The sequence below is a fragment of the Salvelinus alpinus genome, chromosome 2 (genome assembly GCF_045679555.1).
Source record: "Salvelinus alpinus chromosome 2, SLU_Salpinus.1, whole genome shotgun sequence".
Lineage (NCBI taxonomy): Eukaryota > Metazoa > Chordata > Actinopteri > Salmoniformes > Salmonidae > Salvelinus > Salvelinus alpinus.
The window spans coordinates 41,792,360-41,936,538 of record NC_092087.1 but is presented as its reverse complement, the minus strand read 5'-3'; the positions used below and the strand labels follow the sequence as shown (position 1 = coordinate 41,936,538).

Below are 144,179 nucleotides of genomic sequence, written 5' to 3'. Positions count from 1 at the left end.
CAATCCCAGGATGACCAGAGGAGGGTGATGTGTGGGCCCAATAGATCAACCGGTCACGGACAGCAGACGGAACGTACAGACGCCCAGCGGGACACTGGAGGGGAGCGGGCTTTGCACGTAATGCCTGCTCAATGTCCGCGTCCAGCTCCCACACTACCGGCGCCACCAGGCAGGATGCCGGGAGAATGGGAGTGGGATCCATGGGCCGCTCCTCCGTGTCATACAGTCGGGACAGTGCGTCTGCTTTCACGTGTTGGGAACCTGGTCTGTATGAAAGGGAAAAAACAAAACGGGTGAAAAACATGGCCCACCTTTCCTGGCAAGGGTTCAGTCTCCTCGCTGCCTGGATGTACTCCAGATTGCGGTGGTCAGTCCAGATGAGAAAAGGGTGTTTAGCCCCCTCAAGCCAATGTCTCCAACGCCTTCAGAACCTTGACGATAGCCAACAGCTCCCGGTCCCCCACGTCATAGTTTCGCTCTGCCGGGCTGAGCTTCTTCGAGAAGAAGGCACCGGGGCGGAGCTTCGGTGGCGTACCCGAGCTCTGAGAGAGCACGGCTCCAATCCCAGCCTCGGACACGTCCACCTCCACTATCAACGCCAAAGAGGGATCCGGATGGGCCAGCATGGGAACTGAGGTAAACAGAGCCCTCAGGTGACCAAAAGCCCTGTCCGCCTCAGCCGACCACTGCAAACACACTGGGCCCTGCTTCAGCAGTGAGGTAATGGGAGCCGCTACCTGACCAAAACTCCGGATAAACCTCCGGTAGTAATTGGCAAACCCTAGGAACCGCTGCACTTCCTTTACCGTGGTGGTAGTCGGCCAATTACGCACGGCTGAAATGCGGTCACTCTCCATCTCCACCCCCGAGGTGGAAATGCGGTACCCTAGGAAGGAGACGGACTGCTGGAAGAACAGGCATTTCTCAGCCTTGACGTACAGGTCATGCTCCAACAGTCGACCAAGCACCCTGCGTACCAGGGACACATGCTCGGTGCGTGTAGCGGAGTATATCAGAATGGCATCAATATACACCACTACACCCTGCCCGTGCAGGTCCCTGAAAATCTCGTCTACAAAGGCTTGGAAGATTGATGGAGCATTCATCAACCCGTACGGCATGACGAGGTACTCATAATGCCCTGAGGTCGTACTGAACGCCGTCTTCCACTCGTCTCCCTCCCGGATACGCACCAGGTTGTAAGCACTCCTGAGATCTAGTTTGGTGAAGAAGCACGCCCCGTGCATTGACTCAAGCGCCATGGCGATAAGAGGTAGCGGGTAACTGTACCTCACTGTGATCTGATTTAGGCCTCGGTAGTCAATACACGGGCGCAGACCTCCCTCCTTCTTCTTCACAAAAAATAAACTTGAGGAGGCGGGTGAAGTGGAGGACCGAATGTACCCCTGACACAGGGATTCGGAGACATATGTTTCCATAGCCTCCATCTCCGCCTGTGAGAGGGGATACATGTGACTCCTGGGAAGTGCAGCGTCTACCAGGAGATTTATCGCACAATCGCCCCGTCGATGGCCTTCTTTTTGGAGAAGGCGAGAGCCAAATCGGCATATTCAGAGGGAATGCGCATGGTGGAGACCTGGTCTGGACTTTCCTCCGTAGTAGCACCAACGGAAACCCCTAAACACCTCCCCGAGCACTCTCACGAACACCCCGTGATAGCCCTCTGTTGTCAAGAAACAGTGGGGTCATGACAAGCTAACCAGGGTAGGCCTAGCACCACGGGAAATGCAGGAGAGTCAATGAGAAAGAGACTAATTCTCTCCTTGTGACCCCCCTGCGTCACCATACCCAGAGGAGCGGTGGCCTCGCTAATCAACCCTGACCCTAACGGTCGACTGTCTAAGGCGTGAACGGGGAAGGGCACAGCCACGGGAACAATGGGGATCCCTAAACTAAAGGCGAACGATCTGTCTATAAAATTCCCAGCCACGCCTGAATCGACGAGCGCCTTATGCTGGGAATGCGGGGAAAACTCAGGCAAAGAAACATACAAAAACTTGTGTGCAACAGAGGGCTCTGGGTGAGAAGGGTGCCGGCTCACCTGGGATGACGCCAGAGTGCCCTGCCTGCTGCCTCGATCCCCAGAGGAACCAACCCAGCACCGACCGGCAATGTGACCTCTGCGGTCACAGATGGTGCACGAGCCGGAACCGCCTCCAGTCTCCCTACGCACAGCACCTCCCAGCTCCATGGGTACCGGAGCGGCGGTGCTGGGGATGGAACCGATAGAACCCGATCTGGACGTCCACGGGTGGCCAGCAGGTTATCCAGCCGAATGGACAGGTCCACCAGCTGGTCGAAAGTGATGGTGGTGTCCCTGCAGGCCAGCTCCCGACGGACGTCCTCGCGCAAATTGCAGCGATAGTGGTCGATCGGGGCCCTATCGTTCCACCCCGCGCCGGTGGCCAGGGTCCAAAAATCCATGGCGAACTCCTGGGCGCTCCTCGTCCCCTGCCTCAGATGGAAGAGGCGTTCACCTGCCGCTCTACCCTCGGGTGGATGGTCGAAGACTGCCCGGAAGCTGCGGGTGAAATCCTCGAAATGGTCCAGCGCCGCATCTCCTTCTCCCCCACACGGCATTGGCCCACTCCAAGGCTTTCCCAGAGAGGCACCAGACGAGGGCGGACACCTTCTCACGACCTGAAGGAGCCGGGTGGATGGTTGCCAGGTAGAGGTCGAGCTGTAACAGGAAACCCTGGCAGCGTGCAGCTGTCCCGTCATACTCCCGGGGAAGGGCGAGACGAATCCCACTGGGACCGGGTGAAGGTGGGGCGAGTAGTGGAGACCCTGGTTGTGCTGGTGGAGGTCCATGGCGGCGCCGAGATGGTGGAGCATCGCCGCATGCTCCCGGACGCACTCCTCCACCCCTATTCCAGGAGCACCTGCTCCTGCTGACTCCATATAGGTGGTGTGGGATTCTGTAAAGGCTGCGTAATCGGTGGCAGGGAAGTCAGACGCAGGAGAGCAGAACTTGGTAATAGCCGGAGCAGTTTAATAGCAAAACCCACAGCATAAAAATAACAAGAATAATTGGGTACAAAAACCTGTCGCGCACCAAACAACACGTGCACAAGCACTTACAATAAACAATCCCACACAAAGACATGGGGGGAACAGAGGGTTAAATACACAACAAATGATTGAGGGAATTGAAACCAGGTTAGAGGAAAAACAAGACAAAACACATGGAAAATGAAAAGTGGATCGATGATGGCTAGAAGACCGATGACGCCGACCACCGAGCGCCGCCCGAACAAGGAGAGGACCCGACTTCGGCGGAAGTCGTGACAGCGAGTGTTGTTATGGGGACTGTGTGTATGCTTCTTGCGGGTGCATGCATGCATATGTGTGTGTGTGTTCTGTTCTGTGGCCCCTGGTCAGTTGACAACTCGTCATTTAGCTCAAGGGCCCTGGTCGGCTCGAGGTGACATTGGCTGGGTATTTGGAGTGGAACACATACAGAACGACAGGGCATAATATCAAAGGTGATGACAGACATGGGAATGGCATTGTTTCAGTTTTATATGTGTGCTTTTGTTTGTGTCGCTTATCCAACACCAGTGACTTTATTTATTGAAAAATGATTGGTATGGTGGTACATGTAAGTTAGTGTAAGAAAGAAAATAGGCTACAGTATGAATGATTGAGGTAAATTTTTATCAGTATGAGTTGCTCCTCCACCAACATCAAACCACAACGTTATCTTTAGCCTTCATCAGAAATCACAGAACCATGTCAAAACAACAGTGTTGTTAGTTCCTTCCATCCCACATACAGATGAAGTTACTTGGTTATTACATCATTTCTAATGGGGTTGTATTCTACAAAGGAACGTTCTTGAGACGACCGAGATCAATAAAAACAACTCTAGTATGTATAATTCTGGAATCTGGAGAACCTTTTTGATGCGTGAGGGCTCATTTCAAGCCATTTACTCAGAGAGCCAAAGCAGAGATGAGATGTGGAAGAGTCTTTTTGATTCCTCTGACACATTTTTGATACCCTGGTGGATATCCACATTTAGTTGAAGCTTTAATGAGCCAGGGAGCCGAGGAGCTTTCCTTGGATCTCCATGTGAAAAACATTCTACATTATTTAAAGGTATTACTTCACGTCTGAAGCACTCTCCTAAATGAGAGTACAGCTTAGAGAGCTGGCGATAGCCAGGGACTGAACAAAATACGTTATTAAAAACTCAGTGTATGTTAGAGTGTGTGTGTGTGTGTGTGTGTGTGTGTGTGTGTGTGTGTGTGTGTGTGTGTGTGTGTGTGTGTGTGTGTGTGTGTGTGTGTGTGTGTGTGTGTGTGTGTGTGTGTGTGTGTGTGTGTGTGTGTGTGTGTGTGTGTGTGTGTTGCCGAGCTTCCAACTCACACATATCACTAACGAGGTACGGACCTTAATTGCACTAAGACTGTTGTCGTGGTAATGTCATTATACAATAAACATTACATACAGAGAGTATTATGCAGATCATAAGTAGGAATCATAAATTGTCGAAGTGTGTACCGCACCACAATAACAATACGTGATGTGAATAAGAAGAGACAAGTCTAGCCTGGTGGTCTCTATGGAGATGTTTGAAAGAGTGTTTGAAGAGAGCATGTCCGACTTCACCTCAGTAAACTCACGACTACCTACATGCAGAGAGTTTGGTAGTGATGAATATTGCATGCACAGCTAAACGTAATTCAGGTCTGTATGCTAACAAGAATTGTCCCTCAGGTAAAATAAATCTTAAATAGATAAATATGCTGAACAAAAATATAAATGCAACATGCAACAATTTCAAAGATTTTACTGCTTTACAGTTCATATAGGGAAATCAGTCAATTTAAATAAATAAATTAGGTTTAATCTATGGATTTCACATTACTGGGAATACAGATATGCATCTGTTGGTCACAGACACCTTAAAAAAAAGGTAGAGGCATGGATCAGAAAACCAGTCAGTATCTGGTGTAACCACCATTTGCCTCATGCAGCGTCACACATCTCCTTCGCATAGAGTTGATCAGGCTGTTGATTGTGGCCTATGGAATGTTGTCCCACTCCTCTTCGATGGCTGTGCGAAGTTGCTGGATATTGGCGGGAACTGGAACACACTGTCGTACATGTCGATCCAGAGCATCCAAAACATGCTCAATTGGTGACATGTCTGGTATGCAGGCCATGGAAGAACTGGGACATTTTCAGCTTCCAAGAATTGTGTACAGATCATTATGACATGGGGCCGTGCATTATCATGCTGAAACATGAGGTGATGGCGGCGGATGAATGGCACAACAATGGGCTTCAGGATCTCGTCACGGTATCTCTGTGCATTCAAATTGTCATCAATAAAATGGTGATGGCAGCAGATGAATGGGCATCAGGATCTTGTCATGGTATCTCTGTGCATTCAAATTGCCATTGATAAAATGCAATTGAGCTTGTTTTCTGTAGCTTATGCCTGCCATACCATAACCCCACCGCAACCATGGGCGCCCTGTTCACAAGGCTGACATCAGCAAACCACTCGCCCACATGATGCCATACACGTGGTCTGTGGTTGTGAGGCAAGTTGGACATACTGCCAAATTCTCTAAAACAACATTGGAGGTGGCTTGTGGTAGAGAAATTAACATAAAATGATATGGCAACAGCTCTGGTGAACATTCCTGGAGTCAGCATGCCAATTGCACGCTCCCTCAAAACTTGAGACATCGTGGTATTGTGCTGTGTAACACAACTACACATTTTAGAGTGGCCTTTCATTGTCCCCAGCACAAGGTGCACCTGTGTATTGACCATGCTGTTTAATCCGCTTCTTGATATGCCACACCTGTCAGGTGGATGGATTATCTTGGCAAAGGAGCAATGCTCACTAACAGGAATGTAAGCAAACTTGTACACAAAATTTGAGAGAAATAAGCTTTTTTGCATATGGAAAATTTCTGGGATCTTTTATTTCAGCACATGGAACATGGGACCAAAACTGTCGCGTTTATATTTTTGTTCAGTATAAAACAGCATTGGGTGTTTCCCTGGAGATTGGTTCAAGCATTTCATATACAACAACACTGAATGAACGGATCTTGCAAACATATCCGGAACAACACCACTGTGATCTTAGACCTTGGATACATCCCAAATGGCATCCTATTCCCTTTATAATGCACTACTTTTGACCAGGGCCCTTTGGAATAGGGTGCCATTTGGGACGTAGAGGTTGACTCAAATCAGTGTTGCAGTTGCTCAATAGGTTCTCTTGTATTATGAGCGGAGAGTAAATCACTATGGGGAATAGTGAGAAGGCCTTCCTGACAGACCGGCTGGAAGGATATGTGATACTACAGCAGGAAGTTGGCAGCTCCCATTAACCAGAATCATTATCCCACTCAGTGAGAGAAAGAATGGTCAGAAACTACACGTAGTACAGTAGGCTGCATGCCCTATGCAGGTTCTCATCAGACAACATAAAAGAGACTTTGGTGGGAAAATATCTGAATGTGAAGAGACAAAATAATGGGGGGAAAAAATCTCTTTGCAGATGTGCCATACAGCATTTACAATAAACCTATTATGACAACAAAACGTTCAATTATGATTATTGGTCTTAGATAGTTACCGCCTACTATATAGTATGTACCAAGTTATTTCTTGTGTGTTATATTGAGGTATTATTAAGGTAAATCAGATTTCTCTAAAACGCATCTACTGTTTGTTTACATCATTGTTATAAAATGGTCTGTGGATTATATAGGTATTGATACTCACCAAGGTTCACTGGCTGTAGTTGTAGCATTTTGCCACTGTGTGGCAGCGTAGGTCAGTTTATGAGTCAGGATACAGGAACTCTAGTCTGGTGACAGTGGTGAAGGGAGATTCAGACCTGTTTCAGTCCTGACCCTATCCTCACCACCAGTCCTCCTGCTGCCAGACCGTTTCTAATCTCCACAGATAAATGAATTGCAAAATCTCAATCTTAATCCTAATCTCAATCCTAATCTACACTGCCTTAATCTACTGTTCAGCTCTCGCATGCCCAATCCCAGGTTATAAAAAGGCAAATGTTCGTTATCATTTTCTGTCCTAAAAATACATTTCAACATTGTTGTGTACACAATGTCACGTACACAAGTACAGTGAAATGCCTTTCTTTGAAGCTCTAAACCCAACAATGCAGTTAACAATAACAATATAATACTAAAAATAACACAAGGTAGAACAAAAACACACAAGAAATTGAAATAAGAAGAAGACGAGAAAGTAAGTAAGCATTCTATATACAGGGGGTAAGCATACTATATACAGGAGGTAAGCATACTATATACAGGAGGTAAGCATTCTATATACATGGGCTAGGCATACTAAAAAAGAAACGTACCCTCACAGTCAACTGCGTTTATTTTCAGCAAACTTAACATGTGTAAATATTTGTATGAACATAACAAGATTCAACAACTGAGATATAAACTGAACAAGTTCCACAGACATGTGACTAACATAAATGGAATAATGTGTCCCTGAACAAAGGGGGGGTCAAAATCAAAAGTAACATTCAGTATCTGGTGTGGCCACCAGCTGCATTAAGTACTGCAGTGCATCTCCTCCTCATGGACTGCACCAGATTTGCCAGTTCTTGCTGTGAGATGTTACCCCACTCTTCCACCAAGGCACCTGCAAGTTCCCAAACATTTCTGGGGGGAATGGCCCTAGCCCTCACCCTTCGATCCAACAGGTCCCAGACGTGCTCAATGAGATTGAGATCCGGGCTCTTCGCTGGCCATGGCAGAACACTGACATTCCTGTCTTGCAGGAAGTCACGCACAGAACGAGCAGTATGGCTGGAGGCATTGTCATGCTGGAGGGTCATGTCAGGATGAGCCTGCTGGAAGGGTACCACATGAGGGAGGAGGATGTCTTGTTGAGATTGCCTGCAATGACAACAAGCTCAGTCCGATGATGCTGTGACACACCGCCCCAGACCATGACGGACCCTCCACCTCCAAATCGATCCCGCTCCAGAGTACAGGCCTCGGTGTAAATGCTCATTCCTTCGACAATAAACGCGAATCCGACCATCACCCCTGGTGAGACAAAACCGTGACTCGTCAGTGAAGAGCACTTTTTGCCATTCCTGTCTGGTCCGGTGACGGTGGGTTTGTGCCCGTAGGCAACGTTGTTGCCGGTGATTTCTAGTGAGGACCTGCCTTACAACAGGCCTTCAAGCCCTCAGTCCAGCCTCTCTCAGCCTATTGCGGACAGTCTGAGCACTGATGGAGGGATTGTGCGTTCCTGGTGTAACTCGGACAGTTGCTGTTGCCATCCTGTACCTGTCCCGCAAGTGTGATGTTCGGGTGTACCGATCCTGTGCAGGTGTTGTTACAGGTGTCTGCCACTGCGAGGACAATCAGCTGTCCGTCCTGTCTCCCTGTAGCGCTGTCTTAGCCGTCTCACAGTACGAACATTGCAATTTATTGCCCTGGCTACATCTGCAGTCCTCATGCCTCCTTGCAGCATGCCTAAGGCACGTTCATGCAGATGAGCAGACCCTTGGCATCTTTCTTTTGGTGTTTTTCAGAGTCAGTAGAAAGGCCTCTTTAGTGTCCTAAGTTTTCATAACTGTGACCTTAATTGCCTGCCGTCTGTAAGCTGTTAGTGTCTTAATGACCGTTCTACAGGTGCATGTTCATTAATTGTTTATGGTTCATTGAACAAGCATGGGAAACAGTGTTTAAACCCTTTACAATGAAGATCTGTGAAATGATTTGGATTTTTACGAATTATCTTTGAAAGACAGGGTCCTGAAAAAGGGACGTTTCTTTTTTTGGTGAGTTTATATACGGGGTAAGCATACTATATACAGGGGGTACGTCACCCCGCTCCTCCGCTCTCTCCACTGGCTTCCAGTTGAAGCTCGCATCCGCTACAAGACCATGGTGCTTGCCTACGGAGCTGTGAGGGGAACGGCACCTCCGTACCTTCAGGCTCTGATCAGGCCCTACACCCAAACAAGGGCACTGCGTTCATCCACCTCTGGCCTGCTCGCCTCCCTACCTCTGAGGAAGTACAGTTCCCGCTCAGCCCAGTCAAAACTGTTCGCTGCTCTGGCACCCCAATGGTGGAACAAACTCCCTCACGACGCCAGGTCAGCGGAGTCAATCACCACCTTCCGGAGACACCTGAAACCCCACCTCTTTAAGGAATACCTAGGATAGGATAAAGTAATCCTTCTAACCCCCCCCCCCCTTAAAAGAGTTAGATGCACTATTGTAAAGTGGTTGTTCCACTGGATATCATAAGGTGAATGCACCAATTTGTAAGTCGCTCTGGATAAGAGCGTCTGCTAAATGACTTAAATGTAAATGTAATGTAAATGTAAGCATACTATATATAGGGGGTAAGCATACTATATACAGGGTTTATTATAACATCTATAAACGTGTAACTGATATTTGCACTTAACACAAAAAAAGTATTGATTTCAGTACTGTGAAGTACCTATATATCTCTTCATCTTTATGAAACACTGCATGCATTTCTGCAATGAGTGAGACTAAAGGAGGCCAAGCAGGCAGAATGGTGCATTAGTGTGGCTATCAGGGAAAGTAAAATTAAGTGATTCTGTCACGGCATTCAAGAGAAGAAGATGAGGACCAAGGTGCAGCGTTGTGCGTGTTCATATATAATTTAATAACAACCGAACACTAAACACGAAAATGACAAAAGAATAACGGAAACAGTTCTGTCTGGTACAGATACGAAACAAAAAAACAACTACCCACAAACACTGGTTGGAACAGGCTACCTAAGTATGGCTCCCAATCAGAGACAACGATAGACAGCTGCCTCTGATTGGGAACCACACCAGGCCAAACACATAGAAACAAAACAGCATAGAAAAAAGAACATAGACTGCCCACCCTAGTCACACCCTGGCCTAACCAAAATAGAGAAATAAAAAGCCTCTCTATAGCCAGGGCGTGACAGATTCATTATCAGGTCAGTATTGAGCTTTGATAACAATTCTCCTGACTGACTTACTGTGTGAATGCTAAAGCCATATCCCTTCGTTTCCCCTTCCTAAAGTACTTAAGTAAAAATACTTTAAAGTACTACTTAAGTAGTTTTTTGGGGTATCTGTACTTTACTATTTATATTTTTGCCAACTTTTACTTTTACTTCACTACATAAAATTTGTTCTTAACTGACTTGCCTAGTTAAATAAAATAAAAACACAATTCCAAAAGAAAATAATGTACTTTTTACTCCCTACATTTTCCCTGACACCCAAAAGTACTCGTTACATTTTGACAGGAAAATGGTCCAATTCACAAACTTATCAAGAGAACATCCCTGGTCATCACTACTGCCTCTGATCTGGCAGACTCACTAAACACAAATGCTTCGTTTGTAAATGATGTCTGAGTGTTGTCTGAGTCTGCCCCTGGCTATCCGTCAATAAAAAGAAAGGAAAATGGTGCCGTCTGGTTTGCTTAATATACGGAATTTGAAATGGTACATTTTAGCAGTTCCATTTACTTTTGATACTTAAGTACATTTAAAACCAAATACTTTTAGACTTTTACTCAAGTAGTATTTTACTGGGTGACTTTCACTTGAGTCATTTTCTATTAAGGTATCATTACTTTTACTCAAGTAAGACGATTGAGTACTTTTTCCACCACTGCTCCCACTTCCTTCACCATTTCCTCCCCTTCCCTTCTCACATCCACACCTCCTTGTCTGAAGAGCCCCTCAGAAAAATAAATAATGCTGAAGATTACAAGGAAATCCACTGGATAAATATATATATATGTAAAAAAGGGGCCTCTGTCATGATCAGGAGAATTTGAACAGGGGAATTTGAGGTCAGTTGCCCATCTTGTTTTAAAGGAAGTGGACACGTTTTGGGAAGCTGTGTATTTTGTTCCTTTGATTTGTGTGGCGTCATCATGTCAGGCTCAATGAAACTGAGCCGGCATGTGCCTCCTCGATTTGATACATTTTGATTGATAAAAATGTAGCCTACAACATATACTGTACAAAGGAATGAATGCAAATATATTGAATTAGGCCAACAGTACCCAATAAAAAAATATGTATAAATGCTTTATGATAAATATGTAGCCCGCATTTGGGCTCCAAGACTGCACATCCTGTGCGTCGCTGCCTCTCGCTTTCTTTTCACATGACCAGAGAGGGAGGATGTTGAGCAATGGGCCCAGGCCTAACCAGCCGGGCCCAAGGGGAGAGGAGTCAGGCTGTGTCTCGATTCTCCATCTTTCTCCTGAAGTGGGCACTACTTCCACACTTCCTCTCATGAATTGCACAATGGTACAAATACGCGTCTGAGACAAGAATTCCGTAAAGTTTGACAGAAACTAATATTAGACCAGGAAGTAGATTTAGTAAGCCAGCAGTTCCAATCCTTCCTTTCATTTCCATTCACTGAGAGTTCCAACTGTTTTCTAGTGCAGCTCTACCTTCAGAATAATCTGGAGATGCAGAAGATGTCACTGTTGGATCCTTCTCCATCTACCTTTAGGTCTGCACGTGTGTCAGTCTGTGACTGTGCAGGTTCTCCAGGCTATCTGAGAGACAATAGTCCATTAACAGCAGACCTGGCCCTCCTCCAGGCCCCGGTCATCTCATCCAGCCTCTCTCTTTGGGCATTAGGAGGAATAGGATGAGGAGGAGGAGAGTGTCCTGGAATGAGCCCAAAACCTGTTTAATGAGAGGAATCCAACAACACTGACCAATTAGTGTAGTCTCTTACAGCAGCAACAGGATGAGGCCTCAGTTGCTATTAAGAGATGATGCAGGAAATGCAGTCGAGCCATAAAGGGCATTGGTGCTTAGTGTAATCGCTCACTTTATTATAAAATGTGGGAGGAGTCGGATAATTAGACAAATAGCAATGTGGTAATAGAAATAATTTTAAAATTACAATTGGCTCCAAACAGTTCATTCTCTCTGACAGGGAATATGGTTTTGAATTCGCTGTCTCCCAGGTCTGGCATGATGCCATAAAATGATGAAGTTACTGTGTTTCTGGTTGTGAACTCAATCCCGACAAAAGGCGATGTGTATGTGTGTGTGTTGGGTCGAGGAGGAGCGCTCATCTAGGGGATCTTTCCTCAGCCGGAGAAGCTCAATGCTAGTGTATCTCCCGTACTGAGGTGTGAATTACAAAGAATGACATCATCCTTTGAGAATGTCTCTATACTTGGTGTCTATCTAACACACTAGGCTATGTTTCTCAGTAGCACTAGCTCCAGACACACTAGGCTATGTTTCATATCCCCCAGGCAAAATAAACCTGCTACTTTTTATTTGAAGGACTACAGTCTATCTAACGTACCCCAGGCTTCTGTTGTGCTTACTGTCGATGTGGAGATATCTAAATGTAGTCCTTCAAATGAAAAGTAGCAGGTTTATTTTACCTGGGGGATATGAAACATAGCCTAGTGTGTCTGGAGCTAGTGCTACTGAGAATGAGTACTGTTTTACATCCTTCTGATGCCTGGAAGTACTTTACAGTGTTTCCTTATTGTGTAGCTGTTGATAATGTGTAATTTCTATGTACAGTCAAAGGTGCATGTCTGTCTTAATTGCTCTGGACATGCATGCTCCGGTTTACCCTTAAAACAGTCCCAAGCCATGTCATTACTCATTAAGGAGGAGTTGAATGTACACTTGGATCGAAGAGAGCTAAATGTACCAGTAGTCTTGCGATATCAGGCCTAAGGGACATCAACAGCTAGAGTCAATGCTAGTACCACATTAAGTACAGAAACACAAACCTGTTTAAACTGGCTAGAGGCTATGTCATGTAATGACTGGATTGTGGTCACACCACCCTTGTCTCGTCCGCAGAGCACACTACACTACTTCAGGGTTGGAACAGGGAAATGTGGCATGATGCTTTTCAGACAGGCTCTCTCTTTGTGTCGCCCCAATCGTCAGGGATGAGACACAAGTGGTAGGAAGATATCTTAGCCGAGCGCTAACCAATAGCATGTGACAAAGATGCTTTTGTGATGATGAAGCAGCCTCATTGTGTGTGACTGGGAGGATGTTAGAGGCTATGTGGTGTGGCCCACAGGGAATGGGACTGTCCTCATGTTACAAAGCAGAAGGATTAGGGTTGCAAAAATCTCATAACTTTCCCAAAATACCCAGGTTTTGAAGAATTACTAGTTGGAAAATTTCCCAGAATAAGAAGGGAATACGATTTCTGTCAAACCAAGGATTTTGGTGGAAAGAATTACCAGAATTTAGCCACCCTAAGGAAAGAACCAACCTCCCCCTTCTCATCATGAACTATTCTCCTTTTTTTGAATGAAGGGGGAAATGAAACATCCACTGTTGAATAACACCAAAACATTACCTCAAGCCCACACAGCAGAGCAGACCTAACCAGAACATCTATGTTGTTGTTTTTTGTTGTCTGAGCTCAGGGATTGATAGTTACAGGATCACAGACCTAGCTAGAAAAACATTTTTACCCCATCTCACCCGGGAAGTCTTTGACATGCTCTGCTCTGGGAACGGCTCCACTTAAATGTCAGATGTGTTAGGAAGTGAGAGGTCAAGGCTGCATAAAGTGACACACACACACACACATTAGGATGTGTGCAAACACACACACACACACACACACACACACACACACACACACACACACACACACACACACACACACACACACACACACACACACACACACACACACACACACACACACACACACACACACACACACACACACACACACACACACACACACACCCCACAGAGCCACAGCTCTCTCCTTCACGGGAAACACAAATTCCTTGTATTAATAGCCGGTCCAAGAATGTGTGAACACTGACTTCCTCAGCACAGACAAGAGTACAATTTAAGGTCAATCCACATCGCAGCCTATGCAATGAGGGGTATCAAACACCATCTCTCAATCTGTAAGGTAGCGTCTCAAATGGCACCCAATTCCCTATATAGTGGAATTACATTTGAACCAGGGTCAATAGGGTCAAAAGGAGTGCAAGGGTGACATTTGGGACGCAGGTTTACACTGAGTATCTCACTGAAAATGGTGTTAGTAACACAGTCTCTGTATTTATACAAACACACAGGCTGTCAAATTGAGCACCGCTCTCCATCTACATGAGTATAGGGTGTCACACCAATTCACTCTACATGGCTAAAGGGTATGACATTTAACAATGTCTCTCTCTCTCCCTATCTCAATGAGCATCAGTGAGACCACTCTCAGCTGAGCGTTCAGGAGCTGTATGGGTAACTGGATACATCACATGACTGTAGGTCTCAGAAATCCATTCTGAGGGCTTCATCGTTTTCAGGATCAAATCTATACTATACTGTAGTAGCACATGTTTTATAAATAGGTAGCTATACAGTGCTTTTGGAAAGTATTCAGACCCCTTCCCTTTTTGCACATTTTGTTATGTTACAGCCTTATTCTAAAATTTATTTTTAAATAAATGTTCTCATCAATACCCCATAACGACAAAGCGAAAACAGGGGGATTTTTTTTTTTTTTATACATTTTAGAATAAGGCTGTAGGGTAACAGAATGTGGAAAAAGTCAAGGGGTCTGAATACTTTCCGAATGCACTGTATATGGATGTACAGTAATATGTATTTCCTTTCATCTCATATCTTGAATGAAAATCTAATCCGTTATCTTTGCTTTGATTGTATGCAACCGGTTTCACTCTGGCGTTGCATGTGAAGTCAAGGATGACACCACTTGTGTCTGGATGGATTTTAATATTTGGTACCTGCATGGAGAGATAGAAAAAGAAAACAAACTCCAATGAAATGTGTCTCAACTGCATCCACAGCTTCTCCAATAGGAACAGAAGGAAAGAGAGCAGCAAGAATATGTAAACATACACACAAACACAAGAAATGCACATGCCACAAAATGTTACATACAATACTATTCATCATTTTGGTCACACTTTATTTGGATAGTCAGGATTTCATACTATCAACAAACTATCTGTTGACAAGCAACTGCTTGTTAAGGTTACGGTTAGGGTTAATGTTGGGGTTCCCAAGTGGCGCAGCGGTCTAAGGCACTGCATCTCAGTGCTAGAGGTGTCACTACAGACCCTGGTTCGATTTCAGGCTGTATCACATCCGGCCGTGATTGGGAGTCACATAGGGCGGCACACAATTGGCCCAGCGTCGTCCGGGTTAGGCCGGGGTAGGCCGTCATTGTAAATAAGAATTAGTTCTTAACTGACTTGCCTAGTTTTAAAAAATGAAGGTAAGGGTTAAGTTTAGGGTTAGTTGAAATGTTACTGATGGTCTCTAGAGCATCTACAGATGGATTATCGAAATAAAGTGTAATCATGATTTCTCTACAAAAGTGTTATACTCAACCCTATTGTGGGTGGCGAATAGTATCTAGTAAACTTGCGTGACTGGAGGGTTAGTTGTACGTTGAGAACATGGCTGTGTAAAATTCAACACAACCATGCCATTATGAAACCATGGGCCGATACTGGCATACACATACACACACACACACACGGCACCGTAGTCATGACTACAGCCAGGTCCCCCCACATGCTTTCTGTATGACTCACGTATATGACCCTGGCCGTGACCCTACTCTCCGAGGGTGTCTCAGGAGGAGTTGGGATATGCAAAAAAACACATTTCCATTTCATACATGCGTATAATACACACTTGTGAAACCCACCAAATTATATTATTATTCTACACACACACACAAACACATGGGTATTTCTATAAATAATGGGGCAAATGTGTGACATTGGAATAAAAAATTCTAAATGGTTTGAAACAAAAAATATATATATTTTTATGCAGTTTGTGTGTACATAGAGGAATAAAAGTGAATATATGCAAATTGGCCAATAACCCCAGCTATACAACAGCATAGGACTAGGACTATACTTCCTTTAAGCCGGGTTCATAGAGACATTGATAAGTCAAATTCAAGGACTTTCAGGGACTTTTTCAAGCATTTAATCGTAATTTTCAAGGACCTCAATGTTATGCAATTGTAGAATTTATATATACCCTACTAAACAAAAATATAAACGCAACATACAAAGTGTTGGTCCCATTTTTCATAAATAAAAGATCCCAGAAACTTTTCATACACACAAAATGCGTATTTCTCTCAAATATGTTGCAAAAAATTGTTTACATCCCTGTTAGTGAGCATTTCTCATTTGTAAAGATAATCCATCCACCTGACAGATGCAGCATATCAAAAAGCTGATTAAACAGCATGATCATTACACAGGTACACTTTGTGCTGGGGACAATAAAAGGCCACTCTAAAATGTGCAGTTTTGTCAGACAACACAATGCCACAGATGTCTCAAGTTTTGAGGGAGCGTGCAATTGACATGCTGACTGCAGGAATGTTGCATGCATGGCCATTTTTCTCTAGCCTATGTGGCCTATGCAGGGACACATAATAAAGCCATGAATAGTGTAGCATTAATCTCACCATCGCCATTTTTATAATGAGAAAGTGACCAAAAAACAGTTTCCTTTTTTAATGGAAGGATTTGCATGGAAAGCCAAGTTGAAGCTAACATTAGATGTTGTCGTCCTCATATAACCGCATGTGGTTTTACCGCAACAAAGTAGCTCAACACCCTACAATTGAAGCAGCGGGAAACAAACGAAAGTGGCCACTCTCACAAAAACTGATCAAAAATAAAAACACAGATAATTAGAAGGGAGCAGGAGAACTTATAAATTGGCTACAATAATTACAAGGACGTTTCAAGAACCAAATTGAGAAAATGTCAGATTTTCAAGCTAGGCCTTTTACAGTATTTGAATTTCTGAGCTCCAAATTCAAGTAGGCTACTTCAAGCCCCTTGTATTGTTTAACATTGCAGGTGTAACATGGAAAACAAAATGTATTTGTCATGTTATTTCATTACCAGATCATATTGTCAATAAGCCCACTAGGCTATGTCATTTGTTGTCATTATACCCAGAAACATGCATGGGAAGAGTGTTGGGTGTTGCGCAATAGTCTATCCTACACAATTGTGCACAGTAGACTTAGTGTCCAATCCAAAGCACAAAAACATGTACTCATTACCTTGATGCTTTCTCTGTTAAATCTAATGAGACACTGCTGTAAATCAAGCAGACAACAGACAATAATCCTCAATTGGCTAGGGATATTAGATTTGACGTGGTTCCAGGCAAGCAGACAATAGAGTAAGGCAGCTCCGAAATGCAGATGTTTCTGTGACGGAGGGGAAGCCAGGAAAGCACAGCGCATAGGCGTGGGTAATCTTCTCTAGCTGCGCCATGATTGGCTCAGTGTTCTGTCACTCATGGGGACACTACATCACCACAGAATATAAAGGGGGGGCTAGGCATTTCAAGCCCCATTGGGAGCTGCCATATATTTACCTTAAAAGTGCCTGTCCAAAAACGCTCAAGGACATTGACCACAGATATAATTACGTCAAATAACGTTACATCTACCGTAACTTTGATTAGACTGATCATGTCAACATCATAGGCTACTTTCAAATATTAGCTACAGTGGGGAGAACAAGTATTTGATACACTGCCGATTTTGCAGGTTTTCCTACTTACAAAGCATGTAGAGGTCTGTCATTTTTATCATAGGTACACTTCAACTGTGAGAGACGGAATCTAAAACAAAAATCCAGAAAATCACATTGTATGATTTTTAAGTAATTAATTTGCATTTTATTGCATGACATAAGTATTTGATCACCTACCAACCAGTAAGAATTCCGGCTCTCACAGACCTGTTAGTTTTTCTTTAAGAAGCCCTCCTGTTCTCCACTCATTACCTGTATTAACTGCACCTGTTTGAACTCGTTACCTGTATAAAAGACACCTGTCCACACACTCAATCAAACAGACTCCAACCTCTCCACAATGGCCAAGACCAGAGAGCTGTGTAAGGACATCAGGGATAAATTGTAGACCTGTACAAGGCTGGGATGGGCTACAGGACAATAGCCAAGCAGCTTGGTGAGAAGGCAACAACTGTTGGCACAATTATTAGAAAATGGAAGAAGTTCAAGATGACGGTCAATCACCCTCGGTCTGGGGCTCCATGCAAGATCTCACCTCGTGGGGCATCAATGATCATGAGGAATGTGAGGGATCAGCCCAGAACTACACGGCAGGACCTGGTCAATGACCTGAAGAGAGCTGGGACCACAGTCTCAAAGAAAACCATTAGTAACACACTACGCCGTCATGGATTAAAATCCTGCAGCGCACGCAAGGTCCCCCTGCTCAAGCCAGCGCATGTCCAGGCCCGTCTGAAGTTTGCCAATGACCATCTGGATGATCCAGAGGAGGAATGGGAGAAGGTCATGTGGTCTGATGAGACAAAAATAGAGCTTTTTGCTCTAAACTCCACTCGCCGTGTTTGGAGGAATAGAAGGATGAGTACAACCCCAAGAACACCATCCCAACCGTGAAGCATGGAGGTGGAAACATCATTCTTTGGGGATGCTTTTCTGCAAAGGGGACAGGACGACTATCAAGCTAGATAGATAGCTAACAAGCAGTCATCATCATGAATCAAGTCAACAATATACTGGAAAATTATTTTCAATCCTTGTCTTATGAAGAGAAATTACAAATAAACGTATTGGTGCTCATCGGCCATTGGACATAAACATCACACAACAAGACGGAAATCGAAAATTCAACAATGAGTGGTTTGGAAGGAATCAGTGTCTAACTGCAAGCATTGCAAAGCAATCACTATTTTGCTTCCCCTGCCAGCTATTTGGTTGAAAGAGTGTGTGTTCCAAGTCTGGGTTTAAGGATTTAAAACATGTCTGAAAGGGTCTCTTTTCCAAGCTTAAAGGGTTAAACATTCACACGCAGCACCATCGGACAGAAAAGGTTTAATACATTGTCCATGCTGTCAATTCAGGATGACTTCTATTCAAAACAACTGGGAACTCAGAACGTGGAACTCCGAAATCTCCAACTTCAGTGCATTCAAGACAATTGGGAACTCGCAAAAAAATGAACTCCGACTGGGAAAATACATTTTGAATGGTCATCCAACTCGGAATTCCAAGTCGGGAACTCAGGCCTCGTTCTAGAGTACTTTAAGAACTGCCCATGTTCTGAATTCTGTAGCTGTCCATTTCAAAAGTAATAGACCCATGTAATTCTAGTTGATATTGCAAGGGTTGCTTTGTTTGTGCAATGCGCTGTCTGTGCATTTGTATATTGTCTATAAAAGTTGATCCTTGTGATTGTATTTTCCTTTTTCCCTTTTTAGACCACATAGGTGTCCATTTTGAAAGTGCTGAACGAAGGCCTACCTTGTTGCAGCTTGTTTGCTTGCACTTGCACTCGTAAAAGTATTCAGACCCCTTGACTTGTTCCACATTTTCTTACATTACAGCCTTAATCTAAAAAAAAAAATCTTCATCAATCTACACACAATACCCCATAATGACGAAGCGAAAACAGGTTTTTAGAATTTTTTGCAAAAAATTAAAAACAGAAATACCTTATTTACTTAAGTGTTCAGACCTTTTATTATGAGACTCGAAATGGAGCTCAGGTGCATCCTGTTTCCATTGATCATCCTTGAGATGTTTCTACAACTTGATTGGAGTCCATCTGGGTAAATTCAATTGATTGGACATTATTTGGAAAGGCAAACATCTGCCTAGAGCTCCGAGTTCCTCTGTGGAGATGGAAGAACATTCCAGAAGGACAACCATCTCTGCAGCACTCCACCAATCAGGCCTTTATGGTAGAGTGGCATGACGGAAGCCACTCCTCACTAAAAGGCATGACAGCCTGCTTGGAGTTTGCCAAAAAGCACAGAAAGGACTCTCAGACCATTAGAAACAAGATTCTCTGGTCTGATGAAACCAAGATTCAAATAAAATTTTATTGGTCACATACATATGTTAGCAGATGTTATTGCAAGTGTTGTGAAATGCTTGTGTTTCTAGTTCCGACAGTGCAGTAATATCTAACCGTAATCTTACAATTCCACAGCACCTACCTAATACACACAAGTCTAAGTAAAGGGATGGAATAAGAATATATATATATATTTAAATATATGGGTGAACGATGACCGAGCGGCATAGGCAAGATGCAATAGATGGAATAAAATACAGTATATACATATGAGATGAGTAATGCAAGATATGTAAACATTATTAAAGTGGCATTTTTAAAGTGACAAGTGATCCATTTATTAAAGTGGCGAATGATTTCAAGTCTGTATGTAGGCAGCAGCCTCTCTGTGTTAGTGATGGCCTTGAGTCTGATGGCCTTGAGATAGAAGCTGTTTTTCAGTCTCTCAGTCCCAGCTTTGAACAGGGAGTACAGGAGGGGGCTGAGCACGCACCCTTGTGGGGCCCCAGAGTTGAGGATCAGCGAAGTGGAGATGTTGTTTCCTACCTTCACCACCTGGGGGCGGCCTGTCAGGAAATTCAGGACCCAATTGCACAGGGCGGGGTTGAGACCCAGGGCCTCAAGCTTAATGATGAGCTTGGAGGGTACTATGGTGTTGAATGCTGAACTGTAGTCAATGAACAGCATTCTTACGTAAGTATTCCTCTTGTCCATATGGGATAGGGCAGTGTGCAGTGTGATGGCGATTGCATTGTCTGTAGACCTATTGGGGCGGTATGCAAATTGAAGTGGGTCTAGGGTGGCAGGTAAGGTGGAGGTGATATGATCGTTGACTAGTCTCTCAAAGCACTTCATGATGACAGAAGTGAGTGCTACGGGGCGATAGTCATTTAGTTCAGTTACCTTTGCTTTCTTGGGTACAGGAACAATGGTGGCCATCTTGAAGCATGTGGGGACAGCAGACTGGGATAGGGAGAGATTGAATATGTCTGTAAACACACCAGCCAGCTGGTCTGCGCATGCTCTGAGGACGCGGCTCGGGATGCTGTCTGGGCCGGCAGCCTTGCAAGGGCTAACACGTTTAAATGTCTTACTCAGGTCTGCCACAGAGAAGGAGAGGGAGGGCCCTCAGTCCTTGGTAGCGGGCTGCATCGGTGGCACTGTATTATCCCCAAAGCGGGCAAAGAAGGTGTATAGTTTGTCTGGAAGCAAGACGTCGGTGTCCGTGATGTGGCTGGTTTAATTTTTTTTGTCTCATGTCTGAGCCGTCTCAATTGCGATTGAGATTTGAGATTGAACTCTTCTGCCTGAATACCAAGCGTCACGTCTGGAGGAAACCTGGCACCATCCCTATGGTGAAGCATGGTGGTGGCAGCATCATGCTGTGGGGATGTTTTTCAGTAGCAGGGACTGGGAGACTAGTCAGGATCGACGGAAAGATGAACGGAGCAAAGTACAGAGAGATCCTTGATGAAAACCTGCTCCAGAGAGCTCAGGACCTCAGACTGGGGCGAAGGTTCACCTTCCAACAGGACAACGACCCTAAGCACACAGCCAGGACAACGCAGGAGTGGCTTCGGGACAAGTTTCTGAATGTCCTTGAGTGGCCCAGCCGAAACCCGGACTTGAACCCGATCAAACATCTCTGGAGAGACTTGAAAATAGCTGTGCAGCAACGCTCTCTATCCAACCTGACAGAGCTTGAGAGGATCTGCAGAGAAGAATGGGAGAAACTCCCCAAATACAGGTGTGCCAAGCTTGTAGCATCATTGCCAAGCTTGTAGCATCATACCCAAGAAGACTTGAGGCTGTAATCAATCAAATGTATTTATAAAGCTCTTCTTACATCAGCTGATGTCACAAAGTGCTGTACAGAAACCCAGCCTAAAACCCCAAACAGCAAGCAATGCAGGTGTAGAAGCACGGTGGCTAGGAAAAACTCCCTAGAAAGGCCGGAACCAAGGAAGAAACCTAGAAAGGAACCAGGCTATGAGGGGTGGCCAGTCCTCTTCTGGCTGTGCCGGGTGGAGATTATAACAGAACATTGCCAAGATGTTCAAATGTTCAAGGGTTCCATAGCCGCAGGCAGAACAGTTGAAACTGGAGCAGCAGCACAACCAGGTGGACTGGGGACAGCAAGGAGTCATCAGGCCAGGTAGTCCTGAGGCATGGTCCAAGGGCTCAGGTCCTCCGAGAGAAAGAAAGAAAGAAAGAAAGAAATAAAGAAAGAAAGAGAGAGAGAATTAGAGAGAGCATACTTAAATTCACACAGGACACCGGATAAGACAGGAGAAATACTCCAGATATAACAGTCTGACCCTAGCACCCTGACACAAACTATTGCAGCATAAATACTGGAGGCTGAAAGAAAAGTTCCGCTGTCAAGTCAGCTTTATGTAAGCCCTAAAAGTTTGTGGTCACCGTTTGTCACCATTATCGTGCAATTAATTTATTGTTTAGTGTTCTGTTATGTAGTGGCTTTTCTGGCACCATCTTAAAAAATTGGTTGAGTTTGAGAATCCAGGCTGAATCACATCTGGCTGTGATTGTGAGTCCCATAGGGCGGCGCACAATTGGCCCAGCGTTGTCATGGTTTGGCCGGGGTAGGCCGTCATTGTAAATAAGAATTTGTTCTGAACTCACTTGCCTAGTTAAATAAAGGTTAAATAAAAACAAATCCAGGCACAACTGTCTTCAGTGTAACAAATGAAACACCAAAATATTTTGGACATTCCTCGCGAATACCTTTTGGGCTGTTGTTGCATTGCATGTGCCATCACAACAGCTGTTCCTCACTTGGCTGTCATTCGGGAAAATTCATTCTTGGATCAGATGATGATGCGTGAAAATATCACGGCGTAACTAATCAGCTGGACACCAAACATGCATCCAACAAGTATTATGCATAATTATTGAAGAACCACGTTAATCACAGTATCGATTTAGGTTTTATGTATCAAGGTAAGGTGACTTTTTTGGTTAGAAGTATTTCATTTCTCAATTGCATTTATTATTTGGATTCGTGTGCCCATAAAAACGTTTTTCACCATGTAATATAAGGAGACACAATATGTTACATAGCTACAATGTATTTCTGAGCTCTATACCAAAAACTGTCCAACAGCTAGATACAGGATTCTTACAGGGTTAAAGTTCAATGTCTAATTTAACTGATTAATCCTTAATATATTACACAACGACAACTTACACCGCCATAAATGCAAGGACAGAATTTGTTTATGCCACACGATTTTAGGACAAATCTGTCAAGACAACCATGATAAAGTGTTAAACACAGGTTTTACATCCACTTGTAAATTTGATTGAATATAGCTATGATCCCCCTTAAATCTTAATGTAATGACATAAAGAAAATGGCAGATTACTATCAATGACGTATCAACAGATGTAACAAGTTGTCCAGTGTAGGAAATCACTGGTACCCTAGTTTATATTATGTCTACGTAATAGTGAAACCCTTTTTTGATAAAGGTCAGCAAAAAACATGGAAATGCCCTTGAGAGGGAAAAATGCTGGGCTATCTGTTCACCCAATATGACTTTCTGTTTCTGGTAATGAGTAATGCTTTCTGACCACTTCTCAGCCGTTTGTAGCGTACCTACGCCCCCTTTCCCGGGCCTGTCACTTTTTCCAGCAAGAAGAACTTGCTACGACATTGCCCTTCCACAATTAGCTCTGTCAGAGAGAGAGCGTGTGCGTGCGTGTGTTGCTCGTGCGTGTGTGTATGTAGGGGAATACCAATGTTATCAGACACTCCCTTCACAGAAAAAGATTTACCTCTCAGCACTTCCTTTATTTCTTTTCTTGTTTTTTTTTGTTGTGGAAACCAAACCAAAGAGTCACCAACGAGGCTGTGAACACCAGATAAGCACTTCCCTTTCGCTTGGGGTGAATTTCTGGGGGGTTGTTGTTGTTTCCTGTGGGTGTTACTGTACGGTTGGCGCCCAATCAAACCTGTTAAACTTGGGAGTCTACAAACTAGATCTCCATGGTTAATTTAGTCAATATAAGGATGACAGATCTCAATGTATTTTATTGTGTCTGTAGGCACTAAACATTCATAAATGCTCATTTTAGGTCATGTTGTTGCAACAACCACAGATTAACAAACAATGACTGTGACATCCCTACTGATGGATGCATAACTACTATATGCATTTACAGTATGTAGCATGTATGAATATATTACACATAGTTCATGAATATGTTATGCATTTTAGCATCCTTCCCATAAAGAAAAAAGCATAGCGTTTCCAGTCTATCCTTTTCCTCTTCAGCACCTGGCACTGAAAACTCATGATCCAACATACACGCTCACCTCCTGCAACTCTCATGCAATCTATGAATAGAACTGCATTTTCCAATGCTGTTGACTCCTGTGGTGCCGCTTGAAACACGCAAGCAGACTATGTGTGGGGAGAGGTGATGCCTAAGTGTTGGTCATCATTGCACACTGATTGCAACTCGTTACGGCATGATAGCAGTCAGTCCCGCTCTGCTCCATCTGTTGCAATGGAGACACTGTTATTGCCTGGCATTGCATTTGACGGTGTACACTACAGTATGTACACAGCCCTGTCTGGGCAGTTGTGTCATCCCTAAAAGCTTATACACACACACACACACACACACACACACACACACACACACACACACACACACACACACACACACACACACACACACACACACACACACACACACACACACACACACACACACACACATACACATACACATACACATACACACACACGCCTTAACTGTGGCGCTCTGAGGTCAGAAAAAGGGCTCTAACACGGAGGTCTGAAGAAAAATAATTCCTGAGTGAAAAAGTTCACCTCCGGTACAGTGATCAGACTGACAATTATAGAGGTGCCTGGTGTGTAGTATTGGTCTAAACAACGTTCCTCTCTCTCTCTCTCTCTCTTCCACGTTTTTCCTCACTTTCTTTGCTTCCCATTCTCTCCCTCTCAGTCAGTCTCTCCTTTACTCACTTTCTGTGCCTCTACTTCTTTCTCAACCTGTTGCTTGTCTGCTTCTGTTTCTTTTTACTTTCTCTCTCTCTGCTCTCTCCTTTCTGCCTGTCAATCATGCTCCTTGCCAAGTTCTTAGCCCATCTACTCTCTCTCACTCACTTTTTTATTATGTCCCTAGCTGCTTCTCAGTCACACACTGTCTGACTCAATACCTGTCAATCTCTTGGTTTCTCTTTCACTTCTTATCAATGCTTGTCTTCCCTTTGAATCTTTCCCCTCTTCTTTACTCTTCCTCCCTTAACCTTTTCTCTCAACCTTTCTTTATATCTGCCTCTTGTTTAGTCTTCTCCACTCTTCCTCTCTGTCCCTCTGTCTCTCTATTTCTTCCTCTCTCTCTCTCACCCCCTCATGTGGGCCTGCCTGCCACTGTTCAGCAGGTGTCAGGTCTTGCGCAACCTCCCCTGTGTGCTGTGCTGTCTGTCTGCCTGTCTGTCTGTGTATCTGTGCAGCCAGTGGAGCTGGAGCAGTATTTGCATGGCATTACCTCAATCCCGCTCCTCTGACACGTATCACATTCCTAGAAGAGGCTTGACTTTCAGCCACACAGACAGATTCACTAGCTCGTACCTGAAAGTGAAGGGGGCCAGCTTACGCAATGGCCCAGGGGATTGCTCAACCTCTCCCTCACCGCCAACAGGAACTGTGTCGACACACCAGGAGTGAAAACAAAAGTCCAAGCAAAGAAGTCACTATAGTAACTATCAACACATGCTACCAGCAATTAAATATTCAAAAATGGGGCCCTCCTCCTCTCTTCCCAAAACAAATCGTTGAGAGAGGTTGCTGCACTCCCAGATTAGCCTGAGGCATGTTACTGTAGTTAATTATATACAGGTTTCATTGTCTGTGCTGGTTTGTGGTGCATCTTTATGGAAAATCTGAGTGTGTGGTGTGAGAAATACTCATCATCACCATCATCATCTAGCCTCGTACAACTATCCTGATCTCACAGAATTTATGAGGCTAATCATCATCTCAGACAAGAAAACATTTCAGGAGAGTCACACTGAGCTATAAGAATACACCACATGACAGTGGTCTGAGGCAGAGGCCACCTTGAGGACACCCAAACCCATCTGATCCTACTCTGTTGTTAGAAATATGACATTAACACAGTTACACACTGCCTCTTTGTTTAAACCCAGAAGTTCAGTGGAACTATGTTGAGACTGAGGTAATAGGAAGGTCGCTTTTTTCTCATAGCATGCTCTTTGAAATAGGGATGTTCGACACAATTGATTCCTACCGCCGATTGCAAAAACGTCTAGTTAATTTATCAGGAAGAAGGAAGGCTCATATTATCACAGGCTTTAACTCGTGACAGAAACCCTACCTTTCAGAATCCTACTTCTCCAGAGTTCTCACAAGACTCTGTGTCATTTTCATTAAGTGCATGTGATTATGTCTGAATTGCATCATGCAGCGCTGTACACACTCTCCCCAGTGGGAGTTCACAAGAAAAATATAAACTATTTAAAGTTATTTTTATTCAACTGTCAAAAGCGAACAATGCCTGCAATTTGAACCAAACAGAGTGCCGATGGTAGAGGAAGATTATTTTGACCCTGGTGTATGACCCTCTATTGAATTGTCATGCCGACATGCAGCATTACATAGTGTTTCATCAGAGTTCCAATCCCAAGCCTGCGTGCACTGAAATGGCTGCCACTACCCTAGCAGTCATCTGGGCAAGGGGAGTTAGGTGTTGTATTAGGAATGAGGGTGATATAAGCCTGAAATATTAAGAAGAATGGGGTTGGGGTTATAAGTGAATTCCTGTATAAATATGCATATTTACAGTTAAATCAGAAAGTATTCAGACCCCTTGACTTTTTCCACATTTTGATACGTTACAGCCTTATTCTAAAATTGATTAAATAAATGTTTTTCCTCATCAATCTACACACGATACACAATAATGATGGAGTGAAAACAGTTTTTTTGAACATTTTGCAAATTTATAAAAATAAAAAAAACACAAATACCCGATTTACATAAGTATTCAGACCCTTTGCTATGAGACTCGAAATTGAGCTCAGGTGCATCTTGTTTCCATTGATCATCCTTGAGATGTTTCTACAACTTGATTGGAGTCCACCTGTGGTAAATTAAATTGATTGGACATGATTTGGAAAGACACACACCTGTCTATATAAGGTCCCATAGTTGACAGTGCATGTCAGAGCAAAAACCAAGCCATGAGGTCGAAGGAGTTGTCCGTAGCACTCCGAGACAGGATTGTGTCGAGGCACAGATCTGGGGAAGGGTACCAACAAATGTCTGCAGTGTTGAAGGTCCCCAAGAACACAGCGGCCTCCATCATTCTGAAATGGAAGAAGTTTGGAGCCATCAAGACTCTTACTAGAGCTGGACTCCTGGCCAAACTGAGCATTCAGGGGTGAAGGTCAGGGAACTTGATGGTCACTCTGACAGAGCTCCAGAGTTCCTCTGTGGAGATGAGAGAACATTCCAGAAGGACAACCATCTATGCAGCACTCCACCAACTAGGCCTTTATGGTAGAGTGGCCAGATGGAAGCCACTCTTCAGTAAAAGGCATATGACAGCCCGCTTGGAGTTTGCCAAAAGGCTAAAGACTCTCAGACTATGAGAAACAAGATTCTCTGGTCTGATGAAACCAAGATTGCACTTTTTGGGCTGAATGTCAAGCTTTTTGCAGTCCGTGATTGCCTGTAGACCCTGCCACATAGGTCTCGTGTCTGAGCCGTCTCAATTGCGATTGAGATTTGAGATTGAACTCTTCTGCCTGAATACCAAGCGTCACGTCTTTAGGAAACATGGCACCCTCCCTACAGTGAAGCATGTTGGTGGCCGCATCATGCTGTGGGGATGTTTTTCAGCGGCAGAGACTGGGAGACTACTCAGGATCAAGGTAAAGATGAACGGAGCAAAGTACAAAGAGATCCTTGATGAAAACCTGCTCCAGAGCGCTCAGGACTTCAGACTGGGGCGAAGGTTCACCTTCCAATAGGACAATAACCCTAAGTACACAGCCAAGACAATGCAGGAGTGACTTCGGGACAAGTCTCTGAATAGCCTTGAGTGGCCCAGCCAGAGCCCGGACTTGAACCCGATCGAACATCTCTGGAGAGACCTGAAAATAGTTGTACAGTGACGCTCCCCATCCAACCTGACAGAGCTTGAGAGGATCTGCAGAGACGAATGGGAAAAACTCCCCAAATACAGGTGTGTCAAGCTTGTAGCATCATATCCAAGAAGACTCGAGGCTGTAATCGCTGCCAAAGTTGCTTCAACAAAGTACTGACTACTTAAGTAAATGTGATATTTCAGTTTTTTATCATTAATAAACTTGCCAAATTAAAAAAAAAAACATTTTTACTTTGTCACTATGGGGTATTGTGTGTAGATTGATGAGGGAAAAAATAAAATGTTATCAAATTTAGAATAAGTTTGTAACTTAAAATGTGGGGTGGTCTGATTACTTTTCAAATGCACTGTATATGAGAACTACAGTACAGTGCTATTGCTATTTTATCAACTGTAATCTCGGAAGTATATCATAACCTATTCATACCACTGCATTAATCAGTATCTAGTGTATATCAAATCCCCTCTATCAATCAATATTTAATTCTTGACTTGGTATGAATACTGTACAACCACGCTGACTAGTCCTCATTAAAGTTGCACACTGGATGAACTCCTTCAGTTCCAGGACATTTCTCATGTATCTGTCTGTACCCACCCAGCTATGCAAACGACGTGTTGGCTTCCCTTTCCTTCCTGGTGTGCGACTCGGCTGCATGGGCGACAGGGAGACGGATGCTGTGGTGGCCGAGGGGAAAGCACTAGGACGAAGGAGGATATGAGGAAATCAATCAAAGCTCAGATAAAGCACAGACAGTCCCATCAGTTTCTTGCTCCTAGCAGGATGAAGCTCCCGACACTGAGATGAGTTGACAACTGCTGATAAGAGTTATTTTCTAATGAACGGCATTATTATTTTATCTACATTTGAATGACCTTGTCATGAGAGATATCAAATGGTCTTTTGACTGATCTCAATGTGCTAGACTCATATCAGTCTGTCAAATGTGTCACGGTGCTAGTCAAGTCAAGTGAATTTTCGACATGGATTTCACAACCCTCATTGCGTAGTATTCGTACTCCACGTGCAGTTCTGGGGCCTGTTCTACCCGCAGCTGCATGGTCTAGGGGGTCTGGTTACTCACAGGAGTCATATGAGTGGGGAGCGGAAACGCTGGCTAAACCACAGACCTCAGCCCCACCACTTCACGACAGTAGTTTCACCCTTTCCTGCTGGAAGGCAGGCAGGGCCTTGTTGTTGCCAGTGGACCTGTGTGGGACTTTGATGGGGGGCTGAGATGGGAAATCCTCTCAGACAATCCAATGGGAAGTGTCCCAGATAATTGCATCCTGATTCCTGACTACCGTCCCAGCCCTGTCTCCAGGGTCCGTAGTGAAATCCCTTGATCACAGAGAACTATTTTAGACTCCAAAACTTCAAGAAGCTGCCTGGTGGAGAATCAATCACATGGAACCCCTTTAGATCTACATCTAGCTACCCACTGTCTTAGTTTATCAGAATGACAGAGATCAGTTCAGTCAAAATAGTCCTCCCTCTCTTAAATACAGCTTGGAAAGCAACTAAGATGTTACCTGTTAGTAACACATGTATAAGGGTGTGATAGAGAGGAGCCAGCAGAGGGCAAGGTACCAGGTGTAAAATGATCAGTAAAACTACAGAACAATTTACTTTAAAGCAACATTCTTATTGGGGAATCCCACAGGTTGTGACACGCCAAGCCAGTGAGAAAACACACAAACAGTCACTATGGAGTCAACACCAAACCCTACTACCCACACTAGAGACCGTGTAATCTGTACCACAGTCACAGAAAGACTGAGTCATTTATACCTTTGACAGCTGAAAACATCTGTGAACTCAATAGCTCACTACTAGCCACTCAATATACAGTAGACTCTTCCAAATCAAACAGAAGGAAACCCCAGGTTAAGCGTATTGAATCTGACTTTTGATTGATCTCCATGTGGTAGACATATCAACCTGTCAATTGTGTCAAGGTGCTAGTCAAGTCAAGTGTCTCTGTATAGTCTTTCGTACTTTTGCTTTAGCTTTCAACATGGATTGATTGTACAATCCTCATCCAATAAATAGATATTTTGGGAAATATAGCCTGACAAAACAAGCCTAAAAGGTGATACTGTGAGGAAGTTAAAGTGAGTGAGAGAGAGCAAATAAGACTCTGTTTTGATGATCAGACCTTCATCTTGGATGGGAAAACAGAGCTTAACAATAGGCCAAGGAGAACCCTGCTGTTTTGGTCCATACTGTATGTATGTGTTGAGTGTAGCCAGACCAGACCAGGCTGTGCTCTGTCTCTGGGCAAAGCCTGGCGTTAATGGCAGACCACCGTTGAGTCAGAGCACTTGGCCTCTGATTTCATCACATTTTGTTATGAAAGGCATGTGATTCAGACAGAAAACGCAGCTGACTCAAAAAGGCCACTTTTGTGGCTGGGTGTGGAAATGCATCTGAAATGTCGTTCTCAATATAGAGATAGATCCGTTGCAGCAGCTAGCAGCGATGGAACGACATGAAACACAGTGGCTTGGAGGCCTTTAAGAATAACATCTATTTGCATCCCAAATGGCACCCTATTCTCTGGGGTCCTAGTCAGGAGTCATGCACTATATAGTGCATAGGATGCCAGCCCTAGTGGTTTACTTCTAGCTTGGACTGAAGGCTACAGTGAGCCATGGCAACACTCAGCAACACATACAGCAACACATACAGCATTACTCTTTACAAATGTATAAATCCTTTTCCTCATTTATTTTCCTTTTTACATGATAATTCCGCATTGGACACAAAATGCAGCATTTGGTTGACCCAAATCCTGCCTTGTACTGTACCAGTGAAAATCCCATGTTAATTTAGTGTTCTGTTGAAAATAGGAAATTGCTGATGTGTCATGTGTAAATGTCTTATGTATTTGTTAGTGGTTTGCCTTAATGGTAAAGAGACACATACTGTAGACTATAGGAAAGAGAATGGGCTCATTGTGTGTGGCCTTATCACCAAAAACCAAAATACATTTCTCAGTATTTCACTGCATACAGGATCTTAGTTATTAATTATCTTTTGACCTGGGCATCCACTGGCTCTGTTCATGTACACCCAGGCTCCTCGGCTTCTATGCCAGGTCGGTAGGATTTCACTTAGCCCACCTTGATTTCATTACAGTCATAAGGCTCTCGTGAGATTGTATTGGTTGCCCTCGGCTACCGGCTCTGTTCGCTTGTGAAAGGTCATTTCAGTTTCAGAGGCCCCATTCTATGTTTACACAAGACTCGAAGATATGTGTTTTACATGACTCACATAAACACAAAGGCAGGAGTTCATTGTGGAGACAGGCTTTTTTATTGTTTTGATAGAAAAGGGCACTAAACAGCTGAACTAACGTTAGGGAGGGGATCAAAGATAGATTGTCTGCACCTTTCCATTGGCTAACGTTAGGCAATAGCCTACAGCAGGAGAATGAACTGGTTCAAACAGCTGTTCAATGTTCATAGATTTTTTTTCTTCATTTGATGGTACCAAAATAAGTTACAATATAAGAAAGTCTGTGTTAATTCGTCATTATTATTAACCAGAAAAAACCCAGCTAACCCCCAAAAAACTTGCCAACAGCTTGGAGAGACTGAGGCAATCCCTAACGATTCTGACTTTCGGTTTTCTTCATGGTCATCACTTCCGAATAATTATTGCATCGTTAGGGACGTGACTTATAATTGTGAAATCTTTCACAAGAACTGCTTAACTCAGCATTTTCCGCTTTGTTTCTGAGTTAAGTTATGCCACACATTTCATCTGAAATAAACAAATAAGGGGAATGAACAGGGAAGTCCATAATAGGTTATTGGGTGTCATGCTATGCTATCAATGTGAGCGATTGAGTTTAACTTTTTTCTCAAGTCTATAATCATACACCACTTAAATTAGCATTCCCATCTTTCCTCCCAATCATTTCTTAAATATTTCATCATGTAGTACACACTCTATGGAGTGCATTCACAATCATTTAAAAGCTAGATTCCTTAGTTGTTAAATCCATTTGTGGACTTATAAATTAATGATATATAGTAGGGTCCGAAAATGACAACCTTGATAAAGATGTGCAATAATGACTGTATAAAATAACTCATTTAAATACTGTGTTACAGTGCCTAGTGAAAGTCTACACACCTCTTGGAGTATTCACATTTTACTGCCTCAAAATTGAATCTGAAAAGGGAACAAATTAGATTATTTTTCTACAGATCTACACAACCTACAACCTGCTTATAGAAATGTTCCTAATTAATCAAAAATAAACAAAGATGTCTTGATTGCATGTCTTCACACCCCAGAGTTAATACTTGGTGGAAGCACATTTGGCAGCCATTTCAGCTGTGATCATTTAGAAAAAATATTATACAAACTTTGCACAACTCTTAGGGCAATATATGTCCATTGTTTTTGTCAAAATTGCTCAAGTTTAGGTACATTGAGTTGGGAATCATTGATGTACAGCAATACTCAAACCTTGTCTCTGATTTTCAAGCTAATTTAAGTCAGGACTGAGACTAGACCACTCAGGAACACGCAACACCTCTTGGAAAGCCATTCAGGTGTGTCTTTGGCATAAATGTGTGTAATTGTCTCTCTGAAAAATACAACTCACTCCCAGGGTTAGGTTTTCAGAAGACTGAGGCTGGTGCTTCCACCAAGTGTTTACTTACCTGATCCTCGATATTTCATTCGGAGTAAAAAATGAAACGTCACACTTGGTGTAAATCTTTTTAGCACGCATTCACCATCACATGTACTTGAAATGATATTGTGAAATAAATGTTTATGATAGATATTTATTAATGCTATTGAAATTGTGAAATTATTCCAATGTATCGAGTACCATTTACCTTTTTGATGAAATTGAGCACATTGATAGATATTAAGTCAACTTTGAATAAGACCATAATTGAAACTGTACAGCCTACGGACTTTGTTTGATATCACTCTTCATTGGAGACTATCTGTGCTGGTGGACATCTGCAAATTGGTGCTGGCAGGCTTAAATAATAAATGAATGTCAAGTTGTTATTTTTGTTTGCTGTCACAGTTTACTATGAGGTGTAAAAAAATACCAAACAAAATGTGTAACTAGTACTTCAGGCCGGATACTTTGTTACTCTCACAGTACTTGAGTAGTTTCCTTGAATAGCTACTTTTAATTTTACTTGAGTAAATTACAATTTAAGTAACATTACTTTTACTTAAGTACAGATTTTCACTACTCTACCCACCTCTGGTTAACCTTTTCAAAAATAACAGGTCAAGAGAAACATGACCACAGTATATAATTGATTGTGGATTAGCCAGAGGGGGCAGTGCCCTTAAACATTCCTCCTACAACAAGTGCTAGCAGACACTAAGCTCCCACCACACAGAAGCATTAAATTCAGTCAATACCCAGAACATCTATTAGCCAAAACTATACTGAACAAAAATATAAATGCAACACTGTCACGATCGTCATAATAACTGGACCAAAGCGCAGCGTGATCTGGGTTCCACATCTTTTATTTCTAGGTGAAACTCACAGCAAAACAATAAACGAACAAACAAAACATGAAGAAAATGCAGTGCTCACAGGCACTACACAAAAACAAGATCCCACAAACCACAAAGGGGAAATGGCCGCCTAAATATGATCCCCAATCAGAGACAACAATAAACAGCTGCCTCTGATTGGGAACCATACCAGGCCAACATAGAAATATAATTACCTAGATGACCCACCCTAGTCACAGGGTGTGACAACAATTTCAAAGATTTTACTGCGTTACATTTCATATAAGGAAAGGAGTCAATTGAAATACATTCATTAGGCCCTAATCTATGGATTTCACATGACTGGGAATACAGATATGCATCTGTTGGTTACAGATACCTAAAAATTTAAAAAGTAGGGTCGTGGATCAGAAAACCAGTCAGTTTCTGGTGTGACCACCATTTGCCTCATGCAGCACAATACATTTCCTTTGCATGGAGTTGATCAGGCTGTTAATTGTGGCCTGTAGAATGTTGTCCCACTCCTCTTCAATAGCTGTGCGAAGTTGCTGGATATTGGCGGGAACTGGAACATGCTGTCGTACACGTCAATCCAGAGCATCCCAAACATGCTCAATTGGTGACATGTCTGATCAGTATGCAGGCCATGGAAGAACTGGGACATTTTCAGCTTCCAGGAATTGTGTACAGATCCTTGCGACATGGGACCGTGCATTATCATGCTGAAACATGAGGTGATGGCGGCGGATGAATGGCACGACAATGGGCTTCAGGATCTCGTCACGATGCTCTGTGCATTCAAATTGTCATCAATAAAATGCAATTGTCTTCATTGTCCGTAGAAATGCCTGCCCATACCATAACCCCACCATGGGGCACTCTGTTCATAACGTTGACATTAGCAAACCGCTCGCCCACACGACACCATACACGTTGTCTGCGGTTGTGAGGCTGGTTGTACGTACTGCTAAATTCTCTAAAACGATGTTGGAGGCAGCTTATGGTAGATAAATGAACATTAAATTATATGGCAACAGCTCTGATTGACATGCCTGCAGTCAGCATGCCATATGCAAGCTCCCTCAAAACTTGAGACACCTGTAGCATTGTTCTGTGTGATAAAACTACACATTTTAAAGTGGCTTTTTATTTTCCCCAGCACAAGGGGCACCTGTGTAATGATCATGCTGTTTAATCAGGTCATGAAACATGGGACCAACACTTTACATGTTGCGTTTATATTTTTGTTCAGTGTACATTTACTTTCTTAAGAGGGCGTTGGTTTAAAAGGATCAAATGTCTCTGATGATTTGTTTAGGGGATAATATAAATATTTGGGGTAGGTCATGGAATCTATTTAAAACTGTATAGTCTCGGGACCTTGTTTGCCCAACAGCATTTTGGATGCATCACTCTTTAGAAATGGTTTGAACTGCCATTAAAAGTAATGTGCAGGTAATACAGTAGGCACAAAGGACTGAAAGCAAAACTCTGTCGTCACTGAGCTAGAATAAAGAAATCAATAGGGACCGGTGATGGGGGGGAGGAGGGGAGAAGGGGAAGGCCATGGGGATTTACTGCTTCCTCAAAGGGCATTAGACATTAATGAGCCATTAGAAACAATACACAAACTGTGCCTCCCTACGCAATACACAAACACCCACAGCCCAGTTATGAGTGGTGGAGCTGCTCCACCACAGCCAGCAGTAAGAAGCGTTAAAGGCCAGTCATAATGGAACCTGACGCCTGCGACTTTTGATCTGTAAAGAGATTAGCGCTCAGTGTCTAATGAGGGGGAGGTCTGTCAGTGCACAGCTAGTTACAGTCAACAGGGCTAAATAGGTCACGATAGGTCCCAATACAATGTCTGGATGAAGGCCTTAGGACAGGCCATAAGGGACGGCGGCAGCAGTGTAGCCTCTTATAATTCAATTCTAGAAAGAAGCATACATTGACAGATGCCAGTTAATTGAATCTCCTCTCCATTGAAAGGCTAGAGGAAGGTGACAGGTACTTTGTTGCTCCTGCTTCAAAGGACAAATCTTTAATGTGATTAATAAAAGAGCAAACCAGATGGCATCATCAGGTTAAGTGGATAAATTAATACAATTATGAAGCTGTATTATAACTGTTCTGTTTGGTTAATGGGGTAAATTAGGTCCTGTTTTCTTTTAATCTGTCTAATCAATCAATCAAATGTATTTATAAAGCCCTTTTTACATCAGCTGATGTCACAAATTATTGTCTTCATTAAATATCTTTAAGAACAATGAGCTATAACTGAAATAAAAGTTTTGTCAAAAGTCATTGGGGAGCATGAGCAGGTTTTTTATGGAGCCTGAAAACAGGAGCACGGTCAGAGCAGCAGGTACCATTTGCCTGAGAAGAACACCACTGTCTAACTTGTTTATGCAAAAAGACCTGTCGCTGCAATGGAATTTCTGCTTTCGTAATCTCTTGCATTGCTGTGGCCGTGCCAGAACGAGGCCAAGCCGAGTATGGTTGGCTCTGCTGTTATTTATCTTCCTGGTCACAGTTAAGAAGTCCTGCAGATATTTTCCCTAACAGAGAACGATCCACCACAAAAGCAGCATTATGATGCAATACCCCAAACTTGCCCTTTTCTTTCCCCTGACTGAATCATTACAGTAATGGGAAGAGGCCCAATTCATGGTAGTGTCTGTCTGTTGTGAATGCCAGGAACTCTGTGGTCTGATAGCTGAAGACCCAAACTCCAAAGGAGCCATTGAAACCCCTAGAAGTACTGATAATCCAATTAACCACAGAAATAAAAGCTAGAACCTCTTTGTTAGCTAGGCTAATTGAGCTAGCCCTCTCCAATCCATGTTCCCCAGGCTGAGAGTCTGTCACCACAGAACATTGTGTAGGGGTTACAAGGACATTTTGTATCATGGGTTACCAGAACAGCCAAGTCTACATGACTCCAGCATCAAGGCACGCCACTGTGAGAACAGCGACTTATGCTCCCATTGCGATAGGCCTACTGTTGCTCAACCCAGGAAGTATGACTTCAACACAGCTGAGAGTTTCAGAGAAATCCAGTCATTTTCCCCCACTAATCAATTTCCTCTGATTGCAATCTATTGTACTGAGATAGTTATTGGTTTATCATTGCACTATTTGCAGACTGCTATGGTGCCAACACAAATTATACTGTTTCATAATCCTTCCATGTAAATGTTAATACAGAGGGTGATTCATTCAACATCAAAATGTGACTCACAGAGTTAATGAAAGGAGATTGAGGCAGCAGGCAGGCAGGGGGAGAAAGGCTCCCAGAGAATATTTTAGGATATTTAGTGCTGCCAAGTTACATTGCGACGCGTGACAATTTCATGGCTGTAGCCTCAGGCAATGTCTCTACCAGTCATGCAACGCTGTGTGTGCGACTGAAATGCTTCAATATTAAGGCAAGGATGATCTCACACTCATAGGTCTGACTAGGAGTGATCACAGCACAGGCACAGGACACTTCCCTCACCCACACACGGGGTGGTTTTACTACCCAAGTGGGGACCAAAACTTTATTCCCATTCAAAATAATTTATTCCCATTCAAAATCATATATTTCCTAAACCCTGACCCTAATCCTTAACCTAACCCTAATCTTAACCCCTAACCCTAATTGCAACCTTAATTGTAACCCTAACCCTAAAATGTAACTTTTTATTTAGGGTGCCAGCAAAATGTCCCCACAAATTTTCCTTTAATTACTATCCTTGTGAGGACTGTTGGAACCCAAAAGCATAGTCAAATGAGACCACACACAAACACACACCATCTGACTCAGCTCAGGACCACACCAGTAATGAAGCATTACATCCTATCTTTGGTCACACAAAGACATGACTTTGAAGGGAACATTGTGCAACTCAAGCACAAGCTCAGGCCATTAAACGCTACCTATGCAGGACTAATGATCCATGTGTTTCATTGACATTAATAATGTGAAACTGTCCTCTATGTGTGTGTTAGTGAGGCATACATACGTGTGTATGTGACACATGCCGTAAGTTGTATCAATAGCCGGATAAAAGTTTTTTGATCCTTGCCCAGTTTATTTCCAGGCTACTGAATTTGTTTAGCTTTGTAATCAATGTTAGGCACTTTTTTTCTGATACTTGCAATGTGTTGAACATAGATGGTGAGGACAACACACTTCTACTTTCAAAGTCAATTTCTCTACTTTTCCATAGTTTCTCTACTTTTCCACAACAATCAAACAGATATTTTCTAACCCAAAATAACCAATGATTTACATATACACAAGATGACTTGACAGGGCCATCTGTTTTGAAGCCACCGCGCCTCCATCTTGGCAGGTGTAAAAAAATATTTTGGAAGCTATAGAAATGCATTTATTTAATTTCTACATTTGTTTTTGCCACTTTTATGCTATTACAGACACCTTAATGCATACTTTTAAATGATATTATGTGAGCTAAACCTAAAACAATATATTAATAATTTAAAAATATATATAGCTTTTCCTTAAAGTATATATTTTTTTATGTACTAATGTTACTGTCCCCACTACAACAAAACATATTTAAATACATTTTGTCCTTGAAACATTTAATTGAAATACTGTAGAATTCCATTAATTTCTATTTAGGTCTGCTTCTCTGAGGAGTGCCAATATGGCCGACCAGTGGCTTCAAAGCCTGTCATTGGTCAATACATAGCATCAGCAATCCATGGTTTACATACATGATTAATATTAACCCATCCCCATGTGCATGCCATCCAGAGAGCATGCATCGTGAAGAATGGTGCAATACAATCATTGCTATTGAGTCATAGCAGGGGTGTGGCAATCCCTGTCCAACATATGGTTGGGTTTATAGTGACAATTTGTTTTATATTATTAAATAACATGCCCAATGTCCTTTTGGGAAAAAAATAAGAAAAATATATATATGCAACTCTTGCATGTAGACTAAATCGTTTTGAATTCATTTGGTCAGTGCACATTTGGATGTATTCCACCTCAACTGGATTGTGTAACATAATTACTTTATGATCAATGACTTGCAGCACACCTTGTAATTTCAGATTTAAATTGCAAGATAATTTTTGTTCCATTCAATAGATGTAAACTGCCTGGGTGACTATTGCGATGTTCCCTCGCTGATGTCGTCAGACCAGGGGGTGGAGCTACGATGTTGCAATCATGCTCAGTCGCGCATCACCAACTTCACTGCTGTAACAGAAAGGATATTTGAAGCCAATGTGCTGTCCAGTCCATTCTCAATCAGTCGGTGGGGGCACGTCTGATTAGAAATCTACTTTTTAGGGACTCCATTTGGAAATTAAAGGTTTACTATGCAATTGACCAAATAGGGGACGTGTAGCTTACTCTTCCCTATGACCAATTATTTATCTGGACGCGTCCACGAGTTTCCATAACTACTTCGGACAAGTAGGCGCTCTTTCTTCATTATTGTGCAAGAGTCTTTAAACGTGTATTTTCTCTATTTATAGAAAGTTTTGCTGGTTTTTTACTAAAAGCCTCTGGCTTTTTCGCAAGGAAAACACTGGATACACAAGTCGCTACACACCGGGAATGGAACAAAGGCATCTGTACCAACAACAGTAGACACCAGTGTTGCCGCCTCTCTTCAAAGCAAAATAACCTATTCAATTTGTCAAGGACTTTAATACATATTTTGCTTTGGATATGTGAACAGACATCCCGCACAACAAACGACGAAAGCTAATTTGAACTCGTATTTTATGGTTACATAATTTGCACATGCAACTGTAAATACGTTAGACTCCCTTGAACCACTTTCTTTTAGAAGGAAGAAAAACGTATTTTGTCCGAAGCTCTCAAAATTATTTGGTTTCCTCTACACAGCAAGGGTTTTGCTACGTTTACTGCACATTTCGAGTTTCTTGACAAGCAAAGCACTACACCAAAAGCTGGAGTTACCATACCATTGTTCTGTTCTGGAAAGCTGACCCCTTTGTCTTCCACTGCCAAGGTAAGAACTTGTTCACAATTTTCACCCTACCTCAGTATCCATATTTTTATCATACAGTTGAAGGGGTTGCTTGCAGTCCCGACATGTATTGAAAATGCATACATTTTTTACTTGTATGTTGTCGTGAAACAACAATGTTAAACTTTTAGAAAGTGATGGTGCAACTCTCCCTTCCACTCTTCGCGCTCAGTGAAGTATCCCGAGGTCGCTCTATTTCTCAGAATTGCTCGCCGGTCTGACCAGTTTTACCTGGTTCAACAAATATTTATTTCGACTTATAACATGACCCCCATGTGACCTCTTCTAGTTATAATGTAACTTTATCATAGTTATTTTACTTGTAAAACTTCAGGCCTTGGCGCAAGCTAAGGGAAGCCTGACGTCACTTTTATCATGACGTCGTCCATGTATTTAACTTTTTTTTTCATTTGGCTGGCTGAGAATGACTGACTCACTAGCCACATTTCGAAAGAAACCGTCAGTAATTTGAGTAATGCATATGACAGACAACATTGCTCATCAGTCAAGGCTCCATGGTGTCATCCAATAACTTTTAGCCTGTTATTTAGCACTGTTTAATGGTGGATATGATTCATGTCTCCTCCAAGTTCCCCAAATTGTAAATTATGCTTTGTATGTGCAATAAAAAATACAGTATTTGCACACAGTAAGTTTTTATAGGTAGTTATTTCACTGTGCATTTGAAATGTGGTTATCAGCATATCCAATCAAACACGAATCATACAACCCACTAGGATAGCCCTACAGGTTACCATGTGGTTCAGGCACGTCCTACACATATTGCAATGAAACCCACTAAAACAACCCATGCGACTCTTTCAGATGAGTGTGAACATCTCTCCCGCCCCTGCGCCTACTCGTCCCCTGCGGCTGAAGCGGCTGGAGCTGGATGACCCCCAGGACTACACAGAGGCCCTAAAATGCAAGCGTCCTCGACTGAGCCTGTCACCCTCATCCCCCGGCCTGGCCCCATGCCTGAGGCCCCTGAGACACAGCCCGGGTCCCGTGGGCTCCGACCACCACTGTGTGTCCTGCATCGGGCCCTACGTCCTCCTTGAACCCACAGAGGGAACAGAGACTTACAGGGCCATCCATAGGGTCACAGAGCAGGAGTACACCTGCAAGGTATGTATTGTAGCTACATGACCAGATAGAGTGGTGTGACTGTTTGCTTAATGAAGTCGCCCAACTGTCGGTACTTGCTTGATACTGTGCCTGAAATCGACCTATGCACACACATCCCTTTTGTGCCGTTCAAGTTCAGCTTATTTGTCATATGCACAGGAACACATGGTGTTCTTTGACACTCGAAAGGGTACATTATCCTCAGGCGATAAAGAATATGCATAGCTGTACTGTAGTCCAGTCTGTAATTTGACCATGAACTTATGAACTGTAACCTAACTCTACCCCATGTCCTCTACCAGGTGTTTTCTATGAGGCGGTACCAGGAGCTCATCGCCCCCTACGCCCGCCTACTGCCCCACGACAACATCTGCCGCATCGCAGAGGTGGTGATGGGCGAGCGCAGCGTCTACGTCTTCTTTCAGCATAACTACGGTGACATGCACTCTTACGTGCGCACGTGCAAGCGGCTCCAGGAGGAGGAGGCGGTCCGTCTCTTCGGCCAGATGGCAGCGGCGGTGGCCCACTGTCACGAGCACGGCGTTGTCCTGCGTGACCTCAAGCTGCGCAAGTTTGTCTTTGTGGACCAGCAGAGGTTAGTAGTTGACACTTTTCTTAACTTAATCGAGTTTTAGCTGAGGAACATGATCATCTGTTTGCAGGTTAGATTGCCTTACAGTAGTGACTGAGACCTGGCCCAAATTCATCATCTGAATGTTTAGACGGCCAGGCATATGTGGACTATGTTCACTTCCATTATGTCACTGCTAAAGAAAGCCCTTTAGTTGGGTAACTGTTAAAATGACTCTAAAGATCTTCATAATGCCTTAATCATGCCATCATAACTGTCATATAGGACTGCAATTTCTCCAACCCTGTAAACTCCAGTGTTATTCCTGGCAGTTATGTAAGCCACTGTATTATGCATGCATATGACCCAGTGCACCACCTGTAAATCACACAAAGCAGACAACATGATGTCCCACCATGGGGGTTTGATTACTATGATGACTCAACCTCTCTCTGGTTTTCCTTAGGACCAAGCTTGTTCTTCAGAACCTGGAAGACTCATGTCTGCTCCATGGGGACGATGACTCTCTGACGGACAAGCACGGCTGCCCAGCCTACGTGGGCCCTGAGATCCTCAACTCGCGCCACTCCTACTCAGGGAAGGCTGCCGACGTGTGGAGCCTGGGTGTGGTGCTGTACACCATGGTGGTGGGACGTTACCCTTTCCAAGACGTGGAGCCTGCTGCGCTCTTCAGTAAGATCCGCCGGGGGGCATTCACAGTGCCAGAGTCACTCTCAGTGCAGGCCAAGTCGCTGGTGTGCTGCATGCTGCGAAAAGCTCCCTCAGAGAGACTGGAGGCCGCGGAGCTGTTGTTCCACCCGTGGCTGAACTGTTCCAACAACACAACACCTCCCAACACGCACCTCAATCCTAGGAACTACACTGACCAAGTGGTCCCCAGCTACACCGACGACATGTGTTTCTAGAATAAAAATGTTAAATATCCTCTGTCCTTCATCGTCCACTTTGTCCTACTGATGCAAGTACAGCGGCATAATCTCCATATAGGAAATACTGGTAATGCAGGTTTTTTCTCCCTACCTGAAATGTTTGGTGACATTTAAGAAACATATCATAGTCATAAGGCATTGCAAATGTCTATAACTGCAGCGTTGTTAACCTGCTGTTAGACATTAGCATGTATATATGTTGAAGTTGTGCTTTTGAAGAAGTTATGAACATGTTATGCATGGCCGTTAATCTGAAGTGTTACCAAATGTATAACATAGTTCTGTGTCGAAGCATCTGTTGGCATTGCAGACAACAAAGCAGTAACTACCAAATACTGTATCTCCTGGCAACGTGTACACCTACCTCTGAGGTAGGGTCCAATGCAGTTAGTCCCACACTGCAGTGTAACATCAAGAAAGGTGCTTTTCAAAAGCTACCCAACTTTTGTGCTTTAACCAATAAATGTTTTGTTGACTCACTGGGAAGAGCAGGTGAAAAGTCTTCAGATAACATGCCCTATAGAAGCAGTCTGTCGAGCTGTATTCCCCTTCACAAAAGGCAGTAATTTTACTTTTTTTGTTGAGCAACTCTGTTGGGAACACTAAATTGAAGATCTATATCTGACAGGATTGATACCTGATACCTCCGAACTTGATGAAATCCTGGAATACTTGATGCACGTTTTGTGCCTTTTTATGTAGGCCTACTGTTTATATATTTCAGTGACCGATGGATCCTACCAACCGTTGAAGTGCCTTGTTTTCATAACCACAGTTTACGTTTAGTCCACCTCCCTATATCCCTATCAGGAGTTGAGTTTTGCTTTACCAAAGACTAATGCTGCATTCATAACCAAGTGGAAAGATGGTATTTACCACATACGACTGGGAAAAATCCACTTGAACGCCCCTCCAACTGGTAATTACTAGTGGGAAACTCGTCTATCACCCCGGAGTTCAGACTTCTCTTACATGCTGATCTGAGGTCACCTACTAAGGAAATTATCTTTAACTGCATTTTCAGCAGTTAAATGGAACAAAACATTTATAAAAAGCAATCTATTAATATAGTTTTTGAACACTTTGTTCACAAGCATGATAGCTGTGCTTTTAGTTGTTGACAACTTGTTGGACATTACCCAACTCAGCATTTACAACTTGACAACTGGTAATTACCACCTTCCCACTTGGTTATGAACGCAGCACTAGGCTACCCTCAATCATCACTTATGGTGTGCCGATAGTTTTAGTCATCTGTGATTCAGTAATCGTTCGCCTCGGTTTGTATGTTTTCTGACGAATGTATGTCAGAGTTAGCATGGTGTACTAGATCCCTAGACAAGTGTAGTCATTACCTCAGGTGTGAGTTAATGTCTGTAGAAGTATATAGTGCAGTGGGTTAGATCCTGAAGAATACAGTGCTGTAGTGTACTTTAAACATCTTGAATACCCATGTAATGGTGAAATCGTGTTAGTATCTGTTGACCTGAAGAAACAAAGGCATCACATACATTACACAGTACTGTGTGTTATTCGTGATGATGCCTGCATGCAGTTCGCTGACCCTAAATAGATCTAAGATCCTACACTAAGCCACAGCTCTTATTGTGACTTTGTAAATACTTTTTTGTAAGAAAAGTACACACTTTTTCTGATGTTGGTATGGTGGATGTACTTTTGTGAACAAGTATTTGTTGCCAGTAAAAATAAATCCTTGAACTGACTGTTTGCAAATCAGCTTTTTTTGCGATAAGACCAAACTTTGTCAGAGATGGTTGTAACACTTCATTACACAATCTCTATTTTCAGGGTCAGAAAAATTATTGCAGGAATCAAGAAATTATTTAACTATAAGCACGCCTTGATTCAGCTTGGACTAATACCAGGATGTAACGTGCAAGGACCGAGGTTATGAACAATTCATACTTAATAGTAAAGATTGTCGGGTTTCTGCTATGGCTGACAATAGTAATGATGCACTACCTAGCCTCATTCCAAGTCTTGTACTGGTTGGATTACACCGATATTGAAAGAAAAACACTCACCTGAGTTTGTCAAGAGAATAACACATCTACATTATTTAAATCAGTGTTATAAAAACATGTTTTAGTCAAGACCTTTGTTGTACATGGTGAGTTGGTGACAAATGATACAAGTTGAGAAAAAAAACAAGTATGAGGTCTTTAAAAGGTGCCAGAAAGAAAATTCAACTCATCTGCAATGTATTAAATAGGTCAACCTTGCGATGGGAATTTAAAACCAAATGTTTTGACAGATAATATATCCTGGTCTTTAACACAGACTAAAATAAATGTGGCTCTGATACAAAAGCATTAGCCTTCTTTAGCAATAATATTATCTTGCTTCTTAGTATGTAATTGGACCATATCATCAGGAAGTCAGAAAAAAAGCTTGCCTGTCCTTACCATGACAACCACCTGGTTACCACACATGGGCCAAACTGATCACAACAAATCAACAGTGACATGTACAGTACCAGTCAAACGTTTGGAAACAGCTACAAGGGTTTTTCTTTATTTTTACTATTTTCTACATTGTAGAATAATAGTTAAGACATAAAAAATATGAAATAACATATGGTATCATGTAGTAACCAAAAAAAGTGTTAAACAAATCTAAATATATTTGAGATTCTTCAAAAGTAGCCACCCTTTGCCTTGATGATAGCTTTGCACACTCTTGGCATTCTCTCAACTAGCTTCATGAGGAATGCTTTTCCAACTGTCTTAAAGGAGTTCCCACATATACTGAGCACTTGTTGGTTGCTTTTCCTTCACTCTGCGGTCCAACTCATCCCAAACCATCTCAATTGGGTTGAGGTCAGGTGATTGTGGAGGCCAGGTTATCTGATGCAGCACCATCACTCTCCTTCTTGGTCAAATAGCCCTTACACAGCCTGGAGGTGTGTTGGGCCATTGTCCTGTTGAAAAACAAATGATAGTGGGACTAAGGGCAAACCAGATGGGATTGGGTATCGCTGCAGAATGTTGTGGTAGCCATGCTGGTTAAGTGTGCCTTGAATTCTAAATAAATCACCAACAGTGTCACCAGCAAAGCACCCCACACCTACCTCCTCCATGTTTCACAGTGGGAACCACACATGCAGAGACCATCTGTTCACCTATTCTGCATCTCACAAAGACACAGCAGTTGGAACCAAAAATCTTGAATGTGGACTCATCAGACCAAAGGACAGATTTCCACCCGTCTAATGTCCATTGCTCGTGTTTGTTGACCCAAGCAAGTCTCTTATTATTTAATGTCCTTTAGTAGTGGTTTCTTTGCAGCAATTCGGCCATGAAGGCCTGATTCACTCAGTCTGCTCTGAACAGTTGATATTGAGATGTGTCTGTTACTTGAACTCTGTGAAGCATTTATTTGGGCTGCAATCTGAGGTGCAACAGAGGTAACTCTGGGTCTTCCTTTCCTGTGGCGGTCCTCACGAGAGCCTGTTTCATCATCATAGTGCTTGATGGTTTTGGCAACTGCACTCGAAGAAACTTTCAAAGTACTTGAAATGTTCCGGATTGACGTACCTTCATGTCTTAAAGTCATGATGGACTGTTGTATCTCTTTGCTTATTTGAGCTGTTCTTGCCATCACATGGACTTGGTCTTTTACCAAATAGGGCTATCTTCTGTATACCGCCCCTACCTTGTCACAACACAACTGATTGGCTCAAACGCAATAAGGAAAGAAATTCCACAAATGTACTTTTAACAAGGCACACCTGTTAATTGAAATGCATTCCAGGTGACTACCCCATGAAGATGGTTGAGAGAATGCCAAGTGTGTGCAAAGCTGTCTTCAAATTCAAATAACATTTTATTGGTCGCATACACATGGCTAGCAGATGTTAATGTGAGTGTAGCGAAATGCTTGTGCTTCTAGTGCCAACAGTGCAGTAATATCTAACAAGTAATCTAACAATTCCACAACAACTACTTCATACACACAAATGTAAAGGGATGGAATAAGAATACGTACATATAAATATATGGATGAGCGATGGCCAAGCGGCATCAAGGCAATGGGTGGCTACTTTGAAGAATCTCAAATATATTTTGATTTGTTTAACACTTTGTTGGTTTCTACATGGTTTCACATGTGCTATTTCATAGTTTTGATGTCTTCACTATTATTCTACAATGTAGAAAATAGTAAAAATAAAGAAAAACCCTTGAATGAGCAGGTGTGTCCAAACTTTTGACTGGTAATGTACAGTACGTCTAAAACCTCTGTTAAGTAGACAAAGAATAAGACAATCAACAAGGAAATATGTACTGTATCCATATCTACCTGCACAAAGTATGTATGTCTAAAGCTAATACGCTGATCACTTTGGATGTTGTTGACATTTGAAATCAATATCTGAGTAAATTCAGGACAGGTTTGCAGTAACATCTCTAGGGAGCATGTTCTACACTAGAGGCAGATAGATATACATCACATAGAAGGGACTGGATGCAACTTTAGAATACCCACCTGTATATTTCTACTATTATGTACCCGAAGTACAAAGGACGAGTCTTTGTCACATTTTACTTGAACAAAAACAGCCAAGAGCAAGACTTATGCCACATACAGATGTAGGATCTTAATTTGAACCCGTTTGCTCCAGCAGGAAAATAATTCTGCAGCAACAGGAAATGTGAATTATAATTAATTGACATGTTTTGTAAGGGAAAATCCAGTCTAAAATTTCAACGTGGAAATTACTTTTTAAACCTTAAGTACACTACAAGTTTAAAATGTCCTGCATTGCAGGAAAGTTCACCTGCAACAGGGTGATCAAATTAATATCCTACATCTGTTACAGTAACACTGTCCAGCTGGTATTCAGTAGGACAAACACAATACTGATACAGTAGCTGTGAGGATCGATATCCAGCTAACCAACCACTCACACTACTAGCCCTAAATAGGTAGCCTTCAGTCCTCCCATTAATCACAAATGCATTATTCTATATTAAGTACATTTCCATCATGCGTCATTTGATAAGGAAAGTTGGACGATAGGCATCACGGCTAGATTTGTTTTGAAACTATAAGTCTAAAATGACATTTCAAAACACAACATACGGTGGGAGAGCAACAGTTGGACTAAATGAAAACTGCTCTATAGCTAGACTTCTGCTATCATAAACTCTTCAGACAAACTAAAAACTGTTCAACTAAAGCAATACCTAAAAATACTTTTAAAGTTATTAAAATACAAGATATGTAAATTAGGTTCAAACAGTACACTCTACAGGCAGAGTTTGTATTTGGTGTGAGAATTCACACGTCACACTTGTCCTTAAAACATCATAGAATTGAGAATCAGAACTAGATTCTGGAGTACTTTTGGAACAGCGATCCAGAAGAACTGTATTTGCTGGCTTGACCAATAAAACTATAGACTGCACTAAGTCCTGTCGCTAAATAAATAAAAACATTGTAGATTTGAGTAGCATTGGTATGGAAGGCATAACATATCCAAGAGGCAGACTGATTCAAGCTGGTATGTGAGTTTTCCATCAGCTAAGTTGAGTATGCCCCCTTGTGTTCAAACATGCCCTCAAGCATGCAGTCTGAGAATGATCCTAAACCTAAGTTGAGTCAATTTGGTTCTACAACAGCCCACACTTTGGAACGGTAAAGCTTGAAAAACAGAACATGATCATAAAATTCACAAATTGTGTTTACCAACAACAGCATAGAGAATGTGAAATATGTTGCAAATTAATGAGTGCCAGAACTTGCTCCAATACCAGGTCAAACAACACACGCCAAACATAAAAGCTTTTGCTTCAGATAAACAAGGTAATGAGAACATAGCAATGGAAAACTAAAACGAGACACAAATAAAGTAACCGAGTAACAGAGCTCCAAGCTCACAGTCTGACTTCAGTAAAACATGAGGTCCACCAAACAAATGAATTAGAAAAAAATTGAAATAAAATCCCAACCCGAATAAGTTTAAGATTGTAAGAAAAATGGTGGCGACGTGGGTACAGACAGACATCCAAGTATGCTGTCTGCTCCTGCATGAGAATGGGACTGGCGCGTCACTGGGCACACAGGGCACCATACCTACCGAGAGAAGAAATACATGGTTCAGATTAGAAGATTAGACCGCCCCAAACGATGCATCCACGAACAGTACTAATTCAACATAAAGACTGTAAAACAGTTTCATTCTCTATGTTTTCCATACCAATCACATTTTCTATTTTTCTATTTGGGGAAACCTTTCTGTGAAGAATGCAGGCAGTGTGTCCTCCTCACCTCTCTTCATCCATGTTCTCATCATAACAATCTTCATCCAGCTCCAGGTCCAGTTCGTTGCCAATGCCAGAGTCCCGTGGGGCCATGAATAAACTAACACGCGGAGACAAAATCAAATGTTGCTCACCACAGACCATTTCAATGTATAAGAAATTCTTTCAGGGATGGAATAGAAGTATTTTGGGCATTCGCCAGTCGGAGTAGTAGACAGATTTCTAATGGTCCAGGTAACATTCGGGTCCAAAATCTGTGCCATGCGATGTTTGAAAAGACAAAATATCACTGCCGGGTTAGTTTCTAACAGCCCAGTCTGAAAAGTACTAGCCTCAGGCTAGCGGGCTAGCTTAATTTCTATCCCTTCCCTGGTTCTTTTGCTATGTTGACTGACTGCCAAGGATATTTATCCATGCATTGACCTTTGAGCAAAAGATAAGTATTTATTTTGTTGATCGTATTGCCAGTATGCAGTTATATTGTCTTTGACCAACCACGTTCAGATCGTAAACAGATGATTTCCACTCAGATAAAAGAATACCATACCCAGACAACTGTCACGTCAAATGGACATGAGAAGTTAAAGGTAATGGTCACTCAAAAATAATACATTCATATTTTGTTAATTAGTCCATTTTTAATACAACCCCAAAGAACTGTGCACATCAATCAAGATGATTAAAATTTAGGACTTTCAATACAGAGCACAAAACTGTAATAATGATGTGTTTTGCAGTCTTCAGTCTTACCTGACCGAGCGGCATGTGAAGAAGACGATCCTCTTCAGCCTCGTGTTGTAGAAGAAGTAGTTGAAGGACCACATGTTGCCCACCTCTCCATACGGGTCAGAGTCCAGGTCTGGGTTGTAGCTGCAACATCCAAAACAAAATGGCCTTTACATTCTGGTTTACAAATGACATGTACAGGTAACTACCAAAATAAAGCAAACCCTTGAGTAAATGACTATACAAAGTATTTTTGAAAGCAGGTGCTTCCACACAGGTGTGGTTCCTGAGTTAATTAAGGAATTAACATCCCATCATGCTTAAGTTGATGTATAAAAATGCCCAGTTGCCCATTATTTTGGCTACCATTGCTAGAAGAAAAGACCTCAGTGACTTTGACAGAGGGGTCTCAAAGGAGCATAGGGGGTTTAAAGGGTGTCTGTCTCAGTCACCAGATCTCAACCCAATTGACCACTTATGGGAGACTCTGGAGCGGCGCTTGAGACAGTGTTTTCTACCACCATCAACAAAACAACAAAATTTGGAATTTCTTGTGGAAGAATGATGTGGCATCCCTCCAATAGAGTTCCAGACACTTGTAGAATCTATGCAAAGGTGTTTTGAAGCTGTTCTGCCTCGTGGTGGCACAATGCCCTATTAAGACACTATGTTGGTGTTTCCTTTATTTTGTCAGTTACCGGTATGTCTCCTCGCATATGTTTAAAGGTGGCGGTGCTCGTGCCGGAGTCTGGTGTAGTGATAGCGCTGCAAACTCCAGACCACAAATACCCGCTATCTACCACACATACCCTCTCTACCTTTAAGAAAAAATGGCATTGCTCACCTGTAGATGTCACACTCCGACAGGCAGATCTCTGTGTCGATGGCCTCCCACAGCTGGGGCTGTAGCCGACTGTACTCCTCCCCAGCCGCCGCCGACAGACTGCTGTTCACCGCATTGAACACCTAACATCATACACTGCGTTAATAATGCCATACAAACACAGAACTTTCGTGTATATCAGGCCCTGTTAGGATTTAGCCAACACTGACCATGTCTAGACATCAACTAATAGATTCAAGCACAGTGTGTTGTACTTTTCATTTTGGAGTTGATCTGTTAGTCCCCTTCCCAAGCCTTTTGTCCTCCAGGTAATGGATTACAGTCTCATACCACATGAGACCAGACAGGCTTTGGGTCGTGTACAAGCTGCCTCGGCACGTCAAGCCCAATCAACTCCAGCTACTGTGTAGTGAAAGCCACGACGCAAAACCATCAGAATACGCTGGTTCTGGTGTAAGCAATTCCTACCAGCAACGTGAGGCAGGTACAGGGCACAGTTGTGTAGGTAGGAGATATTAAATCCTCACCCAGTTTATGCTGGGCTCTCTGCTGAAGTCGTGGCTCTTGGTGCGGCTGAAGTCATAGTCGGGGCGGAAGGATTCGTTGAGGGTGGCAATCAGGTAGAAGAGGGTCTTCCTGCTGCACTTGTCAGAGAGAGGCCCCTCCCCCTCGTCTCCACTCTGACTCTGGCTCAACCTAAAACCACAGCACAAAACCACACCCTAGTTAGTGTTATGAAGATGTTCAGTGCACACTTGTGAATACTTGTCATTTCAACTGTCTGCTTGACAGGAACTAATGGATTCTTCTAGGTCTTCAAGTGACCAGGCCATGAGCATTACAGAATACAGATAGAAGTGTAATGACTAAACACATTCAATTCACTATCACTATTAGAGGTCGACCGATTAATCGGAATGGCCGATTAATTAGGGCCGATTTCAAGTTTTCATAACAATTGGAAGTCGGTAATTTTGGACGCAGATTTATTTTTTATTTTTTTACACCTTTATTTAACTAGGCAAGTCAGTTAAGAACACATTCTTATTTTCAATGACGGCCTAGGAACGGGGGGTTAACTGCCTTGTTCAGGGGCAGAATGACAGATTTGTACCTTGTCAGCTCAGGGATTGAATCTTGCAACCTTACGGTTAACTAGTCCAACGCTCTAACCACCTGCCTCACAAGGAGCCCGCCTGTTACGCGAATGCAGTAAGAAACCAAGGTAAGTTGCTAGCTAGCATTAAATGTATCTTATAAAAAACAATCAATCAATCATAATCACTAGTTATAACTACACATGGTTGATGATATTACTAGTTTATCTAGAGTGTTCTGCGTTGCATATAATCGATGCAGTGCGCATTCGCGAAAAAGGACTGTCGTTGCTCCAACGTGTACCTAAGCATAAACATCAATGCCTTTCTTAAAATCAATACACAGAAGTATATATTTTTAAACCTGCATATTTAGCTAAAAGAAATCCAGGTTCGCAGGCAATATTAACCAGGTGAAATTGTGTCACTTCTCTTGCGTTCATTGCACGCAGAGTCAGAGTATATGCAACAGTTTGGGCCGCCTGGCTCATTGCGAACTAATTTGCCAGAATTTTACGTAATTATGACATAACATTGAAGGTTGTGCAATGTAACAGGAATATTTCGACTTATGGATGCCACCCGTTAGATAAAATACGGAACGGTTCCGTATTTCACTGAAAGAATAAACGTTTTGTTTTCGAGATGATAGTTTCCGGATTCGACCATATTAAGGCTCTTATTTCTGTGTGTTATTATGTTATAATTAAGTCTATGATTTGATAGAGCAGTCTGACTGAGTGATGGTAGGCACCAGCAGGCTCGTAAGCATTCATTGAAACAGCACTTTCGTGCGCTTCGCCAGCAGCTCTTCGCAATGCTTCAAGCGTTGCGCTGTTTATGACTTCAAGCCTATCAACTCCCGAGATTAGGCTGGTGTAACCGATGTGAAATGGCTAGCTAGTTAGCAGGGTGCGCGCTAATAGCGATTCAAACGTCACTCGCTCTGAGACTTGGAGTAGTTGTTCCCCTTGCTCTGCATGGGTAACGCTGCTTCGAGGGTGGCTGTTGTCGTTGTGTTCCTGGTTCGAGCCCAGGTAGCGGCAAGGAGAGGGATGGAAGCTATACTGTTACACTGGCAATACTAAAGTGCCTATAAGAACATCCAACAGTCAAAGGTATATGAAATACAAATGGTATAGAGAGAAATAGTCCTATAATTCCTATAATGACTACAACCTAAAACTTCTTACCTGGGAATATTGAAGACTCATGTTAAAAGGAACCACCAGCTTTCATATGTTCTCATGTTCTGAGCAAGGAACTTAAACGTTAGCTTTCTTACATGGCACATATTGCACTTTTACTTTCTTCTCCAACACTTTGTTTTTGCATTATTTAAACCAAATTGAACATGTGACATTATTTATTTGAGGCTAAATTGATTTTATTGATGTATTATATTAAGTTAAAATAAGTGTTCATTCAGTATTGTTGTAATTGTCATTATTACAAAAATAAATGTATTATTATTATTTATTTTCTATATCGGCCGATTATCGGTATCGGCTTTTTTTGGTCCTCCAATAATCGGTATCGGCATTGAAAAATCATAATCGGTCGACCTCTAATCACTATATTATACATCTACTTTAAAGTGTGTGTGAACTCTACATGCATTAGTTACATTTATCTGAAAAACACTGACCATTTCTCCCAAGTACTGAATAGATCTCTACTTCCTAAGGCGGCTGAAGAAAATCAGCATGCTGCCCCGGGGCCTCTCCAAATACTACCGCTGCACCATCGAGAGCATCCTGACCGGGTGGTGAAGACGGCCCAGTAAATCACTGGGACCGTGCTCCCACCCATCCAGGACATCTACTCGAAACGGTGCCTGAGGAAGGCACGCAACATCATCAAGGACCCCATACACAAGCTGTTCTCTCCCTTACCGTCAGGCAGGCGGTATCGGAGCATGAGGTCTGATAACAACTAGTGATGGGTCGTTCGCGAACGAACGGCTCTTTTTGAAGGGATCTTTTCGGTGAACGTCTGGAACCGAATCACCTCAGTGAAAGAGCTGTTCATTTAGCTCTCTGATTTGCATACTACTACTACTGCTGCTTCTTGACCTCAAAACAATGTTTTTCTGCAGATCTGTAGTCTTACTTGCTGGGGCTGATTCCTGAGGACTGTGGAGGGGACAGGGCTTCCAGGACATGAGGCAGTCCCTCCTGGCAGAACTGTTTGAACATCTGCTTATCCTCGCCTGCCATCTTGCAAGAGTAGCTTTCGATCCTGAGGAAAGACACAGTGCAAAACAAAGAACGGTTCATCACATCATGCATCTACTTAAGCAAATGATGTGGTTGTGAAAATCGACTTCCTGTGTAACAAAGTTAAGTTGTTTTAGGTCTGTTAAATTCTGTGCAAATGTTTTCCCATTTCTAGGTCTACATACCAAATGGGTTGGTGGCACTACTGAAGTGTTGAGAACTTACCTTCCTATTATCTGACAGTCCCCCATTTCAATGGTGAGTCTGGTGTTTATGGCTTCAAAACTTGAATTTTCCAAGAGTTTCATCTTGAGTTTGTTTTCTTATGCAAAATATAAATTGTTTAAAATGCACTCATCCCTTGTTTAGCACCTAGGCTTGAATACCACACTGCTATTTGTCACCACCAGGAGGGCAGGTCATCAATTCTGATAAACAAAATTACACTTGTCTTTACACCCCTGTCTTGCTTTGTACACTTTAGTTAGATATTCAACAATGGTCGTACTAATTTAGTTAGGCTAACAATTAGCTATGCACTGGCCCACAACAAAAAAACTCGGTCAAATGTGTCGTTCAAAAAAACAGCGAACGCATAAACTTTTCAGGCCTATCAAGCTGCCTAGCTAATGGAGCTAGCCATTTTGCTAATCCTGCAACAAAGCTTGCCTTGCATTTAATACCTCCGAGACAACGGGCCGTGGAGAATGAAGATCCTCAGCTCGCGCGCGCAAAACAGTTCGGTGTATCTTGCGCTCGCTTAATTCAACACCAAAGTAACCAATTTCAATCACACACTTTAAATTCAATATTGCACGATTCATTTACGGATGATGTAAATACCTTTGTCGATGGCTTAAGGCACTTATATTTCTGATAAAAATGTCTTCCTTTTTACTGTGAAATTTCCAATACCTGCCATTAAATAAACTGAAATTAGATACAAAAATCTTCATCCCAGCTTTTGTATCAGAACTTAAAGAGAAATCCCAGGCTTCTCGAAGCCTTTCGCATTCGATATGCACCTGAATTTGTCTATTAAAACAGCAAAACAATTTGGTTGTTTTGATCCTTCCTCAGTGTAACTGCACTTCCTTCTTCCCTACAAGCCCTTCCTCTTTTAGCGCATTTTGCCTCGAGGGGGCGCCATGGGGCCATATAAACATGCAATGACGTATTATAATAACACCCCCTCTTCGTCCATTTATAGTAGACTTACACTTGCATTAAAGTTAACACACAAAAAGCAAATATCATATCATAAATTATTAAAATACATATTGGTCTATCTGGATGTTATGAAACGGCAGTCTCTCATCACTATCTATGTACAGTACTGATATGTCATAAATTGCAATATGCAAATTAATCCTTTAAAAACGTACTTCCTGAATATAGCTAGCTAAGTTTCGTTTCCCTTTTCATTCAGCTAGCCTTCTAATCTTGATAATGAAGTAGCTACACGTAAAGAGAAGTGGTTTCAAGTTCTATAATTACGTAAAATTTTGAGGCAAGAGAAAGGTAAGTTAATTGTCAACAGATGAGGAAACTCTATGAAGAAGCCTGATAGCCCTATTACGTAACTGCCCGCTGATCAGGTGAGAAACCCATTTGCAGTTTTATGAACTTGAAGCTCGAGCGCCTTTTACCACCTTCACTCTGTGCTGTGTGTGACCCATTCTATGCAAATTTCCCTCTCAATTTTGGTAGCCTCTGGATACTTATGGGTAAAGTATCACATGTCGTTTAGCATACAATACTAATAGTAATGGTCTTCCTTATGGGATAGAGTGCTGTCAAAGTGAACGTTTCCGTTTCACATGATGTTGTTTTTCACTGTGTGTTATTCTTCTCTGCATCATTACTTTCTTATTCTTGTCATTTCTTAAAATAGGTCTAACTATGACATCTCCTGAGGTCTTCACAAGCAACTTAATAGAGGGTAAGAATAAAGAGTTTTCATAATAGTCTCCTATCTGATTTCCTGATCATGTCTAAATGGGCAGGTCAATAAACGGCCAAAGAGCAATGATAGTATGACATCATATGAACGTGAAACGTACAATATCTGGTCTAATTTTGACCAAGTTTAATTGAGTATCGAGTGTTCTGTGCATTGATGAAAATGTCATTTTTCTATTGCAGCGGAGGAGCTAGCCCAGTTGTTGAGTGAGGCCATCAGCTGTGGTGACAAAGAGGAAGCCAAAAGGTGTTCAGAGCAGCTGGCAGAGTTGTGTGTACCAGTATCTGTCATGATCTCCCGCAAGGCTTACTCCCAAGACTCTATTCAGTAGGTGGAATCATTTAGTAGTATTCTGTTGGGTCATACTTTACATTAATTACATAGGATTAGCCTATAACAGAATAAACGCAAGTGGAATAATCAACATGTAATTAGGCTGTAACAAGCTATTAGGTACAAGCGATTGTGGATTACTTACTTTACTCTTTATCGCTCACTACCTTGAAAAACGTAAAGATGCACTATGCAGAAATCGCGCCACCATTTCCTGGTTGCTACAATTCTAATAGTTAAAACAAACAAGTAGAGTGTAGAGAATCATTGTACCATTCAAACCGCTATGAAATATATTTTCCATAAACGAAATTATTGCATTTTAAGCTGTTTGAAGCTGGTGTACCAAACCGAAAGTAAAAGATGGAAATACGAAGAGCACGTGAAGCATAGAAATAGTGCACATAGAACTTCTTATACTTGCTTTCAATGAGAATGACACATCTATAACCCCAATTTCTATGTAAATTTGGTTGGTTGGCCCAAAAAGTGACATATTGCAGCTTTAATCAATTGTAACACCTTTGTAACTGTGTTGTTTTAGTGCTGAGAAATTCAGACCCGGTTACCTCTATTGGTTACTTTGCTGCAGGTTGAAGGTGGGAGTCGGGGATGCACAGTCAGAAAACTATATTCCGGTTACTTTGTTGGTAACACTTGACATGACCATTTCAGATCTGAAAGAAAAGGTAAAATAAATAGTTGTTGCAACCCATTTTCACCAACAGCTCTGATATTTACTCATTATCTTGAACACACATATTTGCAGTGAAAAAAAGTAGAGACCGAGACCCCATGCATTCTTGAATTTCTCTCTACAGATCAATACTGACTATGGATTTCATCCATCTCTGCAAAGCTGGGTGATCGGTAAGCGTCTGGCATGGGACTCTAAAACTCTGTACAGCCATGGGGTAAGGAAGAATGGAGACCAAGCCTACCTGTACATCAAGTCTGCCCAGGCTGCCAACCTCAGCCGGGAGCAAGTGAACCAGGAGGAGGAACACCGTCGGCTAGACAGTAAGGATACTCTGTCATACAGCACTGTTTAGTCTTCCAATAAGAACCTAGTATACTGAGCAAGGCACAGGTTGTCAACATATCAGCTTGTGACACACACATGCACACTTACACCAACCTATACCTTAAAATATTTCCCCCCATTATAGACGGCCATGTTTTTTATTTTGACTTGTTGCCATCATGGTATAGGTATCATTGAGTCATTGAGTCCTCTACTGGCCAGGGGAGCAACTGGACCAACCCCACCTCCCAAAACTAAACACCCAGCACCTCCTCCTCTGCAACCAAAGCCTCAGGTAAGATTATAATGCAAACTGTGCAATGACTCATTGTATACATATACGATAACCATGCCCGTTTCTACAATAATGTGTGCTTGCATATGTGTGTGGGGACAACTAGGTGGGTTGGTCATGCTCTGTGTGCACCTATGCTAACAAGCCAACGAGGCCGGGCTGTGAGATGTGTGGGTCTGAAAGACCAGAAGATTATAAAGTACCTGAGGTTTACCAGCCTGATGAGCAGGAGGTCCAGAGACTCCAGCTAGAGGAGATTGCCAATCTACAGTACCAGCAGGTATGCTTTAAACAAGATATGAGTTGCAAGATATGCGATATACACGTGTTACTCAGATTTTCGTGACAATCATGTCATAATTACATATAGCTAAAAATACACTTGGTATGACTGTTCTAATGTGTGTAGCCACCTTATTAAATGAGAAAGACAGCGTTCCCTTAATTTTACCGCTCTGTTGCTGTGAGACGATGAAGGCATTGGAGGAAGAGCGGGAGAGGAATTTCTTGAGTCTGGTGGAAACAGACGCCCACAGCCTCGTCCCCAACACAGAGGAGCTGGACTGTCCTATTTGCCTCTGCTCCATTCCGCCAGGGGAGGGAGCCACACTGCGGGAGTGCCTGCATGTTTTCTGCAGGTATAACACATCTTGGCTACATCTAAGTAAGGGAGTAAACATTATTTATAATAGGGGTTACATGGAGAAAATCGGACCTCTCTGAAATGAAAATGGACGGCCCTCCCTTCAGCAAAATATATTTTACTTAAACCCTCTGTGAACGCTTGAAAAAAAACAAGGGACCATCCCCTATACCCAAAATAATAATTAAAACAAAGTAGATAGCAGAGAATATGTATACATGCACATCCTCATGCACGAGGAAACAAAGCTACAACTATTGAGACACAGCCCTGGCTGGTACTCTCTGGAGTAGATCACTGTCGCTCCACTGCTATTAATAATATAGAAATTAAATACTTACTGACCTTGTATCAATATTAGAGATGTTCCCATAAATGTTTTATCTATAATAAATAAAAAACGACCATCTAAATAATTAAATAATTTGAGACATATACAGGTTAAATGCCTTCTTATTTGCGTGTTTTCTCTAAACAGGGAGTGTCTTAAAGGAACCATAGTGAATAGCATGGATCCAGAGGTGACCTGCCCTTATGGGGATGAAGACTACAGCTGTGATCGTAAGCTGCAGGACAGGGAGATCCAATCTGTGAGTCCTGCTGGTGCTCTCGCCATTAGCCTGGCAGCCAGTCAGTTTATGCTTTGTTGGCTAAAGGAAAAACAGAACTGTACCCAGGCTATCTCACTATAGCTCTCTGTATCAAGTGATGATAATGCCTTGTATCATTTATGTAGGGTGCTTATAATAATAATAAATAATACAAATAATACATGGCATTTATATAGTGCTTTTCAAAGACCCAAAGATGATTTTTGTGAAAGATATTCATCACCATAACATATATTTAATCCATTCCATTGTACCCTACAGTGTCCTGTTCTTTGTCTCTTTAGCTTCTCTCTCAGGAGGAGCACCAGAAGCTTCTAGAGCTGAGGCTCAGTATTGCTGAGACGCGGAGTGAGAACAGCTACCACTGCAAAACGCCCGACTGCGCTGGCTGGTGCATCTTTGAGGACGAAGTCAATGAGTTTATTTGTGAGCTCTGCAAAGAGACCAACTGCCTCCTCTGCAAGGTATGTCAACTTTCTCTCTCTTACTCTTCCTCCTTTGTCCCCCCTTGAATGCTAAAATAAATTATGACGATAACAATAGGTGCTTGGCCAACAACCTTTTTGTCAACCTCTTTTTAAGGCCATCCACAAAGACATGAACTGCAAGGAGTATCAAGATGATCTCCGGATCAGAGCTGAGAACGACGTTGCTGCCAAACAGACCACACAGATGCTGGAGGTAATGTGGTAACAGGCAGATAGTATTCCCTTTCAGTGATATAGCACTGTCTTGGATTGAACATGACATACTACACTACTGAACTGCTATTTGAAGTCTGTTTTTTGGGGGTGAAACATAGTATTGGCCTATTATAGTTTTGAACTGAAATATGAAGCTTATGGGTTTAGATTACACATACTGTCAGCCTATTACACTACCGAAACCATATGTGAAGTCTACAGGTATACCTAATCTTGATTAAACCCACTATTGGGTTATTATACGACTGCACTGTGATATGATATCTATGGGTAAACCTAACCTGGAGCTCGTGTTGTCTTCTTCGATAGTCCTTACTGCAGAACGGGGAGGCCATGCACTGTCCTAAGTGTAAGGTCATAGTTCAGAAGAAGGATGGCTGTGATTGGATCTGCTGCCTGATGTGTAAGACGGAGATCTGCTGGGTCACCAAGCAGGCTCGCTGGGGACCAAACGTAAGACAGTTAAGGCCAAATCAAACGAAACACGAATGAGCGTTGCTCGTTCGACGCGAGGAAAATATATTTGCTTTCTAATTTTAAGCGCATGACGATTTTGACGGCATCGACGCTCGCGGCCCGTCTGATTTCTGTCATTCACTACCATGCATTCTAATTCCAGCTTGTAAACACTCGTTGGCGTTTCGTTTGATTTGCCCTTCAGTTAAACCGAACTGTACTCTTACAGCTACTTCCTCCCCACTCTAATACCTCGCCGTGCTAGACCATTCTTCTTAGACCTACCCTATGGCTCCATTTCAAACATACACTACATGACCAAAAGTATGTGGATACCTGCTCGTCGAACATCTCATTAATATGGAGTTGGTCCCCCCTTTGCTTCCATAACAGCCTCCACTCTTCTGGGAAGGCTTTCCACTAGATGTCGGAACATTGTTGCGGGGACTTGCTTCCATTCAGCCACGAGCATTAGTGAGGTCGGGCGTTGATGTTGGGCGATTAGGCCTGGCTCGCAGTCTGCGTTCTAATTCATCCCAAAGGTGTTTGATGGGCTTGACCTCGCTTTGTGCACGTGGGCATTGTCATGCTGAAACAAAAAAGGGCCTTCCCAAAACTGTTCCACAATGTTGGAAGCACAGAATCGTCTAGATTGTCATTGTATGCTATAGTGTTAAAATTTCCCTTCACTGGAACTAATGGACCTAGCCCGAACCATGAAAAACAGCCCCAGACCATTGTTCCTCCTCAACCAAACTTTACAGTTAGCACTATGCATTGGGGCAGGTAGAATTCTCCTGGCATCCGCCAAACCCAGATTTGTCTGTCGGACTGATGGTGAAGTGTGTTTCATCACTCCAGAGAACGTGTTTCCACTGCTCCAGAGTCCAATGGCGGTGAGCTAGACACCACTCCTGCCGATGCTTGGCATTGCGCATGGTGATCTTAGGCTTGTGTGCAGCTGCTCAGCCATGGAAACTCATTTCATGAAGCTTCCGACGAACAGTTCTTGTACTAACATTGCTTCCAGAGGCAGTTTGGAACTCAGTAGTGAGTGTTGCAACCGAGGACAGACGATTTTTACGCGCTTCAGCACTCGCCGGTCCCGTTCTGTAAGCTTGTGTGGCCTACCACTTCATGGCAAAGCCTTTATTGCTCCTAGACGTTTCTATTTCACAATAACAGCATTTATAGTGCTCTAGCGGGGCAGAAATTTAACGAACTGATTTGTTGGAAAGGTGGCATCCAATGACGGTGCCACGTTGAAAGTCACTGAGCTCTTCAGTTACACCATGCCCAAACCGGACGCATGCGTGCGTGCGCCAACGTGCGCAAATTGATTTTGTCCCCACACATCAAAGGTGATCACGACATGCAGGTTGAAATATCAAAACAAACTCTGAACCAATTATATTAATTTGGGGACAGGTCGAAAAGCATTAAACATTTATGGCAATTTAGCTAGCTAGCTTGCTGTTGCTAGCTAATTTGTCCTGGGATATAAACATTGAGTTGTTATTTTACCTGAAATGCACAAGGTCCTCTACTCAGACAATTCATCTACACATAAAACAGTCAACTGAATCGTTTTTAGTCATCTCTCCTACTTCCAGGATTATTTTTCTTCTTTGGACTATATGGCTTTTGGCAACTAACTTTCATAATAAGGTGCATTACCACAACCGACCTCAGTTCATCTTTCAATCACCCCCGTGGGTATATGTTCCTAAAAACCAATGAGAAGATGGCACGTGGATATATGCTTCTAAAAACCAACGAGGAGATGGGAGAGGCAGGACTTGCAGCGCGTTCTGCGTCACAAATATAATCAACTTTTATTTTAGCGTCTGGCAACGCAGACACGCGTTGGCACGCGCGAGCAGTGTGGGTGGAATGATTGAATAACATGGATGTGTACATTTATTTTGCATCGCTCACGCGACGCGGCCGGTATGGTCAGCATGCAAGGCCATTCTACTGCCATTGTTTGTGTATTGCATGGCTGTGTGCTTGATTTTATACACCTGTCAGCAACAGGTGTGGCTGAAATAGCCAAAACCACTAATTTGAAGGGCTGTGCCTTCGGAAAGTATTCAGACCCCTTGACTTTTTCCAGATTTTGTTAGGTTACAGCCTTATTCTAAAATTGATTAAATCGTTTTTTCCCCCTCATCAATCTACACACATTACCCAATAATGACAAAGCAAAAACAGGATGTTAGACATTTTTGCTAATTTATAAAAAACAAAAAATGGAAATATCACATTTACATAAGTATTCAGACCCTTTACTCAGTACTTTGTTGAAGCAACTTCGGCAGCGATTACAGCCTTGAGTCTTCTTGCGTATGACGCTACAAGTTTGGCACACCTGTATTTGGGGAGTTTCTCTCATTCTTTGCAGATCCTCTCAAGCTATGTCAGGTTGGATCGGGAGCGTCGCTGCACAGCTATTTTCAGGTTTCTCCAGAGATGTTCGATCAGGTTCAAGTCCGGGCCACTCTGGCTGGGCCACTCAAAGACATTCAGAGACTTGTCCCTAAGTCACTCCTGAGTTGTCTTGGCTGTGTGCTTAGGGTCGTTGTCCTGTTGGAAGATGAACCTTTGCCCCAGTATGAGATCCTGAGTGCTCTGGAGCCGGTTTTCATCAAGAATCTCTGTACTTTGCTTCATTCATCTTTCCCTCATTCAAATCAAATCAGATTGTATTTGTCGCATGCGCCGAATACAACAGGTGTAGACCTTACAGTGAAATGCTTACTTACAAGCCCTTAACCAACAATGCAGTTAAGAAAAATACCCCAAAAAATAAGAAATAAAAGTAACAAATAATTAAAGAGCAGCAGTAAAATAACAATAGCGAGGCTATATACAGGGGTTACCAGTACAGAGTCAATGTGCTGGGGCACCGGTTAGTCGAGGTAATTGAGGTAATATGTACATGTAGGTAGAGTTATTAAAGTGACTATGCATAGATAATAAACAGAGAGTAACAGCAGCGTAAAATAGGGGGGGGGGGGGGCAATGCAAATAGTCTGGGTAGCCATTTGATTAGATGTTCAGGAGTCTTATGGCTTGGAAGCTGTTTAGAAGCCTCTTGGACCTAGACTTGAAGCTCTGGTACCGCTTGCCGTGCGGTAGCGGAGAGAACAGTCTATGACTTGGGTGGCTGGAGTCTTTGACAATTTTTAGGGCCTTCCTTTGACACAGCCTGGTATAGAGGTCCTGGATGGCAGGAAGCTTGACCCCAGTGATGTACTGGGCTGTACGCACTACCCTCTGTAGTGCCTTGCGGTCGGAGGCCGAGCAGTTGCCATATCAGGCAGTGATGCAACCAGTCAGGATGCTCTCGATGGTGCAGCTGTATAACCTTTTGAGGATCTGAGGACCCATGCCAAATCTTTTCAGACTACTGAGGGGAATAGGTTTTGTCGTGCCCTCTTCATCGACTGTCTTGGTGTGCTTGGACCATGTTAGTTTGTTGGTGATGTGGACGCCAAGGAACTTGAAACTCTCAACCTGTTCAACTACAGCCCGGTCGATGAGAATGGGGGTGTGCTCGGTCCTCCTTTTCCTGTAGTCCACAATCATCTCATTTGTCTTGATTACGTTGAGGGAGAGGTTGTTGTCCTGGCACCACACGGCCAGCTCTCTGATCTCCTCCCTATACAATGTATTGTGGTTGTCGGTGATCAGGCCTACCACTGTTGTGTAATCGGCAAACTTAATGATGGTGTTGGAGTTGTACCTGGCCGTGCAGTCATGAGTGAACAGGGAGTACAGGAGGGGACTGAGCACACACTCAGCATGGCAGATGTGTTGTTACCTACCCTTACCACCTGGGGGCAGCCCGTCAGGAAGTCCAGGATCCAGTTGCAGAGGGAGGTGTTTAGTCCCAGGGTCTTTAGCTTAGTGATGAGCTTAGAGGGCACTATGGTGTTGAACGCTGAGCTGTAGTCAATTAATAGAATTCTCACATAGATGTTGCTTTTGTCCAGGTGTGAAAGGCAGTGTGGAGTGCAATAGAGATTGCATCATCTGTGGATCTGTTGGGGCCGTATGGAAATTGGAGTGGGACTAGGGTTTCTGAGTTAATGGTGTTGATGTGAGCCATGACCAGCCTTTCAAAGCACTTCATGGCTACAAACGTGAGTGCTACGGGTCAGTAGTCATTTAGTTAGGTTACCTTAGTGTTCTTGGGCACAGGGACTATGGTGGTCTGCTTGAAACATGTTGGTATTACAGACTCAGACAGGGAGAGGTTGAAAATGTCAGTGAAGACACTTGCCAGTTGGTCAGCGCATGCTCATTCACATGTCCTGTAATCCGTCTGGCCCTGCGGCCTTGTGAATGTTGACCTGTTTAGGTCTTACTCACATCGGCTACGGAGAGCGTGATCACACAGTCATCCGGAACAGCTGATGCTCTCATACAGGTTTCAGTGTTACTTGCCTCGAAGCGAGCATAGAAATAACTTAGCTCATCTGGTGGGCTTGTGTCACTGGGCAGCTCGTGGCTGTGCTTCCCTTTGTAGTCTGTAATAGTTTGCAAGCCCTGCCACATCCGACGAGCGTCTGAGCCGGTGTAGGACAATTCGATCTTAGTCCTGTATTGAAGCTTTGCCTGTTTGATGGTTCGTCGGAGGGGATAGCAAGATTTCTTATAAGCTTCCGGATTAGAGTCCCGCTCCTTGAAAGCGTCAGTTCTACCCTTTAGCTCAGTGCGGATGTTGCCTGTAATCCATGACTTCTGGTTGGGGTATGTACGTACAGTCACTGTGGGGGTTCAACGTCATCGATGCACTTATTGATGAAGCCATTGACTGATGTGGTGTACTCCTCAATGCCATCGGAAGAATCCCATTACATATTCCAGTCTGTGCTAGCAAAACAGTCCTGTAGCTTAGCATCTGCTTCATCTGACCACTTATTTATTGACCTAGTCACTGGTGCTTCCTACTTTAGTTTTTGCTTGTAAACAGGAATAAGGGGGATAGAATTATGGTCAGATTTGCCAAATGGAGGGCGAGGGAGAGCTTTGTACACGTCTCTGTGTGTGGAGTAAAGGTGGTCTAGAGTTTTTTCTCTCTGGATGCACATTTAACATGCTGGTAGAAATGAGGTGAAAATGGATTTACGTTTCCCTGGATGAGCGTTTTCCTGTTTGCTTATGGCGGAATACAGCTCATTGAGTGCGGTCTTAGTGCCAACATTGGTTTGTGGTGGTAAATAGACAGCTACAAAGAATATAGATGAAAACTCTCTTGGTAGATGGCGTGGTCTACAGCTTATCATGAGATACTCTACCTCAGGTGAGCAAAACCTCAAGACTTCCTTAGATATCGTTTTCCAGCTGTTGTTCACAAATATACATAGACCGTCACCCCTTGTCTTACCAGAGGCTGCTGTTCTATCCTGCCGATACAGTGTGTAACCCGCCAGCTGTATGTTATTCATGTCATCGTTCAGCCGCGACTCGGTGAAACATAAGATATTACCGTTTTTAATGTCTCGTTGGTAGGATATACGTGCTTGTAGTTCGTTCACTTTATTATCCAGCGATTGTACGTTGGCCAATAGTACCGATGGCAATGGCAGATTAGCCACTCGTCGCCGGATCCTTACAAGGCACCCCGATCTCCTTCCGCGATATCTCCATCTTTTTCTCCCGCGAATGACGGGGATGAGGGCCTCGTCGGGTGTCTGGAGTAAATCCCTCTCGTCCGACTCATTAAAGAATAATTATTTGTCCAGTTCAAGGTGAGTAATCGCTGTTCTAGGGTCCAGAAGCTCTTTTCAGTCATAAGAGATGGTAGCAGCAACATTATGTACAAAATAAGTTACAAACAATGCGAAAAAACTAACAAAATAGCGCAGTTGGTTAAGAGCCCATAAAACAGAAGCCATCTCCTCCAGCGCCATTACTACCCTATCCTGACTAGTCACCCAGTCCCTGCCGCTGAAAAACATCCCCACAGCATGATGCTGCCACCACCATGCTTCACCGTAGGGATGGTGCCAGGTTTTCTCCAGACGTGGTGCTTGGCATTCATACCAAAGAGTTCAATCATGGTTTCATCAGACCAGAGAATCTTGTTTCTCATGGTCCGAGAGTCTTTAGGTGCCTTTTGGCAAACTCCAAGCGGGCTGTCATGTGCCTTTTACTGAGGAGTGGCTTCCGTCTAACCACTCTACCATAAATGCAGTGGTGGAAAAAGTACCCAATTGTTATACTTGAGTAAAAGTAACAATACCTTAATAGAAAATGACTCAAGTAAAAGTGGAAGTCACCCAGTAAAATACTACTTGAGTAAAAGTCTAAAAATATTTGGTTTTAAATCTACTTAACTTAAGTATCAAAAGTAAAAGTATAAATAATTTCTAATTTCTGATATTAAGCAAACCACACAGCACCATTTTCTTGTTTTTATGTCTTTTTTTTTTACAGATAGACGGGCTATCTCCAACACTCAGACATAATTAAGCATTTGTGTTTAGTGAGTCCACCAGATCAGAGGCAGTAGGGATGACCGGGGATGTTCTCTTGATAAGTGTGTGAATTGGACCATTTTTCTGTCCTGCTAAGCATTCAAAACGTAAGAAGTTCTTCAGGGAAAATGGTAAAAAGTAAAAAGTACATTCTTTTCTTTAGGAATGTAGTGAAGTATAAGTTGTAAAAAACATAAATAGTAAAGTACAGATACCCCAAAAAACTACTGAAGTAGTACTTGAAAGTATTTTTACTTAAGTACTTTACACCACTGCATAAAGGCCTGAAGGTTCTCCCATCTCCACAGAGGAACTCTAGAGCTCTGTCAGAGTGACCATTGGGTTCTTGGTCACCTCGCTGACCAAGGCCCTTCTCCCCCGATTGCTCAGTTTGGCCGGGCGGCCAGCTCAAGGAAGAGTCATGTTGTTTCCAAACTTTTTCCATTTAATAATGATGGAGGCCACTGTGTTCTTGGGGACCTTCAATGCTGCAGAAATGTTTTGGTACCCTTCACTAGATCTGTGCCTCGACTCAATCCTATCTCGGAGCTATACGGACAATTCCTTCGACCTCATGGCTTGTTTTTGCTCTGACATGCACTGTCAACTGTTGGACCTTATATAGACAGGTGTGTGTCTTTCCAAATCATGTCCAATCAATTGAATTTACCACAGGTGGACTCTAATCAAGTTGTAGAAACATCAAGGATGATCAATGGAAACAGGATGCACCTGAGCTCAATTTCAACTTTTATAGCAAAGGGTCTGAATACTTACAGTACCAGTCATTCAAGGTTTAAAAAATAATTTGTATACTTGCAAAAATGTCTAAAAAACAGTTTTCGCTTTGTCATTATGGTATATTCTGTGTAGATTGCTGAATTTCTTTTTCTTTAATCTATTTTAGAATAAGGCTGTAACGTAACAACATTTTGAAAAAGTCAAGGGGTCTGAACACTTTCCGAAAGCACTGCAGTATATCACTATGGTCACCAAAAGATTTGAAAGTTACCATGCCCAGTTTGAATGCTATACTCTTTATTAAGTCATTCAGATATCTCAGGTCAGATAGAATCCATCAGATTTTAATATAGTGATAATACAAAAAATATATATTATTAACTGACCTACCTCAATCCAGTACTGCTTTGGTGTTAAATACATGGTACAGTACTATAAGGCTTTGCATATCCTGTAGAACTGAGTGTATTGAAAAGTTTGTACCATGGCATTGTTGAATACTCATTTCTGATTGGCTTGAAGGGCATTCTAGAGCGTGCATTATTTCCCCATAATGCACGGTATATTTGCGTAGTAGAATTCAATGGCTATAGTTCGTTCCTACATGTTCTATGTTTGAGCTGCTTTTGAAAGCAAAAGTATAATTGAAAACATTATTGGCATTGTTGAATTCAATTTTCATAATAGCAAGCTAGGACACCTGCATTGCTTGCCGTTTGGGGTTTTAGGCTGGGTTTCTATACAGCACGTTGTCATCAGCTGATGTAAAAATGGCTTTATAAATACATTTAATTGATTGATGGTTTAGTTAGCTAAACTAGCAAGTCTGTTGTTTGGTTACCAAGGCAACTACTGTCACACTCTTGTAAACAAACTCATTTCTAGTGACTAATGTGTTAAATTATAGCCATGGTATGAGGGATAATCAACTCGGGGCTCAATGCGTTCTCTGGAAAATAATGCAACTTTGTGTTGGTCAGTTCCACTCCGCCAGTGCATCTTGGAACTCGTTGATTATTCCTTACATATCTGATGCCTCTCTGCAGGGTTCTGGGGACAACTCAGGAGGCTGTGGATGTCGATTCGATGGGGCGCGTTGCCACCCTAACTGCCAGAACTGCCACTGAGGGGCCCCACTCCATCTCAACATGGTGCTGGATGGGTAGTCCATATCGGGGCACACTCAGTGTCCTGTGAGGCAAGGAGACTATTTTTCTCTCAGTAATCCTAACCTGGACTACCCTGAAAAAAATCATGCACTGATGTTAAGGGGTGATTTGGGTAAAAACTTTAGTTCTGCACATGGATCTCAAGTTATTCAGTCCTTTGTGAAGACACTGGCTAGTCTTACTTCCAAAGGCCTTTTATATTACTTTGAACATAAATTATCCCTGGGCGGTGTTTAATTGATGGTTCAATTGACGTTGGTGTAACACACATTTTATTACCTAGTTAGAAGATTTATATAAATGTTTTGCTCTCTACATGTAGGACAATTGTTAAATATTATGTTAGAGGCGTATAACCACCTATATCTGACAGGAGACACTCCATTTAAACAAAACAGGGTTGTGATATAAATTCAAGACGCTTATTGTTTTCTTTGAGATGCACGTTTCTGTTTTGTTAAATGGCAAGAGTCTTAGACACTGGAAGAATATTGAATATTGTCTTTCATGTATAAAATAAATATGTTGGCTAATTGTTTAACTTCTCATCAGCAGTAAGGTTCTAGTCATGACCTTAAAAGCATTAACACTAGAGATATTGTAAAACAGATACATATTGTAACCTTGTAATGGGGATAACTATTTACTTTCCTTTGGACTGAGCATGTACAACTGTAATGAAGGGATATTTAACATATTCATTGGTTCTGTTAGATTTTGTAAGCTATCAAAGGCGGTAATGGACAATCACAATTCTTCTGTAGTTTGGTTTGACCACTCCTCCAGCCTTATTGGAAGTGTTTTTTGAACACTCCCAGCAGAAGCCATCCATACTCTTTCATCATTGATGACTACAACTAAACCGATCTGTTCAGCGTAGCCAATTTCTTGTTTTAACACTGCATACAGTACAGTATAATGCAAGTCTTAGCTATGTTCATTAGCTACTTTTTTGAAGGATGATACCATTGCAGGGCACAATTACTATTTTGTTTGGCGAATGTAAAGCATTATTTACTTTAGGGAAAAGAACACAACTTTTCTTGATGAATGATCCAGAATAAAGGGGTTTAACTCTTACTGCTTGAAGGTTTGTGTTGTCTGTCTGCTGCTTTGAGTAATTTTTAGCCCTTAGCGTAAACAAAGATGGTAGAAACCTTAAATAGACTCTGGTGATTTTCAACGTTTCCTTAATTTTTTCACTACTGCATTCACCTTAAAGAAATACTCTATATGTAGCGATAAATACATAGGAACTAAACAAATATGTTCACTCAACCTATGCAGTTTGCATTGATCTTTTTTTAATATATTTTGTATTCTCATGACAAATATAACAATTCAACATAAAAGGCTGATAAAAACCATTGCAATGATACAGAATGAGGCTATTTCAGTGCAATGAAAACCATCCATGGCTAACACTGATGGGAGTCAATAGGCACCGCTGAGTATCTGCGTGTCACAATCGAGTCGACTACACATGATTCTACTCATGTATCTGTTGAACAAATTTTAGTAGGTCCAATGCGACACATTCAAATCATGTCAACTGTAGTCAATAAGCTCAAGCAACATTTCTTAAAATTAAATGTGCAAAAAACCTTGTCATTTCTACGACCAGGCCATTTGGTGAGTTTGGTTGAAATGTGAGGATAGGGTGTGCAAACAATGTAATAGGACATCATTATTGTGCAATAAAAGCATGGGATCAAGCCAAGGCTCATGGGATGTCTGGGAGTGCTATCGGTGCTTTGTCACAGATCACAAAGCTTACCTATTCCAAACCTAACCTAATTTAGGCATGCTGTGGAAAGTAACTATTGCAAATTGTCATCCATAAGGTCAGAAGACCCAAATGGATTCCTTTAATTTGATATAATGTTAAACATGGGTGTGTTTGTACAAAATGTATATTTCCTATAACTTACTTAACAATAATAATGATGCTTTAGAAAATTAAGTGCTATACATACAAAGACGGGACTAAGACATGTGTATTTGGTCTCGGTACAGAATGAAAGGAAGCGGGACATTGTTGAAGGCAGAGGATTCAACTTGATGATCTGCCGGGGGGGGGGGGGGGGGGGGGGGGTACCATACCAGTGGCGGGCTAGCGGGATCTCTGTCCTTGTGCCAACATGGCCCATGTGAGGTTCAGAGGGACATTTAACTCACCCCTGAACCTGATCGCAGACTGTCTAAAATGAAACCCTATTCCCTATACAGTGCACTACATAGGGAGCCATTTCAGACACATCCACACTCTTACACACGCTCTTCATTGGCAGCAGTTTCGACCCCGGTGACAACTCTTCAACCTAGGAAACCTGTCTTTGCTACAAGTTGTCGCTTGCCATCACTGCTAATAGTTTAATCTCTCTCAGCACAACATTTATCACCATTCGGTTATTTTATTAACAAATATAAATTAAATACAACGTCGACAGTCAAGTCTCTGTCCCATTCACGTCCTTCATATTAAAATGTGGAAAAGAACTCCATATTCTCTTTACAAAGATCTCTATTCTCTCTCCTTCCCGTGGATGTCTTCTGCTGTAATGGCCGCCAGCCCCCTTCGCTCGCCTACAAGTCCCCTTCGCTCGCCTACAAGTCCCCTTCGCTCGCCTACAAGTCCCCTTCGCTCGCCTACAAGTCCCCTTCTCTCTCTCTCTCAGGGGAAGAGGTGTAGGTCCAGTTTGGGCACCCACTCTAGGGCCGTGTTGACCAGGGTTAGGGCGGCTGCCCCCAGGGCCACAGTGAGCCCCATGACGGCCAGTCGGACGAAGCGCCGAGCCGCGGTGGGTTGGGCGGTCGCCACCATAGCACCTGCAGCAGCTCCCTTCAGCGCTTGCTTCTCTCTCCGCCGCCTCCGCAGCACCGTGTCCGGCCTCTGCTGCTCCGGGGTCAGATCAAAGTCTTTAAAGGTGGAGGGCGCCATCCTGAGAGACAGATGGCGATGTTATTAACACCAGGCGGCTACAGCCATGTTCAAATTCAAGAGTCATTGCTTAATATGCTGATAAGTACATGATAACAGACCTACAGGCTAATATGAAGGAGGAGACAGAGGACAATGTTATTAACACCAGGCAGCTACTGCTGTGACAGCGCAGAGGAATTTGCATGATTTCATGGCTGTTTGTGGCTAACCGTGTACAAACGAGTTCGAGTACAAACTAGTTCTATTGGTCTCCCATACTAGTGGTATAGCTTAGGAGAACAAACATCAGAAGGAAGGACATGTATTTTCCTAAATATACAGAACCTTCGCTTGGGGTATGTGTGTATTTCCTATAAACTAAGATACCCGTGAGGATTTCCTAAGTTGGACAACTTGTTACAGCTGTTGAGAAGTAATTGATAATAATCTGCCAATTTTTTTTCATGTCTTTATATTAAGATATAAGGGGGGAACATAGCTATATTCAACTAAATTCAAGAGTTGATTTAAAACCTGTTTTAACCCTTTCTCATGGTTTGTGTTGACGGATTTCTCCAAAATTGTATGACATAAAACATAACTTGTCGGTCCTTGCATTTATGGCAATGTAAGTTGTCGTTATATAATATATTATGCATGAAACAGTTAAATTAGACATTGAACTTGATTTTTTTGTATGGAGATCTCAGAATGTTCCATTTCAAGTTAATGTCACATGCATAAGTACAGTGAAATACCTTTCTTTCAAACTCAAAACCCAACAATGCAATAATCAATAACAATGTAATACTAGGGGGAAAAAACAAGAAATATGAAGAGCACAATAAGTAAGCAAGCATACTATATACAGGGTCAGTTTCAATATCATATTTACAATGTGTAGGGACACTGGAGTGATGGAGGCAGATATGTATAGGGGTAAGGTGACTAGACAACAGGATATATGATAAACAGAGTAGCAGCAGTTTGTATGCGAGTGAGTGTGCGTGTGTAGGGTCAGTAGAAATTAAATTGTGCATATTAAGTGTGAGTGAACAGATGAAGTGTGTGTGGAAGTGTGTAGGGCCCCGTGAGTGTGCACAGAGACAGTGCACAAATAAAAATACAAAGTTAAATGAATTAGTCCATGTAGCTATTTATCAATATTAATGCTTGTATAAGCTGTTCAAGAGCCTGTTGTTGCCAGACTTGATTCACCGGTACCTTTTGCCATACGGAAGCAGAGAGAATAGTCTATGGCGGTGGGTGGTTGGAGTCTTAACGATTTTCCGGGCCTTCCTACCACGCCACAGTGTAACATTTTGTGTCTCCTTATGTTACGGCGTGAAAACAGTTTATGGGCACACAAATCCAAAATAATGTATGCGATTGCAAAAAACGAATGCTTCTAACCGAGAGTCACCTTACCTTTATACTTAAAACCTAAATCAACACCGTGGTTCTTCAATAATTATGCATAATACTTGTTGGATGCGTATTTGGTGTCGAGCTGTTTAATTACGCAGCGATATTTTCACACATCATCTGATCCAGGAAGGAATTTTCAGAATGATAGTCAAGTGACAAAAAGCTGTTGTGATAGCGCATGCGATTAAAACAGCCCAAGTGTTCGCAAGGAATGTCAAGAATATTTGTCTCTCATTCGTTACGCTGGTGAAGACAGTTGTGCCTGGATCCACGTTGGATCGAATATCTCGAGTGAATTGTTGTTGATCACCGGTTGTCGTCGGTTTGATTTACAGCAGGATCTCGTTAGATTTAAACAGAGAATGCGTCACGGTAACGAGTTCATGATTGGACACAGTCTGTGTGCGCAATTGTGTAGGATAGACTATTGCGCAACACCCAACGCTATTCCTAATAATTATTCTGGATATATATGGCAACAAATGACATAGCCTAGTGGGCTTATTTGACAATATGATCTGGTAATGAAATAACGTGAACAAAAGCTGAAGAACATAAGCACATCCAGGTAGTTTCCGCAGGTGCTGGAGTTGTAGGCAAACTCATGGAAACCAGAAAGGAAAACGCTGCACACTGCTGCTTATGCTCCCAAGTGATATTTATCTACAACAATGCCTGATGAAGACCTAAGGGTCGAAACGTTGTTGTAGATAAATATCACCATGGAGCATGAGCAGCAGTGTGCAGCGTTTTCCTTTCTGTTTTTCAATTAAACAACATGATAAATACATTTTGGCTTCCATGTTACACCTGCAATGTTAAACAATACAAGGAGCCTACTTGAACTTGGAGCTCAGAAATTCAAGTACTGGTATAGGCCTACCTTAAACATGTGGTGGTTGAAAAGTCCTTGTAATTATTGTAGTCAATTGATAAATTCTCATGCTCCCTTATAATTATCTGTGATTTCATTTTTATCCGTTTTTGTGAGAGATGTGGCCACTTTTGTTTGTTTCCCGCTACTTTAATTGAAGGGTGTTACTCTACTCTGTTGAGGTAAAACCATGTGCGGTTATTATGAGGACAACAACATCTAATGTTGGCTTCAACTTGGCTTTCCATACAAATCCTTCCATTAAAAAAAAGCAACCTGGTTTTTGGTGGCTTTCTCTTTATAAAAAGAGGGATGGTGAGATTAATGCTACACATGGCTTTATGTGTGCCTGCGTCTGCCACACAGGAAACAGAAAAGTCGCCAGTCTTACTCCAATCTATGTAGTCATGCAATGTCCACATTATTCTCATATTTTAGAACGGAATAATTGAATATCAATGCCTAAGCAAGGCCTAAAGAATTCATTATTTCTAAAGTGGTTATGGCCTACTTTTTGCATGCTTTTGGGGGAGGGAGGGTTCTATATTAGGCCCTATATGTACAATTATATAAATGAACCCGGCTTAAAGGATGTATAGTCCTAGACCTATGTTGTTGTATAGCTGGAGTTATGGGCCAATTTGCATATATTCACATTTATTCCTCAAAGTACACATTTGGAACTGCATAAAATGTATTTTAGTTTAGTTTCAAACTATATAGAAATGTTTATCCCAATGTCACACATTGGCCCCATTATTTATAGAAAGACACATGTACATGTTCAAATTCCTGTGTTATTGTTTAAATACGCTGGAAATAAGTACATGATAATAGTCGTACAGGCTAGTGTGAAGGAGTAGACAGAATTAGCTCAGTGTCAGGTTATTAGCGCACAGTTCACCTGTCAAGGGAGATGAAGGTTATTCTGTCAGATTACACATTCGACTCGCAACAGCAGGTAAAAAGAGGAGGGAAAGAAAGAGAGAAAAAGAAAGGGGGAAAGACAGAAAAAGGAAAAGAGTCTTGTGGAAAGGAGATGTAGGAGGAGGTAGAGGATCTAGTGGGGGTGGGCGAGAGAGAATCCATGGGAGAGACTACGTGACAGAGACAAGCGAGAAAGGAGGCAGGCTTACTGTTGACTGTACTGCTGGGCAGCCTCCCTGGCCAGCTCGGAGGGGGGGAACTGGACAAAGAGGTCTCCTGCGCGGCTGATGAGCGTCTCGTAGGGCAGGTCCTGGGGGATCTGGGACAGGAGGTGGTGCACCGATGCCATGTCACACTCACAGTCCAACACCTCATCCTCCCGGTACTGCACAATCTGGAACAGACACCGACCAAACGGCGTGCGAGCGCGCACACACCCACAGTACAACAAGCAGTTAACATTTTATTGAATTCAATAGATGTTGTTATCAAACTTCTACGGCAACTTATAAGACATTGTCCGAAGACAAAAACACAGCATAAGTGGTCAGCTAAGCTCTTTGCTGCTGGAAAAAAAACGTGTTTTTTAATTTTTATAAAACACTAGTTGTGAGGCACATTTGAACTCTAAGGATGGCTAAAGGCACATTTCTAAATATCAGATCCATGTCAACTGACAAAAGGAAAAAGAGGGTTATGTTTGGAGTCACTTAGAAAAATGCTCTACTTTAGTCCCAAAAAGAACGCTCACCACAGCAGCAAAGTAGATTGGCATCAGGGGATGGCAGGCCAGGAAGAAGTCATACAACCGCACGACGTGTCGGAAATCTGACAGGACATGGCCAAACCAGGTGATGAGCCAGCTAAGGGCAAAGATGGTGCCCACCTCCGCCCTGAGGACACAAAACGTAGTGACACCCATTTACCAATACGTCAAATTATTGGTATTATAGCTACATTAGTTGTGCTCATTAGTTATTTGAACAAATTACTGATTGTACTAACAGAACAAGAGAAAAGATGCTTACTGCTGCATGAAGTCATGCACCTCTGGATTGACCCTCTCGATGATTGGCATCAGATAGTTAAGGATGTGTTTAGTGTTGTCCATGGTGGGGTCCATAAAGTCCCTGCAGTAAAGGAACAGAAGAGACAAACTGGACACTTGACAAACTGAACCAGAATCAGATAATCAACAAGACAGTCTGTCAAATCATAAAAATAGAAAGTAGCACTGCGTATTGTTAAATTAAATGCTTCGAGACTTGCCTCGTCTCCACCAGCAACTGTATAGGATGACTCATCTAGCCAACTGTGCGCAGTTTACAATTATTTAAACCTGCACACAGTATAAAATGCTGAAACTAACAGGATGTGCTGATCTTGTATTGTAACTGGCTACGTTCTCTTTTCTACATGGCTTCCCGTCTACTTAAAACCCCTTTGAAAGCCAAGCTCCTATGGGAGGGGAGCACCTAGAGAGACAGAGACCCACCTGAGGTGGTGCGTGGAGAGTTTCTCCACCAGAGCGGTAGCAAGCCGCTCGCCCAGCACCAGCAGGAAGGTGACCACGATGTCATGGTAGCCCTGGTAGTAGTGCAGCTGAGTGTTCCTTCCCAGCACCCGCAGGATGATGTCAATCAGCTCCTCCTGAAGACCCTCACGCTGCTCGTCTGGCATGCCTACACAGGGAGATGAGTCAAAAGTCAAAAGGTCACAAGTCAAAAGGCCCAGCTGATTTCCTCATTATGGGCCAAATCCTAACTAGGGAAAAGCATGTATAACTTGGCCTTTGTGTATCTTATGCACTGATGTCAACAGGAGACTTGAGTTATGCAGGCAGCTCCCAAATTAGGCTTCTGTGGTATACAACTGGAAAAGAAGACGGTCACACCCTTCCTGACACAATGACCAAACTTTCGCATGCAAAAAGGTTGTCCTGAATTCTTGGCCAGTGAAACACAAGCATGGCAGAATTCCAATGAATTGCAAAGCACCCAGTAATCAGATTATGCTTTCTCCATTTCGGGACTTTCTGCTGCTTTAATAAATAAAAGCAGTAACATACAGACATCTAGGACACTCTCCAAAAGAAACAAATACAAACTGACAGGGTTGCGTAGTCTGTAGGCCTACATCACACAAGTCAAATTCAAGCGGGAAGCAGGCAGATCAGACAATGATGACAAACCACACCACTGCCTCACATGATTTAGTGCTATTCTAAGACCTGTGTCACTCACCAGGAGGGAATCTTCGCAGGGAACGCTGGACATCCAACAGCACCTGGTTATAGTCCTTATTATTCTCCCGCTCTACTTCCTCTGGAGAAGAGAGAGAGAGATCAGGTCACACTTAACTAGGGATGCACGATAGATCGGGTGAACATATCGGAATCAGCCCGATGTTAGCTAAAAATGTCAACATCGGTATCGGCCGATGTCTAGTTTAACACCGATGTGCAAAACCGATGTCAAAGCTGACGTACATACCTATATAAACGTAGGTACATGACGTAATGACGCCACGTAAAATTTGGAGCTAAACGTGCAACACAGCATTCCTAACTTAGCCCACAATGTCTGCTGCGTGGATCGAGCAGTCAACAAGTCGAGCAGTCATTTGAAAGAAGAAGTTTTCAGTTTCAGCAAGATTTTTTTTTTTAATGACCAGCACTGTAGGTGCACGAGACAACTTTACCAGCATCATAGCATACAACAATGAATTGTTATGAAATACGAGTGAGTGGTACATGACGTAAAAAATGTACCAACGCGTTAAATTATTATATGACGTGCAGTCATATTCAGGTCCTGATTGGTCAACAAGCTTAATCGACACGTCAAATAGTGTTTTGACACGTCAAATCGTGTTAAATAGTATATCTTAAGACACGAAAAGACCCAAACGGCGTTCCATAGAAATCCTGGTTGAGAATGAAACGACTGAACAACGAAACAGCACAGCAAGTGAAAGAAATAGGATTTGATTATGTTTTACTGGTAATGGGGACATATGTAAATGCCAACAAAATAACTTTTTGGTCAGTGTGGTGTGGTGTGTGTGTGTAACCTATTTAGGCAAGTCAGTTAAGAACAAATTCTTATTTACAATGACGGTCTACCCCGGCCAAACCCGAATAACGCTGGGCCAATTGTGCACCGTCCTATGGGACTCCCAATCACAGCCGGATGTGATACAGCCTGGATTCGAACCAGGGACTGTAGTGGAGCCTCTTGCACAGAGATGCAGTGCCTTAGACCGCTGCATCCATGTGTGTGTGGTAACTATTTAACTGTGAAAGAATGCTTAAAAGGACACTAAAATTCAAAATATCGGTAAATATCGGAAAATATTGGATATCTGTATTGGCCAAAAATGTCATATCGGTGCATTACTACTGTTAACCACCAACTGTTGTTGGGCGCATGGAAGATATATAGGCAATTGCAGTGGAGATGTGGACTCTTCTGTAATTTATGAAACTATCAGGTTCAGCAATGACTAACTCAAGTGACAAAATCTGCTGTCAATTAAGCTCAGACCCCAATACATGCCCCTACGCTTGATACGGGACTATTACCCTTTCTAGCCTTAGTGGCATCCCTGGTCTGTCAATGACCAGGCAGCTCACCTGGTTTCTCAGGCAGGATGTCGGTGGGCACGTTGAGCAGCCGTGGCCACACTTTACAGCGGATCTCATCAGTGAGCAGCCCCCCCTCGCTGATGGCCATCCTCCTCAGCACTGCCACGTCAACTGGCGTCACGTTCAGGGCCTGAGAGATCTCCGCCAACTTCCTCTTCCTCCGGGAGTCCCCATCTTACCACATGACAACGGTTCAGGTGAGGTCTCAACTCACAGCAGTTACAGTAGCACAGTGGCCATTAGCCAGAACATCCTCCTGAGATAGCTAAACTCAGAAGGCGACAGGCAAAGTATCCATCAGACCTGGGGTTCCCAAACTTTTTTACTCAGGCCCCCCTTCCAGCATTGGGGAACATCCCGAACCCCCCCACGCCACGTCTATTTCTATAGGCACAAGCACTGTTCACAACCCTCTTGTTGACGTAGAGAACATTTTGTAGGTTAAAAGCTAATTTTCGTGCAATTCTACACATTGTCATATTTATTGTTTATTTATGTGATATTTGAGTGACTCAAACATTACAACAAAATGTATAGGCTAAAAAACGTTAGCTGACATGGGCTAGTTGATCTGGACATTTCTGAAAAGTTATAAATAGCTCTCTAAGGTATGCAATGACCAGTGGTGTAAAGTACTTAAGTAAAAATAAAGTACTACTTAAGTAGTTTCTTTAGCTATCTGTACTTTACTATTTACATTTGACAGCTTTTACTTTTTCTCCACTACATTCCTAAAGAAAAATAATGTGCTTTTTACTCCATACATTTTCCCTGACACCCAAAAGTACTAGTTACATTTTCAATGCTTAGCAGGACAGGAATCGGTCCAATTCACTCACTTATCAAGACAACATCCCTGGTCATGTCTACTGCCTCTGATCTGTAGGACCCACTAAACACAAATGCTTTGTTTGTAAATCATGTCTGCGTGTTGTAGTGTGCCCCTGGCTATCTGTAAAAAAAAAATCAGTCTGATGTGCTTATTATAACATATAAGACACTCACTAAACACAAATGCTTAATTATGTCTGAGTGTTGGAGATAGCCCCTGGCTATCTTTATAAAAAATAAAAAATAAATGGTGCTGTGTGGTTTGCTTAATATCAGGAATTTGAAATGATTTATACTTTTACTTTTGATACTCAAGTAGATTTTTAAAACCAAATACTTTTTGACTTTTACTAAAGTAGTATTTTTCTGGTTGACTTTCACTTGATAATTGGGTACTTTTCCCACCACTGGCAATGACTAACATGACAAGAGGAAAACTGATGATGCACTACCCAATTTCGAAATTGCACCTTGTGCATTCTACTATTAAAACTTTCAAGAATAAGTTGAAAGCCGTACTGAGTTCTTAAAATAAAATAAAACATTTTGTTTAGGAAACACTGCATCAGACAAGCAAGTACATACCTGACAAAACTGAACTGAAAACACCCAGCTGACTGAAGTGTGAGGGAGTACTTCAGTAAATTAACCACTGGGTTGGGGAGTTACAACCATCATGTAATGTAACGTTAGTACCTGGCTAGCCCAATTCATGACCTTTTGACACTCCCCCTGCACTGTGCCTTTGCTGGATATTGATGTCACTGTGCCACACAAACTGGCAATACTTGTGTGCTCTCAGGAGTATTAAATATGTATTACAGTTAATTTAGCTATGTATTTTAAGGAAGCCTGTAGTATAACCCCGTTCTCTTATACGTTCCTAGTACTGTTCCGGTGATTGGTGAAAGATTTAAGGAGACCATGTCAAATAATGCCTGGGTAACTACCAGTCAATGATGTGCTGTTAGCTAACGTTAATGCATTTCGTTTTCCAGCTGTTAACGTAAACATTAGCTAGCTAATCTAGTTAAAACAAGTTTGCAAACATGCGTCATGACATGACAACTAGTTAGCTAGCCAGACACATTCGTCACATCCTCTCAACTAATTGGGTAACTAGCTAACAGCTAGCTAACGTTAACTAGCTAGCTAAACGAAAAAAACTATGAATGTCCATGACGTTAGAATAACGTTACCTTGTTTCCCAATCCCATTCAAAGGTGAAGACGCACCAACACTTCTAGATCTTTTCATGGTTTCCACACTACAATCTTCTCGTCATCGTAGATTATACTATTGGATAGATATCATTTTCTTTCTCCAACAAACTGATTAGCTGTACATGACAAATGTTACCAATACCAAGCTAGCCTAGCTAACTAAATAGATCAGTTATCGACGTCATTCAGCTATTGGTTATTTTATCGCAAAGTATAGCCAATTGCAAACATTTGATTACTCACATAATTAACAACGTAATAATTTAGAGAGATACATTTTAGCTAGTCAGCTAGCTACGTTATGCTTTTGCCGGACAATTAATTTGATCAAAGACGGTACAGTATGAAGACAGGCTAAAACTGCTTCTCCAATAGAATTCCCCGATCACACTTGTAGGCGATGTCATGGCGACGTTGGATAGCAAGGCTCATGCGTATCAACATGTAATCGGGACTAACGGTCGTCTAGCACCGAACTCCGCATGTGCAGGCCGTCAAATCAACGGAAATCTTTCGATATCAAGTAGTTTTTGACGAAAATGAAAACGTGTCCGTTTGTTACTTTCACAAGGTTGGGGTAATACCATGTTCGACTACTTAAAACATTGGCTCGAATCTAAGTTGTGCCTTTAGATTTAGAGAAAATTAAAAACTAAATAATAATTGTTCACTTGACTTCCCGTCTCGTCTGTTTAGCCAGCATTCCCGGAAGTCTCGTAATGTTGCGCCTCTGGGTTTAGAAACTCTGTGATTCGATGCTTTGGTGAAGGTGCCCGCGCTGATTGCTGTCGAGCAGGGGCATATTCATTACGGAAACCGTTTACTTACAGAGTACTGTCTATGGTTTAGCGTTTAAGAACCAAACGGAAGCAAACATAACAAGACGACCGTTTTTGGTAAGTCCCTCCACGTTTCGTTTAGTTTGCTTCCGTTAAAAAACATTTTCCAACAGAATCGGCGTAATGAATACGCTACAGGTGATGTTGACGTACGGAGCAAGGACGCTGCTGGAACCCGTCTTTTTAAAATATTTTTTATACGAGGTTAGCCGAAGCCACTGCCCTTTTCAACAAGGGTTGCAATTCCTACCACATACAGACCCAATCAGTCGATATAATCGAGAACTATCATCAGAAGTCACGGGATATGAATCAGAGGGGCGCCGCCTGACCCACTAGTAAGTCAGAAGGTTCAAATCAACGTTTCATATCGTAATTTCCGAGTAGGCAAAAAGCATCAACCACGGAAGTTATTACACCCAGCATAAATTGGTGCGGGTAATGAGTAATACATTAATTTGGCCCTAATCTATGGATTTCACATGACTGAGAATACAGTTATGCATCTGTTGGTCACAGATACCTTTTTTTTTTTTTTGTAGGGGCGTGGATCAGAACCTGTCAGTATCTGGAGTGTAGCATAACACATCTCCTTCGCATAGAGTTGATCAGACTGATTGTGGCCTGTGGAATGTTGCCCCATTCCTTTTCAGTGGCTGTGCGAAGTTGCTGGATATTGGCGGGAACTGGAAAACACTGTTTTACAGGTTGATCCAGAGCATTCCAAACGTGCTCAATGGGTTACATGTCTGGTGAGTATGCAGGCCATTGAAGAACTGGGACATTTTCAGCTTTCAGGAATTGTTTACAGATCCTTGTGACATGGGGCTGTGTATTATCATGCTGAAACATGAGGTGATGGTGGCGGATGAATGGTATGACAATGGACCTCAGGATCTCAACACGGTGTCGCTGTGCATTCTAATTGCCATCGATAAAATGCAGTTGTGTTCATTGTCCGTAGCTTATGCCTACCCATACCATAACCCCACTGCCACCATGGGGCACTCTGTTCACAACATTGACATCAGCAAACCACTCGCCCACACAACACCAAACACGTGGTCCGCGGTTGTGAGGCCGGTTGGACATATTGCCAATTTCTCTAAAATGTCATTCTCTGGCAACAGCTCTGGTGGACATTGCTGCAGTCAGCATGCCAATAACACACTCCCTCAAAACTTGAGACATCTGTGGCATTGTGTCTGCCGGCCACATATATAGGTCCAGACGGCCGGCCAGATAGGTAGGTCCAGTCGGCCTGCCAACCATATAGCTAGTTCCGGTCGGCCAGCCGGTCAGAAATGTAAGCCACATAGCTAGGTTCGGCAGGCCGGCCGGTAAGATAGCTATTTTGCCTGCCGGACCTGGCTAATTCCAAACGGCTGGGCAGAGAACACGGTCCGGCCTGCCGGCTGGCCAGATAGCTGTCTTGCCAGCCGGCCGAACCTACCTACGCAGATAGCTAGGTCCGGCCAGACAGATAGTTGGGTCCGGTCGGCCTGCCAGTCAGATAGGTAGGTCCAGCCAGATAGGTAGGTCCGGCCAGATAGGTAGGTCCAGCCAGATAACTAGGTCCGGCCAACCGGCCAGATAACTAGGTCCGGCCAGCCGGCCAGATAACTAGGTCCGGCCAGACAGATAGTTGGGTCCGGTTGGCCAGCCGGTCAGATAGGTAGGTCCGGTAAGACAGGTAGGTTACCTACCTGGCCAGCCGGCCGGACCTATCTTCCTGGCCTGTCGGCCCTACACTACATTACCAAAAGTATGTGGACAACTGCTCATTGAACATCTCATTACAAAGTCATTGGTAATAATATGGAGTTGGTACCAACTTTGCTGCTATAAAGCCTCCACTCTTCTGGGAAGGCTTTCCACTATATGTGGGGACTTGCTTCCATTCAGCCACAAGAGCATTAGTGAGGTCAGACACCGATGTTGGGCGATTAAGCCTGGCTCAGAGATGGCGTTCCAATTCATCCCAAAGGTGTTCGATCGTGTTGAGGTCAGGGCTCTGTGCAGGCCAGTCAAGTTCTTCCACACTGATCTCAACAAACCATTTTTGTATCGACCTTGTTTTGTGCACAGGGTATCGACCTTGTTTTGTTCCACAAAGTCGGAAGAACAGAATCATCTAAAAGGTCATTGTATCCTGTAGTTTTAAGATTTTCCATCACTGGAACTAACGATGAAAAAAAGCCCCAGACCATTATCCTCCTCCACCAAACTTTACTGATGGCACTATGCATTCGGGCAGGTACTGTTCTCCTGGCATCCGCCAAACTCAGATTCGTCCGTTGGACTGTCAGATGGTGAAGTGTGATTCATTACTCCATAGAGCGCGTTTCCACTGCTCCAGAGTCCATTGGCGGCGAGCTTTACACCATTCTAGCCAACCCCTGGCATTGCACATGGTCAACTTAAGCTTGAGTGCTCGGCCATAGAAACCCATTTCATGAAGCTCCCAACGAACAGTTATTGTGCTGACATTGCTTCCAAAGGCAGTTTGTAACTCAGTAGTGAGTGTTGCAACCGAGGACAGACAATTTTTACACGCTACACGATTTATAACTCAGCAGTCCCGTTTCTATGAGCTTGTGTGGCCTACCACTTTGCGGCTGAGCCGTTGTTGCTCCAATACATTTACATTTCGCAATAACAGCACTTACAGTTGACCGGGACAGTCACCACCACAAAGACAACCGTGTTAAAATGAGGCTTTACACAACAGACTAGAGCTTTGTTCAATAGATCCTATAGTAGTGTTTCCCAACCCTGCTCATCGAGTACCCCCAACAGTACACCTTTTTATTATAACCCTTGACAAGCACACCTGATTAAACTTGTCAACAAGCCCTCAATGAGCTGAATGAGGTATGTTTGTCCAGGGCTACAACACAAATGTGTACTACAATAAACGTGGTTGCATGAAGATAATGTAAACGTGTGAAAAGTCATTTCAAAACCCTCTTTTCCAGAACAAACATACCATACCAGTTTAACATATTTATTCACACCAAACAAAATACATTTTTTTTAGTAAGGCAACACAATATATACAGACAATGATTTATATATGAATACCATATGTACAGTTGAAGTCAGAAGTTGACATACACCTTAGCCAAATACATTTAAACTCAGTTTTTCACAATTCCTGACGTTTAATCCTAGTAAAAATTGTCTGTCTTAGGTCAGTTAGGATCACCACTTTATTTTAAGAATGTGAAATGTCATAATAGTAGAGAGAATGATTTATTTCAGCTTTTATTTCTTTCATCACATTCCCAGTGGGTCAGAAGTTTACATACACTCAATTAATATTTGGTAGCATTGCCTATAAATTGTTTAACTTGGGTCAAATGTTTCAGGTAGTCTTCCACAAGCTTCCCACAATAAGTTAGGTGAATTTTGGCCCATTCCTCCTGACAGAGCTGGTGTAATTGAGTCAGGTTTGTAGGCCTCCTTGCTCACACACGCTTTTTCAGTTCTGCCCAAACATTTTCTATAGGATTGAGGTCATGGCTTTGTGATGGCCACTCCAATACCTTGACTTTGTTGTCCTTAAGCCATTTTGCCACAACTTTGGAAGTATGCTTGGGGTCATTGTCCATTTGGAAGACCCATTTACGATCAAGCTTTAACTTCCTGACTAATGTCTTGAGATGTTGCTTCAATATATCCACATAACTTCCCTCCTCATGATGCCATCTATTTTGTGAAGTGCACCAGTCCCTCCTGTATCAAAGCACCCCCACAACATGATGCTGCCACCCCCGTGCTTCACGGTTGGGATGGTGTTCTTCCGCTTGCAAGCCTCCCCATTTTTCTTCCGAACATAACGATGGTCATTATTGCCAAACAGTTCCATTTTTGTTTCATCAGACCAGAGGACATTTCTCCAAAAAGTACAATCTTGTCTTGTCCCCATGTGCAGTTGCAAACCGTAGTCTGTCTTTTTTATGGCGGTTTTGGAGCAGTGGCTTCTTCCTTGCTGAGCGGCCTTTCAGGTTATGTCGATATAGGACTCGTTTTACTATGGATATAGATACTTTTGTACTGGTTTCCTCCAGCATCCTCACAAGGTCCTTTGCTGTTGTTCTGGGATTGATTTGCACTTTTCGCACCAAAGTACGTTCATCTCTAAGAGATGGAACACGTCTCCTTCCTGAGGGGTATGATGGCTGCATGGTCCCATGGTGTTTATACTTGCGTACTATTGTTTGTGCAGATGAACGTGGTACCTTCAGGCGTTTGGAAATTGCTCCCAAGTATGAACCAGACTTGGAGGTCTACCATTTTTTTTCCTGAGGTCTTGGCTGAATTGTTTTGATTTCCCCATGATGTCAAGCAAAGAGGCACTGAGTTTGAAGGTAGGCCTTGAAATACATCCACAGGTACACCTCCAATTGATGTCAATTAGCCTATCAGAAGCTTCTAAAGCCATGACATTTTCTGGAATTTCCCAAGCTGTTTAAAGGCACAGTTAACTTAGTGTATGTAGACTTCTGCTTCTGACCCACTGGATTTGTGATACAGTGAAATAATCTGGCTGTAAACAGTAGTTGGGGAAATTACTTGTGTAATGCACAAAGTAGATGTCCTAACCGACTTGCCAAAACTATAGTTAGTTAACAAGAAATGTGTGGAGTGGTTGACTCCAACCTAAGTGTATGTAAACTTCCGACTTCAACTGTAAATGTATTTCATGACTAACATGTCATTCACTACCAGCACTAGCCTGAACACGGTCATGGTTTAGCAAGTCATGTTAAAGAGTACCTAATGCTTAAGCCTCTTCAGAAGTCTCCCTACTGTTGGGGTATCCATTAGCAACCCGACTTTGTTCAATGTGGCATTTTGTAGAATTCTCTAAGCAGCTACAAGCTTTTGACAGTGATGTCTTTGACATAACATCCCTTTCAGATTGTGTACTATGAACAATGGGACATCAAATATCAGAACCCCTTTACAAAGGTAGAACCCTTTTTACAAATAACTTGCAATACAAGACCACTGAATCCTATTAATTTACGTACAGTGTAACCAAACTCCAATAGCATATACTGAGCACATTTCTTGTTACTTTCATTAGCAGTGCAAGATACAACAAAAACACATTATCCAATATTTGACACCTTGACCATTGAGGATTCATGTTACGAGGCATTTTGGCCATCTCCTAATCTAATAATTCCAGAGAATATGTGACTTCAGAGTGCTTGCGTGGTGAAAGCTCCATTTTGTTTAGTGTTAAATGTCTCCACATACAGATCACCATTTGGCAACTGAGTTTGACTGTGCAAAGTATAATAATTATAGAAGACAAATATGTGATAAGCCTACAAATGGCTTACTGCTTTCTCTGATACCTCTGTCAGTTTAATACCTAGCTCAATCTTTTGTGCCCTAAACCACAATTTTTAAATTCAAATTAGTAGGTTGCTAGAAAGTTCATGTTCCTTCTCTTCAAAGCTGAGACGGAGTTCACAGTCATTTACAAAAATATAATCAGATTCTGCATAACAAACATCAATAATATTGATTAGTACTGAATTAGAGGATGAGCAGACACGGGCAGTGACTAGAATACAACACCTTGGAAAAGACCCTGGGCCGTGATGTGTCAGTTCAAACAGATCTGGTTCTGTTGTTATGACGATGCATGAAGCAATAGTGGGGCTCAGCTGTAACTGTTCAAAACACACAGAGCTTATTTAACAAAAAAAGTTGATAAGGCCATGAAGTGATGAGTTACGAAACAAAATATTAACTTTCAGGTTGGTGTCAAGCTTGTACCATAACGGCGATTAAAACAAAAAAAAATACAATGGAACATTTTGTTGTCTAGTGTTACGTAGCCTGCCTGGATTATTTGTGGGCAGTTGGATTTCAGAGCATCAGACAAGTGATGTTGAGTTCAAGATTAAGTGGCTAGGGGATGAGTGGTTTTCTTCGTCTTATTACACACAAATACACACACGCAACCGTGCCCCACACACACACCGACACAAATACGGCCCAGCTCTCTCTCACAAACCAGCCTTAAACACACCCCTCAGCCGTAGTTGTAGGTGAAGTTGTAAGTGCTGGGCTCTTTTGGCACAGGGGGAGGGGCTTCAGGTATGGCGATGTTTTCCAGGTCCAAGAGGCGGAGCTTCATCTCCATGGAGATGAGCGTGTCCAGGTCGCTGCGGGTGAGGTCACTGCCCATCTCTCGGCCCAGCAACGCACACAGCCCATCAGTCCAGACACAGTACTGCTCAGTGCAGGCAGGCGCATGCACGCACACAACACACAAAGCAGAGAGAGAGCACGGGTCAGATAACATACAGTACATTTGCGGTATGCCCTGACAACGCAGATCATGTCTTCAGAGTTATTCATTCTAAGGAGTTAAACATGCCGTTCACCTCATATTTGTTGGGGGCCACAAAGTTGAGGTTCTCATCAGGATCGTACAGGACGGAGAAGGCCAGCTCTAAAACCTCCTACCCAAACAAGAGAGCACACCTCATGTCCAAACCTCTAATATAAACATCATACAGTGCACTAGGATGATGTGGAGAATCTCAATTGGATTTCCTCTCCTCTGTCCTCTCCTCGCCTCCTTTTGGAAAAAGGTAATCGAGGAGAGGAGGTGAAGAAACGTGAAAACAAATGGCCTTGTATGAAATGAGACTCCCTTAGCAGACAAATGACGTTTACAGGAGGTGGAATCCCAAAACATGTGTAAAGAGATATAAAATTAAATGTAGCTAGTTGTGCTATTTTATAGATAAAAGGATAAGTAGCGTATATGTAACCGGTGTGAAATGGCTCGCTAGTTAGCAGAGTGCGCTAGTAGCGTTTCAATCAGCGACGTCACTTGCTCTGAGACCTTGGAGTAGTTGTTTCACTTGCTCTGCAAGGGCCGTGGCTTTTGTGGAGTGAATAGTACCGATGCTTCATGGAAGGCAGTTGTTGATGTGTTCAGAGGGTTCCTGGTTACAGGCCGGGGCAAGGAGTGGGACGGAAACAACACTGTTACATATAGCTTTTAAATGTGTACATGCTTTTCTCATCCGAGAAAACAGCTGTTTCAAAGGGGAGGTGGCAGATTTCAAAAGTCTTCCCGCAGTAGGATACACCGGAGTATCCTCTGCTGGAGATTGCAATCGAGAAGAGGAGCAAAGTCCTCCGTTGGCGTATTAACGAACTGACACTCTCATACATATGGCGACCACTTATTGGTTTCCAGGTCACGTAGGAGAGGACGGAGGAGTCGAGGAGAGGACGGAGGAGTGAGAAACTCCCTAGATACTCCATAACCATTGAGCTGAAGAAGAGGTAGGGCTCGTAGCTACATATCAGTCATGCTAACAGACATCACGCCAACAGGTCTATGTCCCAAATTGCACCCTATATCCAAGTAGTGCAGTATATAGGGAATAGGTTGCCATTTGGGATGCCCTCTGCTGATAGGACGCCACAGTAGCCTACCTTGTTTTGTTTCAGTGCACTCTTCTCCTTCATGTGGGGGCAGTCCTTCCCAGTCACCACAGACTTGATATCAGACACGGGGACTGCAGGGGAAGATGACAAAGAGCAGGAAATTAAGACTACAGGCATTTATCTAAGTCAACCACTGCACAGTTCCACTGACCTAGGTGTGATGTGGATCAGTCAGTGTCAGTCGTAACACTTGACTGGATCGTCTGCCCTCCAGACGACAAGTGAATCTGTGCAACATCAGCTCAGAGCTGATGCCTCTCCATGTGCTATGAGACTTCACCTGATTAGCTTTTGCCTTTTGATAGGCAACCTCACTAGAATCTCAAATAGTCACGAGTGCACAGGTCACGGTGACCCCAACGCTGAGTGAGTGGGGGGAGACACAGAGTTGCAGCCAGGAGACTCACTCTTGTCGGTGAGCAGCTCAAGGGGCACTTCCCCCTGGGGAGACTCGTCCAGATCTCCATAGTGCAGCACCTTGTGGTTCAGAGACAGACGGCAGAACCAGAACTTCTCTGAGGAGGACAAAAGATGACGGCAGAAAGGTCTTGCTCAGCAAATATTCAAAAAAGTATCTTGTTGCAGGTGCGTAGGAATAATGCTTTTTAAAAGAAAACCCGCACACTGCTCTTGCTCCTATCACCTTGTTTATTTAAGTGTTTGTGCCCACCTTGTCTGCGGCGGTTGCCCAGCTTGCGGAAGCAGCTTCCCTCACACAGGCGGTTGAGCCTCTGCTGCTTGATCAGCTCCAGGATCTCTGGCTGAATCCTCTCACGTAGCTCACTGCAACACAACACTCACATACATTAGGTCTGTTAGCATTGAACAGCAACCAAAACACACACTCTAACTAACCTATATTGTTCATAGAGCAGGGTGGGAGTCAGCTCCATTTCAATTCAGTCAATTCAGAGGGTAAACTGAAATTCCAATTTTCCTGAATGCTTTTCAATTAGAAAAAAAGTGGAATTGGAATTTCAGTGTCCCACAGAGCCCCGTTAGTGGTCATGGTGGAGAAAGTAAAAAAACATCCAGGCTAATCCTGTCCCTCTGTTTTTGTATCCGTTCACAGATAATTTTTTGCATCGCCTTATGAGAATGATGTTTTTAGGCCTAGAGCTACACAAATCAGGAATAGGAGTAACTTATAAAAAAAAACTGAGGGAACGAATAAAGAAGGGAATGGATTAGCCTGGCAGTTTTTTTCTCCACCTTGACCCCTAAGGGGCTCTGTAGTTTCCTTCCCAAATTTAAATGGAATTGACCCCAATCCTGTCATACAGTACCATGAAACTTTGGAAATGAAGTCTGAAGAGAGGCTAAAATACTGACATGAGGGGTTAAACCCAAACACAGAGGCAGACTAATCTGATGGACAAAGTCAAACAGTTAACGTGGATGTGGGACTGACATAATGGGTGGTGACTGGAAGTCGTCCTGGCTCATCCTCTCCGACTGGCGCAGACGCAGGATCTCAGAGTAGCTGAGGCCTCGCAGTTTACCCTTAAGATGGTCCAGGGACGAGGGCTTCATGGCCAGAGCCCGGGTGATCTGCTCCCGAACCACCTGCATCACCTGGCCAACCAGAGTCAAACATTTAGTGAAAACCCTGATAAATGAAGGCAGCTTAGCTGTCGAAACGTAGGTACTTGTTACATTTATTACATCTAAGCCATGAGAGTTATCAGCTTTTCCTTTACCAACCAGAGTCAACCAGATAAACAAAGTGGGATGGATAGGAGTAATCAATGGCCTATGTAACCAAGTGGTCAACAGACTCTGGTGGATGAACTCTGACCTTGTTGAAGTCCTCAGCCGTGGCCCTCATCTCCTTCCAGGTCTTGTTGAGCAGTTGGATGCAGACGCAGAAGAACTCCTCCCACGCCCGGTCGTGAGTAAAGAACATGGGGTGGTAGTCGTTGCAGCCCTCGTTGGCTGGAGAGAAGGAACACACACACCGTCGAAAACTTACTTTAACGCATGAGGTTGTCTTGAAAAATGATACATCAGTTATCTCTCTGAGGATACATGTATAATAAAAATGAGGTAGGCCATTCTGATTAGCTTGGAAAAGCCCTAAAAAGATGAAGGCTTCCTTGAATGCCACGTCAGCCTTAAAGCCGTCGTAATGTGTGGTGTCCATCTGCGAGAAGTGTACTCACGCAATTCTCCCACTTGTAGTATCTCACACAGCATACGGGTGAGCTCAATGGCACAGCGACCGAAAGGACACTCGTGTTTGTCCTCGCGGCTGCTGTTCTCCAGAACAATCTGATGTGAGTGACACACACACATATGGTCACACTCGGGGAAAACTCAAGTGCTACCATTTGAAATATAACATTTTATTTGTACAGAAAAATATTTTTGTCATAGAAAACCTTCACTGGAGTGTGGTACAGGCTCGGTCTTAAAAATGGCACACACACACACTCACCCTGATGTAGGTGTCCTGGTGCAGCTTGGCCAGGTAGAGCATGTTGTCCAGGGCCAGCATCCCTGGAGGGGTCTGCGTGAAGTCCATGGCAGGGTTCACATGGTTCTGGAGAAACAACCGACAGGAGAGTCAATGACACAGACAGACCCATAACAATCCCTTTATGACCCCAAACAACCATTTTAACACATCCACTCACTCTCCGACCCAAACAACTTCTCTAGAGAGCAGTTATACAGATGAAAGCAACCCACTAGCTGGACTCACAGTGAAGCCCAGCATCTTGTAGTCCTTGGTGTACATGGCCTTTCTCTTCTCCGTGCCACTGGGGTCGTTCTCCCCGTCAAACGCAATCCTGCGCAGCTCGAAAATGATGTCCCTCTGGGCCTGAAAATGGAGGAGCGCAGAACTTAAAAACATCAAATGATATGAGGGTCAGAAGGGTTGAGGTAAAAGACTCAGGGAATACAAAAAGAAAAACTGCTTCTGGTCGTTTTACCTGGTCGCTGGGATCCATCTTGGTCATCATGCGTTCCTCCAGAAGGTTAAAGGTCAGAACCTGCAGCACGTAGAGCTGGTGCGCCATCTCGGCTTTGATTGGTCTGTTACCTCGGATAACGTGCTGCGAGAGATGACACACATATTAGGAGCAGTAGAAGCTATCCATCTGTACTGTTTAGAAAGCATCATGTTATTATGAAGGGCTGATTGGTTGTGACTGGTTATCCAAGACAAGTACACTCAGGCTTTCCCCGAAACTCACATTGAGGATGATGGATCGCAGGTGTTTCTGGGCCAGGGTGCTCGCCATCTCCTGAGAGGGAGATATAGACAAATACAGTGAGCCTCAAAAGCAAGGCCAGTATGGAAACAGGTAGGCAATAAGCTTACTACCAGACAACAATATCAAAAGGCTAATTTGAGGAAAGGCTCACAGTCATATCACTTGGCCCTGAATGGGTTGATAACTGTTACAATTCCATATGTATTTTGTGTGTGTATGTGTGTGTGGGGGGGTCACATCATCAGACGTCATCACCAGTGAGACATGTCTAATAGTGCCGAACGCAGCTGCTACCACTAGAGGGACTCAGAGTTACTATGACAAGATTGCATACTGTATTCTTCCCCACTGACTTCATCTGAGTGGATTGAACTATGAGGGTGGCAGCCCATGGTTCTCTATGGATCAGAGAGAAGAGGGGGCGGAGAGGGTGGAGCAAAGGATTGTGGGATGATGTGTACTTACAGTGAGCCGCTGGTCCAGGGGGTTATTATGCTCTTCCTGAGGGGGGGTGGATTGGGAGGAGGGGTTCCCGGTGATGGCAATGGAAACAAATAATGCACACTTATACATGGTTCACGAGATACAGCATGCACAGTAACAGCATGGTACAGTAAAGTACAGCACGATATGGCATGGCGACGCAGAGCACAACAGTACAGTATGTGACATGACACAGCGTTGTCCTTGAGCGGATTGCGGGGGAGCCGGAACATAGTCATAAATAATTCGTATACTGCAAATTGACCTCAAGAATCCCAAACAGATATAGCATGACAAAAACAGAATAATTTCAAACCTTGATAACATTTGGATACGATCACATAGGCCTTTGCCTCTATTAATGGGAATACTTGGGAACAGATTTCCTAATCACTTTGAGCTGATTTCTTGATGATTTTAGAGTTTATGTCCAACAACGTAAACTAGAATTATAAAAAATATTATATATATATTTTTATAATACTTGGTTTTTGCTCAAAACATTTGGGGGCCAAATAAAATTGGGCCAGCGGGCTGGAACCCTGCTCTAGAGGTTAAATGACAGAGCTCAGACTGACACCATGAAGCATGAAATCCTCCTCTCCACCCTCTCAGGGCTGGTCGTCTTAGGGACTGCACAGGAACGACTTTGGGAAACCTTGTTTTAGGTTATTGTCCTGCTGAAAAGTACATTTATCTCTTAATGTCTGGTGGAAAGCAGACTGAACCAGGTTTTCCGCTAGGATTTTGCCTGTGCTTAGCACCAGAGTTTATTTTTTATCTTGAAAAACTCCCCAGTCCTTAACAATTACAAACATACCCATAACATGATGCAGCCACCTACGCTTGAAAATAGTGGGGCAAAAAAAGTATTTAGTCAACAACCATTTGTGCAAGTTCTCCCACTTAAAAAGATGAGAGAGGGCTGTAATTTTCATCATAGGTACACTTCAACTATGACAGACAAAATGAGAAAAAGAAAATCCAGAAAATCACATTGTAGGATTTTTAATGAATTTATTTGCAAATTATGGTGGAAAATAAGTATTTGGTCACCTACAAACAAGCAAGATTTCTGGCTCTCACAGACCTGTAACTTCTTCTTTAAGAGGTTCCTCTGTCCTCCACTCGTTACCTGTATTAATGGCACCTGTTTGAACTTGTTATCAGTATAAAAGACACCTGTCCACAACCTCAAACAGTCACACTCCAAACTCCACTATGGCAAAGAGCTGTCAAAGGACACCAGAAACAAAATTGTAGACCTGCACCAGGCTGGGAAGACTGAATCTGCAATAGGTAAGCAGCTTGGTTTGAAGAAATCAACTGTGGGAGCAATTATTAGGAAATGGAAGACATACAAGACCACTGATAATCTCCCTCGGTCTGGGGCTCCACGCAAGATCTCACCCCGTGGGGTCAAAATGATCACAAGAACGGTGAGCAAAAATCCCAGAACCACACGGGGGGACCTAGTGAATGACCTGCAGAGAGCTGGGACCAAAGTAACAAAGCCTACCATCAGTAACACACTACGCCGCCAGGGACTCAAATCCTGCAGTGCCAGACGTGTCCCCCTGCTTAAGCCAGTACATGTCCAGGCCCGTCTGAAGTTTGCTAGAGAGCATTTGGATGATCCAGAAGAAGATTGGGAGAATGTCATATGGTCAGATGAAACCAAAATATAACTTTTTGGTAAAAACTCAACTCGTCGTGTTTGGAGGACAAAGAATGCTGAGTTGCATCCAAAGAACACCATACCTACTGTGAAGCATGGTGGTGGAAACATCATGCTTTGGGGCTGTTTATCTGCAAAGGGACCAGGACGACTGATCCGTGTAAAGGACAGAATGAATGGGGTCATGTATCGTGAGATTTTGAGTGAAAACCTCCTTCCATCAGCAAGGGCATTGAAGATGAAACGTGGCTGGGTCTTTCAGCATGACAATGATCCCAAACACACCGCCCCGGCAACGAAGGAGTGGCTTCGTAAGAAGCATTTCAAGGTCCTGGAGTGGCCTAGCCAGTCTCCAGATCTCAACCCCATACAAAATCTTTGGAGGGAGTTGAAAGTCTGTGTTGCCCAGCAACAGCCCCAAAACATCACTGCTCTAGAGGAGATCTGCATGGAGGAATGGGCCAAAATACCAGCAAGTGTGTGAGAAAACCTTGTGAAGATTTACAGAAAACGTTTGACCTCTGTCATTGCCAACAAAGGGTATATAACAAAGTATTGAGATAAGTATTTGGTCAATAACAAAAGTTTATTTTCCACCATAATTTGCAAATAAATTCATTAAAAATCCTACAATGTGATTTTCTGGATTTTTTCCCCTCATTTTGTCTGTCATAGTTGAAGTGTACCTATAATGAAAATTACAGGCCTCTCTCATATTTTTAAGTGGGAGAACTTGCACAATTGGTGGATGACTAAATACTTTTTTGCCCCACTGTATGGAGAGTGGTACTCAGTAATGTGTTGTATTGGATTTGGCCCAAACATAACACATTGTATTCAGGACAAAAACGTAATTGCTTTGCCACATTTTTGCAGTATTACTTTAGTGACTTGTTGCCAAAAGGATGCATGTTTTGGAATATTTGTATTCTGTACAGGCTTCCTTATTTTCACTCTGTCAATTAGGTTTGTATTGTGGAGTAACTACAATTTTGTTGAACCATCCTCAGTTTTCTCCTATCACAGCCATTAAACTCTGTTTTAAAGTCACCATTGGCCTAATGGTGAAATCCCTGAGATGTTTCCTTCCTCTCTGGCAAACTGAGTTAGGAAGGATTCCTGTATCTTTGTAGTGACTGGGTGTATTGGTACACCATCCAAAGTGTAATTAATAACTTCATCATTCTCAAAGGGATATTCACTGTCTGCTTTTGTTTTTTTACCCATCTACCAATATATTCCCTTCTTAGCAAGGCATTGGAAAACCTCCCTGGTCTTTGTGGTTGAAATTCACTGCTTGACATTATATATAATTGTATGTGTGGGGTACATAGATGAGGTAGTCTTTCAAAAAGAATGTTGAACACTAATATCACACAGAGTGAGTCCATGCAACTTATTATGCACATTTTTACTCCTGAACTTACCTAGGCTTGCCATAAACAAAGGGATGAAATACTTGACTCAAGATTTTCATTAGTAATTGATTTGTAAACATTTAGACATTATGGGGTATTGTGTGTAGGCCAGTGACAAAAATCTAAATTTAACAAAATGTGGAAAAAGTTAAGGGGTGTGAATACTTTCTGAAGGCACTGTAGGTGTTATGCATGTATGTGTGACCATGGTTCAGTGTAAATACACTATATATACAGAAACGTATGTGAACACCCCTTCAAATTAGTGGATTTGGCTACTTCAGCCACACCCGTTACTGACAGGTATATAAAATCGAGCACAGCGCCATGCAATCTCCATAGACAAACGCATTACTGAAGCGCTCTGTGACTTTCAACATGGCACCGTCATAGGATGCCACCTTTCGAACAAGTCAGTTCGTCAAATTTCTGCCCTTCTAGAGCTTCCCCAGTCAACTGTAAGTGCTGGATACGTCTAGGAGCAACTAAGGCTCAGCCGCAAAGTGGTAGGCCACACTAGCTCACAGAACAGGACCGTCGAGTGCTGAATCGCGTAAAACATCAGTTCCGAACTCACTAATGCTTTCAATTCAGATATTGGAAGTACCAGCCTCTGAAAAACATCCCAACAGCATGATGCTGCCACCACCACCATGCTTCACCGTAGGAATGGTGCCAGGTTTCCTCCAGAAGTGACGCTTGGCATTCTGGCCAAAGAGTTCAATCTTGGTTTCATCAGACCAGAGAATCTTGTTTCTCATGGTCTGAGAGGCTTTAGGTGCCTTTTGGCAAACTCCAACTCCGTCAGGCCACTCTACCATAAAGACCTGATTGGTGGAGTGCTGCAGAGATGGTTGTCTTCTGGAAGTTTCTCCCATCTCCACAGATGAACTCTAGATCTCTGTCAGAGTGACCATCAGGTTCTTGGTCACCTCCCTGACCAAAGCTGTTCTCCCCCGATTGCTCAGTTTGGCCGGGCGGCCAGCTCTAGGAAGAGTCTTGGTTGTTCCAAACTTCTTCCATTTAAGAATGATGAAGGCCACTGTGTTCTTGGGGACCTTCAATGCTGCAGAAATGTTTTGGTACTCTTCCCCAGATCTGTGCCTCGACACAATCCTGTCTCGGAGCTATACGGACAATTCCTTCGACCTCGTGGCTTCCCTTTTGCTCTGACATGCACAGTCAACTGTGTGACCTTATATAGACAGGTGTGTGCTTTTCCAAATCATGTCCAATCAATTGAATTTACCACAGGTGGACTCCAATCAAGTTGTAGAAACAGCTCAAGGATGATCAATGGAAACAGGATGCACCTGAGCTCAATTTCGAGTCTCGTAGCAAAGGGTCTGAATACTTATGTAAATAAGGTTTCTGATTTTTATTTTTTATAAATTTGCTAAAATTTCTAAAAACCTGTTTCGCTGTTATTATGGGGTATTGTGTGTAGATTGCTTAGGATTTTTTAAAATCCAGTTTAGAATAATGCTGTAACTCAACAAAATGTTGAAAAAGTCAAGGGGTCTGAATACTTCCCGAAGGCACTGTAGGCCTATGGGCTAGGCTATATGAGGTGTGTGACTTTGATTTGGGAAAAGTCGCCCAAAAAAAGCATGCGCAACAGCTGGGCATGATTCACAAGTGATAATATATCATTCACAAAGTGATAGGCTAATATTGTCACCCATCACAATATTCTTAAATCAAAATTGTCTTTACATATACTAAATAATATGTGTGTGAAATTTGTTTTAAATTTAGAATGGACCATTATCATGAACCTGTTTCGAAACTGGGGCAGTGGAAAAAAAATACGTCATCTGTGCACTTAAATAGCGAATGGAGGACGCTTTTTCCGTGGTTAATTTTCATGCCAGGCAGGTTGGCTATACTCCTGTTGTAAAGAGAAGCAATGTGCTTAATATTAGAAAAGTTGAGAAATAAATATAGTAGGTCTAGTCTATAGAAATCTGATGGGATCCTCTTTTTAGTAGAGGCCATCACTCTGTTTTCTCACGCAATTGCATAGCCTACAGAAATGTTGCACAACATGAGCTCATGGGCTCTCATGAAGTGTTAAATTAGATTTTTGATTACATTTGCATCGATGTCAGCGTGATTAGAGGGACTATAGAGAGCTGAGTACCAGGCAGTTAGCATGTTTGATAGGCTACTAATAACCATCAGCAGCATCAGAGCTTGGAGAAGCCTAATTACCATGACTAAACGGTCAAGTGGAATTTGACTGCAGTCATGACTCTTGACGGCCGGAGTGGCGGTAATATGGTCACCGTAAGAGCCCTAGTGTCCATATACTTTTGGCCATGTAGTGTATATTGCAAGGGTACCCTTTCGGTGTATTGCTGAGCAGGTACTGTACTGACCTGCCGTCTATCCTCCGGTGCCTTGAGGAAGAGGGCGTTAATGAGTGCGATGGCATATGTCTGGATCTCCTGATTGGATCTAAAAAGGCACATCAGACACAGCAACACCAGTTAGAAGCATCTGGTTCTAGGAATTCTCACATGGTTACAAAAACTAAAGTAGCAACTGGTTAAATGTATTAATACAGTACTCAGATAGTATTAGTCTGGGGTTCTACACTTCTAAGCTTAGTCATAATCACAAGGTTGCGTAGCAAGGCAAGGCTCGTCATCTACGTTTGATTCCACCGACATTAGTAAGTTACGCCACTACATTTCTACACACTAACTTAGACTACATCCCCCACATAGCTGTATGTGGGAGGCCCCAGTGCGTGTGTGTGTGCTCACACTTGCAGGTGTCCGATGAGCTGTCCAACAGTGATATCCTGCGCCACCCGGTGGTAGAGGCTGTGGCTGTTGAGGACCATGCTCTCCAGGATGGCCAGAGAGCGCTGCAGGATTGACACGTCCACCATCGGCTGGTTCACGTAGCCCGCAATCTGACCAGACAGGAGAGGAGGGAAATACTCCATTAAAATGGACACATAAATCTAGGGTCTTCTTGATTACAACTTGGTTTATGGAGGTAGATTTGAAAACTCGAGACTAGGACTTGAAAAGTAGGTCTATCAAATGACATAGTTGCCAAAAAATATAAAAAAATATCCAAACTTGTGCATTAATGTACAGCCTATAGAAAACTAGGTATCTAAATTCTACAGTGCTTGTTGCTGTGCAGCACTTCAGAGGACTTCATCAGGGTGAAAACTTCAGACAATTCAGCTGAAAGAGCTCCAAATAACATGGGGGGTTGCTAGGTAACCGCAACCCACTCAGTTCTGGCAACCAGTGAGGGGTTGTAGGTCAAGTAATAAAAGAAAAGATTTAAAAAAACATGGGGGAGGATTCGAGATAGGCCTCAAACTACTGAACCCACCCAAACTCATTTACCAGTGTTAAAACTGAGAAAGATAGTTCACATACTATATAGGGCCAAGTTCCATCAAAATAAGTCAGAAATACATTGCGTCTTACTTCCATTGTGGATGGTGTAGGAATCTGACAGTGGCTTCCTTATATGACAAGTGTTACGTTGAGTGTGTCTGCGTACGAACTGGCACCATATTCCCTATGAAGTGCACTACTTTTAACCAGAGCTCTATGCACCCTGGTTAAAAGTTGTGCACTGTATAGGGAATAGCATTTCCTATAGATGCAGCCTGAACTGTTTAGTTGAGGCAGGTATGGAATCTGACCTGTTTGATGAAAGACAGAGAGATGAGGTCCCAGGACACTATTCCATGGTCCATCAGCTCCAGGAAGGCAGTGAGAGTGAAGGCCAGCATCTCCCCAAAGCTGATGAGAAGAGAGGAGACAGAGTCAGAGGACAACATTCACCAACTGAAGGGGAAAAGAAACAAGACAACTGCAGCCACAAACAGCAAGGTATCAGTATAGGGCAATCAGTGTTAGCCTACAGCAACCATATCCAGAAAGGCTTCTAGTAGCCAGTAGAAGTAGCCCAAGGGCTGAGCTACCTTTAAACACGTACACATTGATGTCTATGGCTGTGGTGTGGTATGTACCCAACAGTAGACCCATGGTTTGTCTGTCTGTACGAGACCTATGACTTTATAATGAGACTTGCTCCGGAGTGAAGTTTCCCCGTAGGTAGAGATCTAGGATCAGCTTCCCCTCGCCCAATTCTTACCTTAATCATTAGTGGGGAAAATGCATAACTGACCCAAGATCAGTGTCTTGTGGCAGTTCACCATACACTGTATGAGACTCACTGGGTGCCGCTCTCCACCAGGCGCGCCAGGGTCCCGATGCCCTCCATGTTGATGAACTCGGTAGCAAAGGTGGGGTCAGCTGACAGCTTGGCCAGCTCCTTCAGGGCCTCCAGGCGGGCGTCTATGCCATGAGACTGGATCCTGTCCAGGAGCTGCCGTGCTGCACGGGCCTATTGTGGGTGGGAGTGGGGGGGGTCAGGCAAGGCAATGGTGGCCATTATTGACTTTTCTTTAAACCTGGTTTACCTCAACGACTACATTAGCTTGATACATGTAGGCAGCGACCGAAACGTATAACTCAGCAATAGGGTTAGTCGAAAGCAGCTGCCATGTTTTTGATCTGTTTATTAGGGAGAAGCTATACGGATACGTCGGGTGTCCAACTTGATGACATGTCACTCAGCTGAGAGCAGAGTGGAAACTAATGGATTCAGTTCAGTCAGTTCAGTCGTTCTGATAAGCCCTTTCCAGCTAGCTAGTTTATGCTGGCTATCTGGCAACAATAACAGCACTGCGCTAGTTAAAACTTGTAAAATAAAGTTATGTTTATTTTTGATGGGCGAGGGAGAAATAACTTAGTATTGATCACCATCTGGAATCTGGATGTCACCGTGACATGCCAATTAGCTAACGCAAGCCTGTGTGAATGACCAATGCAATGCTTCCCACTGGGCAACAGTTGCGTCACCGGTATAGAACACTATGGACACACCAGCTTCCGCCGTCTCCCGTTGTGCTATTTACAAACAGACTGGCTCAACTGTTCTGAGAAACTACGGTAAGATTCATAATGTAAAATAATGTGACAGGTGAAATGAAGAACACAACCTGCTTTATCTCCTAAAGTATTGCACAAGTTGACTGCAGGTATTAAGTTAAAAAGTAGCTACAAATATTTAAATGTATTCAAAAATGTCGAAATAATTTTTTCCCCAAATAACCCGGTATACAATATACCACCCAAGCCTACCAGAAGATACCGACACTACCCTTACGCTTGTTTAAACTGAGCTGCACTGGGGTCGGAACGCATTCATGGTTACATGAAGACACCGTGGAGCCAACGCGCAATATGAGTCTGAAAAACGTACCTTAATGCTGGGATGGGATATGCCACGGTACTCCAAAATTTTACAATTATCTACACTGCTCCATTGCTAAGATTGAAATACTGCAAGTTTTTCCCGAAAACTGCCCTTTGCATCCTCATGCTAGCTACCAGTAGCCACAGCAGCCATTATGGAATGATACGTCACAAACAACAAAGGAGCTGCTTGGCTGACACTGCCATTCCAAAATTGGCAGCGGTGGCTACTGCTAGTTAGCATGAGGACGAAAAGGGAAGTTTTCCGGGAAAAGCAGCAGTATTTCAATCTTCTCTATGCGGCAGTGTGGAGTACAGTGGCAAATACATTTTATATTTGACATCCCATCCCTGAATTGAGGTACATTTTCCGACCCATATCTCACGCCGGCTCCACGGTGTCTTAATGTAAGCATGATTGCATTCCGACCCCAGTGCAGCTCAGTGTACACAAGCGTAAAGGTAGGGTCGGTACCTTCTGGCTGTTCTGCAGTAACTCATTTTTAGGGAAGTAGCTATAGTGTAGCTAATATCAGGCAAGGGTGACAGGCAGCTAAAGCACATTTGTTGATTTTGTAGTCCGATAAAAACGGAATCATTCTGAACACTCCCAAGTCCCAACTTCGCCAAACAAGTTTCACATTCTCACTGAAGTTTCTAGCCACAAGCATAAACTAGCTAGCTGAGGAGGGCTCATCAGGACGACTGACTGAACCGAATCCATTAGTCCACACTCAACTCTCACTGCGCGACATAGGTTATCAATTTTGGGCACCAGGTGTGTCTGTATAGCCTCTCCCTGTTTATCATTGGTGAAACTATGAGCATTTCAGTCACTATATAGAGTTAATAAAATATACCTAAGAAATACTGGTCATTTACTTCAAAAAAATGAAAATAACTGCATGTACAAGAAGAGAAAGTGTCTCACAGGAGATATGGCTAATCGAAGGATGGTCCCATTCTTCATTTCACTACGGCTCTGGAAAGAAAGATGGCGAACATTGCTACTACCACAGCATGATGCTGTAGCAACAACAACAAAAACTTCATATTGGTGATATGACATACACTATATATACACAAAAGTATGTGGGCACCTCTTAAAATAAGTGGATTCGGCTATTTCAGCCACACCCGTGCTGACAGGTGTATAAAAATCGAGCACACAGCCATGCAATCTCCATAGACAAACATTGTCTGTAGAATGGCCTTACTGAAGAGCTCAGTGACTTTCAACGTGGCACTGTCATAGGATGCCACCTTTCCAACAAGTCAGTTCATAAAATTTCTGCCCTGGTCAACTGTTATAGTGAAGTGGAAACGTCTAGGAGCAACAACAGCACAATCGCGAAGTGGTAGGCCACACAAGCTTACAGAAATGGACCGCTGAGTGCTGAAACGCATAAAATCTTTTGTCCTCGGTTGCAACACACATTACCAATTTCCAAAATGCCTCTGGAAGCAAAGTCGGACAATAACTGTTTGTCGGGAGCTTCATGAAATGGGTTTCCATGGCCGAGCACCCGCACACAGGCCTAAGATCACCAAGCGTCAGCTGGAGTGGTGTAAAGCTCGCCACCATTGGACTCTAGGGCAGTGGAAACGCATTCTCTGGAATGATGAATCCCGCTTCATCATCTGGCAGTCCGACAGACGAATCTGGGTTTGGCGGATGCCAGAATGCTACCTGACACAATGCATAGTGCCAACTGTATAGTTTGGTGGAGGATGATGTTTTGGGCTAGCCACCTTAGTTCCAGTAAAGGAAAATCTTAGCGCTACAGGTTACAATGACATTCTAGACAATTCTGTGCAAACAGTTTGGGGAAGGCCATATTTTCGCATGACAGTGGCTCCCGTGCACAAAGCGAGGTCCATACAGAAATTGTTTGTCGAGATCAGTGTGGAAGAACTTGACTGGCCTGAACAGAGCCCTGACCTCAACCCCATCAAACACCTTTGGGATGAATTTGAACGCCGACTGCGAGCCAGCACTAATCACTAATGTTCGTGGCTGAATGGAAGCAAGTCCCTGCAGCAATGTTCCAATATCTGGTGGAAAGCCTTTCCAGAAGATTGGAGGCTGCTATAGCAGCAAAGGAGGGGACCAACTCCATATTAATGCCCATGATTTTGTAATGGGACGTTCGACGAACATGTGTCCACATACTTTTGGTCATGTGGTGTACTAACAGTAACATATTAACTAAGGAACCACGTAGTGTATTGTAGTAATGAATTCTGCCAAGGTGTTGAGGCTCACCTGTTCAGTGATGTAGAGCTGAGGACCGTCAGCGTAACGCAGGGCAAACTGCTCAGAGCCAGACAGAGACCAGCTGTGGACACATGCACAAAACCAATTGAAAAGTAGGTGAATGAATTCACCAATTTTCCGCTCAATACCAGAGTGCACTGACCTCCCTAAACATGAGGCAGGCAGAAGCTAAACCCACACATATCTCAATAAGACCTACTGTAATGCCGTGCATTTGTTTTTTCACCCTACAGAAAATACATACCATGTGCATAAGGTTAATAAAAGTAATTATCGGAGCCTCGAGCATTTCTATTTGCAAGAGGAGCAGATGGAGAAGATTGTACAGGGTGATATTCAGTGGGCGTTAAGTGTTAGGGGAAAAAATACATTCAGATGCGAGAGGGAGAGCAAGAGAGTAGGAGGAAGCACTGGAGAGAGATGGAGAGAGAGGGATAAGGAGAAGTAGCTAGTTAGGAAAAGTCTCAGTATTCATAGACAGACAAGGTGGACCAGGAGACAAAAGAGAGGAAATGGAAAGGCAATGAGAGGAGGCACTTGGGGGGGGGGGGGGGTCAGAATGGTTATATAAGTACATTAAAAGTTCAAGTCTGGACCCCATTAGACCTCCTTTAGTGTATTGGCTAGAGGTGTGTGTTTATTGGCAGTGGTATGTGGTAGTGGCAGTGGTAAGCGCAACAAAACTAGGCAAGTAGGTTAAGAACAAATTCTTATTTACAATGACGATCTACCCCGGCCAAACCCAAACAACGCTGGGCCAATTGTGCGCCGCCCTATGGTACTCCCAATCATGGCCAGATGTGATTAAGCCTGGGTTCGAACCAGGGACTGCAGTGACGCCTCTTGCACTGAGATGCAGTGCCCTAGACTGCAGCGCCACTCGGGAGCCAAGCAAAAGGTGGAGTACCACAGCATTTATGTGTATCTGGAGATAACGCTGAAATGCCTCGTATGTTATTGTAGAAATATCTGCACCTCAAAAGTGAAGAATGATATCCAACATCTTTGAATGCAATAGCATTCTAAACTTGTGCGGATAATATAGCATAGTGAATCAATGGGTATGATGGAGCAAGAATGTAGAAAGCATTCAATTGGCATTTTTTGTATTGTGAGCAGAACGTTCTGCAGTATGCCAACAGGCACAAACTGTTCCATTTCTACACAGGGTAATATATTATATTATAGAATATATTAAGACCATTAAAAAAGTCATTTTATAATAAGAATTCTGTCATTGTAATGAAACTCATGTGTGATCCAGTCCATGTGTAATGGCTCTTACTAATGTTCCTTTGTGTGTTCTCATTATGGACCTGCTATACATTTGGCCCCAACTAAGTCTGTCTAGCTAGCACTAATCTTACATAAGTGAACGCAGTGTGTGTGTGTCTGTGTGTGCGTTCACGTGTGTGCTCATATCACACACATATATAAATCAGTCGGAAACATTGTGCGGCCATCATCTCCAGCGTGAGCAAAAACAGCTGGGTGTGGACCTGGTGCTTACCCATCACACACCTCCCGTATGATAGAGGACAGAGGCTTCTTCTGCAAACACACAACAGACAAAACCAGTCAAACTCTGCAAAGCCACTGGAATCACAGGAAAGTTGCCGATTGGTCATAAAAGGCACTATAGCAGAGCTTTACAAAGTCAATCCTGTGGACCCCAAGGGGTGCACGTTTTGGTTGTCTTAGCACTACACAGCTGATTCAAATAATGAACTCAAGCTTTGATTATTTGAATCAGCTGTGGAGTGCGAGGGCAGAAACCAAATGTGCACCCCTTGTTGGTCCCCAGGACCGAGTTTGGGAAACGCTGCCCTAAAGTAACTTCAACAATGGCTCTCATTCCTTGCCTAGCTTGGCATTCAGTGGAAAACAAACGTTGATGGATTTGGTTTCATGTCATTGCCGGCGACATACATTACAGTTCATGCTGAGAGTCGAGAGATGTGCTAGACTTACCAACAAAATCTCAGTAGTTCATGCTGGTCTGAGCAGAAACATACTGTAGCTGTCTTTTCCCTACAATTATTTAACATGGAGTCTCTGGAGTTTAAAGTCGCTGGCACAGGGAAAATAGACTTCTATAAAACGTTTGGTTGAGTAGACAGAGTGGAGGATTGATGCTGTTAAGGACAAGACCAACACAATAAGCAGCCGAGCACAGTGGTTGGCCGTCCTATCGCCTCTGACCATTAACATCAGTTAATTTCCCAACGATTCTACACATTGAATCGACACCGTTCGCCGATACCAAGCAGGTATTCTACTGCACATGACCGACGTTCATGTTGGTATGTCTTGTCCTTTAGGGGGGGGGTTTTAGACGGGCACTGACCTGGTCAATCTCGATGAGCTGGGCGTTGGCGCCGGGCCACTCGATGGCCACCTTGACGATGTCAGAGTGGGGTGGCATGGCTGCTGTCCTCTCACACGCCACTGGAGGACAGACATCACATAGAAGAAGAGAGCACTTTATTACTGTTACACTGTTAGATACAGGGATCCCATGTCTGCCACCATGTTACATTATTACATATGTCACCATGATCACGTTATGTTGGTATGAAGGTTTGACAGCAATTTTTACATTTCATAGTTAAATCACTCTAAAAGACAATTGTGGCTTAAAAACACCATGACGCCTGTCGAAAAGTCTTATTCTAGAAAAGCCTGTTCCTTATCATTGGCACAAGGTCACACAAGTACACTTCTCTTAAATGTACATTTTAGCAACAACATCTATTCAATGTAGTCTCATTACAGTCCAGTTTGTCATAGCCCATCTTTGGTAAAGCTTTCCCCACATGACAAAATGTTGTTTTTAAGAGAACATGTTAGGGTAAAAAGATGGGCCCAGGACAGCTTTTACAGCTGCAGGGGCTTAAGGTATCAGCTATCAATGCCATTAAATCCTCAGATGTATTACCCGTGGTAGGTAGCGCCACACTTTGTTTAGCTATTACCTACACCCACTTCAAAAGAGCCATTTTAACAGCCTGATGGACAAGCCCAACGATGGGGAGAAAAAGTCTTCTAAATATCAGTGCCCAGGGGTTTTCAACATCAAAGCCCTGCACCACCGAGTAGAAAACAGTCTGATATTATGCATCTTGTAGCCTGAACTAGAGGCTCTGTTGCTGCCAGAAATAGACACGCACTAAAACCAACCAGATTTGACAATGAAAAACATCCCATGTCTTGTTAAAACACACGTCGTTTTGTCTGTCTTTCGATGCAGTTTCCTCTAGGATTTTTTTCAGCAGCGGTGGCAAAGACAGCAGGGGAGGGGGGTGAGGTTTGTGCTCTTTCCTGCGGGGGTCAGGGCACATGTATCCTGGGAGATAATTTTTTTGTAGAACGACTGAGAAGGTCACTTCTGGTGACTTTTGAAAAATACATTCTACTCCAAAATGCATGAAAATGTAACTATGTTGACACCATCTGAAATATAACGGATGCACACCACTACACTATAGGGAGATGAGGAAAAAGCAATGGCTGTGTGCTTGTGGCTCTCATTCACCACCCTGGTCGCTCTGTTTGCTACAAATATACATCGTGACTTGTCACTGATCTTAAAAGGATAGTACAAGATTTGGGCAATTAAGCATTTTTTCTACTTACAGAGTCACTAACTCATGGATACCATTTTTGTCTGCGTGCAACTTGAATGAAGTTGAAGGTAGTTTCGCGAGCCATTGCTAACTAGTGTTAGCGCAATGACTGGAAGTTTATGGGAAAAGCTAGCATGCTAGCTGTTCCTGTAGACCAGCGGTAGGCAACTGATTCAGCCACGGGACGATTTTTGATGGAGCGGAAGGTCGGGGGTCAGGAACAGTTATAATAATTTGTACACTCAAATTGACCACCACCAAACTCAAAAAAAGATTGTATTTGAAAGTAATAATTTTACACCTTGATTGCATTGAGACACAATCACGGCTCTTTTATTCGTGGGAATACTAGGTGAACAGATTAACTAAATCAATTTTTTTTTAGCTGAATTCCTGGTGATTTTAATATTTTTACAAAACAATACCCCCCCCTCGCCTGTTGCTGACCACATCCAGCATGCTAGCTGTTCACATAGACGTCCAGTTATTGCGCTAATGCTAGTTAGCAACTTCCTGCAAACTGATGCAAAGACATAACAATGGTATCCATGAGTCAAAAAAAGAGCTTGAATTGCCAAAACATCGCACTATTCCTTTAAAAGCTGCAGCTAAATGAATATAGGGGAAACACTGGTCTATGTTAACTCCACTATAGGGTGGTATTCTCTGGTGTTGCTGCCAGAAAAATCTAAACATTCTCATTCATCGACATTGTATTCAGACGCCTACGGACTGAGAATCTTTCTGCGCATTTCTTTACAGAAAATGTGAATGCAGTCACACACACACACAATCTGGGGTAGTGAGAAACAGCAAGTTTCATACATCCACATCTCTGGCGGGCTCAGTCCTCCCACTCAGGAGCCCTAGAACCTGTACGTGGGCTGGGGTTGGTTTAGCACAGCTTCCCAATCTACTGCAGATAACAACAGCACCATGGAGCTCAGGTATACCCCTGCTAGCCTCCCTATTCTAAATCCACAGGGATTCTTTGCTCTGCACTCGGCTGGCGTCGTGTGACAGATGAGTGCGCGTCAAAGCAGTAGAAATCAGTGCCAACAGAGGGCATTTTACTGGGGAACCACACAACACATAATCAAGCAGTGCTTGTCACTGCACTGGGCAGATGCCGAATAGCTGTAACCAACATTTTTTGTTGAGTGTTGGGCGGTAGGGGGAGAAGAGAAGGGTAAGGGGCTTTCCTTCTCCTGTCTCCGGGGGCTGTTATATAGCTCAGTTCATGCTTTTGTTCACATTTTGCCATGAAAAACATTGCAGTTATAAAGTTACTTTCCTGCAATTGTACACATTTTGCTATCATATGCTATCTGGGCCCCCCAAAACTTCAGAATTGTTTTCTTTGCGTGCCTGTTCAGTAATCCGGCCCGGACTCTGGCTGGGGATCAGATGGTGTGTGGACAGGGTTTAAAAGTGTCTGTTTGCTTGCCTTGGTTCTCTGAGAACACATGAGTTTCAATACGGATATTTTCACAGCAAACAATTTCAGGGACCATGAACTAATAAATTCAAGCATTTCAGTTGATTATCGATTGATTCTACTGAAAATATCCTGTACTGCAAAGACAAAGTTAAATTCATCATCTGCAGTAGTAGCCTAATGATCAACTCTTAAATGGTCTGTGAAAACACTCGTTTACTTTCTTGAGGAAAATGTAATTCCAATCGTAACACCTCTAATAACAAGCTGGATCCAATTCAATACTGCCTTTGGATAAAGTATTTTCTCTGCTCTCAAATCAGGCAATAATATCCATACATGAGGAGACTTGCCTGGTAGGCGGGATAGGGGATAGGATAATTTAGCTAAATGAGAACGTCAAACAACAATCAGTGATGAGACTTGGCTTGGAATGATGAATGGGGCATTGTGCAACAGGCTGCCTAAACAGGCTGTGAAAAAGCTGCAGAAAAATACTGAGTAGAATTTAGTCCAAGACTGGCAAGTGCAGGACAGCTCATCAGAGCACATTCAGATACTCTGACTTCACTATAACCCACCACATCCACAAATGAAAGAACAGCAAGAGAAACAGACCTGTAGAGTTAACCACACTGTTATACACAAAAGCATATGCTGATGAACCATGTTTCACTGCTGCATACAATTACACAAACGGTGTATAAGAACACATCAAAAGCGTTGGGGATTCTTTGTGAGGGTTTAATTCTAAAAGTAATTTCTATTTTTTTTTCATTCCACAGACATGTTTTTCTTGACACAGTGCCACACCGTCAGTGCATTTGTGGCCAAACATCAACAACAACATGAAAATAGACACCGGAAGACAAGGCACATGTAATGGCTAACTTAACCTTGCCAGACAGGAACTCCTGCCATGACACATCATCTGGGCCACAATGCTGCCATTGTCTGGGGGTATAAATAAGAGAAGTCCATTCCCAGTCCCAAATGGGAATAACTAGGGCCTCTTGGAGCTCTGGTCAAAAGTAGTGCACTACATAGGAAACAGGGTGCCATTTCGGACACAATCGTCCATTCCCAGTCCAAAGGTCACTGACTAGAGGTCTTCACAGATCCACCTGTCCCCGAATACCCAACGCAGGACCGGATCCAGAATTCTAAATAATGTCATGGGTCTGGGTCGGATCTGATTGTCACGGGTCTCGGGTATGTGTAATTTTAACTGACTTGTCCAGAAGGGCCGTACAGGTTCGAACGAGACCGCTGCAGTAGAAAGAGAAATTGTATTATTTATGCCGCTGCTCTTGCTTTTTCATGAGTGTGGAGCGTGGCGCGTGTAGCTTGTTGTTGGCCAATTATAATTCAAAGCGGCAATAGGCTACAGTCAGAGCCTCCATGTGTGGCAAAAGTTAGGAGATATCTAATCAATGGAAGATGGAATTACAATGAAGGAATTAAAAGTTAAAGGAGAAGGAGAGGCTACAGGCTACTTAATATTTTGAATGGAGTTGTTGTTGTGTAACTGTAGGATGAGAAAGCACATGCACTGCAGCCTCAACTAGCCTAACTAGCAAACGATACCTAGCTTAACTAGCGTTTCCCGGTTTGACGCAGTCAAGACAGGTACTGAGCAATAATATTGGATGATAAATAACTGAGTTACAGCAGCTATTAGTCTACTATAGCGCGAGTCCGCTTGATTGGTTGCTGTCTCTCGTCTCTCTCTTCCTGCGCCACTCGCTCACAGTACATTCACAGAACGACAGCTCCCCTGCCTGCTAGAGCGGCACCTCTCTCTCCCTCTTGCGCTTTCAGGTCTGGTTATCAGTAGCTCAAAAAAAGGCTTTTTCTGCTGCTTCCCTCACTCAGATCAGACTGGGTATGGATCCAACACGGTCTATACGGAACGGGTCTAGTTGTCCCCGGTTCCGTTCGAAACGGGTCTATATTCAAAACATTTATTTATATCTGGTCAGGGTGGGAAAACCCCAGGTCCATTTTGGAAGTTGGACCTGTGAAGACCTCTACCACTGACTGCAGCCTCCACGATAACAGTTTGAGCCACAGCACTAGTGGAGTCCTGTACAAGTGCTACTGCAGCTGTCAGCTCCACTTTGTGAATGGACTTCTGATACACTACATTGCCATAAGTATGTGGACACCTGCTCGTCGAACATCTCATTCCAGGATCATGGGCATTAATACGGAGTTGGTCCCCCCCTTTGCTGCCATAGCAAGTTCCACTCTTCTGGGAAGGCTTTCAACTAAATGTTGAAACATTGGTGTAGGGACTTGCTTCCATTCAGTCACAAGAGTATTAGTAAGGTCAGGAAGTGATGTTGGGCGATCAGGCCTGGCTCGCATTCAGCGTTCCAATTCATCCCAAAGGTGTTCGATGGGGTTGAGGTCAGGGCTCTGTGCAGGACAGTCAAGTTCTTCCAAACCGGTCTCGACAAACCATATCTGTATGGACTCTTCCCCAAACTGTTGCCACAAAGTTGGAAGCACAGAATCATCTGAACTCAGCAAAGAAAGAAACGTCCCCTCACTGTCAACTGTGTTTATTTTCAAACTTAACATGTGTAAATATTTGTATGAACATAAGATTCAACAACAGACATAAACTGAACAAGTTCCACAGACATGTGACGAACAAATAGAACAATGTGTCCCTGAACAAAGATGGGGTCAAAATCAAAAGTAACAATCTGGTGTGGCCACCAGCTGCATTAAGTACTGCAGTGCATCTCCTCCTCATGGACTGCACCAGATTTGCCAGTTCTTGCTGTGAGATGTTACCCCACTCTTTCACCAAGGCACCTGCAAGTTCCCGGACATTTCTATGGGGAATGGCCCTAGCCCTCCGATCCAACAGGTCCCAGACGTGCTTAATTGGATTGAGATCCGGGCTCTTCGCTGGCCATGGCAGAACACTGACATTTCTGTCTTGCAGGAAATCACTCACAGAATGAGCAGTATGGCTGGTGGCATTGTCATGCTGGAGGGTCATGTCACGATGAGCCTGCAGGAAGTTTACCACATGAGGGAGGAGGATGTCTTCCCTGTAACGCACAGCGTTAAGATTGCCTGCTGTGACACACCGCCCCAGACCATGAAGGACCCTCCACCTCCAAATCGATCCCACTCCAGAGTACAGGCCTCGGTGTAAACGCTAATTCCTTTGATGATAAATGCAAATCCGACCATCAACCCTGGTGAGACAAAACCGCGACTCGTCAGTGAAGAGCACTTTTGCCAGTTCTGTCTGGTCCAGCGACGATGGGTTTGTGCCCGTAGGCGACGTTGTTGCCAGTGATATCTGGTGAGGACCTGCCTTACAACAGGCCTACAAGCCCTCAGTCCAGCCTCTCTCAGCCTATTGCGGACAGTCTGAGCACTGATGGAGGGATTGTGCGTTCCTGGTGTAACTAGGGCAGTTGTTGCCATCCTGTACCTGCCCCGCAGGTGTGATGTTCGGATGTACCGATCCTGTGCAGGTGTTGTTACACGTGGTCTGCCACTGCGAGGACAATCAGCTGTCCGTCCTGTCTCCCTGTAGCGCTGTCTTAGGCATCTCACAGTACGGACATTGCAATGTATTGCCCTGGCCACATCTCATCATCACCTCTCCTCATACCTCCTTGCAGCATGCCTAAGGCACGTTCACGCAGATGAGCAGGGACTCTGGGCATCTTTCATCTTTCAGTGTCAGTAGAAAGGCCTCTTTAGTCTCCTAAGTTTTCATAACTGTGACCTTAATAGCCTATGGTCTGTAAGCTGTTAGTGTCTTAACGACCGTTCCACATGTCCATGTTCATTAATTGTTTATGGTTCATTGAACAAGCATGGGAAACAGTGTTAAAACCCTTTACAATGAAGATCTGTGAAGTTATTTTGATTTTTACGAATTATCTTTGAAAGACAGGGTCCTGAAAAAGGAGACGTTTATTTTTTTTGCTGAGTTTAGAATGCCATTGTATGCTGTAGCGCTGAGGTTTCCCTTCACTGGAACTAAGGGGTCTAGCCCGAACCATGAAAAACAGCCCCAGACCATTATTCCTCCTCCACCAAACTTTACAGTTGGCACGATGCATTCAGGCAGGTAGCGTTCTCCTGGCATCCGCCAAACCCAGATTTGTTCCTTGGACTGCCAGATGGTGAATCGTGATTCATCACTCCAGAGAACACGTTTCCACTGCTCCAGAGTCCAATGGCGGCGAGCTATACAACATTACAGCCACCGCTTGGCATTGCGCATGGTGATCTTAGGCTTGTATGCGGCTGCTCGGCCATGGAAACCCATTTCATGACGCTCCCGACAAACAGTTATTGTGCTGACGTTGCTTCCAGAGGCAGTTTGGAACTCGGTAGTGAGTGATGCAATCGAGGACAGACTATTATTACGAGCTCCGCACTTCAGCACTCGGCTGTCCCTTTCTGCGAGCTTGTGTGGCCTACCACTTCGCGATTGTGCCGGCGTTGCTTCTAGACGTTTCCACTTCACAAGAACAGCACTTACAGTTGACCGGGCAGCACTAGCAGGGTAGAAATGCAACTAACTGACTTGGAAAGGTGGCATCATACGGCAGCTCCACGTTGAAAGTCACTGAGCTCTTCAGTAAGATCATTCTACTGCCAATATTTGCCTATGAAGATTGCATCACCGTGTGCTCAATTTCATACACCGGTCAGCAACGGGTGTGGCTGAAATAGCCAAATCCACTCATTTGAAGGGGTCCACATAATTTTGTGTGTGTGTGTGTGTGTGTATATATACACACACACATACAGAGTGTACCACGAGCTGGCAAGAATGGTGTTCATTTTCTCAGTTCACTGACTAGCTCTACAAAAATCTTTAAATATTAGGGTATCAATGAAATTCTTGAACCAAAGCAAGCAAACATGACTGATCTCTATCATTTAATTTTAAATTAAGGAAATAATTAAGAGCTGAGTCAATATTCTACATGGGAAACAATATGCATGGCATGAAAGACTAAGTCCAGCATAGTGAGGATACCGTCTGAATACTAACTCAGAATTCCAGTAGTTGACAGAGGGCCATGTGCTTACAGCCACAATGGTGGGGAAAACCACTAAGCACCACTAAGAAACCAGAGTCCATGAAGGACAAGGCTAAGAGGTTATTAAGAGAGACAGTACGTGTGTGTGTGTCTAGGTTGGGGGAGGCGAATCAGACAGTCAGTACATGTCAGGACCTATGTGCCTGGGCAATAAGGGAGGGAATTGAAAACAGATGCCCAGTAAGCCTGAGAGACATTCTTAATTTAGTAGGCTTCTCCCTCTGCCCATTATGAGGACTATGCTGTCTGGACAGCCATCTTGTTCAACGTGAATTCAAAACAAAAAGTCCTACTCCTTTTCCATCCTAGCACAACTTTCCCCCACACATTTGAAGAGGAATCTCAGCCAGGGCTCTTCTCTAATGCCAAAAGGCTAATCTCGTTAACTGTTAAGTAGGTGCCGTTGTTTCTGTTTTCTCCTCTCATCCTGGGTCTTATTTTAACAAGATATGGCGACCGTCCTCACCTGTTGGAGCGTTGAGTGGGCACCTCACTCGCTCTCTCAATCTCACGTTTCAGACCATGGCATCAGCTCCCCTGTAAAGACAGACAAACTGTCAAGGCATCTTTGGGTCAAACACCGGTGCAAAGCCTAACAGTGGGAAAGTATCATTAGAGGAACTGTAAAATATAGTCAAACATTCCACGTTTAATGCTTCTCCACCCCTATAAAATCCCTTCCTTGAGAAGTTCCCTTTATCCTTTTCTTGATGTTAATAACCAGTCAAATACTGACAACCCGCTTTCATGCAGACATTCCTTCTAAAACTCTTTTAATTGCATCTCAGATTGAAACCAATCTTGCAGAACGCTTTTAACTGACATCATTTGAGTGTATTGAATTTCTTATTTTATAGACAGAGGGATTCTGTCTTGCAATTCTTATTGATGTGGGAATGTAAAAACTGCAAGACAAAATACACATTTTCAAAGGCATCCTGACTAAAATAAGGGATAATACTGTCTGCTGGTGATGCTGCTGTGGAGCTCAGCTACTCAAGCAACCACTGACCTACCTAATCTGGGAAAGTTAGGAGAGACTTCAGATAACTGATCCTAAAGACCCCATAACCTACCATGTACTGGCCCTAACTGCAAATCCTGAGTGGCAATGTTACAGTTATCTTATGTTACAGGGGAATTAGTTAAATCGTTTGTTTTCAGGACTCATGCATGATCCTGGCTCTTGACATAGTATGACAGGTTGGTAGGTACCTGATCTGATAGGTTACTGAGTGACAGGTCCCCAGCTTGCAGGAGGACAAATATCGACCTTCTGTAGAATGATGGGGACAAAGAGTCCCCCTCACAGACAGATGAGGGTGGTTTCAGTGTGTCACACAAGGCAGCTGGATACATTTGTAACAATGTATCAATTACTGCTGACCACCACCTTGTAAGACCATTGTAATTAAGACAGAATGGGCTGCAGCCAGGATGCATAGCAATAAAATGACATTCCTGCTCTCAACGCTGTATTTTCAGAAACCTGGCCAAATTGTGAAATAGATATTAATAATCATTTTATAAACAATGATAACCTCACATGTAGCCTAGTGAGCGTTGATAATTTACTAGCTACCGAAGGCAGTGGGGCTGTAAATGAGCCACATCGGATGGCAAGGCATGTAAATCCATTTACTAATTTGAGAAACACAGCTAGCTTGAATTAAATTGTAGCCAGCGCTTAATATAACTTCTGGGAATTCATATTTCAACACTGAAATCCCCTCCAAGTGAATACAATCCTAAATGTATGAATTTATAGAACGTAACGTTATTCGTCTCAAGAGTGAATCATCACTGAGAAAAAAAAAGCCTACACACGATATTCCATAGGAGAGCGATTTGTTCCTTCGCAAACATCTATTTTTCACTAGGCTACTGTCGATGTGCTTTTTGGTCTGCAAGGCGCGCAACAGTGATTACAATATAACGACAAAATTCTATAATTACTCAAAACTGTTAATTTACTGATAGTAAATAGTTCATGTAACTGCGGTTACCTACCCCATGGCCTGGACCGGATCGCCGTTTGATACTTCCACCAATGCAGCATCTGTGGTAATACGATACATCACCACGCCTCGTAGGCGGGACATAAAATATACGTCCATGCCTACTGCACAATAATCCTGTCTTTTACATACATTCAACATTTTGATTTTAATCAGTGCATGTGCAGGGCAATGCAATTAACATTTAATACATATCGTAATGTGACATGTACATGGTATAATTCATCTCATGACACCATATTCAAAAAATATGATATCTACCAAGGAAAGAGGGGGGAATCTAAAACAGCATTTACAACATACATGTATGTTTTTATTTTCCATTCAGACAACAGGTAGTGCACATACAGTACCTTCAGAAAGTATTCACAGCCCTTTACTTTATCCACATTGTTGTTTTACAGCCTGGATTTAAAATGGATACAATAGCGATGTGTCACTGGCCTAGATACAATACCTCATATGTCAAAGTGGAATTAGGTTTTTCGATTTTTTTTGAAATTACAAATTAAAAGGCTGAATGAAGTATCTTGAGTCAATAACTATTCAGCCCCTTTGTTATGGCAAGCCTAAATAAGTTCAGGAGTAAAAATGTGCTTAACAAGTCACACAAGTTGCATGGACTCACTGTGTGGAATAATAGTGTTTAACCATTTTTTCATGACTACCTCATCTCTGTCAAGCACTGAATTTCAAACAAATTAAAGACCAGGGAGGTTGCCTCTCAAAGGGCAGCTATTGGTAAATGGGTGTAAAAAAAAAAAAGAAGCAGACATTGAATATCCCTTTGAGCATGGTGAAGTTATTAATTACACTTTGGATGGTGTATCAATACAACCAGTCATTACAAAGACACAGGCATCCTTCCTAACTCAGTTGCCAGAGAGGAAGGAAACTACTCAGGGATTTCCCCATGAGGCCAATGGTGATTTTTTTTAAAGTTAGAGGCCTCCCAAGTGACACAGCGGTCTAAGGCACTGCATTGCAGTACTAGCGGTGTCACTACAGATCAGGGTTCGATACCAGGCTGTGTTGCAGCCGGCCGCGACCGGAAGACCCATGAGGCGGCACACAATTGGCCCAGCGTCGTCCAGGTTTGGGGAGGGTTTGGCCGGCCGGGATATCCTTGTCCCATCGTGCTGTAGTGACTCCTGTGGTGGGCCGGGCGCATGCACATTGACACGGTCGCCTGGTGTACGGTGTTTGTCAAGAAGCAGTGCGGCTTGGCGGGTCGTGTTTTTGAGGATGCATGGCTCTTGACCTTCGCCTCTCCCGAGTCCATACGGGAGTTCCAGCGATGGGACAAGACTAACAATTGGATATCACAAAATTGTCGAGAAAAAGGGGTAAAAAGTACACAAAAAAATAAAATAAATGTTAAGAGTTTAGGGCTGTGATGGGAGAAAACTGAGGATGGATCAACAACATCGTAGTTACTCCACAATATTAACCTAATTCAGAGTGAAAAGGAAGCTTGTACAGAATAAAAATATTCCAAAACATGCATCCTATTTTCAACAAGGCACTAAAGTAATACAGCAGAAAATGTGGCAAAGCAATTAACTTGTGTTGTGTTTAGGGCAAATCCCATACAACAGAGTACCTCTCCATATTTTCAAGCATAGTGGTGGCTGCATCATGTTATGGGAATGCTTGTTACTGTTAAGTGGTGAGGTTTTTTTTAGGATAAAAAAAATAATACATGGAATGGAGCTAAACACAGGCAAAATCCTAGAGGAAAACATGGTTCAGTCTGCTTCCCAACAGACACTGGGAGATTAATTCCCCTTTCAGCAGGACAAACACAAAACACGAGGCCAAATCTACACTGGAGTTGCTTACCAAGAAGACACTGAATATGGCCGAGTTACAGTTTTGACTTAAATCTACTTGAAAATCTATGGCAAGACCTTAACATGGTTGTCTATCAATGATCAACAACCAAATTGACAGTGTGTGCAAATATTATAGAATTACCCAGAAAGACTCACAGATGTAATCACTGCCAAAGTTGCTTCTACAAAGTATTGACTCAGGGGTGTGAATACTTATGGAAATTACATGTACTATATATACACAAAAGTATGTGGATTCAAATTAGTGGATTCAGCTATTTTAGCCACACCGGTTGTTGAAGTGTAAAATTCAACACAGCCATGCAATCTCCATAGACAAACATTGGCCTTACTGAACAGCTTAGTGACTTTCAACGTTGCACTGTCCAAGGATGCCACCTTTCCAACATCAGTTCATAAAATTTTCTTCTCTGCTAGATCTGCCCCGGTCAACTGTAAGTGCTGTTATTGTGAAGTGGAAACGTCTAGGAGCAACAACGGCTCAGCCGCGAAGTGATAGGCCACACAAGCTCACAGAATGGGACCACAGAGTGCTGAAGTGTGTAGCTCGTAATAATGGTCTGTGGAAAGGCGTTCTCTGGAGTGACGAATCACACTTTACCATCTGGTAGTCCAAGGAACGAATCTGGGTTTGGCGGATGACAGGAGAACACTACCTGCCCCAATGCATAGTGCCAACTGTATAGTTTGGTTGAGGAGGAATAATGGTCTGGGGCCGTTTTTTTAATAGTTCGGGCTAGGCCTCTTAGTTCCAGGGAAGGGAGATCGTAATGCTTCAGTATACAATGACATTCTAGACTATTCTGTGCTTCCAACTTCGTGGCAACAGTTTTGGAAGGCCCTTTCCAGTTTCAGCATGACAACGCCCTGGTGCACAAAGCGAGGTCCATACAGAAATGGTTTGTCGAGATCGGTGTGGAAGAACTTGACTGGCCTGCACAGAGCCCTGACCTCAACCCCATCAAACACCTTTGGGATGAATTGGAACGCTGACTGCGAGCCAGGCCTAATCGCCCAACATCAGTGCCCGACCTCACTAATGCTCTTGTGGCTGAATGGATGTAAATACCCACAGCAATGTTCCAACATCTAGTAGAAAGCCATCCCAGAAGTGTGGAGGATGTTATAGCAGCAAAGGGGGACCAACTCCATATTAATGCCCATGATTTTGGTATGAGATGTTTGACGAGCAGGTGTCAACATACTTTTGGTCACGTAGTGTATTTCATTTTCAATACATTTGAAAAAAATTCTAAAAACATGTTTTCAATTGTTCATTATGGGGTATTGTGTGTAGATGGGTGAGAGAAAAAAGCTATTTAAACCATTTTCAATTCAGGCTGTAAAACAAAATGTGGAATAAGTCAAGGGGTATGAATACATACTGAAGCCACTGTACATACACCCATAACTGTACATTTTACACATTATACATATTACATTACTATAAGGGACAAGCCTAAAGTAAGTAATGGTTCACATGAGATTCAAGAGCATTGGAGGAAATTCCCTTTAATCAATCACCAATATTGAATACTTGTTTAGATAAGTTAGTGGAACTCAACTCACCAACGCCCACTGTACTTAGAAATACTGTTTTTCAAAATAAAGAAATTACCTTTTTTTTTTTAAATCTCCAAACCATAGCTACATTAGGCAACCAAGTACAATATCAAAAAATAGTATTTGTTGACTGAACAATGATATCTACAAAGATTGTGGGTGGCAATCTCCAATGTGGCAGTCAAAACATGAATGGACATAAAAGCACATGGTTTACTTTACTTTTCAGCGTTAGGCCTATATTTCACTAAACCGCACTGCTGAAAAGTCTTCATTACCATCAATGGTAAAAAAATATGAGAAGATTCTTTAATTTGCAAGTGTTACATAACACATTTATACCTAATGATCCACTGTGAGACTTGTAGATCTATAAAACATAATATCTAACATTGAACATCCTTTAGATTAAAACACTGGAATTCATTGATGAATAATATATTTTTTTAAAGAACTAAATTGGGACTGTAAGAATGTGTATTTTAGCTTGATGGAGACAGCCCAATCGCTACGTTCACCATCAGGCTGGTTCACCATCCAGGCTGTGTGATTAGTCATAGTACAAAAAGTCATAGAGCATCAGAAATATGGAGGCAAACTGTAAACAGCAGCACCTCGTTTTACGTTCATAGTTTATCATTTGATCATACATGCTGTCCATCTAATAACGGAAAACACAAACCCAAACACACACTTAAAACCAAACTGACACCGGTTTATCAATAGATAGACTATGACGACAGCTCTTTAAGGCTTGTAACACAACATTAAAATAGAGGGTGGGGAGAGCGCAATACCGCAAAACATGCACTACTACACAAGCGTTGCAGTTAGTCATTAGTTATCCTGGTGTGTAGAAAACAACTCAGACAGTCTTTGTTTCTCATTTAGCAGAAGCACTTCTCGTTCACACAAGACGATGCAAGCCACACCACATCAGCCCGTATTGCTGTGGTTCCACCAGAAAAATAGCCAGGTGAAGGAAATTCCAACAATCTGGTGCAATTAAGAAATAGTAGCCTTGCCATCTCCTCTTTTTCATGAGTGAAAAAAATTATCTAGGCAACGCCACTCTCACATAGATACAAGGGTGAAATTGAGAGTTCCAACGGGAGACATTACAAGGTGAGATAGTAAACAGTAGGAACTAGGCTAATCTGTGAAAAATGACTATGGAAAAGCCAGCAATTCAGAGGACACAGAAATGCCCATTTAACCCCTGTATACGAACACAAAAACATGTCAAATCGAACAACAAGGGCAAGGGATTACATGGCTGAAATTTGCATGTCAATGTAAAACATCGGACTCATCTTAGAAGTCCAGCGAAAAGCTCTTTCAAAATTGGCAGTATTCAACCTTACTCCTTGAGAAGCGACTGTCCGTATCAAACTGAAATTCGTATCAAAGATTCTTACATGACTGGCCTGAGACGTGTTCTTTGCCCGTTGTCTGTTTTAACATGAAAAGTCATGAAAACTTGGATGCAACACTTAACACGGACATGGAGACTGAAAAAAATCAGCTTAATGAAAAAGCGTCTTTTTTTTTGGAGTGTGTGTTGAGGACAACAGACGCAACTAGACTATACTAGATCCCACTGAGGTCACAGAAGGTTGCTGTGGTGGTCCCACAGGTTCGGCAGTATTACATGCAATGAGAACCATAAGTCAGAGTTACAGTCCCTACTCCAAAAACGAATGTGTCCAGTTCTCAACACACAATAATTGTACAGCTTATCACATTAAATTAACACATTATCATTTATATTACAGTTAGCTGCTGAGATTAATGCCATGCGATCGACAACCACTGATTGGGTGGTGGAATAGTACTTTTACACTGTCAACCGCTTTTTAGACTAGGTTGTATTAAAACCTAAATGTACTTATCACCTGTTCCTCATCAAAATAACCAAGTCGTACCGACTCATAAGAGCTTTCTCTTCAGGTTTCAATGAAGACGGCTGAGAATGGAAAGAAAAAAATATTGGTAAAATACTGTACTTGCGTCACATGAATCCAGCAGCTACATTTTATACATATAACGCCATTGCACAATGCTAAGCATCATCATACCAAGGTTAGCTGCAGTCGTAAATTGACACACAACAGAACATTTTGACCGTAAGTTTAAGTCAACACAGACCGCACTGTTGGGGTGCAAGGGATGCTGGCTTTACACGACAGCACACTAAACTGGATTCCAGTTCCTTGTCAATTTCATTATGCATAAATTGAGTGTGGAAACCCCGTTTTTCAAGGGATAACCACTGACAGACCAGGCTCCTCTCACTCTAAAAACTCTGGTTGAGTAGGTGACTACTGCCATCTTTAGTTGAGGATGATGTATTAAAATGTCAGACTATAGACTCATAAAACCAAGATGGCACCTTGCCTTCTAATATGGAGACAACTTTAAATGTGACATGAGATGATTATGACTCTGCTTATATTTAGATTTAACTCCTGTAATTAATTAAAGAAATGTATACACATCCAGCAAAATTAAATAGACTGCAACCTTCCTTTAAAATGTGTAAATATTCAGGAATACTCAGTGTGCGTTGAGCTCAATTCCATTTCAATTAGTTGTTATTGAGTGATAAATACATACTGAACTGGCATTGAACTCAACCTAGGTCAGAGACAGAACTGTGCAACTGTAAAAGTGCCTCTGAGAAGGAAGGAAAGAGAGAAGGCAGTGAAGGTAGAGGAAAAGGGAGAAAGAGCTGGGGAGGATTGTGAGTGAGGCCTCTACCAGTCTGCATTGTCCCAGGTTTCCTCAGCAGGTTTGGCGGGGGCGGCTGCGGGGCTTTTCTTGCCCTTGGCCTCTCCACCAGCAGCGTTGTCCCAGTTGTTGTCCCAGGCCTCCCAGCTGTCTCCAGTGCTGTGTTTGTTGTTGGATGCCGCCTTCGAGCCCCAGTTGTCCCAGCTGTCGGAGCTCTTCTTCTCAGCGGCAGAGTTATCGACGTTGGTCCAACTGTCGCTGCTTGGGGACTTCTTGGGCTTGGAGGAGCTGGTGCTGCCAAAGGACGTCCAGAAGTCCTGCGCAGGGGCCTGGCCTAGTTCTGGGCCTGAGGAGGTGAACTGGTAACCTTCAGTGGCGTCCATGTTCTGATAGCTCTCTTCTTCTGACCTGTGGGAGAGGGTTCGTCACAAAGAGGGGAGACGGTTATCTCAGAAATAAAGACCCTCAACTGACACATCACTATGCCAAATTCCAGATTAATTTAATCATTTTGATTTACCCGTCCTCTGGCTTTCCAGCAAAGAAGTCAGTCATGTCTTTCCAGCCTTTTGCACCAGCATCCTGAACCTGAGAAGAGGGAACACATGTCAAACAAAATTGAGAAAACATCAATAGACATGAAATGTTGATAAAAAGTCTACAACACTCACCAAAACAAGTTTACAAATCATGTTTATCAGATTCACAATAGTTAATTGACCAAAGTAAAGGTTGTATTAGGTTGTACAAGTTAATATAAGTACAATTCAATCTACACAGTACTCACCACCAGAAAAACAATAGCAGCAAGAGAAAAGGGAGATAAAAATTGCATGAATATCTTCAAAATGTACATCAACACACCCAAACCAGTCTCCTTTTCAGAGTAAGCAGTGCGATGACTACACCAACGTATTTTGCCTTGCTAAACTTAGGCTAATTCCTAATGAATGCATAGCTTCACACGACCCTTACTCAGGAGACTGGTTGTAGGTTTGCAGTGTGGCAGAGCCTTCTCCTACCTTGGATGCCAGCCCAGCAATGCCGACGGACATTTCATCTAGCAACTTGCCATCTTTTACCTGGACAAGCCAAATCACCGTTAATGGAAATGGAGACAACTCACAGCATCAAGAGGTGGGTGTGTAAATCAGGACATCACTACACAGACTAGCTCAGGCAGTGTTTCTGATTGTGAACAGTTGCACATTTTATTGTGCGCAAAGTGATTAGTCTTAGATTTTATTTTACTAAGAGGACAATAATGTGGTGATTAGCCTACTTATGAGACAGTAGGTGATTTCTGTTAGTCTCAGTCAAGATAGATTTGAAAACACCCATTTTAAGAAGCTATGTTGAATTTTTCTACATCAAGCAATTAGCTATTACACATGCACAGTGCACACTATAGTCAGTCACTAGAGCAGACACATTCCAAAGGAGACAATGCAAATCAAATGTAAAGCTGGTTTTATGAAGCATATTAGCCTATTAACTAACTTTAAACAGTTACCTTTTCGTGGGTAGGTTTGATAACGTTCTCATTTAATGTCTGTCCTAACTCTGTGGCCTAGTCGGGAGTGACAGGGAGAAGATGTGTGAATTAAACAGAACAGTTCGACATTCACGACATTGCAAGACACTGACTTAATTTCTGAGTAGCAGGCAGCTGAGGCAGGCGAGGGAACTGTCATTCCATTCACTAGGACATTAAACAAGCACAGTCAGCACAGCGAGGGCTGACCCTCAATGGGAACTGAGCAATGGAACGGTCATGCAGGGATATATAACCCTATGGTTGGTGAGTACAAAATAAGTGGTCATCATGTTTATTATTATGCCAAGATTTCTTTCTTTGTAAATGACAGGAATGTTCACACTCCTTGAATGGTTTCTCAACCATTGTCTTAAGGAGCCACTAAAGTGAAAGTGATCAAGAACTTCATATTAATTAATAATTTTAAACTACTACAACCCTTGACATTAAGATTATCCATCAGCTGCAAAATATATGTTTTTCTGTCTGCAGCCAAGAAAAGCTCAATGTAACACTACTGGTTAGGCGAACTGTACTTATCCACCATTTTGCAGTGGTGGGTCTGGTCATTTTCACATACATTTTCAGACAGGACTCCGATGACCAGCCGACAAGCTTAGGGTGGGAATGAATACATTCATGAAAACAATGAGTAAAATGGGAGATGCAGGTATATGGACAAAGAGCATGCATTTGTTAATGATTTTACCGGCTCTGGGGGCGGCTTATAGCCCCTTAACTACGTCCAGAGAAAGCAAGGAAGTTAAAGAAGCGACAAACAGTTTAAACTACAGTAATGTTCACAGAATAAGGTCAGTTATTTGTCCAGTTCATTTATGAGCAAAAATAAAAAGGGAAACCTTTGGAAGAAAATCTATGTTCCATGAGCTCTGAAGGCTAAACATTTGCACTGCTGTTTCTGCTGCAGAGGGAATCACATACAGTGGTGCATCCATAGAATTACGTTATATCTGGAATAATTATTTTTCTGTGGGTACATCATATGGAATTAGGAGGTTGAACCTCTTAACCAATACATGAAAATGTCTTACTCAAATAAATGACCCTAGCTTGGTATTTCCTGAGAGAGGGGGCTAGAACTATTTATCTTTAGCAGATCATCATGACTATCCACACTGACTATATGCCCATCCACGGGTCTCTACCCCCTCAGACAACTGCTAAAATTATTATTGGATTAGATTTATTACTCCATTACGCTGCCGTCCATTGATTATTGATCGCGATTACCATTAGTATTTACCTATTTGTCCTGCTACTGATCGCTATTACTCTTGTTTACATGTACAGTATATTTTACCATTAGTATATTACCATAAGTATTTATACTGAGTATACAAATTGCTCCTTCAATTACAGACTGACCAGGTGAAAGCTATGATCCTTTGTTTGATGTCACTTGTTAAATCCACTTCAAATCAGTGTAGCTAGATGAAGGGGAGGAAACAGGTTACAGAGTCTTGAGACATGGATTGTGTATGTGTGCCATTCAGAGGGCAAGACAAAATATTTAAGTGACTTTGAACGGGGTATGGCAGTTGGTGCCAGGCGCACCGGTTTGTGACAAGAACTGCAACGCTGCTGGGGTTTTTCACGCTCAACCGTTTCCCGTGTGTATCAAGAATGGTCCACCACCCAAAGGACATCCAGGCAACTTGACAACTGTGCGAAGCATTGAAGTCAGTATGGGCCAGCATACCTGTGGAACGCTTTCGACGTTCAACTCAATATTAGGAAGGTGTACCTAATGTTTTGTAAACTCAGTGTGTGTGCATTTAATTTAATTTATATATATATATATATATATATATATCTGCTACCAGTCACTTTTCAGCCCTGTTTACATGTACAGTACCAGTCAAAAGTTGACACGCCTACTCATTCCAGGGTTCTTTATTTTTACTATTTTCTTCATTGTAGAAGACATCAAAACCATGAAACAGCACATATGAAATCATGTAGTAACCCCCCCAAAAAAGTATTAAAATCAAAATATATTTTATATTTGAGATTCTTCAAAAGTAGCCACCCTTTGCCTTGATGACAGCTTTGTATATTCTTGGCATTCTCTCAACCAGCTTCATGAGGTATTCACCTGGAATGCAGGAAAGAACAGCTTAAATAAGCAAAGAGAAACGACAGTCCATCATAACTTTAAAGACATCAAGGTCAGTCAATGCGTACTTTCAGTCGCAAAAACGTGCAGTCGCAAAAACCATCAAGCACTATGATGAAACTGGCTCTCATGAGGATCGCCACAGGAAAGAAAGACCCCGAGTTATCCTCTGCGGCAGAGGTAAGTTCATTAGAGAGTTACCAGCCTCAGAAATTGCAGCCCAAATAAATGCTTCAGAGTTCAAGTAACAGGCTCATCTCAACATCAACTGTTCAGAGGAGACTGTGTGAATCAGGCCTTCATGGTCAAATTGCTGCAAAGAAACCACTACTAAAGGACACCAATAAGAAGAAGTGACTTGCTTGGGCCAAGAAACACGATCAATGAACATTAGACCGGTGGAAATCTAAATCTGAAGTCTAAATTTTACACTTTTGCTCCCAACCGCCATGTCTTTGTGAGACGCAGCGTAGGTGAACGGATGACCTCCGCATGTGTGGTTCCCACCGTGAAGCATGGAGGTGGTGGTGTGATGGTACTTTGCTGGTGACCCTGTCAGTGGTATATTTAGAATTCAAGGAACACTTAACCAGCAAGGCGACCACAGCATTCTGCAGCAATACCCAATCCCATCTGGTTTGCGCTAATGTCGGACTATTTGTTTTTCAACAGGACAATGACCCAACACTCCTCCAGGCTGTGTAAGGCCTACTTGACCAAAAAGGAGAGTGATGAAGTTCTGCATCAGATGACCTGGCCTCCACAATCCCCCGACCTCAACCCAATTGCGATGGTTTGGGATGAGTTGGACCGCAGAGTGAAGAAAAAGCAGCCAAAAAGTGCTGAACTCCTTCAAGACTGTTGGAAAAGCATTCTAGGTGAAGCTGGTTGAGAGAATGCCAAGAGTGTGCAAAGCTGTCATCAAGGCAAAGGGTGGCTACTTTGAAGAACCTAAAATATATTTTGATTTGTTTAACACTTTGGGTTACTACATGATTCCATGTGTTATTTCATAGTTTTGATGTCTTCACTATAACTCTACAATTTAGAAAATAGTAAGAATAAAAGAAAAACCCTTGAATGAGTACGTGTCCAAACTTTTAACTGGTACTGTTTATCATACTAAATCAAATTACATTTTATTTGTCACATGCGCTGAATACAACAGGTGTAGACCTTACTGTGAAATGCTTACTTACAAGCCCTTAAATCAATAATGCAGTTCAAGAAAGTTTATTTATTTATGCATAAACCCACCTCAACCACTCCAGTAAACCTGCACATTGAATAAAGGTACTGGCACTGACCTAAACATACTCTTGCATTCTCGTGTTTTTTTAACTCTCATCGTAGTTATTATTATTATCACTGCATTGTTGGAAAGAGCTCTGAAGGTAAGAATTTCCCTGTACTGCTTTACACTTATTGTATCCTGTGCATGTGGCGAATAAACTTTGAAACATATTTATTACTTGTGTCATGCGAGCATGAGCATAATAATGGTTTGTTTTTCATCAAAAAGGGATTCACACAATCACATCTTTATCAACTTTGTTAAATGGCATCTCAGACCTGTAAGGTTAAGAGTTTGTATCTACACATTCATATAAAATGTCTAATCTAATACACGTTTTTAGAGCAGTACAGTAAGTTGCAAAATGATGCTAGTAAAAAAAAACTTTACGATATCTTAATAGTAACTAAAAGTTTAAAAACTTGATGGTGCTAATCAATCGGGTACTAATTAACTGTTTAATAAAATAAAGTCATACCTTTAGAGTTGCTGAGGTTGCAAGTTTTGCAGTCTGTTCCAGTGAAAAGACGGAAAAAAAGCTATTAATAAACAGTGAAATTAAGTTCTGTGACAGGATAACAGCTTTCCTTGGAGATACTTACATTATCTTTGGCGACTGCTGCAATTTTGCTTGCTCCGATTGTGAAATTGCTCCAGCCCTATCAAACAAAACATACAATTCACACACAATTCACCACGGCAGATATCTTAAACTCTGCGTCCCAAATAGACACACGAGTCACCAATGACAGATACCTTAAACTCCATGTCTGTGTCCCAAATATAGGGAATATGGTGCCATTTGGGAACCCCCCTTTACTTCAGGGCCATGCAGATTCCCAGATGCTGTGCCATATTACTGCCGTACCGAGTAAATGGAAGATAGAGCGTTGTTCAGGACATCATCCTCCTTCTTCTCTGGGGTCGGTGTATTCCCAAAGCCAACATAGCGGTTCTCCTGATTCCCACTATAACCGCCACCACTACAGGGGAAATGATATGTTTGCATAAATTATAAGTCTTCATAAAAGGTGAGCAAAAACCTATATAATAAATTACATTTAGGAAGTGCTTTTATGTAACGTGACTTACAATCATGCATACGCATATGGGTGGTCCCAGCGGGAAAGAAAAATAAATGACAAATATGGATGAAATTGATCTTAAAGTAAAAGTACAAATGTGTACTTTGTGGTATCTTACTTTTGGATTAAGACCCTGTGCTATACATTGGTTGAGCATTTACAGATAAAGTCTTGAAAGTTGTTAGTTAAAATTATGGTTAAGAATATATATAAAGAGAAAAATCAGATTCAAGTTATCTTTAAACAATAGTAAAACGTGCTCTGTGGCATCTTACTTTTAGTTTAGACTGTGCTTTCTGGGTACAATATGTTAACAGCGCATTCGCAAAGAATTCAGAATCCTTGACTTTTTCCACATTTTGTTACGTTACAGCCTTATTCTAAAAAGGATTACATAGTTTCCCCCCCTCACCAACCTATACACAATACCCCATAATGACAAAGCAAAAACAGGTTTTTAAAGTGTTTAGCAAATTTATTACAAAAAAAAACTGAAATATGACATTTACACAAGTATTCAGACCCTTAACTAAGTACTTTGTTGAAGCACCGTTTGCAGCAATTACAGCCTCGAGTCTTCTTGGGTATTGACGATAAAAGCTTGGCACTAAACTATCCTTCCAGACTCATATTAAACATCGCCAATCCAAAATTAAATCTAGAATCGGCTTCCTATTTTGCAACAAAGCCTCCTTCACTCACGCCGCCAAACATACCCTCGTAAAACTGACTATCCTACCGATCCTCGACGATGTAATTTACAAAAAAGCTTCCAATACTCTACTCAGCAAACTGGATGCAGTCTACCACAGTGCCATCCGTTTTGTCACCAAAGCCCCTTATACCACCAACCACTGTGACCTGTATGCTCTAGTCGGCTGGCCCTCGCTACATATTCGTCGCCAGACCCACTGGCTCCAGGTCATCTATGCTAGGTAAAGCTCCGCCTTATCTCAGCTGACTGGTCACGATAACAACACCCACCCGTAGCACGCGCTCCAGCAGGTATATCTCACTGGTCATCCCCAAAACCAACACCTACTTTGGCCTCCTTTCCTTCCAGTTCTCTGCTGCCAAAGACTGGAACGAATTGCAAAAATCGCTGAAGCTGGAGACTTATATTTCCCTCACTAACTTTAAACAACAGCTATCTGAGCAGCTAACCGATCGCTGCAGCTGTACATAGCCCATCTGTAAATAGCCCACCCAATCTACCTACCTCAACCCTATATTGTTTTTATTTACTTTTCTGCTCTTTTGCACACCAGTATTTCTACTTGCACATCACCATCTGCTCATCTATCACTCCAGTGCTAATTTGCTAAATTGTAATTACTTCACTACTATGGCCTATTTATTGCCTTACCTCCTCACACCATTTGCACACACTGTATATAGACTTTATTTTTTTCTATTGTGTTATTGACTGTATGCTTGTTTATTCCATGTGTAACTCTGTTGTTTGTGTCGCACTGCTTTGCTTTATCTTGGCCAAGTCGCAGGTGTAAATGAGAACTTGTTCTCAACAACTTAACTGGTTAAATAAAGGTGAAACAACAAAAAAATAAACATGTATTTATGGAGTTTCTCCCATTCTTCTCTGCAGATCCTCTCAAGCTCTATCAGGTTGGATGGGGAGTGTTGCTGCACAGCTATTTTCAAGTCTCTCCAGAGATGTTCGATCGGGTTCAAGTCCAGGCTCTGGCTGGGCCACTCAAGAACATTCAGAGACTTGTCCAGAAGCCACTCCTGGATTGTCTTGGCTGACTTCGCCCCAGTCCTGAGTGGATCTCTCTGTACTTTGCTCTGTTCATCTTTCCCTTGATCCTGACTAGTCTCCCAGTCCCTGCCGCTGAAAAACATCCCCACAGCATGATGTTGCCACCAACATGCTTCACCGTAGGGATGGTATTGTCCAGGTGATGAGCGGTGCCTGGTTTCCTCCAGACGAGACGCTTGGCATTCAGGCCAAAGAGTTCAATCTTGATTTCCTCAGACCAGAGTCCTTTAGGTTCATTTAAGCAAATTCCAAGCAGGCTGTCATGTGCCTTTTACTGAGGAGTGGCTTCTGTCTGGCCACTCTACCACAAAAGCCTGATTGGTGGAGTGCTGCAGAGATGGTTGTCCTTCTGGAAGGTTCTCCCATCCCCACAGAGGAACTCTGGAGCTCTGTCGGGGTGACCATCGGGTTCTTGGTCACCACCCTGACGAAGGCCCTTCTCCCCCGATTGCTCAGTTTGGCCGGGCGGCCAGCTCCAGGAAGAGTCTTGGTGGATTCAAATTTATCCATTTAAGAATGATGGAGGCCACTGTGTTCTTGGGGACCTTCAATCCTGGAGAATTATTGTAAAAAAATGTTGTACCCTTCCCCAGGGGACAGGATTGTGCCTCGACACAATCCTGTCTAGGAGCTCTAGGGACAATTCCTTCGACCTCACTGCTTTTACTCTGACATGCACTGTCAACTATGGGACCTTGTATAGACAGGTGTTTTATTTTTTATTTATTTCACCTTTATTTAAATAGGCTATAGTGGTGAAATAATTACAATTTAGCAGTTAAACACTGGAGTGATAGATGTGCAGAAGATGAATGTGCAAGTAGAGATATTGGGGTGCAAAGGAGCAAAAAAATAAAATAACAATATGGGGATGAGCAGCGGTTGGTTGAAGAGCATGCATTTAGTTTTACTTGCATTTAAGAGCAGTTGGAGGCCACGGAATGAGTGTTGTATGGCATTGAAGCTCGTCTGGAGGTTAGTTAACAGTGTCCAAAGAAGAGCCAGAAGTATAGAAAATGGTGTCGTCTGCGTAGAGGTGGATCAGAGAATCAGCAGCAGCATGAGCAACATCATTGATGTATAGAGAAAAGAGTCGGTCCGAGAATTGAACCCTGTGGCACCCCCATAGAGACTGCCAGAGGTCCGGACAACAGACCACCGAATTTGACACACTGAACTCTATCAGAGAAGTAGTTGGTGAACCAAGCGAGGCAGTCATTTGAGAAACCAAGGCTGTTGAGTCTGCAGATAAGAATGCGGTGATTGACAGAGTCGAAAGCCTTGGCCAGGTCGATGAATACGGCTGCACAGTATTGTCTTTTATCGATGGCGGTTATGATGTTGTTTAGGACCTTGAGTGTGGCTGAGGTGCACCCATGACCAGCTCTGAAACCAGATTGCATCGCGGAAAAGGTACGGTGGGATTCGAAATGGTCAGTGATCTGTTTGTTAACTTGGATTTCGAAGACCTTAGAAAGGCAGGGTAGGATAGATATAGGTCTGTAACAGTTTGGGTCAGGGTGTCTCCCCCTCTGAAGAGGGGGATGACCGTGGCAGCTTTCCAATCTTTGGGGATCTCAGACGATACAAAAGAGGTTGAACAGGCTAGTAATAGGGGTTGCAACAATTACAGCGGATAATTTTAGAAAGAGAGGGTCCAGATTGTCTATCCCAGATGATTTGTAGGGGTCCAGATTTTGCAACTCTTTCCGAACATCAGCTATCTGAATTTGGGCGAAGGAGAAATCGGGGAGGCTTGGGCAAGTTGCTGTGGGGGGTGCAGGGCATTGACCAGGGGTAGGGGTAGCCAGATGGAAAGCATGGCCAGCCGTAGAAAAATGCTTATTGAAATTCTCAATTATCGTGGATTTATCGGTGGTGACAGTGTTTCCTAGCCTCGGTGCAGTGGGAGGAGGTGCTCTTATTCTCCATGGACTTCAGTGTCCCAGAACTTTTTGGAGTTTGTGCTACAGGATGCAAATTTCTGTTTGAAAAAGCTAGCCTTTGCTTTCCTAACTGCCTGTGTATAATGGTTCCTAACTTCCCTGAAAAGTTGCATATCGCAGAGGCTATTCGATGCGAATGCAGAACGCCAAATATGTTTTTGTGCTGGTGTCAAGGGCAGTCAGGTCTGGAGTGAACCAAGGGCTATATCTGTCCCTGGTTCTACATTTTTGAATGGGGCATGCTTATTTAAGATGGCGAGGAAAGCGCTTAAAGAATAACCAGGCATCCCTTCCCCAGGGGACAGGATTGTGTCCAATCAATTGAATTTACCACAGTTGGACTCCAATCAAGTTGTACAAACATCTCAAGGATGATCAATGGAAACAGGATGAACCTAAGCTCAATTTCAGGTCTCATAGCAAAGGGTTTGAATACTTAGGTAAATAGGCAACAAAAAAATATATATATATATATTGTGTGTAGATTGATGAACATTTTTTATTTAATTAATTTTAGAATAAGTCTAACGTAACAAAATGTGGAAAAAATCAAGGGGTCTGAATACTTTCCGAATGCACTGTATACACATAAAACATTAAGGACATCTGCTCTTTCCATGACAGACTGACACCTATGATCCCTTATTGATGTCACTTGTTAAATCCACTTCAATCAGTGTAAATGAAGGGGAGGAGTGAGGTTAAAGAAGGATTTTCAAGCCTTGAGACAGACTATGTGTGCCATTCAGAGGGTGAATGGGCAACAAAAGATTTAAGTGCCTTTGAATGGGGTATGGTACTAGGTGCCAGGCGCACCAGTTTGTATCAAGAACTGCAAAGATGCCTGTTTTTTCACGCTCAACCATTTCCCGTGTGTATCAAGAATGGTCCACCACCCAAAGGGCATCCAGCCAACTTGACACTGTGGGAAGCAATGGAGTCAACATGAGCCAGCATCCCAGTGGAATGCCTTGTGAAGTCCATGTCTGACAAATTGAGGCTGTTTTGAGAGAGAGAGGGGGGGGGGGGGGGGGGGCTGTACATCTGCTTCAGAGACAAGCATGGCATGGATACAATGGTCTCACCTCTGATAAGAGTTCACATCGTCACTCAACCAGTCCTCAAACACCTTGTCTGAAGGGTTTCCAGAGTTCTGACCAGGGCCCCCTGAGCTACATTGGAAAACCAACCACAGATTATTATGGGATGTGATAATATTGGAAATGGGTACTTTGAAAATATTCAAGTAATTGAATACTTTAGCTATATGAAATAACACTCTTTTCACCCTTACCGATGAGACGACGAAAGTCCGGTCTTAGCCTGAGGCGGAGTCCAGTCCTTGGCAGAGGAAGTTTCAATAGACCACTCTTTCCCCTCTGCAATGGTTGCAACCTGTCAATAGAATAAAGAGGCATGCATTTCAGTGAGTGAGACCATTATAGATGTACTGTTTGATATTAGCATTGGAAATTCAGAAATGTTGATTTGGAGTGTCCCCGGCAACTTTATTATGTACATGACCATTAAATGAATGACTCAAAAGGGAGGCTTCCTTACCTTGTCTCTGAAAAGTGCAGCAGGTCTGCTGTTATATTTGTCCTGCATGGTCCAGGTGGCATCGTAATCATCTTGGAGTTCCAGAAACATTCGAAACTTTCCGTTCCCTCCCGCCTTCATCTTCTCCAGCTCAATGTCCTTCCACTTGTCCATGGTAACAGAGCGCACAAAGCTACAGTACAGAGATCACATTAGAGGTTAAATACTTCCAAACCGACTTGACAGGAAATGTTACTATATTTAACTAGGCATGGGATCTTATATATAAGAAGACATTTGGATGACTAGGTGGGTATGGTGGGTTAAAGAATATAAGTGGTAATCATCATCTTAGAAGGGCATGGTTGAAGGCTTGAACAATGACTTATTCAGGATAAGAGATTCAACAGTAGAGGGTTGACATTCATGCACAGACGAGCCTCTGCAGGCAAGCATAAATACCAGCACAATCAGGAAAATCGTCCTTTTGTAACATGGAAGTTACTCACCTAAGGTGCACTCCCAAGCCTCTGTGTTTGCCAGAACATTCCAGACAAATCCAGATCCCATAGGTCACACTCACCCACTGAGGGTTGAAGCCCCCACACTCAAAGCAAAGCTGAGAAAAGAGGGGAAAATGTTGGCTCGCTATTTGATGTCGATATTGAAAACATGGATGTGGACACTATCACATTGAATATCTCAACAGAGATTGTTCACCCACAAGGTCCTAACGTCAGTTCAGCCTTGGCCCTTTGGGCAATCAAGTCGTGACTAAGTCAGCTACAACGTTACTGGTCAAACAGCAAACTAACGTTAACTAGCTACTCACGTTGTTTTCCTCCTGGGTTCTCACTTCCTTCAAAACTCTTCTGGTCCTTGGGCTTGCCATTTTGACTGACACTGAAGAGAGTAATTATTAGCAATCTTACACATAAATCACGTCCTAGCTGCTTATGTTATCACCAACCAAGCCGGCATCAAAGCAATAACGTGTATAGCTTAGCTAACTACCAAGCGGCTAACGTAGGACGCCAATGACAGACTTTGAAAGCCATACCTTGTTAAATAAACAATATTCGAAAATACGAACTGACTGCAACTAGAAAGCTGAATGTCATTCAATAGTCTATACTATGTATGATAGTGTATCTGATCTAACAGTTACTGTAGCTAACTGATGTTAACTACGACTATGCTACTGCTAGCTCGTAGTCTCTTACCAGGCTGGGTATTGTAGAAACTAAAGAACGCGGTGTTTAAAGCGTCTCTCGTGCTTAGCTAGTTCGATATGGCTTTTTGCTAAATACGTGGAGTTAATTGACACCCATTGCGAAGAGCTATGCTAGCGGATGGCAAACACTGGTGGCCATGTTGACAACTAGCCAGTGGCAGATTTGCCTACGTTGGCATTGCAATGCATTATGGGTATTTTTATATATTTTTTTTTTATATGAAGGACTGTGACACCGACATACAAACACTGTTATGTTGAGCATTATTCCAATTGCCTGAGTAATTGTACCTATTAAAATGCAGGATGCATACATAGCTAGCTACAATATTAGTCTATTGAAGATAAATGTCACTTACAGAGCCAAAATGTTAGCGTCATGAGGCTTTCATCACTGCAATAGTAATGGCATATTTTTGTAGGCACTCAGCCATGGTTTGCTGGACAATGCCTATGGGAAAATCAATGTCGTTTCTGGAGAGTTTTGGGATAAAATCCGAAAATAAGGCCTGTGGTAAACACAGGCTTAGGAGATATCATACGTTTAGATTCATTAGCTAAAGTAACTTTGTGTGAATTTTGAAGCATGTATGTACTTTTTTAAAAGCACATAAAAGGCTTCTTAATTCATTAAGGTCATGTTAACTGACTGATATTATCTCATAGAACAAAACGTATTAGATCTACTAAACCTGTGTTAACCTCAGACCTTATTTTGAGCTTTTATCCCCAAACCATATTTTTTTCCCCCATTCATTTGCGGTTTTTAGGACTACAAGTTGGCGAGCTCTATTGATAACAAGCTTAGGCTAATTATGCATAGGTCGTTTTTTACTGTATTTATTTATGTCAATACTGCTTGCTCAATTCAAATTAACATTCAATGTAGCCTACATTTCATCCCAAATGAAATAGCTAACTAAGCCTAATCATTTTTATAAGGTTAGATCAAGGAAAGCCACAGCTTTATCAGAGACATAGGTTTACATCATCAGAATAATACCCATATCTAATAATCTACAGGGGTGTGAATCCTATATTTTGTTTTGCTTCAACGATTGGAAATTACGCAACACTTCAAAATAAGCTTTCATAGTCGTGGAGAAATCTAGGCAACTAAATATGAGGCGTATGAGCCATTTGGATCTAACAAGCAACATGCCGGTAGGCCTATTTCTACATGCCAACCCCTCCCCACGAGCCAAAAAACAGACCGTGCATGATCCTATACAGAGTGGTTGGAGAGTCATCAGTGGCAAGTTAAGTGCAACCTCAGCCCACTCACACTCCTGGGGTAGCCTTGCTTTAAAGAACCAAGTAAAATAACCTTTTATATATACTGAAAAAAAATATAGACGCAACATGCAACAATTTCAACGATTTTAACATTAAATTCTCTGGCAACAGCTCTGGTGGACATTCGTGCAGTCAGCAAGCCAATTGCATGCTCCCTCAAAAGTTGAGACATCTGTGGCATTGTTGTGTGACAAAACTGCACATTTTAGAGTGGCCTTTTATTGTCCCCAGCACAAGGTGCACCTGTGTAATGATCATGCTGTTTAATCAGCTTCTAGATATGCCACACCTGTCAGGTGGATGGATTATCTTGGTAAAGGATGAAATGCTCACTAACAGGGATGTAAACAAATTTGTGCACAAGATTTGAAAGAAATACGTTTTTTATGTGTGTGGAACAATTCTGGGATCTTTTATTTCAGCTCATGAAACATGGGACTAACACTTTACATGTTGTGTTCGTATTTTTGTTCAGTATATATGCCTATACAGTGCATTCAGAAAGTATTCAGATCCCTTGAACTTTTCCATATTTTGTTACATTACAGCCTTATTCTAAAATCGATTAAATTGAGGGTTTTTCCATCATCAATCTACACACAATACCCCATAATGACAAAGCAAAAAAAGGTTTTTAGAAATGTTTGCAAATGTATTAAAAATAAAGAACTGAAATATCACATTTACATAAGTATTCAGACCCTTTGCTATGAGACTCAAAATTGAGCTCAGGTGCATCCTGTTTCCATTGATCATCATTGAGATGTTTCTACAACTTGATTGGAGTACACCTGTGGTAAATTCTATTGATTGGACATTATTTGGAAAGGCACACACCTGTCTATATAAGGTCCCGTAGTTGACTGTGCAAGTCAGAGTAAAAACCAAGCCATGAGGTTGAGGGAATTGTTCATAGATCTCCGAGACAGGATTGTGTCGAGGCACTCTTCATAGTGCTGGCCGCCCGGCAAAACTGAGCAATCGGGGGAGAAGGCCTTGGACAGGGAGGTGACCAAGAACCCAATGGTCACTCTGACAGAGCTCCAGAGTTCCTCTGTGGAGATGGGAGAGCCTTCCAGAAGGACAACAATCTCTGCAGCACTCCACCAATCAGGCCTTTATGGTAAAGTGGCCAGACGGAAGCCACTCCTCAGTAAAAGGCACATGACAGCCCGCATGGAGTTTGCCAAAAGGCACCTAAAGGACTCTCAGACCATGAGAAACAACATTCTCTGGTCTGATGAAATCCAGATTGAACTCTTTGGCCTGAATGCCAAGCGTTACGTCTGGAGGAAACCTGACACCATCCCTACGGTGAAGCATGGTGGTGGCCGCATCACACTGTGTGGATGTTTTTCAGAGGCAGGGACTGGGAGACTCGTCAAGATCGAGGGAAAGATGAACAGAGCAAAGTACAGAGAGATCATTGATAAAAACCTGCTCCAGAGCGCTCAGGACCTCAGACTGGGACAAAGGTTAACCTTCCAACAGGACAACGACCCTAAGCACACAGCCAAGACAACACAGGAGTGGCTTCGGGACAAGTCTCTGAATGTTCTTGAGTGGCCCAGCCAGAGCCCGGACTTGAACCCAATCAAACATCTCTGGAGACACTTGAAAATAGCTGTGTAGCGACACTCCCCGTCCAACCTGACAGAGCTTGAGAGGATCTGCAGAGAAGAATGGGAGAAACTCCCCAAGTACAGGTGTGCCAAGCTTGTAGTGTCATACCCAAGAAGACTTGAGGCTGTAATCACTGCCAAAGGTGCTTCAACAAAGTACTGAGTAAAGGGTCTGAATACTTAGTTGTGGAGGACCAGACAAGGCCCCTGTGGCCTCATTTATAAACCATGCGTAGTACAAAATATACCCGAAAATGTGCCAGACCATTTTTCACGCAAAAGTTCGATTTTTGTTTTTTATGAACTTGAGGGGAGAATGTGCTCACCTCCCTGAAAACTTTAGACCAGTGGTCACCAACCTTTTTGGCATGAAGATCACTTTCACAGTCAAAAGCTAGCAGAGATCTAACTCTCAGAATTATTTTAAACACAACTTAAAAATTGTAACATTAACCTAATAAAAACAATTCTGTAGGAATTAGGTTTGTGCAGTAGGCTTAATACATTATAACAGCATATTGGCTATAAGCCTGGCCTGACAATATTGTTATTCTCAGACAATATTGGTTGTACTCTGACATATCATATAGGCTAGCATCAAACTTTGCTGTGGCCGGGGTCGTGGAAGCTATAGGCACAGTGGTTGTAGCTATCGGATTAGCCAGCGCAGTAGGCACCCTCGATTTAGCCACAGATCTCCTATGCAACAAATTACCATGTGCAACTATCATTTAATTGGACCCTGTAGAATATATACACTATTGAACAACAATTAGTATTTTGTATGCCGTGCCACGACATGCCAAGAGTTCCAAATGATTCAGCAAATAAAGGGGTGTTTTTTCACCATAAAAGGTGAGTGGATTTGTTTCTTGCTCATTTAATGCTCATTCAGAAATGTAGTGTGAAATTTACTCAACTGTTATAAATGAGGCCACAGGACCACTGTTGTAAAGATCGAGTTCCTGTAATGTCTATATATGCCCACTAGATATCAACATATTCACACAAATGAAGGACACAACTTGGAAACAGCACATTTGTAGAAGTTTGTAAAACCACTTGCTAACCAACCCAGCACAATTTCACTGATAGGGGCTAAAGCAAAGGTACATTCTCATCCACTGCAATAATACATGCTTTCTTGAAGAGGTAGAACCCTTTTTCCATTTGATTTGGACTGTTTTGTTGAATATATTGTGCTGTACTTCACTAAATAGATTGCAGTATAACTGCAGTATACTGCAAATACTGCGTCCAAAATAACAGTATTTTTTTACTGCAGTAATTTTGCAGTGTAACTGCAGTAAAAGTGCAGTATAACTGCATCAACTGCAGTACACTGCAGTTATTCTGCAATAATTGCCTCCATAATGCCACAGTCGACTGCAGTTACTGCACTTTTACTGCAGTTTCAAAAGTGCAATCTTTTTTTGTAAAGGGAATTCTAAAGATATAGAATTACTGAAACATTATTTGTTATTTTTTATGCAAAGTCAATTGTTTGACTTTTGTTTTGAAAAACGTGTTCAATACTACAATACCTTAGAGGCATTAGCTCATTAGCTCAGTTCTTTTTCCAGTACAATAGAAACTAATTTGAGGCATACAGTAACAAACAGTCGGGAAGTTAAAAAAAACATTTAAAACTTCTGAAAAACCATTTCCCTTATTTATTCAAAATAGACCCTGCATGGCTACTAACCTAAAAATGTATTTTATCTGAATCTGTAATCATTTCATCAGTACACATTGTTCTGTGAAACTGTAGAATGTGCTGGATTGTAAAAATGTTACTGCGGGTAATTTGAGGGACCAAAGTACAACCCTGTCTTCAGTGGTAGAGATGTGGAGTCCTGTGTAGCTGTACGGTGTGCGTTTCTGCTCTCTGCCAAATGCCAATCTTTATCTGGCAGCAGAACTATAAAGCGTGCGGATGCAGGAGTAATTGGCCTATGTGAGGTGTCCATTCCACCATGAATAACTCCACTAGCCTCAGGGTGCGGTTGCCAGTGCTGGTACTGTTGATGGAAGTGGTTTTCCTTGGTCTCTTTGCCGGCTTTGTCACCTACGACGACAATGCCAACGCCAAGTTTCAGAACAATGAGACCAACCCTATGGACAACTCCCTGTATCGGGACTATCCCTTCTTCGCGGATGTGCAGGTGATGATCTTTGTCGGCTTCGGCTGCCTGCTGGCCTTCCTGCGGCTCTATGGCTTCAGCGGGATGGTCTTCAACTTCTTAACAGCCACCTTTACCATCCAGTGGGCCATCTTGATGCAGGGCTACTTCCAGTTCTACTCTGATGGAAAGATCCACCTTGGGGTCATCAACCTGCTCAATGCTGAGTTTGCCTGTGCCGTGGTGCTCATCTCCTTCGGGGCGGTGCTGGGAAAGACCAGTCCGGTGCAGCTGCTGGTCATGGCCCTGCTAGAGGTCCCTGTCTTTGCCGTGACAGAGTGGGCTGTGCTGAAGTACCTAAAGATCAATGACGCAGGTGGCTCCATCCTCATTCACCTGTTTGCCTGTTACTTTGGGTTGGGGGTCACATTTGTGCTGTATCGGCCTAGCCTGAATGACGGCCACGTCAAGGAGATTACCAGTTACCAGTCAGACATCCTGTCGTTGATGGGCACCCTGTTTCTCTGGGTGTTCTGGCCCTCTTTCAACTCGGCTCTGACCTTAAAGGGTGATGACCAGCACAGGGCCGTCCTGCACACCTTCATAGGCCTCAGCTCCTCAACGATGACCGCTTTCGCCTTATCTGCCGTATTCAACAAGAGAGGCAAGCTCACCATGGCCGACATTCAAAATGTGACTCTGGCGGGTGGTGTGACTGTTGGGGCCTCTGTGGACATGATGATCTCCCCTGCAGTCGCCTACGCCCTTGGGATCATGGGCTGCACCGCCTGCTTCATGGGATACAGGTACCTCACCCCGTTCCTGGCCCGCCGCTTCAGGATCCAAGACCAGTGTGGCATCCACAATCTCCACGGCCTCACTGGCCTCATATCCTGCACGGCTGGCATTTGTGCCATCCTCATGGCCAACGAAGAAACCTATGGCCCCAGCATGTACCAGATCTTCGCCCACCGTGCACCCATGGAGGGAGACCCAAAGCTCCTAGAGCTACAGCAGCTGATCCCAGGGCTGAGGCCCGGGCTGGGGCGCACCGCCAAGGAGCAAGCCGTCTACCAGGTGGCAGCTATCTTCTCTACCATCGGGGCAGCCGCTGTCGGTGGGGTGCTGACCGGCTTTGCACTGAAGTTGCCCTGTCTCGCTACGCCGTCTGACGAGTTCTGCTTTGACGACGAGCTGTTCTTTGACGTGCCCTCTGATTTTGCCAGCATGGGGGTGCACAAGGCCCCCCCCAGCATAAAGGACATTTAGGACAATACCAAGGTCTGAACTCACATTTCAGGCTTCCAGCCTTGTATGGGGACACTGGGTTAGCAGTACTGAGGAATGAATGTGAAGGTGTGACGCTGCAAAATGTTGCACATACAGTGTTAGCTCACCACTCTCTCTTATATGACATGAGAAGATGGGATTGACATCTTATACATTCTTGCCAGCTTTCAAGTTCATTGGCATTTTGATCAATTAACAAAATAATGATTTGAATGTTTGTTGTGTACAGAAGGAATAGCGGCTGTTAATTTTGGCCTGTTATTGTTATTGCCAATTGTTATACAATTATTTGTTTTGTTAATTTTGCAAGAGTTGAGCTGATCACACAAGAGAGTTTAGTTTGCTGAGACCCGTAATGTAAAATACTGTGTTAGCTTAAAACCATGTGTTTCCTTAACATATTACCCAGTGTACCTTTCTGCAAGTTGTTTTTACTTTATTTTAGTCAAAACTAGAAAGGACTGACTCGAAGGCTGCGTTTACATAGGCAGCCCAATTCTGATATTTTTCACTAATTGGTCTTTTGACCAATCAGATCAGCTCTGAAAAAGGTTGGATGTAGTGCTGATTTTCCAGATTATTAAACGTTGGTTCAATTATTGAATTCCATTTAGTTCATTTTTTTTGTGAGCTCAACGAGCCGTTTCAAGCACAAGATTACATAAAATCCAGAACGAACTGTCGGACGGTGTAGGGAGTTGTTGTTTTCAATGGGAAAATATTCAACCTAGTTCAGCGCAGAAAATGTGATAATTAACTACAATGACCAGAATCCATTGCTCCTATTCTTCCCGGCCCTGCACACAGACCATATGAGAGGAATGTACAACACAGTGACGAGACCCGATTGATAGTTGTAGCAAACTTGAAAGTATGCCTTATCTACTTTGAAGAACTACTAAAATAGTGATTTCGTCAGACAGCTCTGCAGCATGGGCAACTGTGGTAACCCAATGATCACGGGATACCATTTTCACTGTCTGTCTGCTGTCTGAGAAGAGATAACATGATGACATCAAGAAATTAAATAATAAAGTCATACATTTAAAAAAATATATATATATATACACAACTGAAATATTGTATTTAAACCCCAAACAGCAAGCAATGCAGGTGTAGAAGCAACGCCTTCATTTAAGTAAAGTAATGTAAATAAATGATGGTGGTTAATAAGTGATAAGACTTTATGGGCAGTAAACTACGATCATGGGGCTCTTATTAATTGCTTTATTCAGTGTTAGAGACAGTGTAATGTTTTCAGTGTTTTGGCAATTTAATGTCCTCAATATTTGTCTTGGAATTTCAATGAAAAAGCTCTAAAATCATTTCAAGGTCATATTTCATAATGCATTTGATGTAAAAAAAATATGTATATAATAATTTAAAACCGTTATTATTTTTTTACAACAGAACCAAAACCAAACCGAGCCCTAAAAACACTAATCGCTCAGCACTAGTCTGATGTGAAAAGATCTGATGTTATTGGTCAAAATACCAATTTGTGGAAACATTTTCAGAATTTAGATGCCTGTGTAAACGCAGCCTTCATGCAACATTAACATACTTGTTCCATCCTAAATAAAAAATATAACAGCCATCAATAGCCAAATAATTTCCATAGTGGTAATTCTATAGAGCAATGGTAAGGTGTTGTAGTCACTGGCTCTGGGTTCGAGTCCCGGTTGGGGCTACCCACCGAATTCGCAATCTTTTCCCATTGATCTTAAATAGTTCAGCTGAGCGGGTGGGCTTGCATCGTTAAGTTGAGAGGACTTGAAATCCAAAGTGTCAACTTGAAAAATCAAGGCAACCAGCTGCATTACGATTTCTAGTTAACTCAACTTTGGCAAATGTGTTGAGACAACTCAGGAATGTACGTTAGCTGGTTGCCTAGATTTTTTAAGTTGACTCAATTTACAGTGTACACTGTACATTTTGTTCTCAAATTAAATACCAGAGGTCACATAGGGTAATACTTGATTTCAATTACTGACAAGAGATCATACACCATTAACATCTCACTGTAGTGGAACTCAGTCTGGCTTTAAACAAGACCTATCTATCAAGTTCAGTTCATGATGAATTATAAAAAGTGAAGCTCAAAGGAAACATTTTATGCTTAATGAACAACCCTACAAAAGGGATACGAAGAAACATCCATTATAAGAGGGAGAGACTAAAGCTTTGTTAGGTAGTAACAATCCTTCAACTTTGTGTTGGCTCTTTTACAGTCTCAATCTCCTGTTTGCAATCTTAATCTAGGGTTTACTATTTTATCAGCACCTCAATAATCATACAATTCTATATCAGCACCAGCAGCTTATGTTAAGAATGCAACAGGTTGAAGGATCAAGGAAAGGCTACCCTGTCCCTGAAAATAAAGATTGGTTGGTTTATAATGGATGATTAACAGCTATTTATGACCGGCATTGTGATATAAATGTAGGATCTTAATTTGATCACCCTGTGGCAGGAGATCATCCCTGCAATGCAGGAAATGTAATACTTGTAGTGTATTAGCAGTTTAAAAAGGCTTCTGAAGTCTGTCATTTCAACTTGGAAATTTCAGAGTTGATTTTCCCTCACAAAAAAATGTGTCAACCCCTACAAAAATGTCCATTAATTATAATCCACATAATAATTAACATTTCCTGTTTCTGCAGGCTTATTTTCCTGCTGTAGAAAACTGGCTCAAATTAAGATCCTACATCTGTACCTAATGCTGACCGGCTCAAGATGTTCTGTTGGAAAACTTCAAGGCAACAAGTACAGTATATGATATATATATATTGCCATATACACCGGATAGGTGTTGTGAAATGTGTTGTTTTAAAGGGTCAGCCATAGCACTGCTGTAGCAAATTGGGGTTAAATGCCTTGCTCAAAGACACAGACAAATACTTCACCTTGTCGACTCGGGTATTCAAACCAGCGACCAATGCTCTAACGCCACTAGGCTACCTGCCACCAATAGTTAGGGATTATTGTTGCTGAGTGGACTGTCTTGGTTGAATAATAAAATAATAATTGCCCTCAAAAAGTAAACTGCGTTATTAACTACAAATCTGTTTTTCAATTCTGTTCAAGGTCGTGGGATCACGTGTTGAATCTTTTAATTTCCATTACAAAGCCCAGAGTTGTTCCTGGTCAGGTTACGTGGTCAGGAAACCCCCTGGCCCCAGATATTAGGAATAAACTATTTTTATTAGTGGTGTTGCTTTTGCACTTGATAAAGCAGTCTAGTGTGAAGCCCTATGCTGCTGGTCCCATCTAACAGGAGCTCTGTGCACAGAGCCATGGAGGATTACTGGTTTCCTGATACACAGGGTCAAAGTGGTCAAAACGTTGTACTATGTCCGCAATGTTGATTTCAGCCAGAGCTTCGACACAATACCATCCACGTTACACATTATCTTTGGTAGAGAGTACAGAGCAGGATCACTTCAAACTATTTTGAACTCTCTGTCCACTTTCATTTTTGTGGACTTACCACAGCCGCGGGAAGTAGGGGTGCTGAGGATGCTGCAGCACCCCCTGAAAAATCTGAATTAAAAAGAAAAATAATACATTTTTAAAATATTTCTTTTAATATATATTTTTTCACAAAAGTAGTGTACTGGGCCTTTACTAGTATTAGCGGACCGATATTGTCTGTGGCGCAGGCAAAAATATTTTTGCAGCATCTCTGCTTTGGCAAAAAAAGGTAGTTGTATAATTAAGAACAGTATCTTGCAGGATTCAATAGTTGTAATTGTAAGAGTTGTTGCCCTGTCCCGTTCGGTGTGATTGTCATTCTAATGTGTTCAGAAAGAACAAAACCCTGTCCTCAAACATTTAAATCAAAAGGTGGAAAGTTATATGCAAAGACACAAAACATCTACATCAAATTAAATATTTTTCTTGATCTAATGACATGGAAAACAACCACTATTTGTGCAGTATTAATTTACCATCCTTACAAACCCCTTAAAGTAAATGTGCATTACTGTATTGTACATAGGCTGGTCATCTAGGTTTCTACCTATACACTTTCCATCACCATGAAGAAAAATAACGCACAATACAGTAATTGAGTACATTGAGACATCAAGTGGTTTGTGATGATGAGATGTGATGATGTGGCTCAGTTGGCAGCGCATGGTGTTTGAATTGCTGGGGTTGTGGGTTCATTTCCCAAGGGGGACCAGTATGAAAATGTATGCACTCACTACTGTAATTTGTCCTGGATAAGCCTGTCTACTGAAAAGGAATGAATAGACCATTTCAGCTTTCACATATAAATTAGTTGCATAATCTGCAAAAATTGTTTTACAAATGTTAATAATTCCTTAATATGGTATAATCGATTATCGTTATCTCTTGTTTATTCATTTACCATTTTGACCATAAAGTATTTTCTCATGAACAACTATCGCTGAATTATTACTCCTCTGACATCCTGACTGAGATAAAATGCTGGACAACACAACGTCTGCAAGAAAGCAGAACATTATAGTACATCTATATCTA

The 144,179-nt window shown here is 42.7% G+C and overlaps 6 protein-coding genes and 1 pseudogene across 19 annotated transcripts; 3 read left to right on the top strand and 4 right to left on the bottom strand.

Moving 5' to 3' along the window:
• The first annotated feature begins 38,767 nt into the window (after positions 1–38,767).
• Positions 38,768–42,298, top strand: LOC139562025 (tribbles homolog 2-like). Its single transcript, XM_071379379.1, has 4 exons — positions 38,768–39,636; positions 40,480–40,782; positions 41,085–41,377; positions 41,820–42,298. The coding sequence occupies exons 2-4, from the start codon at positions 40,480–40,482 to the stop codon at positions 42,277–42,279; spliced, it is 1,056 nt and encodes a 351-aa protein (XP_071235480.1). The 5' UTR covers positions 38,768–39,636; the 3' UTR covers positions 42,280–42,298.
• A 3,832-nt stretch (positions 42,299–46,130) lies between these two features.
• LOC139562041 (repressor of RNA polymerase III transcription MAF1 homolog) lies at positions 46,131–54,572 on the bottom strand. 2 transcript variants are annotated; one of them, XM_071379381.1, is made up of 7 exons: positions 53,699–54,560; positions 53,367–53,495; positions 50,685–50,853; positions 50,158–50,279; positions 49,338–49,457; positions 48,595–48,687; positions 46,131–48,399 (listed from the first exon to the last, which is right to left on the bottom strand). In XM_071379381.1, exons 1-7 carry the CDS (start codon positions 53,779–53,781, stop codon positions 48,375–48,377), a joined length of 741 nt encoding a protein of 246 aa, XP_071235482.1. In that variant the 5' UTR covers positions 53,782–54,560; the 3' UTR covers positions 46,131–48,374. The 2 variants fall into 2 exon arrangements, with proteins under 2 accessions (XP_071235482.1, XP_071235481.1); XM_071379380.1 differs by having other exon boundaries at positions 46,592–48,399; positions 54,317–54,572.
• A 301-nt stretch (positions 54,573–54,873) lies between these two features.
• On the top strand, positions 54,874–68,980 carry LOC139561983 (ranBP-type and C3HC4-type zinc finger-containing protein 1-like). Of its 2 annotated transcripts, none has more exons than XM_071379377.1 (13): positions 54,874–55,071; positions 55,368–55,415; positions 55,619–55,763; positions 56,362–56,458; positions 56,591–56,789; positions 56,982–57,088; positions 57,195–57,368; positions 57,566–57,726; positions 58,210–58,321; positions 58,627–58,806; positions 58,925–59,023; positions 59,356–59,499; positions 67,778–68,980. In XM_071379377.1, the coding sequence occupies exons 2-13, from the start codon at positions 55,376–55,378 to the stop codon at positions 67,856–67,858; spliced, it is 1,539 nt and encodes a 512-aa protein (XP_071235478.1). In that variant the 5' UTR covers positions 54,874–55,071; positions 55,368–55,375; the 3' UTR covers positions 67,859–68,980. The 2 variants fall into 2 exon arrangements, with proteins under 2 accessions (XP_071235478.1, XP_071235477.1); XM_071379376.1 differs by lacking the exon at positions 54,874–55,071 and adding an exon at positions 55,091–55,200.
• Positions 68,981–69,182: 202 nt separating this feature from the next.
• LOC139562009 (TBC1 domain family member 20-like) lies at positions 69,183–80,215 on the bottom strand. The gene is made up of 8 exons (XM_071379378.1): positions 79,729–80,215; positions 77,687–77,872; positions 76,296–76,376; positions 75,548–75,734; positions 75,081–75,182; positions 74,804–74,945; positions 74,262–74,446; positions 69,183–70,842 (listed from the first exon to the last, which is right to left on the bottom strand). Exons 1-8 carry the CDS (start codon positions 79,784–79,786, stop codon positions 70,575–70,577), a joined length of 1,209 nt encoding a protein of 402 aa, XP_071235479.1. The 5' UTR covers positions 79,787–80,215; the 3' UTR covers positions 69,183–70,574.
• Positions 80,216–83,584: 3,369 nt separating this feature from the next.
• On the bottom strand, positions 83,585–114,715 carry LOC139561896 (engulfment and cell motility protein 2-like). Of its 5 annotated transcripts, XM_071379310.1 has the most exons (24): positions 114,631–114,669; positions 113,836–113,969; positions 113,087–113,157; positions 104,811–104,911; positions 103,974–104,014; positions 102,452–102,524; positions 101,117–101,167; positions 99,102–99,271; positions 98,565–98,664; positions 97,657–97,808; positions 97,267–97,345; positions 91,772–91,807; positions 91,286–91,336; positions 91,022–91,144; positions 90,790–90,909; positions 90,523–90,627; positions 90,248–90,356; positions 89,884–90,020; positions 89,497–89,660; positions 88,756–88,868; positions 88,493–88,600; positions 88,074–88,156; positions 87,005–87,082; positions 83,585–86,850 (listed from the first exon to the last, which is right to left on the bottom strand). In XM_071379310.1, exons 4-24 carry the CDS (start codon positions 104,886–104,888, stop codon positions 86,650–86,652), a joined length of 2,172 nt encoding a protein of 723 aa, XP_071235411.1. In that variant the 5' UTR covers positions 104,889–104,911; positions 113,087–113,157; positions 113,836–113,969; positions 114,631–114,669; the 3' UTR covers positions 83,585–86,649. The 5 variants fall into 5 exon arrangements, with proteins under 5 accessions (XP_071235411.1, XP_071235401.1, XP_071235419.1 ...); XM_071379300.1 differs by lacking the exon at positions 113,836–113,969 and having other exon boundaries at positions 114,631–114,715; XM_071379318.1 differs by lacking the exon at positions 113,836–113,969 and having other exon boundaries at positions 97,663–97,808; positions 114,631–114,715.
• Positions 114,716–114,924: 209 nt separating this feature from the next.
• On the bottom strand, positions 114,925–133,511 carry LOC139561917 (ADP-ribosylation factor GTPase-activating protein 1-like). Of its 8 annotated transcripts, XM_071379346.1 has the most exons (14): positions 133,329–133,511; positions 132,938–133,008; positions 132,615–132,724; positions 132,127–132,298; positions 131,861–131,961; positions 131,652–131,738; positions 126,624–126,738; positions 126,358–126,414; positions 126,234–126,266; positions 123,034–123,063; positions 122,301–122,357; positions 121,810–121,869; positions 121,308–121,375; positions 114,925–121,195 (listed from the first exon to the last, which is right to left on the bottom strand). In XM_071379346.1, the coding sequence occupies exons 2-14, from the start codon at positions 132,995–132,997 to the stop codon at positions 120,814–120,816; spliced, it is 1,332 nt and encodes a 443-aa protein (XP_071235447.1). In that variant the 5' UTR covers positions 132,998–133,008; positions 133,329–133,511; the 3' UTR covers positions 114,925–120,813. The 8 variants fall into 8 exon arrangements, with proteins under 8 accessions (XP_071235447.1, XP_071235465.1, XP_071235456.1 ...); XM_071379364.1 differs by lacking the exon at positions 121,810–121,869 and having other exon boundaries at positions 121,308–121,369; XM_071379355.1 differs by lacking the exon at positions 123,034–123,063.
• Positions 133,512–138,233: 4,722 nt separating this feature from the next.
• LOC139540814 (ammonium transporter Rh type B pseudogene) lies at positions 138,234–139,649 on the top strand (annotated as a pseudogene).
• Positions 139,650–144,179: the final 4,530 nt, after the last annotated feature.

Excerpts from the sequence above, each read along its gene's own strand:
- LOC139562025 (XM_071379379.1), top strand. The coding sequence starts at position 40,480 with ATGAGTGTGAACATCTCTCCCGCCCCTGCGCCTACTCGTCCCCTGCGG. Across the intron at positions 40,783-41,084 it reads AGCAGGAGTACACCTGCAAG|GTGTTTTCTATGAGGCGGTA; the intron begins GTATGTATTGTA and ends GTCCTCTACCAG. Across the intron at positions 41,378-41,819 it reads GTCTTTGTGGACCAGCAGAG|GACCAAGCTTGTTCTTCAGA; the intron begins GTTAGTAGTTGA and ends GGTTTTCCTTAG.
- LOC139562041 (XM_071379380.1), bottom strand. The coding sequence starts at position 54,429 with ATGAAGATTTTTGTATCTAATTTCAGTTTATTTAATGGCAGGTATTGG. Across the intron at positions 50,854-53,366 it reads TCAGGAATCAGCCCCAGCAA|GTTGAGCCAGAGTCAGAGTG; the intron begins GTAAGACTACAG and ends CTGTGGTTTTAG. Across the intron at positions 50,280-50,684 it reads GAGAGCCCAGCATAAACTGG|GTGTTCAATGCGGTGAACAG; the intron begins GTGAGGATTTAA and ends GTATGATGTTAG.
- LOC139561983 (XM_071379376.1), top strand. The coding sequence starts at position 55,095 with ATGAACTTGAAGCTCGAGCGCCTTTTACCACCTTCACTCTGTGCTGTG. Across the intron at positions 55,764-56,361 it reads TACTCCCAAGACTCTATTCA|GTTGAAGGTGGGAGTCGGGG; the intron begins GTAGGTGGAATC and ends ACTTTGCTGCAG. Across the intron at positions 57,089-57,194 it reads CTCTGCAACCAAAGCCTCAG|GTGGGTTGGTCATGCTCTGT; the intron begins GTAAGATTATAA and ends GGGGACAACTAG.
- LOC139562009 (XM_071379378.1), bottom strand. The coding sequence starts at position 79,786 with ATGAAAAGATCTAGAAGTGTTGGTGCGTCTTCACCTTTGAATGGGATT. Across the intron at positions 75,183-75,547 it reads CTCTCCACGCACCACCTCAG|GGACTTTATGGACCCCACCA; the intron begins GTGGGTCTCTGT and ends CCTTTACTGCAG. Across the intron at positions 74,447-74,803 it reads CAATCTACTTTGCTGCTGTG|ATTGTGCAGTACCGGGAGGA; the intron begins GTGAGCGTTCTT and ends TGTCTGTTCCAG.
- LOC139561896 (XM_071379300.1), bottom strand. The coding sequence starts at position 104,888 with ATGCCACCCCACTCTGACATCGTCAAGGTGGCCATCGAGTGGCCCGGC. Across the intron at positions 101,168-102,451 it reads AGCTCTACATCACTGAACAG|AGCCGTAGTGAAATGAAGAA; the intron begins GTGAGCCTCAAC and ends CTTTCTTTCCAG. Across the intron at positions 91,145-91,285 it reads TGCGATCCATCATCCTCAAT|CACGTTATCCGAGGTAACAG; the intron begins GTGAGTTTCGGG and ends CATCTCTCGCAG.
- LOC139561917 (XM_071379346.1), bottom strand. The coding sequence starts at position 132,997 with ATGGCAAGCCCAAGGACCAGAAGAGTTTTGAAGGAAGTGAGAACCCAG. Across the intron at positions 132,299-132,614 it reads GGCTTGGGAGTGCACCTTAG|CTTTGTGCGCTCTGTTACCA; the intron begins GTGAGTAACTTC and ends TCTGTACTGTAG. Across the intron at positions 122,358-123,033 it reads ATAAGCCGCCCCCAGAGCCG|GCCACAGAGTTAGGACAGAC; the intron begins GTAAAATCATTA and ends ACTCCCGACTAG.